The 122,335-nt window shown below is 39.5% G+C and overlaps 3 protein-coding genes across 3 annotated transcripts; 1 reads left to right on the top strand and 2 right to left on the bottom strand.

Annotated features, from left to right (window-relative positions):
- Positions 1-672: 672 nt before the first annotated feature.
- P4HA3 (prolyl 4-hydroxylase subunit alpha 3) lies at positions 673-40,864 on the bottom strand. The gene is made up of 13 exons (XM_065943889.1): positions 40,617-40,864; positions 32,156-32,298; positions 30,930-31,153; positions 25,794-25,943; positions 21,412-21,463; positions 19,262-19,425; positions 18,844-19,020; positions 10,401-10,465; positions 8,014-8,173; positions 6,966-7,028; positions 3,814-3,882; positions 2,395-2,491; positions 673-1,396 (listed from the first exon to the last, which is right to left on the bottom strand). Exons 1-13 carry the CDS (start codon positions 40,814-40,816, stop codon positions 1,326-1,328), a joined length of 1,635 nt encoding a protein of 544 aa, XP_065799961.1. The 5' UTR covers positions 40,817-40,864; the 3' UTR covers positions 673-1,325.
- Positions 40,865-42,872: 2,008 nt separating this feature from the next.
- On the top strand, positions 42,873-45,776 carry LOC136175753 (small ribosomal subunit protein eS6-like). Its single transcript, XM_065945983.1, has 2 exons — positions 42,873-42,918; positions 45,052-45,776. Exons 1-2 carry the CDS (start codon positions 42,873-42,875, stop codon positions 45,774-45,776), a joined length of 771 nt encoding a protein of 256 aa, XP_065802055.1.
- A 13,913-nt stretch (positions 45,777-59,689) lies between these two features.
- On the bottom strand, positions 59,690-119,300 carry PGM2L1 (phosphoglucomutase 2 like 1). The gene is made up of 14 exons (XM_065944454.1): positions 118,909-119,300; positions 88,562-88,729; positions 86,310-86,416; positions 85,498-85,582; positions 82,276-82,359; positions 76,555-76,748; positions 75,283-75,472; positions 74,638-74,735; positions 73,753-73,933; positions 71,708-71,801; positions 71,259-71,388; positions 70,846-71,035; positions 67,023-67,156; positions 59,690-65,164 (listed from the first exon to the last, which is right to left on the bottom strand). The coding sequence occupies exons 1-14, from the start codon at positions 119,017-119,019 to the stop codon at positions 65,062-65,064; spliced, it is 1,869 nt and encodes a 622-aa protein (XP_065800526.1). The 5' UTR covers positions 119,020-119,300; the 3' UTR covers positions 59,690-65,061.
- Between the last annotated feature and the right edge of the window lie 3,035 nt (positions 119,301-122,335).

Here is a 122,335-nt window from a genome sequence, read left to right as displayed (position 1 = left end):
ACACAACCCATCTCCTGTTGGGGAAACTGAGCCAAGTTGCCTGGAATGTTCACTTTGCCCAAGTGCTCAAGTATCACTCACTCATCACTGCAGCCTTAGCTCACACTAGTCCTGCGGGGAAGTGCTGCTCCTCATTAGACTCTGCCTATAAAAATCCTACCTGTCCTCCAAAGCATAGCTCAAAGGAGGCCTTCTTACTCATTTATCCAAAAATATTTGCTGAATGCCTACTTATTTGAAACAGACCTTTTTCTGGGGGATACCAAGAGGTATAAGGAGTGCAAGCAGCCAGGCAAATAAACAAATACTGAAAAATTCAGTGAGATGGGGACTACAATATAGGCGTTTACAAAGTAGAGAGGGGTCTTAAAGCACTCACCATGCAGGGCAGGCAACTGACCACAATTAAATGAATAAAGTAACTTTGAGAAAAGTGTTAGGAAGAAAATAAAGTTGGCCTATGTGAACAAAATGGCTAGAAGGATGGGTGTCAGAGAAGTTCTCTCTGAAGCGATACTGAGTTAAGAGTGGAATGGTGAGGAGGGCTCAGCCCTGGTGGGAGCAGTGAGTGCAAAGACCTGAAGAGTGGGGCCGATGTCGGTTTTAAGAAACAGAAAGAATGTGTCTGGAATCCACTGAGCGGGAAGTGGTGGGAGATGAGCCAAGATGAGATTATACATAAATAAAACATTTTACTCTGCTGTTTTCACATAACGTTACAATGTAAGAATGTTTCATGGTTGTGAAAAATGATCTGTAAACACTTTTTATGACTATTAAAACATTTTAATGGCTGTATTTAAAAATCATATTTTTTAAAAAAGTTACTGTCTGCTTTTAAAGAAGTCATCACATGAGGTACACTCCTGATACAGAGACACCCCCTGCTCAGCCTTCAGCAGGAGTCAGTGGGCAGAAGGGCAGGTGGGAGTGAGGCACTGCCTGCAGGGGCCCCCACTGCCACTTCTGGGCCCCTGTTGTCAAGGCTCAAGTGGCGAAAGCCCCACTGACCAAACCCTGCAGACTGTTGATATGCCCTGTTTCCAACACAGTCTGAGCTTCAGAAACTTCTCTCTCCAGCCTTCATGCCCCCTCCTTTGTCTTGTTCTTTCTGCTGTGAGTCATGGCTTGAGGAGAAACAATGTAAGTTTTCAGGCGACCCCTGCTAGAGACCACTTGCTTATCTCCCATTTGCAAGGAACAGACAGTGCTGACAAGGGCCTCCTCCAGAAGCTTGCTCCCCTTTCTCCTCTCTTACCCTAGTTTTTGACTTCTGGCTTCTTTGGAAAGCCAAAGGACTCCTCCAGCTTCTCTCTGCCAACACTTTAGTCTTCAGGTCTCGAGCTGCAGGGTCTGCGGAATTCCTGTCCATACTCGTGTATCCACTTGTTGGCCACTGGGGAAGAACGGGGAGGTAGAAGAGCAGGCTCAGCAGAGCAGACAGAGGTGATACTCACAGGGTCCTTAAATTCCATACCCTCGGTGACTCGCTCGCCTCACCTTGGTCCCAGACCTGTCACGGACTACAAGATGTTGCATCCAGTAGCAGTAAAGAGCAAGAGGGGCAGTGGCCCCTGGAAAAAGTCCCCACAGGTCCTGTCTGCTAGAGACTTAATTTTCAAACCATGGGTACTGTGGTCACTTACCCTTCATGTAGCTCCTGAAAGCCCCTCCTCCCACAGGGTACCATTTCAGGGTAGTAAGAGAAAAGGCCTGGATCCCCCTGGTCAGGTCCACCTCAGCACAAGAGTCCCTCTTCTACTCCTTTTTCTGTCTTAAGAGCTAAGTTCTAGTGGACACATGTATGACGTGAGCATGTCCCTTACTTATCTCTTCCTTGTTTGACCTCTCTTCATGGGAAAGCACCTGATGGTTTTCTCCTTGAAACAGAGGAGTGGGATTTTGCACCAATTCTTCTTTAGCTGTCCTGAGGAATCAGGGCCTATCTGGTCAGGCCAGTCAACTTTTACTACACTGACTATAGGACAGAAGCCTCCTCTTTATGGGCTCCTAATGTACTGGTGGCCGCTAGCCCAGAATCTGATCACCTCAATATAACGTGGCATTGTTATGAAGCTTTTTCCCCCCTAATTTTGTTATTTTCCATTTAATTTTTTTACAGTTGATTTTTTGTATTTTCATTTTTATTCAGTTCAAGAAATTTTCTTCTTTATTTCTTTTGGCCACGCAGCATGTGGGATCTTAGTTCCCAGACCAGGGATCAAATCCAGGCCCCCTGCAATGAATGCTCGGAGTTTTAACCACTGGGCCACCAGGGAAGTCCCTGTTATGAAGCTTTTGGAATGAAAAGCTATGTTATTTTCTATCCAACCCCTATTTCACTTTCCCCTGAACTCCTCAGCCCTTTCCCATGCCCAGAAAGCCAGGCCTTACCCCATTTATCTCCTACCAGGACAGGGCAGCCAGCATGGAGTGTGTCACCATCCCCTTCACCACTCCTGTGCAGGTTCCACCAAAACAGTGCTGCATTCTGAAAGCAAGCAGAGCCCGCCCCAGGGAAGGTCAGCCCAGAATCTCAGTCCTAGGGAAGCACTTGACTGAGGACAAATGCGTGCATGTCATTAACCAAGAAAACTGTCCATGCAGATGGGGGCAAGGAATACATAAAATGGCACAAAATGGTAGACAAGCTACCATTGCTCATTCACTGATGCACTGCTTATTGAAGACCCTGCCCTACTCCAGACCCTGTGGATGCAGAGACAAATCATGATCAATCCTGCTCTCAGGGAGCTCATAGTCTCATGGGAGAGAGACATGAAAACAAACCAGGAGGAGACTGACAGGTGCCAGGGGGAAGGGGAGCACAGGTGTCACGGGATCACTGAGGACAGGCACTCAACAAAAAGCACAAGGGGGAGCAAAATATTCTTCACACAACGAAGAACTTAATTCTGATGCTTAGCCTTTCTTAGGCACTTCCTAATAACACCCCCAGGAAGCAGGCATCATTGTCATTTCCACCTTAGCAGCAAGGAAGCTGAGGCTTAGGGGCTTTACGTAACTAAGAAGGTCAACGTCAGGACTCAACCCCAGGTGTTCTGACTCCAAATCTATGTTCTTTCTACCTCTTATACTCAGATTTCTTTCCTACACACTTACTTTATCCCTAGCCAAACCACTGAATTTTGCTAAATACCCGTCATTTATTTATTGAATGCTTAGGATGTGCTGGGCACTGTGCTAAGTCCTAGGAGGCATGATCTCAATTATCTGTCTTCATTTCATTCCTGAAGTAATTAAGGGCTGCCATCCCTGACTGACTGACTGACTGCTCTGAAATTTGGGGGAGATACTCATTCATTAAGTAAACCTCTCACCACACTGGCCCTCCTCTAATGCCTTGCTTGACTTAAAGCTCTTCTTGCAGTATACCATTACTGCCTGTTAACCTCTCCGTGAGCTCCTGGAGGCAAGGACTATGACCTTTCCTCTGTACTCTGAGTGCCTCTAGCCCCCAGTATTTACTGAAAGAATGACTGAAGGGACCAGTTGCTGCTGAGATTCTGAAGGGGAATAAAAGATTTCTCACCTTTGAGGAGTTGTATTGCAATAGAAAGGCAGACATGTAATCATCTACTTGTAATGCAGGTGTAAATAAGATTTAAAAAAATAGAGGTATAAGTAAGTGCAGTAGTCAAGAAAACTGAGGAACTATCTTTGATTCTGGGAATCAAGAAAGACCTCTTTTTTGCCCCCCTCCTAAGACAGGCGTACAAGCACAGACAGCACAGAAGTTGAGGTGTTCCAACAATCCTAAAAATCATCTGTTGGCACCAGACCCACACTCACCTTGACCACAGGAACGCTGAAGTTGCCGTAGATGAAGGCTGTGGCTCCGCCGGCTTCCACCGAGCTCAACTACAAGGCCAGAGGGAAAGCCAGAGTTGAAATAGCCCGACTACCTTACTCTGCTCCATGTGACATCTGATGTCATTTCTGCATAAATTTCCCTCCTGTGTGCCCCTATTTCAACTCTAGGAGAAATACTTTGGAAACACAATCACCCAGTTTAGGAACGAAGACAGCCCACCCAGTGGCATCAGTATTTGCCCACATGGCCACACGAGGACATTTGAAATCCCCCCTTTCTTTACCCTTCCAGCTAACATTCTTATTAAGGGTTACCCTGGGTAGCTCCAAACTTTGAGACCCTCAGGAAGAAATTTAGTTTATATCACAGCCCAAGACACACGTACATGTCCCTAAGTTTCATAGAACATTCTTACTACATGAGATACTGTCTGTTATTTTCCATTTTATTTTATTGTCTTCTAGTTTAGGTTTCTTAAATGCTGACCAGATCCACTAAACTGATTTCACAGCCTAGTAATGCATCATGACCAATGGCTTACAGAACACTTACTGTTTTTGAAAGCTGGGCCTCATAGGAACTACTGATTGCCCTTTTGGTGTGTTTCCCAGATCACTTAGACCCTCTCCAGGTAACCTCAGCTAAAGAGCTTCACCACTGGTATATTCTAGAATTATAGATATGTTTACTTAATTTGAAGAGTTTTTACTGATTTTCAAAGAAATACACAACCTGAACATTTTGAAAAATACTGGAAAATACTTTAAAATAATTTATATTATTCATCATCTTACCATTCAGAAAAAAAAGCACTGTTATAGTTTAATAGTTGACATTTATTGAGCAGTGATTGATGAGTGAGCAGTGAGTGATAAGTGAGCAGTGAGTGATGAGTGAGCAGTGAGTGATGTTAGGCATCATACTAAGTCCTTATTCCTCACAACAAATATATCATCCTTAGTTAGCATTGTTGTTATTCACAGTCTAGGGATAAGGAAGCCAAGTCTCAGAGAGACTGAGTGGTTTACAAAAGGTCACATAACTCCAAGCCAGGACTGGAGCTGAGCCAATGCTATCTGACTACGAAGGCCCTGCTGCTAACCATTATATGGCACTCTTGCACACTACCTGTGGTATCATAGCACAGGCGAGTGGAAGGACTTAAACAACAGATTGAAAAGAGAATTGGATCAGTGTGCTGTGAGGCTCCAGAGAAGGGCATGGATTGTGAGCTTGGTGGAGGGCAGGGAAATCTTCCCTCTGTAAATCTTCCACTGCTTTGTACTGGGACTGATCTTCCATCCCCTTAGCAGAAATCACTAACCTGATTTCAACTCAATCCTCTACTTCTTAAAGATTATTTTCCCCCTATAATATTATTCTTATATTCTCCACAAACCTTATCTCTTGTCTTCAGAAATGTTTATGATGGTCTTAACCCTAATCTAAAGATGAAAGAACTGGGAATAAGTTAGCACTTCATAGGTCCCACAGTCCCCTTCATGGGGTCCTATACTTGCTTTCTAGGATAGAATGATAAAAACATACTGTATGAAACTTCACAGAGAGATATCCCCTCACCTGACTTCATCAGGTCCTCCTGACAGCCCTGAGGGGAGGTGCAGAGCAAGAAAACAAGCTCAGAGAATTGTGATTTGTGCTGAGGCCACATGTTAAGTGGCAGAACCTGAATCAGGCCAACTGACTCCAAACCCAAACGCATGCCATTCCACTGTGTATCAGAGGCTTAAAATCCAAACACAGACACACTTTTGCACTTGCCATTTAAAACTGCTGGTCTCCTGCATCTGTGCTACCTTTACCATAGTAACCAGGCCTCTGTAATCAGGGAGTCAGCTGCAGAAGACACTGAGGGGATAAAGAACAGAGAGATTGTGGCCCCTGGACATCCTATTCTTTGGTTGATGTCCAAAGACATCAACTGCCTATGACTTCACACATGCCAGCTTGAGTCATCAACCAGAGATGCACTAGCTGCTGATCCAAGCCATGTGCCCTGCCCGGAGAGCTAACGTCAGCCATCCCTCCAGCTGATCAGAATGTTCAGAATGACCACAAGAGGCCAGACACCACTGGCAGTGGCAGCTTTCCAGTTTTGCAGAAAGTTAAAACCAAGCCATGTGCAAAAAGCCATGTTGGGATTGCCAGCAATAAGACTATAGAGTGCTGGCCTCGATCCTTTCTTGGCTGCACTGTGGAGACCAGATACAGGACTAAGGAAAGAGGGAATGCTAGAGTGGCGGTGTCTGCTACTCTAATGAGCCTGAAACCAGGCCTTCATCTTAGAGTGTAATGTAGAGCATTTATATTTAACAGTATAATACACATCTTATGCTTTAAATGACAGATGACTGATATTATGACTTGTCCAAAGAGAAGGAGGCAAAACCACATGATCTGACAGGAAAAGGATCAGTGAAATAATAAAGACCAAGTCCAAATTCTATAGGGTCAGGTCAGAAACTAGGAGAAGAGGCCAATTTACTGTTTTAAGGGGTTGTAATGGTGATGAACAGGGAGGCCTGGCGTGCTGCAATACATGGGGTCGCAAAGAGTCGGACACAACTGAGCGACTGAGCTGAACTGAACTGAATGTAGAGTTAACTGAAGACTTTATAAGGAGAAAAGGAAGAAATTTTTCATTACATATGAGAGAGCCACACTGACTGAATTTCTCTGTAGGCATCTCTGTTCTTCCTTCTCATAATCTCAGCAGCTTCATTTCTCTCCTCTTACCCTCACAGCTCCACGACCTCATCTATAGGTCCATGCTTTTCTACAGCAAGTAGTCTATGGGACCTCAAAGAAAGAGAACAACATCCCCTTCCCGTGTTGTTCAGGTCCCAGGATCTCCTGGCCTTCACGTAAGGCCACTTCCCATCCTAATCACAGCCAACGACAAGGTCACAGTTAGGTCTACATGTATTTTTTTACTCTTCCTATGGTGCCTAATGAGAGTGCTATATGAAATTTACAAACATCCTGGAGATTTTTCTGCTGTGAATATCACATAAAATCAGTATCTTATATTGCTTTGAAAACCATAAAGTAAAAGAGAGAGAAATAATCATTAAGTAAGTAACCCCGGTCCCTCCAAAGCAAGACTCACATAGATCATAAATGTTGCGACCCGGTTCCCAGAGTTCATCCTGTACAGTGGGCTGCTTGGTGACTGAGACAAAAATAGAACACATCATTATTTTATGCGGAAGGCACCAGAGTGACAACCAGAAGGTACCAGTATTCCACCACAATACAGGGAGGAGAAAAATGGGGGAGTCACAGATGGGAGAGAGCTTGAGCTATACCTGGCCATATATGTGCCTGTCTTTGCTGGCAGTTACTCAATATACTTTTTTTTCCTTTTACAAATTTATTAGGTACACATATAAGTGAATTATATACTAATCAAACTAAATTGCTTATTAGTAGTTAAAGGCTTCCCTGATAGTTCAACTGGTAAAGAATCCACCTGCAATGCAGGAGACCCCGGTTCGATTCCTAGGTCAGGAAGAGCCACTGGAGAAGGGATAGGCTACCCACTCCAGTATTCTTGGGGTTTCCCTTGTGGCTCAGCTGGTAAAGAATCACCTGCAATGTGGGAGACCTAGGTTCAATCCCTGCACTGGGAAGATCCCCTGGAGAAGGGAAAGGCTACCCACTCCAGTCTTCTGACCTGGTGAATTCCATGGACTGTCCATGGGGTCGCAAAGAGTCAGACACAACTGAGTGACTTTCACTTTCACTTTTCAGTGAAAGGACTGGTGGTTCATTGTATCTTCAGGTTTTTAGTGAAATATATTAATATATAAAATGTTACAGATAATTATTCTGTAAACATGCCAAGTCATAAGATTGGAATTCCTAATTATTTGCCAAAGAGACATATTCTTTTGTTACAGAAGAGTTTAACTGATATAATTTACATGTCATAAAATCCAGTCATTGTAAGAGTGTTTTTCCAATGAGTTTTGGTAAAAGATGAATCAGCAGCTATCAGCTTGAAACTAAGACTTTCAGATCTACCTAGAACACGAACGTTTGTTCTAAGATTTCACTCAGTGTTCCCTGGGGGCCCTATCAGAGCTCTGCCTCAGAGAAATAACTAATACGCTCTTTCCCTACCCTCAGGAGATGGTCACTGACCCCATAGTTACCGTGGCATGGTCAAAGTGAGGCTCATAGTGCCCTCCAATTCCATAGTTCACCACCTGGAGATACTCTGCATAGGGAGGCTGGACATCAAGGCCTGTGAGGGCAGCAATGCGATGGTCAAGGGTCACCAGCACTGGGTCAACAGTGTCCTTCAGCCAGGCACTAAAACACACCACAAGTTGAAGCATTAGTGATCTGATGCCAGAAATGACTAACTGTGAATGAATGAATGAATGATGTCAACTGCCAGAAGGCAGGCAGGCAGGAGGACAGGAAATGCATTCATCTATCAAACGGGGGTGATAATATCTATTACAGAGACTTATGAAGATCATGACAGACAATGCTTATGAAAATGCTTTGTAGGCTATATGCTGGTGATTGCTGTAAAACGCAGAAAAAATCTCTGTTCTACTCTCCTCCAAGGCAAACCACGATAGGTCAAAGGCCAAAGAGCAAAGTTCAGTCTTTATTCCTGAATGTCTTATTGAGGTTCTGATAAAGTGGAGGATTTGGGATCAGAATGTAGGTCCCTGGGAAGTAAGGAAGCAAACCAGTGAGTCTCCTAGGGAGATGATGAGGGCTCTTAAGGGAAGTACCCTGGCACATCTGAGTCTATAAATAATGGATTAATTTGTTTATTCCTTTGTATAGAGTGCATGCATAGTGCTATGCTGTGGGCGCTAAGGTTTACAAAGGTACTCAAGACAAGGCTTCTATGTTCAAAGAGCTCATTAGAAGAGATACACAAATATACACAAACACAACGAGTATAAATCGAAGTAGAAAAATGAGAACCAGCCTTTAAAGTCCTGAGGAGCACAGAAGAAGATGTTAATTTTGGCTGGCATGGAGGTAAGATGGACATGTAGGCCATATTTTGAAGGGTGCACAAAATTTCAATAGATAGAAAAAACATAGGGGTATTTCAGGCTGAAGAAATAGGTAAGTGCAGATGTGGTGGGGTGACATATATCAACATGAAAGCATCTGGTCTGTGAGAGACGTAACGGGAAATTTGGCAAGAAGAGCAGGCTCAGGGCATGTTGTGTAAGCTGAGGACCCTGGGTTCAGGAATCTGGTCTTAGTGGATAATAAAGAGTCAGTGGAGGTTTCTGTGTAGGAAAATAATTTAGTGATTAGGAGTTCACTGGTGACCTTTGAGGAACAAGTTCTAGTGAATCTGTGAGGACAGAAAGTCAAAGGGTTAGTCACTTAGTCGTGTCTGACTCTGTGACCCATGGACTGTAGCCCACCAGGCTCCCCTGTTCATGGGATTTCCCAGGCAAGAATACTGGAGTGGGTAGCCATTTCCTCCTCCAGGGGATCTTTCCCACCCAGGAATTGAACCCTGGTCTCCCACATTGCAGGCAGATTCTTTTACCATCTGAGCCACTGGGGAAGCCCTGTGAGGACAGAACCAAAATTCAAATGAGTGCAATGTGGTGGCTGGGGTTAGGGGTGGTGAATGAGGGGAGGCAATGAGGGTCTCAGTTTCTTTACCTGAAAAGTAAGGAGAATACCACCTCCTTCCCCTAAAAGCAGAACAGAAAGTTGAATTTTCCCCTTGACACTACAATGTCAGAAAGATTAGCAAAGCAATGAAGCTGAAGTTATATGGATCTTTCAAAACTTAGAAAATAACTTCCTAATGTAAAAGATCCAAAACTTAGAAAATAACTTCCTAATGTAAACCAGACCAAGTAAGTTAAGCCAAAGGATTCTGAATCCAAGCTTTCATCACTCACTTCACTTCCCAGACTACAAAAACCATCCACCCAGCCTGAGGTCTGGCCTCTCCCCAAGGATGTCCTCGCCGTCTCCCATGGCTCTGGTCGGGACCCTCCTCTTACTGTATCATCCATAGTGTCCTTATGGCACAAACCAAGGGCTGCAGTGGGGCTGATTAGGGATGGAGGGAAGGAATGCAGCTGGATCTTCCCCTCTAGAGAAGCCACCAGATCCAGAGATTCTGGCCCTCCCTCTTGCCTGAGTGGTGGCAAGTCATGCTTTGAATATGAATCAGGAGGTGGAACTAGAATTCTGTAAGTTAAATTTTGAATGGAGACTTTCTGGAAAAGCAATCCTGTTTAAGAGAACAACTACATACTTAATTTTTGGTCTAGGGCTTTAGGAGCTTTTCCAACTCTTTCCCTAATGGTCTCCTAGTTAAGTCCTCAGACCATGTAATAGCTTGTGAAAGGCCCTTGGGTGAGGGGAGTGGATATTGCTCCCTCTCAGCAAGAATGCACAGATACAAACCTGAACTACAGGTTCTCGGGTGGCATCTCCGATGGCACCTGAATGACTGCTGCTGACCTCCAGTCACCTGTGCCAGGGCGGCCAGCAGGTGTGACCAGAGTCCCTGCCGAGGAAGGACCCCTCTTACCTCTTGCTGATGCGGTACTCCACTGGTAACTGCTTTTCTCCTGACGCCACCACGGATCTCTGTAACTGGTGTGAAGGATGTAAGAGAAAGTCCAGTGGTTACCACGCCCCTTTCTTAGCATAAGCCTAACAATTACCAGTTTCTCCTTAATTAAGGGATATTTTGCACTCGCTACTAATTTAATGATAGCTATTGATCTTGAAAATAAAAAATAATTGAAGTGACATAAAAACTCAAAGTTGACAATGAACTTGAGATTCATATCTGGTAAACACTAAATGTTCAAAAAAGTCTGTTGGAACTAAAATAAAAGTGATTTTTAATCCCTTTTTCATCTGCAAGACTCTAAGTTCTGTAAGAACAAGGGCTGTTTTTTTTTTTTTAATATTTATTTATTTGTCTGTGTCGGGTCTTGGTTGCGGCATGTGGGATCTTTCTTTGCAGCACACAGATTCTCTAGTTGTGGCACATGGGTTTATTGCTTCATGGCATGTGGGATCATCTCAGTTCCCCAGCCAGATGGAACCCATGTCCCCTGCATTGCAAGGAGGATTCTTAACCACTGGACCACCGGAGAAGTCCCTAAGAGTTATTTCTTATTCATCTTTATATCCCAGTGTCTGGGTCAGGGCCTGACTAAGGGTCAGCTAAGCTTTGACTAGTGTTTGTCAAATTAAATGACAATGACAGGACACTCTCTACCCTCAGAGGCAGCCTGCTCCTTCTGAACAATTCAGATAAAATCCCTTCCTTATAGAGAATCAAAATCTGTTTTGCTTGCAGCTGCCTTTGTTATGGGGAGAAAACAACCAAACAGGTCTTAGGTCACTAATTTAACTGAATGTCTCTATTTTGTTCTGAATGTTCGGATAGAAATTTTAAATTATTTTAAAATAAAGTAGCCTCTAATTGCAAAAATACTGTACCAAGGACAGAAAGAGAAATAATATCTACATGAGGATGTCTGCTTTTGCATCTGACACCAGAATGTCAGCTCCATGAGGGCAAGTACTTGGTCCTTTTTCAGTGCTGTATCCCGAGGGTGCAGAAAAGGCCAGGGAGGGAGTAGGTGCTAAATATTGGTGAAATGCATCCAGGAGTGAATGAACCAGAGTCGCATCCAGGAGTGAATGAACCAGAGTCTTGAGCCTAAAGACACAGTCCCGGCACTTCATGTGCAGTCAGAGTGGAGCATGGAGCAACGCAGGGCACCCTTTCCTTTCCCAGAGGCTTCAACAATATTACTGTTCCTGCTGCTAAACCAGGTAGAGAACCTTGGAAGAGGCTCTGCTCTTCCCTTCCCTGGACCCGTTTTCTCAGCTATAAAATGCAGCATGTGAACAACACACTCCTGGAGGCCTTCTCAGCCTCTCTCTCTCTACAATACTAGGTTGCGGAGAATTGGTAAGTGACTGATATTATCTCTATGTGGTCCTCTGTCTAGCTTCTCTCCTGAGCCTTCATAGTGAGGAGAGAGTCCCTGCTCCTCTTCTGGGACAATATCAACGGTTTAAAAACAAATCCTACAGAATCTCCACTCCACTTTGCCAGCCCCCTCCCTTCCCAGAACCACACTGCATTTACACAATTATTTGTGTAAATTATCTGTATACTGCATTATACACTCTGAATAACAATTATTTACTGTGCATCTACAAGTCATTCATTTGAGGGGACAAACACTTCCTGGTTGTCCTCTGACTAAGCACTGTGCTAGACACTGTAAACACAATATAGGATAACCATAAGTCATTCAGTGGGGCTCTACTGGAAAAGTACAGGGTTACGGAAGGGACAACCAGCCATTCGTATGAAGGGCAGGAAGGCTTCCCAGGATGCCCAAAAGACAACTGGAATCACACAGGTGAAAAGAGGTCAAGGGAAGAGTGCTTCAGGCAGAGAAAGGAGTGTGTGGGGAGGCCAGTGAGAGCACTGCCTGTTCATGGAGACACAAGTTGTTTAGTGCTTCTGGGATGTCAGTGTAAGGGGGCCTGCTGCAGAAAGGGTGGCAGTAGCCAGGCCAAGGGGCTTTGTAATCATTTGAGAGCAAAAGGGACCCATTAAAGAGTTTAAGCAAGGGCTTGACTCAGTTGCAAGTGACCGGTTGCAGATTGCTCTGGCTGCAACAGGCATAATACAGGGCCATGCATTTCAAGGACAACATATGATCCCTGCTAGCTTATAGTCTGGTTGAGGGGGACAAGGGACTAACTCATGAAACTGAGCAATTCCAGACAACATGTAAATGGCAGAATAAATGAAAGTACCAAACAACTGGAGACAAAAACTCTTGAGTTCAGAGGAGGAAGGTTATTGTAGGTGACCCCAAAAAGTGCTCTGGAAAAAATGTTCTTACTGAAAGAATCTGTAAAAGTGGGCCAAAGTGGTGAGGGCTAGGAAGCCAAAAGAGGCATCCGGTTTCATCTGAGTCTTCAAGAATGGGCAGAATGCAGATGGGGGAGGAATGATGAAAGAGCAGACAAATTCTTTTTTGAGAAACAGACAGTGAACAGGAGCAGAGAAATTTAACACAAGCCACTGAGGTGGCTTGGTTCCCATGGGGCAGCCACTACCACACACACCCAGGACTTGTTCCTGGGCAAGTCAAGGGCGAGACAGAGACCAGCAACTCTGGCAAGACAGTTCTGGGGGAAGGGAGTGTGGCAAGGTCTGTGCGTGCCAGACAGATGACCTGGCCACGGGGGATTAAATGAACATCTCGAAGTGGGCCGCCTGTCCTGTTACCACAGCAACAGAGTTGTCCTGAGGAAAAGGGAGCTTCAGGCCAAACGCTGCCGCTGGCTCACTGAGAAGCCAAAGATATTGAAAACACATCATTCCAATTCATGGGGAGCTTAATGGCTTCAAAAATTTTCTGTACAAAGATTCCAGGTTCGTCTGAAGGGCTTTTAGATGGAATTATTTTTGCTATTCTTCTCGTCCAATTCATGTCTGCTGCCAAAGTCTCCCTCAAAATCTGCAGATCTGATCAGGGTGCTCTCCGATTTCAAACTGTCCCTGGCTTTTGGGATAAAATCCAAACTCCCCAGTGTGGTACTTCTGCAGCTTCTAATTGTGTCTCACCTTGAATTTCCCATCACCTCCCACACCCACCCCTGCCCACTTCAGCCCCCAGCTTCTCCTACTCTCTGAACACACCACACAGCAGGCCTGTGCATAGACTGCCTGTCTTCCTGGACTATCCTTTGTCACCTTTCACTCGGATGAATCTCACATCCATGGGGAAGCCTCTGTTTTTCCTCTTCCCCTGCCCCTATCTGCTCTTCACCTGACTGCCTTTCCCTTGGAGGAAGGTTCTCTTTTTTATGCTGCTGCAGCACAAATACCTATGCTATTACAGGACGTATCCCAGTGCATTGTAAATATCTCTTTCCCCTTCTTCAGGAAGCTCTGAAATCAGAGGGAGCAATACTTAACCTCCATGTTAACAGCCCAGAACACAGTACAGCATCTAGCACACAGCACGCTCTGTTCTAGTGATGAATGACGGCCTGGCTGCCAGGGCAAACAGCACACCATGAAGGGCATGATGTCTGCTTTGACACAGGAATTCTGAAACTGTCTTATGTGCCCTTTGTAAAGAGGCAACATACGTATAGTAGTGAGGTCAACTGCATGACCTTTCTAAATATTTGCCAAAATTCCTGGATTTTAAATAATTTAATGGAATTCTGTCACCTCCACTAGCTTTGTTCATAGTGATGCTTCCTAAAGCCCACTTGACTTTGCACTCCAGGATGATTGGTTCTGGGTGAGTGATCACACCATCATGGTTATCCAGGTCATTAAGATCTTTTTGCATAGTTCTTCTGTGTATTTGTGCCACCTCTTCTTAATATCTTCTACTTCTGTAAGGTCCACACTGTTTCTGTCCTTTATTGTGCCCATCTTTGCATGAAATGTTCTCTTGGTATCTCTAATTTTCTTGAAGAGATCTCGTCTTTCCCATTCAATTGTTTTCCTCTATTTCCTTGCATTGTTCACTTAAGAAGGCTTTCTTATCTCTCCTTGCTATTCTTTGAAACTGCATTCAGATGGATATATCTTTCCCTTTCTCCTTTGCCTTTCTCCTCTCTTCTTTTGCCAGCTATTTGTAAGGCCTCCTTAGACAACCATTTTGCCTTTTTGCATTTCTTGGGGATGGTTCTGGTCACCACCTCCTGTACAATGTCACGAACCTCTGTCCATAGTGCTTCAGGCACTCTGTCTGTTGGATCTGATCCCTTGAATCTTTTTGTCACTTCACTGTGTAATCATAAGTCATACCTGAATGGCCTAGTGGTTTTCCCTACTTTTTTCAATTCAAGTCTGAATTTCACAATAAGGAACTCATGATCTGAGTCATAGCTCCAGGTCTTGTTTTTGCTGACTATATAGAGCTTCTCCATCTTTGGCTACAAATAATATAATCAATTTGATTTTCAGTATTGATCATTTGGTGATGTCTATGTGTACTGTCATTTCTTGTATTGTTGGAAGAGGGTGTTTGCTGTGACCAGTGTGTTCTCTTGGCAAAATTGTTAGCCTTTGCCCTGCTTCATTTTGTACCCCATGGCCAAACTTGCCTGTTACTCCAGGTATCTCTTGACGTCCTACTTTTGCATTCCAGCACCCTATGAGGAAATGGACATCTTTTTTTGGTGTTAGTTCTAGAAAATCTTGTTGGTCTTCATAGAACTGTTCAACTTCAGCTTCTTTGGCATTAATGGTTGGGGCATAGACTTGGATTACTGTGATGCTGAATGGTTTGCCTTGGAAATGAACCAAGATCATTCTGTCATTTTTGAGACCACACCCAAGTACTGCATTTTGAACTCTTTTGTTGACTATGAGGGTTATTCTATTTCCTTTAAGGGATTCTTGACCACAGTCATAGATATAATGGTCATCTGAATTAAATTCACCCATTCCTGTCCATTTCAGTTCCCTGATTCCTAAAATGTTGATGTTCACTTTTGCCATCTCCTGTTTGACCATTTCCAGTTTACCTTGATTCATGGATTTAACATTCCAGGTTCCTATGCAGTATTGTTTATATCATCAGACTTTACTCTCACCATCACACACATCCACAACTGGGTATTGTTTTTTGCTTTGGCTCAGGCTCTTCATTCTTTCTGGAACTATTTCTCCACTCTTCTCCAGTAGCATATTGGACACCTACCGACCTGGGGGGTTCATCTTTCAGTGTCATATCTTTTTGCCTTTTCATACGTTCATGGGTTCTCAAGGCAAGAATGCTAAAGTGGTTTGCCATTCCCTTCTCCAACGGACCACATCTTATCAGAACTCTCCTCTATGACCCACCCATCTTGAGTGGCCCTGCACATCATGGCTCATAGTTTCATTGAGTGCTGCACTTAATATGCCAGCAAATTTGGAAAACTCAGCAGTGCCCTTAGGACTGGGAAATGTCAGTTTTCACTCCAACCCTAAAGAAGGGCAACGCCAAAAAATGTTCAAACTACCACACAATTGTGCAGACCCTTCAAACTAGGCTTCAACAGTATGTGAACCATGAACTTCCAGATATACAAGTCTGGATTTAGAAAAGGCAGAGGAACCACAGATCAAACTGCCAACATCTGTTGGATCATAGAAAAAGCAAGAGAATTCCAGAAACACGTCTACTTCTGGTTCATTGACTATGCTAAAGCCTCTGACTGTGTGGATCACGACAAACTGTGGAAAATTCTTAAAGAGATAGGAGTACCAGACCACCTTACCTGCATCCTGAGAAACCTGTATGCAGGTCAAGAAGCAACAGTTAGAACTGGACATGGAACAACAGACTGGTTCCAAGTAGGGAAAGGAGTACGTCAAGGCTGTATATTGTTACCTTTCTTATTTAACTTATATATGGAGTATATCATGTGAAATGTTGGCCCACATGAATCACAAGCTGGAATCAAGACTGCTGGAAAAAATAACAATAACCTCAGATATGCAGATGATACCATCCTAATGGCAGAAAGCAAAGAGGAACTAAAAAGCCTCTTGATGAAGGTGAAAGAGGAGAGTGAAAAAAAAATGCCTTAAAACTCAACATTCAAAAAACTAAGAACATGGCGAATAGATGGGAAAACAATGGAAACAGTGACAGACTTTATTTTTGGGCTCCAAAATCACTGCTGATGGTGACTGCAGCCATGAAATTAAAAGATGCTTGCTCCTTGGAAGTAAAGCTATGACAAACCTAGACATCATATTAAAAAGCAGAGACATTACTTTGCCAACAAAGGTCCGTCTAGTCAAAGCTATGATTTTTCCAGTAGTCATGTATGGATGTGAGAGTTGGATCATAAAGAAGGCTGGAAAGTGAAAGTGAAAGTCACTTAGTCGTGTCCAGCTCTTTGCGACCCCATGGACTATACAGTCCATGGAATTCTCCAGGCCAGAACAGTGGAGTGGGTAAGTGCCGACGAATTGATGCTTTTGAACTGTGGTGTTGCAGAAGACTCTGGAGAGTCCCCGGGACTGCAAGGAGATCAAACCAGTCAATCCTAAAGGAAATCAGTCCTGAATATTTATTGGAAGGACTGATGCTGAAGCTGAAGCTCCAATACTTTGGCCAGCTGATGCGAAAAGCCAACCCACTGGTAAAGACGCTGATGCTGGGAACGATTAAGGGCAGGAGGAGAAAGAGGTGAGAGAGGATGAGATGGCTGGATGGCATCACCAACTCAATGGACATGAATTTGTGCAAACTCCAGGAATTAGTGAAGGACAGGGAAGCCTGGTATGCTGCAGTCCACGGGATCTCAAAGAATTGGACACAACTGAGGGGCTGAATAACAACAACACTTTCTGGGGGACTAACTCCCCTCCCCCTCAACATAAAGCTTGGCACGGTGGCTGCAGAACCTTCTCCATGGAAGAATGAGATATACCCACCAAGCTGACTGCAGTGTTGGCTACATGCTTTGCTTTAACCAGAGAAATGTGGATGTAAGTAATGCCTGGTGCTTCCAAGCAGAAGCTTTAAAAGCCAGCTAGTAGTTTGCCATCTTTGCCTTTTTTCTCTCCCATGAGATGGCAGTGTTCCAAACAGAGACTGCTCTGTTGGGCTGGTTCCGAGGGTAAAGACAGAATGGGGCAGAGCAGCAACCAGCACAAGACAGACACGTAACATAAGAACCAAGCCAACCGCTACTGCTGTTGTCCTCCCTGAGATTTGAGGGCTGCTTGTTACTGTTAGAGGAAATCCTAACTGTAACTGCCTATTCTCTAGGCTCCATTTGTATGAGTTATTTTACAATAGGAGGTTCTGATAAGGAACACGGAACTAACAAGACACCACCAACTGGAAGAATTTGGGAAAATTCATCTCACATGGAGATGCTACGTGTCCTACCACCTCCCAGAATCCTCCTTGCTGGAATCCATCTTGGCTGAGCAATGTGTGCACCACCAGGAAGAACCCTGAGTCTGAATGATTGGCCAGAGGCAACCTGGAAACTAATCCCATCACTAAAAAAAACAATACTGCGAGCCACATGGCAGAGCAGTCCTCCTGGGCTCCCTTACCTTCCTGCTCTCCGCTCAAGCACCTCTTTCCAATAAAGTTTCTTGCTTTGTCAGCATGCGTATCTCCTTGGACAATTCATTACTGAGTGTTAGACAAGAGCCCATTTTCAGGCCCTGAAGGGGGTCCCCCCACTTCCTGCAACATTACCAAATGTAACAGCCTAAGTTAACTGATACATGAAGGCCGAATAGCAGAGCAGCAACCAGCATACCTCTGGGCTCCAATTCTGGGCCAAGCCATATATGTGTCTCTTCCCCTCTCCAGGCCTCGGATTTCTCTTTAACAAAATATTAAGTTAACTAAATAATCTTCACACTGTTTTTCTGTGCTAGGAAATCTCTCCTTTCCCCTGTCATTTGGCCCCCCCCCCTTTTTTTTGGCCACACCAAATAGCTTGTGGGATCTTAGTTTCCCAACTAGGAATCAAACTCAGGCCCCAGGGAGGCATTGAAAGCGCTGAGTCTTAACCACTGAAACACCAGAGAATTCTCTCACCCTTTATTTCCTTCTATCACTTATACTGAATGACTGATATTAGGGATGGGGGGCTTCCTTTAATTTTTTTTAGATTAAATTTACATACAGTGATAAAAATAGATCTCAAGAGTACCATTTGCTGAGTTTTCACAAACATACTACCATGTACTCCACATCCCTAACAAGATATTGAAAACACACTGTGAACACCCCAGAAAATCCCCTTGTACCCTTTCTCAGCCAGAAGCAACGACTGTGAGTTTTTTCACCGCTGATTAGTTTTATGGAATGGCTGGTATTTTTAACTCCTGAACAGATGAAGTATCTAGTTGTTCAGGCTGCCTGTTCTCACACTTCTGAACATCAGTCACGCAAAGAAACAAAGGGGGGTTCTCGGCAGGCCTTGGAGACACTCACCCATGGTTCTGCAAGCCCTCTGATCTTCTGAGCCTCAGCATCACTGACAAAGTCATGGTAGAGAACAACATAGGGCTCCAGGTGGATGACCTCCTTCCGCACCGGCTGGAGCAGCAGGTAGGGACTGGAACTGGTCTCATAGGAGCAGTAGAGGCTGGGGATCTGGTAGTGAGTAGGCTGAAAGGAAGGACTAGAATCAGCTTAGAAGAAGGGTCTAGGAGTGGAAACCAATTTACAGGAACTCTAGCATAAAAAACCTGAAATTCAGGAGATTCAGAATTCAGTCACTGATGCTGTCCAAGTGAACTTCATTTTTTTTTTTTAATGCATCAGTTTTTCCCTTCAAATTGTCCCAATTTTACCTTTTCTCCCATCCCCCAAGCTGGTTCCCCCTTTTTATTCCCATGAGAAGTGGTACCTGGGAACCCAGGGTCTGACATAACCCCTCATAGGTGTCCCTGGTCTGCAGGTGGGGCACATTGGGTCTCTGCATGACAGTCTCAGCTACAGCCTGATTAGGGCTCTCTGCCAAGAGCTTTTCATACTTCAAGACATTTCTGGCTACCCTCTTATTATCTGGGCCTGGAAGAAATCAGCAGGGAAAAATACAAATTAACAGATTAACAAACAGTGGTCCCAGGCAGTGCTGCCAAGGTTTCCTGCAGCTTCACTGTTACACACCACCAGCACCTGGACAACTTCCTATGTCCATGCACAGGAGGGTGTAAGGCCTGCACCCCTAGAGTACCAGGTATTAAAAAGGACTAACTAGGGCCTGGTAGAGCTGAAGGAATACTCTTAGACCAAGCAGGACAGTGTGATGGTCAGTTTTATGTATAGGGAAGAAGCTTCAATCATTCATTCACCTGTCCATTCAGTAACTCTCCAGTGAACATGTACCAGACACTGCGCTAGAGGCTAAACTCTCAGAGTTTAGAATCTATCAGAGAAAAGACACATTAACTAACTACTTACAGCAAAACACAACAAGAAAGTGCTATGAAAGAGAAGTCCAGAGAGCCAAAGCCTACGGCAGAGAGACTTGCTCTGTTCTTCCCTAGAGAACTGGAAGCTAAATTATTCCCAACTCTACTAGATTCCTAAGAATCCCAACCTGGCCTAGACACAACAGAGCACTATGGGACAAAGGGGTTCTAGACTTTGGTTTTAGCCAAGGTCCCGACAGGGATCTTGTGTCTGGTTTGTGCCCACTTTGGTTGCAGATCCGTCATGAGTTGGCAGCTACCCATGGCCAGCTAGCCTCTGCATTATCTCAGTGCATCTCAGAAGGAGGTGTTCCATTGCTGTAAGGGTCACCAAAGCATCTTTCTCTGAGGAGCTCAATGTGCTTCTAACCACTTCCACCATTACCATCATTCTGGCAAACGAGAGGACAGAAATTATCATCTTTTTTTTTTAACCAAAGGAGAAATAAAGTTTGGAGGAATAGAAACAGTGGGCCCAAAATACCAATGAAAATACTGCGAGACCATTTATGGAACGAGGAATTTCAATTTGCTGTGTCTACTTATTCACCTTTAATAGTGCACAATTTACATTCTCTGGGATATGCAGAGATTTAAATAGTTCAAGCACAAAAAACAAAGAGGGGCTGTGTTATCAATTTGTCAGTACCACTAACTGTCCACATGTTTCCAGACCACACAGCTACTGCCTTATCCTACTGTTTGCCAAACTATCAGAAAGGAATAACGTTACTAAATGGATTCATTAAAAGTGATACATACATTTGTGAAGTCCTACAAGAAATACTTCATAAATACTGGGTTGGCCAAAAAGTTTGTTCAGGGTTTTAACGACCTTTTTGGCCAACCTAATTTTGTGAACGGTTATTACATATCTTAACCTATCTGATACATATACATATCTGTATATACACATATCTGTAACATGTACCTATCTTTTAGTATCCATCTTATTAAAAGAAAACCTGGGAAGCCCTCTACCACCAAAATTTTAAGCAAAAATATCTAAGCAGAGTTAAGTTAGCAAATCTCTCTCCCAGTTTAACTCTGGTGAAGCGCTGCCTGAGAGGGTTGAAGCTGAACTCTGTGGCCAGCTGGGCAGAAGGCTTGCATAGCAAAGTGAGCTCCAGTATAAAGAGAAGAATTGCTATCTTTCTGTGAGCAGCCAAAGTGAACAACCCTGCTGAGTCGCTCTCCTTCTTGCACACACAGCTCTCATTGATTGCACTCGTTCCCAGGTCTATTCCCAAAACCTAGATCTTCAAATGTCCCTGAAGAAACTGACTCCCAACCTAGGACTTGCTCCCCACTGAAGCAACACTAATACATATGACTCAATAGGGGTGGAGGAGGAAGGCACAAGCTGGTATCTTTTACTTAGCACTTCCAATGAACTTAAAAACTCCCCCTGGTGCACTGAACAGTATGTTAAGATTTAATAAAAAAATTAGAAATGTGCCTTGGATTATGAAATTTGAAAAATAAAAATAGACAGCTATACTTCATTTGCAGGGATGGAAGGCCAAGAGCAAGAGGGATTTCCCACAGGCCTGACCTCTGGCTATCTTTTATCATTACGTACTGTACAGAAGAAATTCCCGGGAAAGGTTGAGGGCACACAAAACATTTCCTGCCTGTAAGAAAGAAAGAAAAGGGAAAGAGTGAGTTAACTGCACTGAGGATATCTCCCCTAATGAGCCATTAAATGGATTAAAAAAAAAAAACTTTAAAAAAAAAACTCTAAAATAAGCTTACCAATAGTAGATAGTAAGACTCACTGAAATGAGCTGCAGACTAAAATGTAGAGGCTCTCTGTCCTAACTCAGGATTTGCAGCCCTGATGCAAATCAGGTCTCCTCAGTTTCCTCATTTATAAATGACTTATTACCACCCTTACCAGGGAAGGGAGAAAAATAAATGAAAATAAACTTTCTTAAAATTCCCTCAAATCTTTCAAAGCATGCAAACCCATATAATTGTAAGGTGTTATTATTTTGGTATATTTTATTAGTAAATGTTAATATGGAACTGCAACAATCCTACTGAGAATATGATATGTTCTCCAGGTTCAGCACTTCTGAGAATCCACAAAGTTAGTGAGAGGAAGAAAAAGGAGAGCTAAACCTGAACCATTCCCACTGCATAGCAATGACTCTCCCTGCAGCCATTCAACCTTGGGTTACACGTGGTCGAAAGTAAATACAGGCTTTCCAGACAAGCCTGGGGAACAGAATTCGGGGCAGGTGGGCTTTCATACTGCTCTGGGTGCTGTGAAATGATGGTAAGTCACTAGACATGTATTTCCTTCTGATCATTTCACTTTTGCATGTTAAAAAAATGCATTTTTAATGATAAAAGCAAGAATAAGGACACTATAAAACATACAAGAAATAGGGGGTAAAGGTTCCACTGAAACCCAGGCACTTCAAACACTTTGGAATAATACATAGTGTGTACACAGTTACAGTCATATTTATTATATATTTTCATATCCTGATTGTTTCCCTCTACAGTGTAATCAGGAGTACTTTCTATATTTTTACATAGTCCTCAGAAATAGATTGTTTCTAATTAATTAATATCATGAATTATTCTGTTCTGTACTTAACAGAGGGGTAGTTACTTAATCTACTAATATAATGTCAGATATAAACTCAGGGTTATAGATTTTCAAACCCTTTGAGATGAAGAAAGCTAAAATATTAATTTTATATATTTTTAAAACTCAAGGGCTTTATCAGGAGATTAAAATTAGGTTTTATCAAGAACAGTTAGAGCTACTTTTGATATCCCAGTTAAATTTCTCTGGAAATGTGTACAGTAAATAATGTTCAATGAAAAAGGAGAACACACACTTGTGTATATTGTAAAGATAGCTTATATTTATTGAGAACATATGAGTTATGAATTGGGTTAAGGGCTTTACGTGTATTAGCTCATTTAATCCTCATGCCGACCCTTTGAGGTGGGCGCTGAAGGTGCCAATTACAAACTGGCACTTGCCATGGGCACTTCCACCTACGTCCACAAGGATTAAATCACGAGCTGCTGCAGCTACTGGCTTTCAACACCCTCCTGAAAATAGTTCAGCGTGGAGAGCAGAAATGAGGCACTCTGTGCACTGGGAAAAACTGGCAGAACAGGTCTTCATATAGTTAGATATTTTCAGAAGCTGATTTTATAAGCCTAATTCTTGTATTTCCTCATATCTAGAAAAGCACTACAAATTTTCATGGTGACAACTGTTCCTCAAGACTAACAGAAATCTTCTGCAAAAAAAATATGTGCTTGATTGCATCTACTCCCCTTTCACTAAAATCACATATATACTGACCTTCCCCCTAACATCTTTGGAGCAGTTTCTCAGAGCTATCTGAGGTGCTGTCTCCTGGGCTACAGTCCTCATTTTGCCCCAAATAAAACCTGATGCACGGCTCTCACATTATGCATTAAGTCAACAGAGGGCAGCAGAATATGCCATCTCCAAATATGCCTCTTTGGCATAAGGATTATTTTGAGCTAATTATTTTGAGAAACATCAGAGATACAGGAGAAGTTTTTTAAACCAGAGTAGAAGCTATGCTTTCATAAGGGAAATTTATATTTACAACGGAAATCTCCTTTTGTGAGGGTTATCTCCCCCGTGTACCTGAAAGAGAAGGATGACTCTGCATCACAAGAAAATCTTATCAATGGAGAAGGCACCCTAAATCTCTTGGCATCTAACAGCCTTACTCTTGCTTGCTTGGTCTGGTCACTTCCCAGAACTGGCTCCCCGATACCTTTCTTTCTTTTGTCTTTAGCTGGATACATCATATTTAAGATGAAGGTTTAATTCCTCTCAGAGAGTTACTCATCCCCTGCCCCCCAATATCTCCTGTGTCTACAGGAGGTATACATGTTAGTTAACTTACGTTTATTGTTCCTCTTATTAATCTGTCTTATATTACAGGGAGGGCTCAGACAAAAACTCAGAAGGTTATGGGGAAAATTATTTCCACACTGCCACATTATCATTATTATTCCCCTTTAAAGATAAGAAAATTAGGGACTTCCCTGGTGGTCCAGTGGTTAAGAATCTGCCTTCCAATGCAGGGGACACAAGTTCGATCCCTGCTCGGGGAACTAAGATCCCACGTGCTGCAGAGCAACTAAGCCCACGGGACGCAACTACTGAGCCTGTGCACCAAAGATCCCAAGTCCAGCAATTAGAACCCAATGCAGCCAAATAAACACATAAATAAAAGTAAGTATTTTTTTAAAAAAAGAAGAAAGAAGAAAAGTCTTATCATAGAGGAAAACTGAAGCTTTAAAACAAAAAGAAAAATTAAGGTCTAGGGAGGTTAAGTAAGTTACCCAAGTTTTCACAGAACTTGAACCTAGGTCTGCCTGACTTCAGAGCCTATGGTTTATATTACTACACACTGTTTCTCATTATTCGTAGTTACTGAAATGATTTTTTACTAAAACATATCCTGAAAATGTGTTAAATGATAGTACTACATATAATATGATATACTTTTTGTGGTATATATACACAATTTTATATGATAATGAAAGATCTATGAGGAACATTCATCCCTAATTTACTAGTGGTAAAAAGGAGACCAGAAATTGCCTATAAGACAATGCCAATGTGTTTTATTATTATGGCATAAACACACACACACACACACACACACACACACACACTATAAGAGCACAAAGAAGGAGAGTCTGAGGGGTCTAAAGAAAATTAAAGAAGGCTGCACAAAATAGGAGACATTTGAGCTACACCTGGTAAGATGAATAATACTTACCAGACAAAGCACAACTGTAGAATGGGAGAGTTTACAAGTGAGAAGAGGAGAAATCTAAGTTTTCATAGGGGAAACAAACCCCAAACTATTAGACATTGTATCTAAAACTCTATCTTTCAGAATGAGCTGCTTTACTTTATCTTCTCTGAGTCTCCATATCAATTCTCCATTTTTTTCTATTAAAATTCAATTACTTCTCACCCTTTATTGTATCACAGTGATTCTATTCCAGCTTTAATAGCAATTAAGCAGGACAGATAGGAAGAGCACCCTGGAAAGTTTTACAACAAAGAGCCAAGAACTTCTATGAGAGGAAAAGGACCATTTGCAGCACTGAGAATAAATCTGTTTTGGCAGCAACACACAGGTTTGGACCACCCACATCCTCCTCCCTTTCTCAGGAAAAGGGGGAAAGGAAAAGGAATGTGTGGAGCAGAAATGGTTTATTAGTTTTGGAAACTCTAGGGAACTGACTCTGTAGTGATTTTTCCAGCCTGTTCTTAAATACTATACAACTCTGGTGGACGTGGGGTTAGGATGGCAGCTCCCACAAGAAGAGAAATGAGCTTTCACGAGAGACACAATGGATCACAGGTCAATGGTACCAATGAAAAACAACACCTACAGGAGGCAATGAGCTGATGCTCTGGACCAATGACACCAGCTGTGTATCTGGACACAATTCAGGTCACAGTTGGACTTGACAGCAGATGGGAGAAGAAACAATCAAACTTCTTCCTTGACATTGGCAATATCATGGCAAGAGTTATGAATTGTTGAGAGTGCAAAAAAGTGACCTGCATTAACTATGAAGTCACTAAACATTTGTAAATGCAGCTACTACTGATTCAAGTGAGAAACTGTCTCCTACATTGGAGATGATGATTTTAAAGTAGTCAGCGCACTGGAAAGAGTACTGAGGAAGAAATAGACTCAGGCTCTAATCTGACCTCTGTGAACTTTTTAACAAGTTAGGAATTCTTTGGAGATTCAGTTTACTCACATGAGAAATATGGAGAAACAACTACCTGCCTGACACATTTAGTCCTGTTGGGAAGATGAAATAAATTAAGAGACATGAAAATGCTGAAAAAGTGATAAAAGCAGATATAAAGCATTATGCTTACTGTGATGAAAGGAGTGTGTCTCTTGCTTACTCCCCTACCTGGAAATAGGCGAAGGCCAAGTGATCCAAGGCATCCTCAAGACTTGCCTCATCCTCTGTCTTCCATTCTCCATAAGAGCCTCGGAAGAGACTGACAGCCTCCTCCAGCCATGGAATGGCATGGTAGTAATCCCCCATGTCATAGGCCACCTGCAGGGAACATAAGTACCATCTCTAAAGTTTAGTCCACAGGTAGAGAAAGGAAATAACAATGCAAAAATGTGAGGGGCCTTTGAAACCCAAGAAGGCAAGTTTTCTTTCCAACTCATTTAAGTTAAATATACTAAGCATCTATTATATACAAGACAATGTAACTAGGTGTGGAGAATACTGAAGTGTTCTCTCATTTAAAAAATTTATATTGTACTTCCTTGGTAGTCCAGTGGTTAAGAACCAGCCTGCCAATGCAGGGGACACGGCCCAGTCCCTGGTCTGGGAGGACTCCACATGTTGAGGAGCAGCTGAGCCTATGCGCCAAGCCCATGCTCTGGAGCCCATAAGCTGCAACTACTGAAGCCCACATGCTCTAGAGCCCATGCTTTGCAACAAGGGTATGTATGTGCTCAGTCGTGTCAGATTCTTTGTGACCCCATGGGCTGTAGCCCACCAGTCTCCTCTGCCCATGGAATTTTCCAGGCAAGAATACCAGGGTTGCTGTTTCCTACTCCAGGGGATCTTCCTGACCCAGGGATCGAACCTGCGTCTCTGGCATCTCCTGTATTGGCAGGCACATTCTTTACCACTGCACTACCTGGGAGGCCACTGCAAGGAGGGGTCTGCACGCCGCAACTAGAGAGTAGCCCCCACTCGTCACAACTAGAGAGAGTCCACGTGCAGCAACAAAGACCCAGCACAGCCAAAACTGGGAAATGAGAAATATGAACTGAAGTAACTAGAATACTGAGCAGAATGGCAAGATTACTTGAAAGAAATATGTATGATATGCTGTGGAGGCATAAAGAAAGGAGGAGACTTGAGAATCTCTGCAAGCTTCATGGAAGAAGTACCACCTGAAGAATGGGTATGTGTATGTATAACTGGTTCATCTGCTTACAGAAGAAAATAGCACAACACTGTAAATCAACTATACTCCAATAAAGTGAAGTCGCTCAGTCGTGTCCGACTCTTTGTGACGCCATGGACTGTAGCCTACCACAATCCTCTGTCCATGGGATCTTCCAGGCAAGAGTGCTGGAGTGGGTTGCCATTTCCTTCTCCAGAGGATCTTCCCAACCCAGGGATCGAACCTGGGTCTCCCACATTGTAGGCAGACGCTTTACCATCTGAGCCACCAGGGAAGTTATACTCCAATAAAAAATATAGAAATTAAGAAAAAAATGCCATCTGAGTCTTCCTTAAACAAGGAAAAGAATTTCAATGAGCAGAGATTGGGATGAAGGGCATTTTATGATGAAAGAATGGTAGAAACAGAAGCCAAAATCAAGAATGTGTTCAAGTAGTATATTGTGATTATAGTCTAAGGCAAAGCGAAGCAGGGAATAAACATAAAAAGGCTATATGGGCTTCACTAAATAGAGATGTGACTGTCATGTTTTTAGGAAGATATTGTTGGGAGCAATGTGACTAATCAATTAAATGCATTTATTTATTCAATATTTACTGTATTTATAATGTACCTGGAGGTTCCTGCCCTTAAAGAGCTTGCAATCAACCAAGGGGCACATGAGTAAACCAGTAATTGTGATACAATGCATTAGCCACCTTAATGGAGGTGGACACTGGAATGCTATGAGAGCTCGGTGAATAGCTTTCATAGCTCGTTAAATGTCAGAAAGTGGGGACTATGGCCGCATGCACTAGACATAGCTCCTGTCTCCTAAGAGCTTACAGTTAACTAGAACACCAGACCTGCAGGTGGAATTTCCTGGAAATTGATGTCGGAAACAGCATGGAATTATAGAGTCACAGACTTGGAAGGCCTCTTGCAAAATGATCTAATTTAGGCATAATTCCCCACAGGCAGAAAAAGAGCAGGACCTGGAGATACTGCAGTTCTGCTGCCCAAACAGCAAGTCCATTCCTCTCCTCCATCTGCCATTAGCCTGCTGTGTTATCTTTCTGTTCCTTAAGTTTCCTATTTGAAAAAGATTAATTTGAAGAATAACCAAAAAATGACCGAACTTTTCCTGCTAAGTTACCAATTTATTTAATTAAGATTTCTATGAGGAACTTTAAGTCTTAGCAACATGGCAGACAGCTAACTGGAATCCATCCTTAACCACAAAGACTTAGAAATTTTGAATAAGATATAATAAGTATTTAATCATATATTTTCTAGAAAGATTGGGAAATATCCAAGTACCAGAAATAAAAGAGAAGCTGAAAATCCAAGTAACAAGCTGATGAGCAGATGCTGAAGCTGCCTGGGATGGGGTGGATGTTAGTCCTAGTAACCTCCGTACTTAGTAATCTGAGGCTACAACGCCCACAGGAGGACAGTACATGAGCCTTTTGTAGACCTCGAAAAACTTAAAAACTGGATTTAAGACACACTCATAAAACTGAAACCCATGAAAAACTATACTTGAAGGGAAAGAATTGACCAGAAAAAAAATCTATCCACTGCCACAAGGAGATAAGAAAGTTGGTTTGTTTCTGTCTGGTTTCAATTCAGAGAAATAGATGATGGAAACAACCCAAGTGTCCATCAATAGATGAATGAACGAATAAAATGACACACACACACACACACATAATTCAACCACTAAAAAGAATGAAATCTTGCCATTTGTGACTACATCGATGTACCTTGAAGCACGGTGCTAAATGAAATAAGACAGAGAAAGACAAATACCATATGATTTCACTTACATATGGAATCTTAAAAAAAAAAGCAGAAACAAAAACCCCCAGCCCATAAATATAGGAACCAGATTGTTTGCCAGAGGCCAGGGTAGGGGGCTGGTGAAATGGATGATGGGGGTCAAAGGGTATTAACTTCCAGTTATAAAATAAATAAGCTGTGCAGATGTAATGTAGAGGGGGAAAAAGAAAGGACTTCTAAGGCTAGTGATACCACAGAGTACCTGAAAGAAGAAAACCCAAAACTCTATGAAGGGATATTCCCACAATTCTGGGCAAAAAGACTCTATTTGGCGGTGGGGGTGGAATCCTGCTAAAAATAGGTTCACAATCAAACATGATAAACTATGTCAGGAAATAACAGACCATGAGCAAGAGTCAATTGACACATTAGTGGAACAAAAGAACTAGACAATAAAGCATTTCAGAAGAAAAGTAAAATAATCAATAGAGGAGGGAATTGAGGGCATGTAGATAAAACAGACTTATCTACATGCTAATAATTATCTATGTTTATTCTTCAACCCAGGTATTTAACCAAGAGAAATGAACACAAATGTCCACAGAAAGACACATCAATAAAGCAGCAGCGTTATTCCAGCTAATGCTGGAAACAAATCTAAGAATCCATCAACATGAGATTGATAAACAGTTCGTGGTATATTCAAACAACAGAATACTATTCAGCAATAGAAAGGAATGAACTACTGATAAATGCTGCAGTCCATGACGTGCTGCAGTCCATGGCGTTGCAAAGAGTCAGACACGACTGAGCGACTGAACTGAACTGATAAATGCAGCAACATGGATAAAATGTCACAGATACAAGGTGCTAAGTGACTCAAGAGCACTTACTATTTGGTTTAGGACAGTGGTCGCTTGGTACCTGGGCAAAGGGAGAAAAGCAAGGGTGGGGGTGGTGAGGAGGAAAAGGAGTGTGTGTTTGGCTATCTTTACATTCTTTTTTAAAAATCTGGGGAAAAAAATCTGAAACAAATACAGCAAAATTTGAACATATATTTCATCTCAATTATAGATAAAACTGCTTATTTTATGTGTACTTTTCTTATATTTGAAATGTTTTATCTTTCAAAATAAGTAAGTAAATACAGAAATGATGACTGTCAGTGAGATTTTCAGGAAATGACTTAACTGAATTTTCAACATATGGTTTTAGTCTCAGAAAAGCCTCACTAAGGAAGCAAATATTGGTACCATATATGGAACTATTTTAACTGACTTCATTTTAAATTAGCCATGAACATGATGATTGAGCTTGATTCTATTAGGATCTCAGAAAAGGAAAAGTTATACATGGAGAGGCTTAGGGAAACCCACTCTGTTAATTTGGAGCATGTATCCTCAAAACTTGGATTTAGGACACAAGAGGCCCACTCTCAGACTGGCTAACGAATACTGCACAGGCTGGGAAAAATTCACTTTCCTGCAGTATGCATCTTCAAAATTAAAAAGGATTTACTCCATTACTTCCGGGCAAAGGCTAACAAAGAGTATATTGTAAAATAACCTCTAGTGCACTCAGAACTTCTAAACAAAGATCAGTTAAACATCTCATATGGAAGGTTCCTAAAGTCTATTTTCTCAAACAATTTTATAGCAATGTGGGGTGAGTTCTGGCTGCATCACTTGGCTTGTGGGATCTTACTTCCCTGACTAGGGATCGAGCTCATGCCCTTTGCAGTGGAAGCATGGAGTCCTAACCACTGGATTACCAGGGAATTCCCAAATGGTTTGTTTTTTTGACACTACTTTAGTATCTCTAAGTGGCTAGGAAATGTTGTAAGGGATTTCATAAAGTCCCAAGAGGCTGAGTTTCTGTGATCTTACCTTTACATCACCATTTCCTTTCCTTTCCCCCATCCTTTGACCTTGCTTCTCCTTCCCACTCGGCTGTCCATCTACTGGAATGCTATGGTTATGGTGACCAAAGCGCCATTTTGCCCAAAATAGTCCCATTTTATGTCTCTCAGCCTAGCTAATAACACTTTCTTCACTCTCAAGAGTGTCTTAAGTATGTGATTACCCTAGCTATTATGGAGACAGCATGGGATTCAGAGTTAAAAGACACAGGTTCAAAATTTAGTTCTACTTAAACTTGCGTAACTTTAGGCAAGTCATTTACCCTCTCTGAACCTCAGTTTCTTCATCTCATCTGAAAATGGAGAATAATGCCCTATTTCCAATTTTGCTGGCAGGATTAGAAATATGTATTAATAACAACAATCAGAGTATAGTGATTTTATCCCCTAGAAACAGAGTTGAGCAATCTGCCCTCCCTCTGAATACCATTACCTTGCCAACTTGGAAGCAGTCATCCCCGGTGAGGGAGAAAAGTCGCCTGGGACTGTACAAGTCCGTGACAGCAGAGCCTGTGACTCTCTGGAAGACGCCTCGGGCAAGTCCCTTCACATTGAGCATGTACACGTCCTGCAGCCGCATCAGGGCCCTTGCTGCTCCCTCAAGGTCCTCAAAGGCTGGCAGGTCCTGCTCCACCCTCTCATAACCATCCTTGAGAGCTGTGGAAGTCATGAAAGCATCAATCCATCACTCAAAAAACAGGTGGTGAGCATTTGATACAGCAAGGCATCATCACCTTAATTACTATAATCACTAAGCTCATAATATTTTCATGAGCAAAGATAATGCTTTATCTGATCTTGTCCCCAGGGTAATAAATCTTCTGAATGAGGAATAAAGATTCCAGAGTAAAAACTAAGTATCTTTATCATGTTGTTTCATTCTATCTGTCTCCGGGAGTCTTGCCTTTTGAGGGGAAAACTTTTCTTCTTCTTAACTTCCCCAAAGTCGACAAACTTCTTCAATTATGAAAATGAAAGTTGCTCAGTGGTGTCCGACTCTTTGCGACCCCATGGACTATACAGTCCACGGAATTCTCCAGGCCAGAATACTGGAGTGGGTTAGCCTTTCCCTTCTCCAGTGGATCTTCCCAACCCAGGGATCGAACCCAGGTCTCCAGCACTGCAGGCAGATTCTTTACTAGTTGAGCCCCAAAGGAAGCCTTTCAAGTACAAAGTAGAGTAAATTAGGAAAGTGATCTTACTACAGAACTGTAGTGGCAACTTAATAAAACAGAAATTAATAGACAACATCACTTTTACACATATGTAAATGGGATGATATAACCTATAGTTCTTCACAGGATTGGGTGAAGTTCAGATGAGATAATGGAGGCACTTCGCTGGCAGTCTAGCAGTTAGGACTCTGCGCTTCCACTGCAGGGGACACGGGTTCACTCCCTAGTTAGGGAACTAAGATCCTACATGCCATGCGGTATAGCCAAAAAAGTATTTTAAAAAATGAGATAATGGATACAAAATTGCTTTCTAATTATAACTGCATAAATTGCATAAACATATTAACAAAAGAACCTAGTTCTCTGTAACAGAGCTAAGGAGATCACTTCATTATCCTTCATCACATCCCATCAGAATCTCTCTCCTTTCTACTAAGTCAGGAGATAGAATCTTCTCTTACCCTCCAGCCCTCCTCCTCATTACCTCGGATGTTCTCACTGGCCTCCAGACTATGTACCACATTCTTCCAATCAGACTGTAGGCGTTTGATGAGAGTAAATGCAAGCAGAGGGTTAGACACAGGGGTTGCTGCATCTTCATGTAAAGATAGCACCTTGTGATAGAATCTGAAAGACAGGAGTAGATTGACCTAAGCCACTGATACAACCGCTCTACCAAGTGAAGGCACATTTGGAGTAGCTAAGAATGAAATGCTGAACCCCTTGAGACTCATGTTATATTCTGAGCAACATGAACAAAGAGGGTGAAAACAACCAACACAACAAAAGTAGGTCCACTCATTTGTTCATTCAAGTCAGTCTCCACTGCTCAATCACTATATGTCAGGCATCATGCTAGATGCTCGAGACCCAAAGGCAAGAGAGGGTGGAGCTCTCAAGGAGGTTACAAATAAGAAGATCTTTTTTTCTCTCATTATTCTATAATCAAAACTTAGAATCTGATAGAAGCTTAAAAAACATTGTTGAATTAATTACAATAACTGTGGTATATGCTATGAGAGAAGAGAGCATATAATGCTATGAAATGCTCTGGCAATCTGTAAGCAGGATACCTGACCCAGGTGGGAGTTAGAAGGTGTAACGGAGGACTGTACAGAGGATCCGGCACCTAATCTGAGTTTGGAAGGACTGGTTAAAATACTGATAGCTACTACTTATTGAGCCCTTATCATGTACTAGGCATCCTGTTGAGTGTTTTAAACATATTGTCTCATTTAATTCCCCCCGCCCCAAATGCTCAGAATAGATATTATCACGCACATTTTACAGAAGAGGAAACTGAAACACAGCAATGCTGTTGGTAAAAACAACAAAGCCAGGAATGAACTGAAGCCTGTCTGACTCTGAAGCTGGGGTTCTTAATTGATTTTACTATACTGTTTCCCATGGAATCAGAACAAAGAAGGGAGGAGAGTGGGTTTTTTGAGCCAACAGGGACCAATGTATCCAAAAGCACAGAGGCTTGACATATATTTAATCATTCAGTAACTCACTTGCTAGAAGTCAAACTCTGTGCTGGAAGCCGGGGATAAAAAGGCAAGACAGGGTCCAATGATCAAAAATTTCATGAACAAGAAAATAGCTGATTTCTCATCACTTTTTTTTTTTTGCCACATCATGCAGTGTGTGGGATCTCAGTTCCCCAACCAGAAACTGAACCTGGGCCACATCAGTGAAAGTACTACCAAGTCTTAACCATTAACTACCAAGTCAACCATTGGACAACCGGGGAATTTCCTCTTATCACCCTTTTCCTAAGTTCAACATATATTTCTATGAAAGAATGAATGAAATATATTCTTCTGTGAGCTAGGTACAAAATTTTGAATAAGTCAAAAACCTTGATCTCAAAACATTTGAGATCACAAATAATTACATTACAGATGCAACCCCAGATTGAAGAACAAAGCTTAGAGGAAAGTACACACATCTGCCAGAGCAGATCACAGTAGGTATCACAGAGGAGATAATAAACTGAGACCTGATGGGTAAAAGCAAATAATGAGAAGGAGGTCTCCCTCCAGGAAGGCAGAGACAGTTCAACATGTGTAAAACTACAGAGAGAAGCAGCAGGGAAATTACAAACCATTGAGTACTGCTGGAGCACGCAATGTATTAGGAGGATGGGGAGACTAGACTGGAGAAGCAAGGAGTAACTCACAGACCTTGCTGAGAAATCTGGGTTCTGCCCTGAGTGCAATTAGGAGTAGCAAAATTTTAAGTGAGAGTGGGATGGACTATGATATATTACATATATAAATCTGTGAGAGGGTGAGGAGAAGGGGTTAGAAGTGGAAGTAACCAGAGCAGAAAGACCAGTTAGGAGGCCATTTCAAAGCTGTAAGCAAAAGACAGGACAGTATGAACCAAAACAGTGACAGTGGGGGCAGAGAATGGAATGGTTTCAAGAGAGATATTTAGGAAGCAAATCATACAGAAACTGGTGAAGATTGTAATGGGGAATGAAAAGGTGGGCTATTCAGCACGCTTCCAACCTTTCTTGTTTGCCAACATTTGCAATAAAGGGGCAGAAATGTAGGGGCCAGAAGTGATCATCTTTTTCATTAATTTATCTCCTCCTCAATGTCCTATAAGAGTGTTCATACAATTAAGATATAAGTGTTTACTTTCCTGGCATACTATGGTTATCCCATTTCTAATTCCCTACTGGGATTTATATTATTGAAATTTATTAGTTACAGTAAGGCAGACTTAAGAGTTCTAGTCCTGCCCTCTAACACTTTTTCCCTTTGTTTTAAACATTATTTTCAAAAACAATACAATAACAATTGAAATAAAAGAAAAAGTGTGTGTGGTGCAAAGTGAATGTATGAAGAGCATGTGAGAATAGAAGAATTTTCTGGCCACAGTGGAGGACTTCAGTGAGCGGAAAGGGATGGAAGTGAGGAATAGAGGGAGTGGTGGGGTGGGGGTAAGGTGCAGGATTTCAATCCCTTGAAACAGTCTGACTTAAGGATTTCTCAAGGGTGGGGCCTCAACTATAAACACAGCCTGAAACAGAATAGTTGCTTTGGGTAGAGATGCTTCTAGTGAGCCAAATATTCAATTCAAGCATAAACTAAGAAAAACAGTCTGCTCCTGGGTGCCCCAGGGAGGAAATAGGAAGCCTGTTAAGTCCCAGGATATTTCTGATCCCTAAGACAGGGGGGTTTTTAAATTAAACCTACTCAAGGGTTTTAAAACTAAACCAGCCTCCAGGGTGTGGGACTTTTTTTTTAATACCCATTATTTTCTGCTTCAGCTCCATATGGAACTACTTAGTGAAAGATATTCCACTGCTAGATGAAAATACAAGCAGAGACTCGGGCTTGAGTTCAGACTGAAGGGTAAGTGTCCAGGGACAACTGAGGCTGAGTGGCAGGGATTTTACAAGACAGTTGCATGGAGAGGAGCTGGGAGGAGAGGGAGAGGTATCCTGAGCCAGCCTCTAGCTATCCCTCAGTTTCCTCTCCTATAAGACGGCAGACCTGGTCTAGTCTAGAAGATCTCCATGGATGCTTTCGGCACAACCATTCTATTCTTTCTTTCCATCACCTTTTCCACAACTGAATAAACAAACTCCTCATCTGGTGCTTGAGACGTACTGTATTGGGTTGGCCAAAAAATAACATCTTGACTGACAAACCTAAACGAACTTTTTGGCCAACCCAATATAACAAGCCTCAGAGGAAACTGAGGCACAAAAGAAGCATGACGGAGGGGTGAAGATCAAAGGCACCATCTCCTTGTTCTCTTCACATCCCACTTTGTATTATGGCGTCAATTTATTTAGGACAGAGGTTTAATCTCTACTTAAGAACATAATTCAATTCAGTGTTCATGTATGTCATCTTTCTGTCACACAAAGAAAAAAGAAAAAAACCTATCAACTGATATCTGAGACTGGTTTGGAATCCAAATGTTGGCCCTATGCCCAGCCTCTGAGCCAATAGCTGGTTTTCAGAGACCGAGTTACTGGATGCTGAATTCAAACCTCAGGGTTTCCTAAACAGCTTTTTTGCTTTAACAAATGCTGCGGAAAGTGAAAAATCAGATCCTTTCCTTCAAGAATCTGCACATAAAAACTGCAACCCAATCTCTGCATTAAACATAGCTTGGGACAGGTTACCCAACCACAATACATGGGCTGTTTTAATTCAATATGTTTTTCCTTTGGAATTCAGAAATGGCTTTGTCTCAGTTCTTCTGAGACATTCTGAATGCTTAATTCCTAGCACAGAAGTCATTGCTGATGATGCTTCTTTCTAAATCTTGGTACTTTTTAAAAACTGCAACAACAAAAGAAGCTAAGGGTTAATTATCTAAATATTATATGACAAGTATACATAATACTATATTAGTACATAGCTATATATATATTGTAACAAGTATAAATTTTATTCATCAATTTGTGGTAGGGAGTATAGTTTCAACATCAAAAAATATTTAATTTCTAACTTTAGAAATTCAAAGAATATCAACTTAGGTCCCTTAGAAATAACATCTCAAGTTACATTAGACCACCAGATTGTGAGTATAGGAAAATGAGCAGGAACTGCCAGAATTCTTGTTTTAAAAGCAAACATTTCACCAGGTTTTAGAGCAGTGACTAGAGAACAGACAGTCTCTAAGTTATCAAACTAAGCTTTCTGAAATTAAATACTCATAAGTCATATGGGAAGAGACTCTAGAATTTTTCTGATTCTTTTTTATTCTCTGGGCTCTCACAACCCTAGCTACTGTGTAGAGCCAAAAGTTGTGTCTAGTTTCACCAGCAAGTCTTAAACAACAATCATAAAGAACTAACATTTGTAGAGCAATTACTACTTTCCTTTACATGGTAGTTAATCCTTCCAAAAACCCATATTGGTAGGTACTATTTTTACCATCATTTTACAGATTAGGAGACTAACACTTAAAGAGGTAAAGGAGCTTGCCCAAGGTCAGAGCCAAGCATTCTAACAAACGTTACATTCCTGAATCCAGACTCTTAACCACTATGTACTCCAGCTGTCCATTAAACCTCAACAGCTATGGGGCTTGGTCAGCGTCCTGGCATATCATACAAAGCAAGCAGTAGGGACATTATAGCGTGATAGAAAGAAACAGTCAAAGGAACTATGTCCTAGTCCTAGCTTTGCTACTTACTTTTTGCTGTTGTTTAGTCACTAAGTCATGTCTGACTCTTTGTCACCATGTGGACTGGAGTCTGCCAGGTTTCTCTGACCACGGGATTTCTCAGGCAAGAATACTGGAGTGGGTTGCTACTTCCTGCTCCAGGGGATCTTCCCAACGCAGGAGTCAAACCGGTGTCTCCAGCATTGCAGATGGATTCTTCACCACTGAGCCACCAGGAAAGTCCTTGCTACTTACTAGATTTTATAATCTTGGATTAAGGTACTTAAATTGTAGTTTTCACACTTTAAAATGATTTCTCATTTGCTTAAAAGAGTAATACAAACCTATTTCAAAACACTGTGTGTGAGACAGAATCAAATGAGATAAGGTTTGTGCAAGACCCCCCACTGTGACAAGTTTGTGACAATTACAATGGTGAGAAGACAGTAAAGGAGACCGGCATGCAGGTGGGAGGGGGGAATTCTAGCCAGCCACTCTGATAAACATCATGAGCTCACTCTTCTGACTCTGTTCCCTACTAAGCCTAGCATCAGGATTCTGACCCTCATCTCAATCTGAGCCACCCAAATAGAGAGATTACTAGTTATGAGAACAAGCACACGGGTAGCAGGGAGCATGATGGTGCCTCAAATCAAAGGAAAAAGTCTGTTCTATTTCCACCAATGAACTTGGACTCCAATGAATATGGATTAAGAATAAAATGAAAATTTTTTTTTTGGTCACACCATGTGGCTGGCAGGGTCTTGGTTCTCCCTATCAGGAATTGAATCCCGGCCCCGAGCAGCAGAAGTACAGAATCCTAACCACTGGACTATCAAGGATTCCGCAAATTAAATCATTTTACTCTGTAAATATTGGCCCACAGAATACTAGGCAACTATGCTACTCCAAAGAGTGACAAGAATTATTAAAATTATCATCATTTATTGTTATAATTGGGCTTCTGAGGTGGTGCTAGTGGTAAAGAATCCGCCTGCTAATTTGGGAGACAAAGGAGACTTGAGTTTGATCCCTGAATTGGGAAGATCCCCGAACTGGGAAGATCCCCTGGAGTAAGAAATGGCACCCCACTCCAGTATTCTTGCCTGGAAAATGCCATAGGCAGAGGAGCCTGGCGGGCTACAGTCCATGGACCGCAAAGAGTTGGACACAACTAAGCAACTGAGTACAGCAGATTATAATAATTAATACACACTTATATGCATTATATAGTGTGTGTGTGTGTGTGTGATCATGCTATTTTTGGCCACACCATGCACCTTGTGGGATCTTAGCTTTTGAGATCAAACTAACAGTAAATTTAAACAGGCATACAACTGCTTATATACAAGCTACATACTTAAAAGCATGTACCAAATTACATCATCATTCAGTTACCACTGAGTAACAAACAAGATCTCTCACACATACTTCCTCACGCTCACTGACTCTCTTCTACATGGGCTCTCCCACATAGCCATAGTGGCCCTCACATCTTCTTCCCATATGCCCTGAAAACAGTATTACTACCACATACACTCACTCACAGTTTTATAAGCAGTACACTGTGAGACAACAGATAACCCTCTGTTGTCCCAGCTCAGTTGAGGGTCACAGGATATAAATACAGCATTAAATATTCAAGTAACTATGTGGTTACACCCATTTCTCACTTTGTGAGTTTTTCAGTGTCCCAAGAGAAGGTGCACAGCACATATTCATACCAATGGTGTTATATCCACTCATTCATCTTTCATTGTTTGAGAGAGTCAATACATGATTACAGTGCCTCAGTGTTCCAAGTCTTAAAGTAGAATTTGTTGATTGTATTTTCAGTTTCAGTTCAGTTTCTCAGTCATGTCCGACTCTTTGTGACCCCATGGACTGCAGCACTCCAGGCCTCCCTGTCCATCACCAACACCCGGAGCCTACTCAAACTCATGTCCATTGAGTCGGGGATGCCATCCAACCATCTCATCCTCTGTCATCCCCTTCTCCTCCTGCCTTCAATCTTTCCCAGCATCAGGGTCTTTTCAAATGAGTTAGTTCTTTGCATCACGTGGCCAAATGACTGAAGTTTCAGCTTCAGCATCAGTCCTTCCAATGAATATTCAGGACTGATTTCCTTTAGGATGGACTGGTTGGATATCCTTGTAGTCCAAGGGACTCTCAAGAGTCTTCCCCAACACCACAGTTCAAAAGTATCAATTCTTCGGCACTCAGCTTTCTTTATAGTCCAACTCTCACATCTATACATGACTACTGGAAAAACCACAGCCTTAACTAGATGGACCTTTGTTGGGAAAGTAATGTTTCTGTTTTTAATATGCTGTCTAGGTTGGTCATAACTTTTCTTCCAAGGAGCAAGCATCTTATAATTTCATGGCTGCAATCACCATCTGCAGTTATTTTGGAGCCCCCCAAAATAAAGTCTGTCACTGTTTCCATTGTTTCCCCATCTATTTGCCATGAAGTGATGGAACTGGATGCCATGATCTTAGTTTTCTGAATGTTGAGTTTTAAGCCAACTTTTTCACTCTCCTCTTTCACTTTCATCAAGAGGCTTGTTAGTTTTTCTTCGCTTTCTGCTACAAGTGTGGTGTCATCTGCATATTGATATTTCTCCCAGCAATCTTGATTTTAGCTTTTGCTTCATCCAGTCCAGCATTTCTCATAATGTACTCTGCATATAAGTTAAACAAGCAGAGTGACAATATACAGCCTTGACGTACTCCTTTCCCGATTTGGAACCAGTTTGTTATTTCATGTCCAGTTCTAACTGTTGCTTCTTGACCTGCATACAGATTTCTCAGGAGGCAGGTTAGGTGGTATGGTATTTCCATCATTTTAAGACTTTTCCACAGTTTTCTGTGATCCACACAGTCAAAGGCTTTGGCATAGTCAATAAAGCAGAAGTAGATGTTTTTCTCATTGATTGTATCGCAAAACAACATTGGCTGAGCATCTACTAGTGTGTGCTACACTCAGCATCTCCAAGCATCAAGTATGGTTTTGCCCAGTGGTTTGGTTTTCCTGCTGTCAAATACTTTCATACACATGTACACCTCAGGGATAGTATTTAGAGTTCTTATGTGTGTGTAAAGAGAAGACATCTCAGATTAACAATCATGATATTACAGACTCCAAGCTCTTAGAGGGCAGGGTAGGGTCTTGTTCACCATTCTCTCCCCAGTGCCTGGAACAGTGCTTGGTTCACAGTAGACAAACATCTATGTTGAATGAATTGATAAACCTGAAGCATTATTCCTATAGAGACCTGGACAATTACTCTGCATGATTATCCATAGGGTTGTGCCCACCCAGTCACAATGACATGTAAATCTCATACACAGTCACAGGATGCCCTCCCATACTAAACATCAGTTCCCTGGGTCACATGGTCAACACACGTGTGGCTACAGTGTCACCGTATTCTCTCCGTTTCACTCTCTCAGGGTCGCTGTGTCTGTTAACAGCGAACCTGGGGGCCCACACAGCTTGCCTCAGTCAGTACTTGTGAAGCTCTACTCCGCCCCACAGTCGCTCCACCGCACATTCCCACAGCGGAGTCTGAAGTCCTACGCAGGGTGACACGGTGTCTCGGGGAGCCCCTCAGGATGACGATGGCTCTGGGGAGTCACTCTGGGCCACGGTACCTTGGTCTGCGGGTTGGACACCGCGTCCGAAGTCCCGGCAGGCTGACCACGAAGCTGAGTTACCCCTGACCCTGCGGCACAAAGTCTCGGCCTCGTCCGTCCTCCGAGACTCAGTCTCTCCGGCTCGCACCCCGCCCCCGGTGCCCTCACCTGGTCAGGTCCCGCAGCCGCGCCTCCTCCCCGCGCAGGTAGCGCCGCAGCAGTCCCAGCAGCCGGCGCTCGGGCGCCAGGGCGCGCGCCACACTGGTCAGCGCCGAGAACGTGTCCCCGCGCGCCGCGACCTCGGCCGGGTCTCCGGCCAGGAGCGCCAGCACCGCCAACAGCGCCGCCAGCCGCGCCGCTGGGCCCATCGCCGGCGCTCGCGCCCGTCTTCTCCGAGCGTCGCGCCGGGTCCTGCTCTCGCCGCCCCGCCCCCTGCTCTCGCCGCCCCGCCCCCTGCTCTCGCCGCCCCGCCCCCGCCCACCCCTGGGCCCCGCCCCCGCCCCCTGGGCCCCGCCCCCGACTCCTCGCTAACCCCTCCTGTCGCTCTCCAGCCCCCACCTTCCTGCCCCTCGGACAGCAGGCCGGCTGCCTGCAGCCTCAGTGTCCCCCGGCCTCCCCCAATCACATCCCTGGGGAAGCATTTCCACTGTGCCTATTTCACCCTTGGGGAAATTAAGGCAACGGGTGTGGTGAAGAATGAATGCGTCAGTCTATGGCTGTACCACGTCATTCAAAAATATTCACTCCCTGGATCAAGGGGTGGAAATACAGAAACATCCCTGGATTCTGATGGACAAATGAAGAGAGTAAAGGTTGTGGTGTGGTAACAGCGGTGTGAATAAAGAGCTGTGACAGACCAGGGGGAGGAAAACACTTCACACAGGACCTGACGTCTGAACTATCTCCAAGGATGAGTAGAATCTTGACTGGAGGTAAAGAGGGTGAAGGCCATTAGGTTCAGTGCGTGACAAATCTAGGACCTATACAACCAAAACTTCTGGGGTCCTGGGTCATTGCTCTGCACGACATACTCATGGTCATTTAAGCAAACAAAAGTATTGTTAATCCTACTACTTACCCTTTCCCCCTCTTTCCCAGGCAATGTTGATTCACTCATTCATTCATTTAACAAATATTTAGCACCTGTTCTACTGCAAGGGAGGGATGGGCTTTCCTGGAGAAGGTGCTTATGTATACCAAGGTTTGAAATGGAAAATAGTTTGAGTTGCAGAAATGATGAGAAATTCCTTGGGGCTGGGACTGTCAGATTGTGAAGGGGTTTTGCATGTCATACTAAGAAATTTAGACTGCTGTGAAAATCCAGTGGAAACTTTTTCTTTTTTACCTCCCTCTCACCTCCCTCTGCATCCCACCAGTGGAAGTTTTTAAGGGCATTAATAGTCGTCCAGTGACTGAGCAAGGTGAGGGAATAAAAGCCCAGTGATTTAGGCCCAACATGAGACAGCTCTGACAGGCTCTAGTCCTCCTGCCACATGGACCAAGGCTTGGACCTCTTCTTTGACCTCTTCCTCTGCCCTTTTCTGCTTTCCCTGTGCTTTCACAGACCCTGATCCCTAGCAATATCTTGCACTTCAAATATCATCTCAGCATCTGCTTCTGGAGAACCCAACCTGTAACAGCAACACAATCAACATACACAGCCGGTAAGTGTAGAGCAGTAACCTGAACCCAGGTGGTGTGGGTCTGGGTGCCATTTTCTTAATTGCTACCAGAGAAAGATTTATCATGAAGCTTTTGAAGCTTAAGCTTCAAGGCCCCTAACTTGCACAAATCCTTTCCAACAAACACCCTCAGGATTGAGGGGTGGCAGAACCCAACATTATTTTCTTATTGTTATATGTATTTGTAAAATTTGTAAATTAAAGCTATTTTAACCACAATTGTTTAAGTTTTCTCTTTCCATTCTGACTTCCTCTTTATCACACATCCCCTTATGGTGGCAATGTTGGAATAACTAAGGGTCTGTATTTGCAACTGAGTAGTCATCTTAGCCTGCTTTCTGCTCATAGAAGGTTGAGCGTTGTTGTAGGAAGAATAATGCCCCGCCCCCTGCAAGATGCTAATATCCTAATTCCTAAAGCCTGTGACTATGGTGCCTCACATAGCAAAAGGAAATTTGCAGGTGTGATTAATTTAAGGATCCTGAGATGCCCCAGTTACATATTCACTTATTTGACATCAGCATGGGCTCATGAATTTCATCGAATGAATTATAATTCATTACTTGCTTATTTTGAAACTTAAATTGCCCTAGAGTTGCCCAGAGGTAGCCCCTTCAATCTGGCTCCTGTGTCCTTTTGATATGTTCCCTTTATTCCTTGAGGACTTTCATACTTTATTACTTCCAAGATATTCCAACTTGTCTGTACTTCTCCTGTCCTGGAATCAAGCATTCCCCCCCCCATGAGCCCTGGTTCCTTGTATTCAGAAACCAAGATCTTGGTGCTAGGTATGCTCATTGCAACTGGAATGTCTCTGCTCCCAGGTCCTTTTGGCAGATAGAACTAGATAATTATATATAACTTTGTTAAACTTTTCCTAAGTGTTTTTTTCCTTTAAAAATTGAGATATATTAAAAAATTGAGATATAATTTACATACGATAAAAATTCACATTTTTAAAGTATACAATTCATTCATTTTTACCATAGTCACAAGGTTGTACAACCACCACCACTATTGAACTCTAGAACATTTTCTTCACGCCCCCCCCAAAAAAAACACCCATTAGCTGTCACTCTATCCCCTTCCCATGTGACAACCACCAATCTACCTTCTGTCTATATGGATTTACCTACTATAGATGCTTCATATAAATAGTTTCCCTTTGATGTTATTCAACAGTAAATAAAATTGTTTTCTTAATTTCATTTTTTTAGATTGTTCAGTGTTAGTATATAGAAATACAATTGATTTTTGTATACAGATCTTATATCCTGTAACTCTACTGAAATTGCTTATTATGTCTAATTGTGCTTTTGTGTGTAATCCTTACAATTATATACATGAAAGATCAAAACATTGGAAAATGAAGTTTATTTCCTCCATGTGAATTTGGATGCTATGTCTTTTTTACTAACTTATCAACACTTTCCTAGAACTTCCAGTGTAATGTTGAATAGAGGTGACAAGAGAAGATATCCTTGTCTTGTTTCAGGTCCTAGATGGATAGGTTTCAGTCTTTCACCATTAAGTATGATGTTAGCTGTGGGTTTTTTGTCAATGCTTTAAATACGTTAAGGAAGATCTTTTCTGTTCCTAATTTTTTAAATGTTTTTGTCAAATATGTTTTATGCGTCTATTGAGATGATCATGTGGTTTTTATCTTTTGTATTAATATTTTGTATTATAATGATTGATTTTTGTTTGTTAAACCAACATTGCATTCTGGGATAAACCTTGTTCTTTGTTGCTGGATTCAGCTTGCTGTTTGTGCTTCACTGAACTTCTCACTTTGTCTTTTGTCAAATCTGGGAAATATCCATATATTATTTCTTCAAATATTTCTTTTTCAAAATCTTCTGGAATTATGATGACATAAATTAGGTACTGCATCACAGGTTATTAAGGCTGTGTTCATTAAAAAAAAACTCTTTTTCCCTCTGTTGTTCAGATTAGATGATTTTAATGGAATTATCTTCAAGTTCACTGAGTTGTTCCCTTGTTAGGTATATTCTGCTGTTGAGTAAACTGTGAAATTTTTAGTTTGGTTTTTGTATTTTCATTAGGCTCCTGTTTATATCTCTTCTTTCTTGACATTTTCTGCCTTTCCATTCACTTCAAGAGCATTTACCTTTACTTCTTGGAGCATTTTATAACAATCTTCAATCATTTAAACATTTGTGCTGTCTTTTCCTTGGCATTTGTTGATTGTCTTTTCTCATACTAATGGGGATTTTCCTGGTTCTTTATATGCTGAATAACATTGGATTAAATACTAGACATGTTGAATGTATGCAAGCATGCTAAGTTGCTTTAGTATGTCTGACTCTTTGCAACCCTATGGACTATAGCCCTTCAGGCTCCTCTGTCCATTGGAATTCTCCAGGCAAGAATACTGCAGTGGGTAGTGATGCTCTCCTCGAGGGGATCTTCCCGACTCAGGGATTGAATCCATATCTGTCTTATGCATTAGTAGGCATGTTCTTACCGCTACTGGGTTTCCCCAGTGGCTCAGATGGTACAGAATCTGACTGCAATGCAGGAGACCTGAATTCAATCCCTCGGTTGGGAAGATTGCCTGGAGAAGGAATGGCAACCCACTCCAGTATTCTTGACTGGAGAATTCCATGGACAGAGGAGCCTGGTGCTCTACAGTCCATGGGGTAGCCATGACTGTATGACTGTTGGATATGACTGAGGAACTAACACTCTAACTTTCATACCTCTAGTTACCACTAATGCCACCTGGGAAGCCCCAGACATTTTGAATATTATGTTATAAATGTCTCAGTTCAGTTCAGTCGCTCAGTCATGTCCGACTCTTTTCTAGATCTCATTTAAATCTAATGGATAGTCTCTTTTTCCTGGTGCCTCGGAGGCTGTCGGCCACTTCAGAACGAAGCTGAACATCTCTTTTCCAGCCACTGGCTGCCAGAAGCTCATTGAAGTGGATGATGAACGAAAACTTCGTACCTCCTATGAGAAGCGTATGGCCACAGAAGTTGCTGCTGATGCTCTGGATGAAGAATGGAAGGGTTATGTGGTCCGAATCAGTGGCGGGAACGATAAGCAGGGTTTCCCCATGAAACAGGGTGTCTTGACCCATGGCCGAGTTCGCCTGCTACTGAGTAAGGGGCATTCCTGTTACAGACCAAGGAGGACTGGAGAGAGAAAGCGCAAATCTGCACGGGGTTGCATTGTGGATGCCAATCTGAGTGTTCTCAACTTGGTCATCATGAAAAAAGGGGAGAAGGATATTCCTGGACTCACTGATACTGCAGTGCCTCATCGCCTGGGTCCCAAAAGAGCTAGCAGAATCCGCAAACTTTTCAATCTCTCTAAAGAAGATGATGTCCGCCAGTATGTTGTGCGAAAGCCCCTAAACAAAGAAGGTAAGAAACCTAGGACTAAAGCACCCAAGATTCAGCACCTTGTGACTCCACAAGTTCTGCAACACAAACGCCGGCGTATGGCTCTGAAGAAGCAGCGTACTAAGAAAAACAAAGAAGAGGCTGCAGAATATGCTAAACTTTTGGCCAAGAGAATGAAGGAGGCCAAAGAAAAATGGCAGGAACAGATTGCCAAGAGACGGAGGCTGTCCTCTCTGAGAGCTTCTACTTCTAAGTCTGAGTCCAGTCAAAAATGAGATGTTCTATGAGTAAAACAAATAAATAAGATCAGACATAAAAAAAAAAAAAAAAATCTAATGGATAATAGTAATTTTTTTTTCTGTTTGTTTTAGCATGTAGCTTGCCCAGTTTGATTCAGAAGTACTGACCTACTTCTGTGGTTCCAAAATATCATCCAATAGAAGACATACAGATGGCTAACAAACACATGAAAAGATGCTCAACATCACTCATTATCAGAGAAATGCAAAGCAAAACCACAATGAGCGGTGGGAAAAAAAAAGGGGGGGGGGTGACGGTGGGAAAAAAAAAAAAACACACCAAAATGAGATACCATTACATGCCAGTCAGAATGGCTGCTATCCAAAAGTCTACAAGCAATAAATGCTGGAGAGGGTGTGGAGAAAAGGGAACCCTCTTACACTGTTGGTGGGAATGCAAACTAGTACAGCCACTATGGAGAACAGTGTGGAGATTCAATAAAAAACTGGAAATAGAACTGCCATATGACCCAGCAATCCCACACCTGGGCATACACACCGAGGAAACCAGATCTGAAAGAGACACGTTCACTCCAATGTTCATCACAGCACTGTTTGTAATTGCCAGGACATGGAAGCAACCTAGATGCCCATCAGCAGACGAATGGATAAGGAAGCTGTGGTACATATACACCATGGAATACTACTCAGCTGTTAAAAAGAATTCATTTGAATCAGTTCTAATGAGATGGATGAAACTGGAGCCATTATACAGAGTGAAGTAAGCCAGAAAGATAAACACCAATACAGTATACTAATGCATATATATGGAATTTAGAAAGATGGTAATGATAACCCTATATGCAAGACAGAAATAGAGACACAGATGTATAGAACAGACTTTTGGACTCTATGGGAGAAGGTGAGGGTGGGATGATTTGAAAGAATAGCATCGAAACATGTATATTATCAAGTGTGAAACAGATCACCAGTCCAGGTTGGATGCGAGACAAGTGCTCAGGGCTGGTGCACTGGGATGACCCAGAGGGATGGGATGGGGAGGGAGGTGGGAGGGGGGTTCAGGATGGAGAACACATGTAAATCCATGGCTGATTCATGTCAGTGTATGGCAAAAACCACTACAATATTGTAATTAGCCTCCAACTAATAAAAATAAATGGAAAAAAAAACTTAAAAAGCAAAAAAAAAAAAAAAAAAAACCCAACCAAAATGTCATCCAGTTTTCAAAGTTCTGCAATGTTATTTCTATTTGTCCTGGTTATACGCCACCCAGTGGCCAGTTTCAGATCTGGACAGTGGCCCATTCCATGCTCAGTACCCAAGTACATGGTATGCTATTTAGCATCAGATTGATGCTTGCACAGTTCAGGGGTGAGGTCAGAAACTATGGGGCTGTTCTCCTGAACTCCTCCCTCTCTTGTGATTTCTCTGATACTTTCCAGTCTTTTGAACCCCCCACTTTTGAGCCCTCTGGCCAAAAATCTTGGAGGTTCAGTTGCTCTCCTCTCCACTGCATTTTTCATGTATCTGGGGCCAAGTCACAGGAGGATAGAGGGAGAAAAAAATTCAACAGCGGTTTACCCCACCCTACTGGGATTGTTGGAAGAAAAAATTACAGCATTATTTTATACGGTTTTAACGTGCGTGAATGGAATACATGAGATAACTTGAAGTTTTAGGTGGCCATAGGCACTCACTGCCACCACTTCCATTGTGGCCCATCACTGCAGGATTGCCTGGTGGGAGGGGTGCAGGAGGAAGGAGAACAAAAGATAAAAAACAAGTGGATGTTACCCTCCAACCCCACCCCTACACATCAATGTGAGGGTCCTCTTTCCCTGTTCTTGAGCCAGAGCTAGAGTGCTTCCCCTGTAGCTTTCCCAGTCCTCAACCTGGAGTCCACTTACAGGTTTAAGCCTACTGAGGATCAAAAAGAGGAAACTCACTGCCAGTTCAGCGGTGCTTCATGTTCTGTCTTTTCCCCCCAATCTGACTATAGAGTCCTCAAATGCTTGCTCTATTCTGTCTAGATTTTATAGCTGCATTCAGCGGGCAAGACATCTTCCAACAAACAGAATTTCCTACATTATAATATTTGATTTTAATTCTGCATCAGAGAGGACTTTAAGTCACCCTAAATAACAACAGGCTTCCAAGTTTGACTAAAGCCAAACTGAATTTTAACTAAATTATATTACAAAAACAAATAATTATGTGACAATAGAATCGATCTTTTCTAAGACAGCTAAGTTTGTGAGGTTCAATTTTTGTTCCTGTTTGGTATTCAGCAGGGTGTGTGTTTGTTTTTTGACTTGTATTATTACACAATTTCTATTTTGGAATGTTAAAAACTGAAAAATGATGTTAGCTTTAAAGAAATGTTACTATTATTTTAGTTTTTTTAAGTGCAAAAATAGAAAGTTAAAGCAGAAATAAAAGGATCGAGGAAAAGATCATGACTTTCAAAATAAATATCAAGGCAGAGAAGAGAAAGGCTTTCCCAGAAATCATCATCAGCTTCATGTCATGCCATTCTCCCCTGCTCACTCCACACCAGCCATGCTGGCCTTTGGCCTTTTCATTTCCTGCTCCTGCCAACCTCTTTCCTGATTCATGTGTAATTTCTGACTAACTCCTACTCATTCTTTGACTCATTTCCTCAAGAATCTTTCATTTGCTTGCAGATTAGGGTCGAATCCCCATAATATCAAAATACCCCCTATATTTTCCCTTGGTAGCACTTATTACAATTGTAATTTCTTTTTTCTATAATTCATGTCTATCTATTCCACCAGAGCATAAGTTTCATGTAGGCAGGACTGTGCTTAGCAGAGTAACAGGCAATAGTGGGTACTCATTTAAAAAGATTGAATAGAGCAAATAGAGCATTCAAAATAATCCTACTACTCAATCTGTTTATTGACGGTCCTCTATGTGACCGTCCTTTGCCAGGTCTTTTCTAATATTCATCTCCTTTATCCTCACAATAAGCCTACGAGGTATGTATTGTTCCTTTGCATTTTACGGTTGGAAAAACCATAGTTCATTGAGATTAGTGATTCAGCAGCAAGATGTAAAGCCTGAAATTGAACCCAGGGTCTCCAGTTCTCAGCTGAGTACCCTTTCCACTATATCATTACTTCAGGTGCTCATTACCAGCTCCTGGCTCAGTCTCCCTTCAAGAAGAGTTTCTGGGATACTCATGTCTCATTCTTTTCTTCTTTGTGTTATGAAAGGATTGAACCAATAGACTGATGTTTCTATAAGTGTGGTCCACTGTACATCTGCTCCAGAATCATAGGGGGGAAAGTGAATGTGCTTAGGAGACATACTGCTACCAGACTCATTGAATCAAAATGTAGGAGAAGAGGAGGCAAAGTCTAGGACTCATTTTTAACAGGCTCATGAGGTGATTCTTGTGCATGTTTGAGAACACTTCCTTAGATGATTTCCAAAGTTCCAGCTCTGACAGTCTTGTCTTCTAAGACATTGGATTTGGAGGTCAGGCTTCTGTAGCCCTATCATCTTTTCCAGAGCTGTGAACTCAATACATACTATTTTTCGTAAATGAATACATTTCAATTTGGAAGACAGATTCAAGTCCCTGCTTGGGTACTTACTGGCTGTGGTTCCTTGGGAAAATTACTTCACCTCTTGAGCCTTAGAGTTATCATCTTTTAAGATGAAAATAATAACAACAACCCCTATTTTGGCTTCTAGTAGTTGGTGTGTAAGATAAATTAAATCATGTTTTTCAAAGTTCTTGTGATTCCAAGTTGAAGAACCACTACAGGTATAAAATGGACACCAAGAGAAGTTACTTCAGTCCTTCAGATTTGCAGATGGCTCAGTTATAGCTCTTCCAAATGGACAGAATAGGGAGTTTATTCTAATACAAAACAACCACTACCATCTCTGAAAATCGTATTTCCTTGAAAAGATCGTACCTGCTCTTTTATAGAAACCTGAGGCATTCCTATAGCGCCCCCTGGTGAAATTTAGATGCCAACTCAAACCCATAATCCCTGTCAAAACACTTGCTGTTTGCTTAGAAACAAGATTGATTTCTCAGTGTATGTATCTCTTCTCCAATAGACTAGGAGCTTTTTAAAAAAAAAAAAAAAAATTATTTATTTATGGCTATGCTGGGTCTTCGCTGCTTTGCACGGGCTTTCTCTAGTTGCTGTGAATGGGGTCTACTCTTTGTTGCTACGTAAGGGCTTCTCACTACAGTGGCTTCTCTTGTTGGTGAGCACAGCTCTGGGCACGCGGGCTTCGGTAGTTGCAGTACATGGGCTCAGTAGTTACAGCACGTGGGGTCTAGAATGTGCAGGCTCAGTAGTTGCGGCTCACAGGCTTAGTTGCTCCATGGCATGTGGAATCTTCCTGGACCAGGGACTGAACCCGTGTCCCCTGCATTGGCAGGTGGATTCTTATCCACTGTGCCCCCAGGAAAGCCCCTAGACTAAGGACTAGCTTTTTGTGGAGTGTCTCTTTGTCCCCAGAGCCTACCACTCATCCATTCATTCATTTAACCATTACTGAGCATCAGTTGTGCCAGGTGCTGTTCCTGGTAACCAGCAATACAGCAGAGGAGCCAGATGACTTCCCTGTCCAAAGAGTCCTTACAGCAAGTATGAGAGACAGACAAGTAAACAGTCAAGAACAATGGTGATATATGCCATGCCGGGGGAGGTGCAAGGAACTATGGTAGTCATTTGGCTGAAAACCAATGAACAGTTTTGAGAAAAAACACAGCACATGGAGGAATGCATGGCAAAAAAGAGGCATGAAGTAAAAGCAGGAACCAAATGATGAAGGGCCTACTCTAAGTTTACTTTTACACTAGGGTCAATGGGAAGCAACTGAACAGTTTTAAGTAGAGGAATGATGCAATTAGATTTTTGTTTTTTAAAGATCATTCTGACTATAATGGGTAGAACTGATTGGAGGAGGCAAGGTCACAGGTGGAAAGACCAATTAGGAAGCTGCTGCATAATCCAGGTGAGAGATGAATGTTTAGTTAGGAGGTAGGTGTACATGAGAAGCTTTAAATGTATGGGTAAAATTCCACTTCTTTGTCTGAGTGGTAGGTACAAAAGTATTATTTTCTTTATATTTTACACTTAGGTTACATAAATTCTTTAGTATATATGAAGCTATTCATTTAAAGTCAAAGAAGGGGACGACAGAGGATGAGACGGTTGGATGGCATCACCGACTCAACGGACATGAGTTTGAGTAAACTCCAGGAGTTGGTGATGGACAGTGAGGCCTGGCATGCTGCCAGGGGTTGCAAAGAGTCGGACATGACTGAGCGACTGAACTGAACTGAAAATTGACAAAATAATACCATGTGTGTGCATGTGTATATGTACACATACATAAATTTAAAAATTTGGAAGGGAAGGACACAAAAAATTCAAGAGGAGGATGGTCTCTGAGAAGGCAAAGTAGACTATAAAGACAGCCATGATCCTTATTCCTCCCTGTATCCACACCCTTGGTGGTGTGAGCTTGCATCTCCCTCCATTAAGGAGTCAATTTCCCCTTACTATTTTCTTTAGCCAATGAAATATAACAAAAGGGACAATGTGTCAGCTTTGAGCCTAGGCCTCAAGAGGCCTTGCATGCTTCAGTCCTGACTTATGAACCCCATGCAGGCACCCATGTGAACATGTCTGGGCTTGCCTGCTGGAGCATGGCAGAGCTTGGCCGACCCAGCTAAGACCATCCTGAGCTAACCAGCAGCCAGGCGACTTGGCAGCTGACCTCCATCTGATAAGTGAACCCAACTAAGACCAGAAGAACCAACCTGCTGATCCCAGTCCAAACTGCAGAACTGTGAGATATATAAATAATTGTTGTTTTAAGTCACTAAAGTTGTGGGTAGTTTGTTTTGCAGCAAAAGTTGACTGTTACAGAACTGGTGTCTGAAATGTTGCTTTTTTAAAAAAGTCCCAAAATTCATGGCATTGGCTTTGGGATCAGGGATGGGTGGAGATTGGAAAACTGGCAAGTAAACAGTGAAATCTGGGAAAATGATGAGGAAATTGTGACTGGCTAGAAAAATGGTAATCTGTATTTTATAGTGGCAAAACAATTGGCAAAACTGTTGCCTGTGGTAACTAGGGGAAGATGGGGGAAAATACTAAAATTTTGATCCAACTAAGGAAATTTCTAGGGAGAATGTAGTGTCAGTTGGGTGCTCCCAGCTGGGTGTGATAACTTTATAACAGGAAGAGAAGTATGAGTTAAAGAAAGAACTGGCCTGCTTGAAACATGAATTTAGAGAGAAGAGAGAGGGCCAGGACTTACTACCTTAAAAAATAAAACTTCATCTTGAGGCTCTCTAGCCAGTGAAGAATTCTTACAGGGAAATATAGCCTAGAGATGTGAATCACACCAAAGGTGTGGCTGTAACACACTTTGTAAAGAACTTTGAGATAATTAAAGTGATGTCTAGTAGACTCCTAGACAAAACGACTTCTTGAAATCTTAAGAGCAATATCCACAGAAACCTAATGCCAAAATAGCAATCATAAAGTTAAGAGATGTCTCAAAAACGATGGTGTGAATGTAGCATTTGGAGTATGGAGTAGACTACAATCAGATACATAGAAGACCCACGAAAATTTTAAATTGGTTACACATGTGAGAGTATCACCAACATGGATTAAAAGGGACTTAAATAATTCGAATTGCCACTCAGCTGGCAATATGAGCCACTTCTTCAGAAGTAGCCAAGGAAGGTGATGGACAAAGCATAGTCCAGGGGGCAGAGCAAGAAGCACAGAGATCAATAGACTGGGAACTACTCCCAGGGAGCAGAATTTAGGCCTCAGAAAGGAATATGCCCTCTCCCAGGAGAGGGGACCTGACAAATTTTGTCAACTTGGAGTCCAGAACTGCCTCTGTTTAAGGATGATTATGTATCTCTCATGCTTTTCCTTCTTGTATGGAAATGTCTGCTGTCTTTTAAATTCATAGGTATCAAGATCAGAAAGAACAACATTCATCAAGTCACCTACAAACCTGATGTAGGTGATAAGATCCTAGACTTACAGCCTGATGACATAACAGCAAGAGACTTTTAGGGGTTCTGAAATGAAGGTAAGCATATTTTGCCTGTGGAAGGAATGTGAACAATTACAGTCACAAAGTACATACTGTGGTGGATTAAAAAAGGGTCACAATATTTCAATCCTCCTTGAATCCATACTCTTTGAGTTGTGACCCTGCTGTTCTTCCCATCAAAAGATGGAGACTATTTCTCCATTCCTTAAATCTGAAGTGGCCTTGTGACATTCTTGGCCTATGGAATGAAACAGTGGCACTATTAAGCCTCAAGATGCCTCAAGAGCATGTGTCAGTTCTTTTTCTTGAAATCCTGTGTGGCTCTGAAGCTTAGAAAGGTCTGGCCTAAACACATAGACTTGTATGTAGGTCACCAACTTCAGAGTGATAGTTGGAACTTTGGACATCTCACCCAGAAAAAGTGTGTAAAATCTATGCCATTGGCTGAGATCAGAAACCTATTTTCCAGCCTCTGCAGGATGCTTCTTCCTGCTTTCTTCTTGTTGTCTCCTGTGTCTGCAAGGACTTTCCTCTTTTCTCTACCTCTAGCTATTCTTTCATGGAGAAGGAAATGGCAACCCACTCCAGTATTCTTGCCTGGAGAATCCCAGGGACAGGTGAGCCTGGTGGGCTGCCATCTATGGGGTCGCACAGTCAGACACGACTGAAGCGACTTAGCAGCAGCAGCTATTCTTTCAAGGCTCCCAGCAATTGTTTAGAGCCCTTCCAGGATCCAGCAAAGATACTCCTCTATTCCTGCAGCATTCTATACTTACTTTTACTGCTGCAATTCTATTGCATTGTAATTGTTTTTGTCTTTTTAAATATGTGGGTTACGTCTTACCAACATTTTGTTCAGGATCCTGCTCCTGGTAGGTTGAAAGTGAAAGTGTTAGTCGCTCAGTTGTGTCCAACTCTTCGTAATCCCATGGACTGTAGCCCACCAGGCTTCTTGTCCATGGAATTCTCTAGGCAAGAATACTGGAGTGGGTAGCCATTCCCTTCTCCAGGGGATCTTCCTGATCCAGGGATCAAACCTGGATCTCCTGCATTGCAGGAATATTCTTTACTATCTGAGCCACCTGGAAAGCTCTGGTTACTAAATATTTATACAGAAGGAGAAAGGGACTGCCAGTTGGGAGACCTGAGTATTAGTCCCAGATTTGCCCCTGAACTGCTTTGTAAATCAAAGGATCACTGCTCTCTGGACCTTAGTTTTCTCTGAATACAAGTAGAACGGACTCATTCTGGCTGAAGACTAAGATTCACTGAATGAATATTATCCAGGCACCCTCAGGTCATGGGGGAAAGAGAGCAGGGGGAAGAAGATGACTTGGGTTCTGCAGGAATCCACTCTGTGGACTCAACTTGATCCCCAACCTGACCCTCAGACTTTCCTAACTGTAAAGAATTTGCGTTCCTTCCAAGGCAGAGGTTCTGATCCCTGTCCACTAGGGGGAAGCATGCAGATGTGGGAATAGCAAACAGCTGAAAAAAAAACTCTAATCCAGTTACTATTTTTTTCTGCCCTGTTCCCTGCCCACTCTCCTACCGTTTCCCTACTCCAACTTTCCTAATTTAGCCTCAGATTGGTCTCTACGCACCCTTCCAACTTCAGCTCATGACTTTGCCGCAGCCAGTTTGGCAGGAAGGCCGCCAGCAAGTCTCAAGTCTCCCTGTCTCCCAGTTGTCACCCATAGATTTTCTTTAAGTTGAATTTATTCATAGACCAAGTACGCCTCATCCCCTTTGCTTATTCACAGCCTACTTACCCTTGTAATGCAGCTCAAATTCCGATTCAGTTCACTTCAGCTGAACATTTCTTCCCCCCGAGGGCTGATTATCCTCTAGTCTCTGTTCTGGGCTCTGGGGAACTGCACTGAGTCGGCCAATTCCAGCCCTTGGGGAGCTCACAATCCACTGGGAGCATCCGACACACTCAGAAACCATTTCCTTGTGGCGTGGGAAGTGCTGTAACAAAGGGGGTTCTGGCAGGATGGAGTGGGGCCCTGCCCACTGTGGTTGATGGGGTGGGGGTGGGTGGCAGGCAGGAATGGCCTTTTTTTTTTAAGATTTTTTTGGTGTGGACCATTTTTAAAGTCTTTATTGAATTTGCTACAACATTGCTTCTGTTATATGTCTTGGTTTTTTGACTGAGAGGCATGTTAGCTCTCTGACCAGGGATCAAACCCACACCCTCTGCATTGGAAGGCAAAGTTCTAACTGCTGGATCACCAGGGAAGTCCCCAGGAAAGGCTTTTTGGAAGAGATGATGCTTGAGGATTAAGAGAGCAGTTGTTCATAAAGCAAAAGATGTCAAAGTGTTAGGGGAAACACACTGACTGAAGCCGCCCAACCTGGCCAGGCAGCATAGTAACTATTTGCCTGAGTTATTTTATGACAGAAGGTCCTAGTAAGGAACATGGAACTAATAAGCCACCGCCAACTGAAAGAGTACAGGAAAGGTCAAAAGGAGATGCCACATGTCCTAGCACCTCCCAGAATCCTCCTCGCTGGCATCCATCTTGGCTGAGCAATGCATGTGCCACCAGGAAGGACCCTGAGTCAGAATGATTGGCCAGATGCAACCCAGAAACTAAGCCCATCACCATAAAACCCAGGACTGCAAGTCACATGGCAGAGCAGACCTCCCGGTTTCCCTTAACCTGCTCTCTGTCCAGGCACCTCTTCCCAATAAAGTTTTTGCTTTGTCAGCTTGTGTGTCTCATCAGACAACTCATTTCCAACTCATCTTGTTAGACAAAAGCCCACTCTTGGGTCCTGGAAGGGGTCTCCCTTCCTGCAACAAAAGAATGTGCTGTAGGCCAGAGCCTTCTTCCTGACACCTGTTGTGCTGCCCCCATATTAGAAATCTCACCTTTTTCTACTCTGGGCTGGCATATATATTACTTATATATTAAATTTTATACATTAAATTTATATGTTTATATTTATCATAAATTTATATTTATATAAATATAAAAATTTATATTAAACTATAAATATATTTATTATAATTATATTTTATATTTATGAATTTTATATATTATATATAGATAGATAGTATTATGGGGGCTTCCCTGATGGCTCAGCTGGCAAAGAATCTGTCTGCACAGGTGACCCGGGTTTGATCCCTCAGTCTGCAAGATCTCCTGGACAAGGGAATGGTACCCACTCAAGCATTCTTGCTTGGAGAATTCCATGGACAGAGGAGCCTAGCAGGCTAGAGTCCATATGGTATTATATTAATGATGGGCCCAGCTCTCAGGAAATTGTCTATGGGGTGATTAGGAAGGTGAAGGGGATCTAAAAATCAGGTCACACATGGAATAGTTACTGAATTACACATATTCAGACTGAGGGGAAAAGCCTTCAAGTGACAAGGAAACAGATTTTTGGATAACATTGAGTTTCCAAGTGCAACCAAAGAATAGAAGCTGTGGGAGGCAGATTTCAGCTGAACATAATAAAAACTCTCTACTAGTCTTTCTTTCAAAGAGAATAACTTGTCTTGGCAAGTTGTCACTGGAGAAGTTAAAATCTTTATCCCATTTGGTAGTCATATGGTAGAAAATGATGAGATTGGATAAGATGACCTTCAAGGTTCTTTCCAGTGGTGGATTCTCTCATAACTTTCCCTGCCCCGACCATCATCTCTTGGAGACTTTCTGCTTAAGCCCCCCATGACTCTCATTATTTACTGACCGAAGTCTAAGTTCTGCAGCACAGCACGCGGGGCCCTCTCCCGTCTCCGCTCACACCCCTGCTCCCATCACGGCGGTGCTGAAGTGCGCGTGGTTCTGTGCATGCTCGTGCTGTGTTCTGTGCTCAAGATGCCCTCCTCTTCCTGTGCCCGAGCTTTTACTTATCCTCCAATACTCTGTCTGGCACTGTAATCAACTGTCACCTTTGGTCTGCACCGCAATTTTCAACTGGTGAGTTAAACTCCTGTCACTGTGTCTTGATGGAAGGCTAACTGCAGCTCGCTGTCTCCTGCTACCATTCAGAAGAAAGCTGAGGAGTCAAATCCTTCCATTACCAGGATCTAGTTTCAGCCAAGAGGCAGGCATGTGACAAGAGTCCAGGCCACTGAGGCCTTCTCTTCAGGTGCTTTGAATTCAAAGACATCAAGAATAAATACAGGTGATCTGGTGGTGTGGGGCAGTGGGGACAGTGTTTTGAACCTGCTTTTCTAGCAGTAACATGGTTGCTGTGTCTTTTTTCCTACTTCTTAGCTTTCTGCACTGCCCTTGGTTCCTACAGATTTCTGGGTCAACAAACATTTATAAAATGAATGAATGAAGCAGAGAGATAAAGGTCAAGACATAAACTAAAGCAAATCACATGCCAGACTGGTCTATTTAATGATTAGAACCAGAGTTAAAGAGAGGGAAATAAAGATAAACAGGAGAAGGTCATATCTCTAACAGGAATGAAGTGCTAGTTTGGGGAAGACAAGAGAGGAAAGATGGAGAATAAATAAACATTTTTATTACAGTGAAAGTCACTCAGTTGTGTCTGACTCTTTGTAACCCCATGGGCTATACAGTCCATGGAATTCTCCAGACCAGAATATTGGAATCAGTAGCCTTTCCCTTCTCCAGGGGATCTTCCCAACCCAGGGATTGAACCCAGGTCTCTTGCATTGCAGGCGGATTCTTTACCAGCTGAGCCACAAGGGAAGCGCAAGAATACTGGAGTGGGTAGCCTATCCCTTCTCCAGCAGATCTTCCCAACCCAGGAATCCAACCAGGGTGTCCTGCATTGCAGGCGGATTCTTTACCAACTGAGCTATCAGGGAAGCCTTTTTATTATAATCCCTCCTCTAATACATCTTCATCTAAATACACATGAATTTTCCCTTGGGGATGATAACATTCCTATTGCTATTTCAGGTTGAATTAGTTTCTTGGTCCCTGTTTTGAGTGGGTCTCAGGCCAATGGACTTGTCCTTACCTTCAGAGGTTATTAAAGAACTTGTCAAACACAGGTGGCCAATAGGCACAAGAAAATATGCTCTCCATTGCTAATTATTAGAGAAATACAAATCAAAACTACAATGAAGTATTACCTCACACTGGTCAAAGTCATCCTCAAAAAGTCTACAAATAATAAATGCTGGAGGGGGTGTGGAGAAAAAGGAACCTCCTACACTGTTGATGGGAATGTAAATTGGTGCAATCATTATGGAAAACAGTCTGGAGGTTTCTCAAAAAACTAAAAATAGGATTGCCATATGATTCAGCAATCCTACTTCTGGGCATATATCTGGAGAAAACTAATTCAAAAAGATGCATGCACCCTAATGTTCATAGCAGCACGATTTACAATGGCCAAGACATGGGAACAACCTAAATGTCCATGGAAGATGTGGTATGTATATAAACTGGAATATTACTCAGCCATTAAAAAGGATGAAATAATGCCATTTGGAGCAACATAGATGGACCTAGAGATTATCACACTAAGTGAAGTCAAAGGCAAATATCACATGATATCACTTCTATGTGGAATCTAAAAAATGATGCAAATGAACTGATTTATAAAAATGGAAACTGGTTCACAGACATAGAGAACAATCTAATTGGTTACCAAAGGGGAAGAGGGGTGAGGGAAGGGATAAATTAGGAGTTTGGGATTAGCAGATACAATGAATAAAATAGATAAACAATGAGGGCCTACTGTACAGCACAGGGCACTATATTCAGCATCTTGTAATAAACCATAGTGGAAAAGAACATGAAAAAGAAAATACACACACACACATACATACAAATACACACACATATCTGAGTCACTTTGCTGCATACCAGAAACTAACAACATTGTGAATCAACTAATATAGTACTCCAATTAAAAAAAACAACTTGTCCATTAGTACATATCCTGTGGCACGATTAATCAAAGATGACTTGGAGGTTTCAAGCCAGGAAAATATGGGGCCAGGAAAGTGGAAAGAAAATGCTTAGCTTGAGATTTCAACAGGACATGGGCAGAAATGACCCAGAGGCAGTGAGAAGTAGGTGTTGCCTGAATGAGATATTGATTAATGGGTTTGTAAATCTCTAAAGGGGGTGGAATCACGGCTGCATATTTCTCATCACATGCAACCCTGTGCATGTGTGGAATCAGAGCAGAATTCAGGGCTTTTCTTCTGCATGCAGAAATGTGAGATGCGTTCATTCAACCAGTAAATATTACTGGGTATCTTCTATGTGCCATGCACTGTTCTAGGCAATAGTAATGTAGTGAAAAGGCTATGCTTGTGGAGACTACAGAGACAGGTAATACTACTACTTAAATTTGCTATATTGTTTACTTGCTTAAACAACAATAAAATAGAGGAAAAGGTAAGGCTGGGGTTAGCATGGTTTTCAGAATATACAAGGAAGGTGATAAAATGATCTTGTAGAATGTTACTGTCACTCATCTTACCTTTGAACCTGATCACAGGAAGCAGGCAGTGGAGACCAGGACCCCAGAGTCCTAACAACCCTGGAAACTAACTGCATGACCACCACTCTATCACAGATACATAGTTACTCCTTTGAGGGATTTCCAAACCTTTAACTTTTTATTATGTTGATGCTAGCATGGGCAGACAAATTAGGTCAATTAAAGGAGAGAAAGTGAAAAATAAGGTGGAAAAAGATTTCGTATTAGTTCTTTCTTCTGGGACTTTTGGCTAACCAGTCAAATATTTACTGAGTAATGAGTTATACTACTCGTTTAGGGTCAAAGTAGTTTCTAGGGTATATCATGAATATATTTCAAAAACATGTTCAGTTTGGATAGCAAACTATAAACTACATAATATCTAAGATAATAAAAATTACACAGAAACTTACGCCTATGAAGAGACCTGTTTATTACTGATAACACTTCATTTGGCTAAAGCCACGCACACAAATACTTAAAGTGCAAATTCTCATAGGCAGTATTTATGATACACCCTAGTACTCTGTAAGGAAAAATGAGAAGATGTTGACAGAAACTATTAAAACAAGGGTACAATTTTGAACTACTAGTATACAGAAAAATAATTAACTCTTAACTGCATATATTTTATCTGACATATTCAATGACATATACAGAGAGTTTGTTTCTGCCTATAACACAAGGCCTCATCACATACAGGTGCAAATCTTGTTTGGGTGGCTCTCTTCAGATATATGATGGATCATACACTGGACAAAAATTTATCAAACAGTATCCAATTTGTTGTGACTCACTTGGAAGGCAGCATTAGTAGGCTTATAACAGCACTAACACAGACATTTTCTTAACCTTCTTGGCCGACATCTTGCTTTGAGTGTAAAACAGTAGGCATTACATACAATTCCAAAATAGGAATATGCTCTGCTCTCTCCAAAGAAACAGTATTTAAGAGTGTGCATGCTTAATAAACTACTTAGTGTACATATCAGTATTGAGAACTGTTTTAAAAGCTGAATCAGAAAAGTAATGTTTTTGATTGCCTAAACTATTTGTTTCTTTAGAATAAAATTCCATAATTCCTATTTTCACCAACTAAGTACTCTATAACAGGTGGTGGGTGGTGTGGATATGAAAAATAATAAACCATGATCCCTGCTCTCAGGGAGCTGAGAGTCAGGTGCTCCTTCATAGTCAAGGGATGCTAATAATTAAGGAGAACAAACTGGTAAACGCCTTGGATTATATTATAAGGTTCAGTGCTACTAAAACTGTTTCAGGTCACTTCAATTTGGCATTAATACCTTCAAAGGTCACCTTCTAAAGGGAATATCTTATGTATGTCCTATGTATATTTGTCACACTAGAGTCAGTGTGTGTCCCCTCAGGGGCATATAGCAGTTGAGGCAGGGGATGGGGGAGAAAACTGAGAGCCCACATGATAAACACGGTGCCTCTTTCTGGTGGCATCAATTTCCACAAAGACTGAAGGTATCATTTTTCACTAAAACAGTTTTATTACGGAGAATGCAAAAATAACATTTTCAATCTGAACACAAAACTTCGAGTGCAGGCTGCTTCCGATTTTGCTCTCAGGCCCCTTCCCCCAAAACATTCATGCTCCTCTGCTTTAGGATTATGCTGGTGGAAAAATTCGAGAAGCAAACTTTAAAGATATGCCACTTTGCCCTTATCTTGGTCACTTCAATCATTCTTCTATGTTCTCTTTTTTAAGTACTCAGTCTTGAATTAACAAAGAGAAGATATGTCTTAATGAATTTAATAGTATGGTGAATATTTTAAAGTAACCAACAGAAAACACTAACTGTTTCCAACTAGGAGTAAATTTAGGCTGTGTAAAGAGTCCAACAATGAGATATTCCTTCCTTTCCACTGAGACTCCTTATGCTTTATGGTAAGATGGTTTGAGGGACAAATGTAAAAAAAAAATTATTTCCTCAGATCTTGTGCTTTCGATGCCCAAAGTACAAGGAAACCTGAAATAAAATGCCAGATCAATTGACCATTGATTTTGGTTAGTATGAGTCTTTCTTCATCAGTTTCTAGAACATTCAGAAAACAAGTGAATTGTAAAAGGCCATAATAAATTAAAATACAGTAGTATCCAAGCAGACCAAAAAAGATTATGCAATAGATTTAAAATTACTTCTTACAATGTCTTAAATATTCTCACAGTAATAACAAAATAACCAAAAATCCATAAACAAAAACAGCTTAGGAATAAGTTTAAAGCATTCTGAATGAATACAGTTAAGATTTCTTATAAGTGAGGTAACAGGGCAACAGTTTTTCACAGTAACAGAATGTGGAAGGGCACCTAGGGAAAGAGGGAGGTAGAGAGAAAAAGGCATAAAACACATTTATCCAAGCAGAATTTGGATTTTTCAAGCATCACAAACATCAATGGAAAACATCTGAGAGAAACACCAATAGCAGCAGTTTGTAGAACAATTTCTCCATTAAACTTCAGCTAGTATCTTTGTTGCATCAATTCCAGAAGCAACTTGCTTGAGAAATAGGAGGTTTATTCCCTATATAGATATTCCAAAGCATCCACTCTCTTAGAACCTTTCTGTCTGCTGAAGTTACAACATCCAAGTAATAATAATTTATATTTAACACAAACTCCTCAAATATCCTATACATTCTTCAAGATGAACGGAATTGTGTTCAAGTCGCACTTAATTTACAGGTTTAATTAAGCAGGTCTTTATACAGTGAATAGAGACTGAACTCATGCATCTACTACTCAACATATACAAAAACTATCTTGTGAGTTAAATTCTTCCAGATATGAAGTGAAACTCAAATGTTACTTTCAATGCTCTTTATGGTATCATCTTTGTTCCAACCTGAGATTTCAATGAAGGAACTTTAAAAAATTGCTAAACAGCTTTTTAGCATATGCCATAATACTAAAATGTTTAATTGTATTAAAAAAAATCCTTATTCCCTCTTATACTGTCCCTGCTGGAGATGGAGAGCAGTCTGTCATATTACTTCTTGAGTTCTTCAATAAAAGATTTAAATAATAACTCAAGAGTTACTAAACTATCTCAACAACTTCCTCCCCTCCAGAGTTAAATGATCTTAATCTTTTGTGCTTTTTCTTATAGGTCTTATTTATCAATCTATATTTCATTCCTTTTTATTTCTGTTATATTCTCCCCTCTCCAGTTTCCATGTGATCCGAAAACACAACATCCTAACAGGAACTGAATCCTATGAGGGGTACTTTTACTTACTTCCTCAAAGGCCTCCTTGGCTGCTTCTTAGCAGTCACTAATAAAAGGAGACAAAAGCATCACTATCTGCTCATCATAACAAGTAAACAACTTGCCACAGCCAGTTCATTTCCCACCTTGTAGGTGCTAAGTTTGCTCTTCACATGAGGCATTTTCTCTGCCACTTTACTGACTTTTCTATTGTTTATTTCTACTGTTTATTTCCAGTGCTTTAAGCTTGCCTGATTAATTCTTTTCTTTCCCCCAAAGCTCTAGAAAATATCAGTTTTGATCTACACACTTAATGAGAAGGCATTCATTTCCATGATACTGTTCATAAAGAAAAAGATAATGTAGATCCTAAGGCTGAGGCCTACTGGCCAGTACTTCTGTTTTCCTTCGTTGTCTTGGGCCACTGAATTTATTTTGTTAGACACGTATACACCTACCATGTCAAGCTCCTGTTAAATATCACGCTCAGGAGCTTGGCTAGAATCAAATAATTCCTTCAATCTATACTCTTTGAGAACATTTGTAAAATTTTAACTTTGAATATTTAAATTTTTGACATAAGAATTCAAGCCTTAATGACTTTTCACCTTGATTAAGATGACTCCTGTTGCATTATATTGTTGCATTCAAAACTGTTCTCTTTATAATAGAATGACAAGCATGGCTTTAGTGATTATGAATGAGCTATTGTATCATTTTAGCTCCACTTTGTTCTTCAGTCACTGAAACACAGATACTAAAACAGAATAAACATCATTTTTCATATATATATATAGCATTGTTCATACCACTTTGTAGAATATAGGCCATTTCCTAAATGACAATCTACATTCCTAAAAGCAAATAAAGCAAAACATTCTACACATTTCTTCTTTAGTGCAAAGCCTTTGGAAACAAACTCATTCAGGAATAGTACTCTACATTTAGCTCTATTATCTACAGTCACACAAGATTCAGCTATAAGAAAGTAAGGAAAGAACAAATGAACAATAGTGGCAATACAGTAATTTGAAAATCACATTTGGATTATCTGGAGTCAGTCAAATATTAGCTGGTAACTGCAATAAATCAAATCATGATTCAATAAATATTCTAGTCTAATTTTATATTATTATTTTTCTAGGAAATAAATTTTCTTATACCAGTTATCTCCCACAGGCAATTTGTTTAGTATAATTATGTACATCCAAGGCCCCATGATTGTTAACTCAACTATACCACATGTGCTAAGTACTCTGTGAGCAATATAGGACAGAATACACTTTAAGAATATTAAACAACACTTCTCTATTAACTCTTTTTTAGAAATGCAGAATCAACCAAAAGTGACATTCCCCTCCCAAAAAAATTTCCCCCACTAAAAGAGATAAATAGTACTCATGATAAAAAACTCTATATAAGTCAGCAAGATGTTAGGATAAACTGGAGTTTAGTTTTAAAACATGTAGCTTGTTTTGTAAGATCTAAAATCTTGATGTTTTATTTCTTAGTAAAATGAGCACTACTTCATGTGATAAAGAAACAAATTTTCTTGTAAAAATGTAATTTCAATGTTAGACTTTTAAATTAAAAATTCACAGCTCCTTTCTTAGTTCCAGTAGTTTTCTTTACTTAGAGGCTGTAATAACCGACACAATTCTAACATGAAGATCCTTAGCTAGTTATACTGAGCCTGTTTTTATTAAGATTTTTACTTACATTCATAAGATTTTTAAATCAACAATCTATTTTAAATAGAGGAGAAATACCTATATAGTTTGGAAGACTTTCTTTAACTGTCTGCAAATTAACTGGTTAAATTATACTCAGTGGAAGAACACTATTTCAATTCAAACCATGCCTTGAACAGGCATTGAGAAAGAACCAAGCCACTAGGAATGTTGCCACTATTGTTTTATGTTCAATAAATGTTAGCATTTTAAATAAATACAATAAATTTACACTGCACCAAGAGCACCTGAAACAGAGGTGCTGAAACCACAAATTGTAACACCTGTTCTAACCTAGAAATGCTAAATATCCTATTTCAGATACTCTCATTTGTAAGTTAATACCTGCGATGTAACAATGGCACTTATCCACAGTATTCTGGGAGCAGTGTCACTCTCTTGCCAATCTTATGGATTCATCTCCTTAACTAACTCTACAATTATACAACATTTATCTTCCTTTAAGAAAAACTGTGCTATACACAATCACAAGAATATATAACTAAGCTTAATCACACTTTAATAAGAAAACTCACATTTGTATTTCGTTTCTGTTGAAGGAAGAATGACGTGTTACCATAATACTTTTAATGTAATGACTTTTGTTTAGGATTATGAAAAAACTTGAATCATTTCTTTCCAGCCATTTCATTTGCTATTTATACAGTCTGTTTAGCTAGCGAACCAAAAAGAAAGAAAATAAAGGAAAAAGATACTTGGCCAGATGACACACAGAGAGAATGCTAACACGAGTTCAATGCGTGGAGTTCTTGGTTGCTCTGCTCCACGGACCGGGGCAAAGCAACGATGTTCTGGTGAACGCTAAACAGAACGCCAGGTCAGTCCATTTTTACTGGGCTCAAGAAAATTCTCAATCAAAGCATCAATCAGTTTCTTCAATTCCTCTTCTAGTAAGGTAGTGTCACTGAGGAAAAAGGTTAAGAGTTTTGAAATTCTTTATTTCCATAGCCTTAAAATGTGCTTAAATTGTTGTAACTTTTTAAGAGTGCATATACTTTATGAGATGATTAAGTAACTGGTAAACAAGAGAGAAATTCACTTGGGTAAAACAAAACAAGACCAAAAGTGGAAAGAGGGGAATCACACTCACAGAAAACACCATTCTCACAAACTGAAATTGAACTGCATTAAAAGGAGGTCCTTGGTACATGAAACATGGATGAGTTTGAGTACATCTAAAGACTGCTCCTAAAGCAGGCAATTTAAATGGCTCAGAACACCAAGACCAGGTATTAAGATAAATTGGCTTCCTGAAATACTTCGACGCATACCTCTTATACATCATTATGGGATGATACAGCATATCTTTTAGGAAGTAAAGAAAGAAGTGTAACTAAAAATGTAAGATGTTTAAAAAAAATACCAAGTATTCCCTTCTGTCATCACCTGAAGAGCTGCCATTACCCCAAAAATCTTTTTCAGAAGCCTCCTTAAAACTGCCTTCACAGTCATTTTACAAGCTACACAACAAATTTAATTTTTATTACATTAATAATCGCCCTTCATTTTAAACCAAAGATAGCACTGTTCAATTTGCTTTACTTTTTTTTCTTTTTAAACTTGCTTTACTTTAAACTCTGCTCTGAATGACTTCAGGAGGTCATTTTCTCCCCCCAAAGAAAATAAAATCTACTCTTAAACACAAAGGTTTAGAGAAATACTAAATAATTAATGTACACTGCTCTGAAGGCAATTCCAAAAAAAATTTCCTTCCCCAATAGGTATTGACCAATGACAACATTATAGGAGATACTACTCATAAGTTTAAATACCCTCTAGATGTTATTAAAGTCAAGTTATCACAATTTATACTCTCTTAAAAGGATATTAATTCAGCATATTAAATCAAATCATATTAAATGTAGAAAATGAATATTTAGCAATGAATAAATTATTTGTTGATCATTTCTTTATGCTTAGCCTAAATAGTTCAAGCTTTAAAGAGTCTTCCCAGGAATATAAATTCACTAAAAAATTAAGATTCAGTTCCCAAATAATGCAGTTTTTTTGGAAAAGAGTCTGGCAGTTCCTCAAAAAGTTAAACATAGAACTACCATATGGCCCGGCAGTTTTCCTTATGTAAGTATGATATATACTCAAGTTAAAAGAAAATATATGACCACCCAGAAACTTGAACACAAACATTCAGACCACCATTATTCATAACAGCCAAAATATGGAAATAACCTAAATGTCCCTCCTCTAATAAACAGATTAAAAATATGGTGTATCTATACAGTGGCATATCACTGGGCCATGAAAACAAAATTTCTAAAAAAGGAATAAGGTACTGATTCATGCTAACATGGATGAAACTTGAAAACATTATGCTAAATAAAAGATGCCAGTCACAAAGGACCACATATTATGTGATTCCATTTATATGAAATGTCCAGAATAAGAAAATCTATAGTGACAAGTAGTAGACTGGTGGTTGCCTAGGGCTGGGAAGAAGGAGAAAAGGGAGTGACGGCTCATTGGAAGGTGCTTTCTTTCTGATGTGATGAAAATGTTCTAAAATCGACTATAGTGATGTTTCCACAACTCTGAATATACTAAAAACCACTGTACTGTGCACTTTAAATGGGTGAGCTATTGGGTATGTGAATTACATCTCTTAATAAAGCATTTTTTAGTTAATGTTTACTTGAGTACATTGCTATACAATGTTGTGTTAGCTTCTGCGGTACAGCAAAGTGAAATCAGTTCTGAAATCAATAAAGCTTTTAGACATACATAATATTTTAAAAGTTGATTCCTACCTCTGGTCAGGTGATGCGCACATCTCTGCATAATACTTTATCTTTGGTTCTGTTCCACTAGTCCGAAGAGTAGCGACACAGCCATTTTGAAAAGTAAATGTAATCATTTGGCTGCTTTTACTTACAGGCAGCACCTAGGCAGAATTGCAACAAAGGTTCAGTTACACTTGGTACCTTTCTCATTTTCAAGAGTTGTAAAATACATTTCACTTATATGAGGTGTGTAAAGCAGTAAAACTCATAGAAAGAGAAAGTAGCAAGGCAGTTGCCAAGGGTTAGGGGGAGGGGGAAATGGAGACTTATTTAATGGGTATAGAGTTTCAGTTTAGCAAGATGTAGTTCTGGAGGTCTGTTACACAACAATGTGATTATTAACATTACTGAACTCTTAAAAATGGTTAAGATGATAATTTTACGTGTGTTTTTTTTGCGTGCTCAGTCATTCAGTAGTCTCCAGCTCTTGGCAACCCTACGGACTATATAGCCTGCTAGGCTCCTCTGTCCATGACGTTATCCAGGCAAGAACACTGGCTTTGAGTTGCCATTTCCTCCTCCAGGGGATCTTCCTGACTCAGGGATCAAACCTATGTCTCCTGTGGCTCCTGCGCTGGCAGCAGATTCTTTACTACTGAGCTACCTGGGAAGCCCCTGCATTTTTTTTTTTTTTTTTTTTTACTGCAATTAAAATTTTTTAAATATTTTAAAGAACTTTAAAATACAAAAGATTACATTCATAATAATTCATAACTGTATCATTTACCGACTATTTATAATTGTAGAAGCATTGGATTATATACCTTATACACATGATCTCCAGGCCTCAGCAATAATCCTACAAAGTAAATATTACTGACAATTTATGGACAAGGTTCAAAGAGGGTAAACGACTTGTTCAAGGTAATCAGCTAAGTGGCAGAGCAAGAAATTGAAACCTGGCCTATCTGTCCCAAAGTCCAAACTACCTCTACTTTTGCAAAGTGCTTTACAATTTCAAGACACTTTCACAGATAGTTTTTCAACAGTCTCCAAAGTAGAGTGCACACATCCTAGAGGGCAGGCAAAATAAATCCACTGGGGTGCAAATATATACAATTACCTAAAAATTAAACAAGAATGAAGTTTTACTGACATAAATATATAGATTAACACAGGTACTCTTCCTGCACCACAAACCTTCACAAATCTGTGAAGGGATCTCGAGGGAACCATGGGGGTTGTACTGGGGCGGAGGAGTTGACAGTGGAGCCTTTCCTCAGGGGTCCTGAGCCTGGTCCTCTCCGTGAGTGGTACTACTAGCTGCTCAAGACAGAAACCTTCCTTTCTTCTGTTCCACTCACCAACCACCAACTAGCAAGTCCTTGGTTTTTCTACCCTGTATTTAACTCAACTTTGTCAGGCTCTCTCCTTCACTACTGCTACCATATTACATTCAGGCTCCTGTCATCTCTTGTCTCCGTTATTGAAACGGCGTACTAATTGATCTTCTCACCCCTCTCTAACCCACTCACCGTACACGCCATCCTTCCTTGCACCCCGTGCTACTGCTGTAGAGAACTACGTGCGGTTCCTTGAAAGAAAACATGACTTCTCACCTCCAGATGTAGCGCTTACTGCTCCCTTTGCCTCAAACATTCTCTGTTCCTCCTACATCTGGATAACTCCTACTCAAACTCTAGAACTCAGCTCACAAAGTCCTCTGCAGAGTCCTACATGACCCCCTCAAATCTGAGTAAAGGTCTTTCCTATGTTCTTTCATGGCACACTTAGGCACCCCCTAATCATTTTGTAATCAGTTTACTTGACTGTTTCCCTACTAGACTCCTACAGTGTCTTTGTCATTACTGTCTTCTCGGTGTAGCACAGAAGGGTTGTGATAAATGCCTGTTGAACACACAGATGAATGTCAATCTGAAGTTGGAGAAGAAAGAACTCAGGAAGTCTTTGACAGTCACTATGTGACCCCAGGGGATTAACAAATATCCATACTACAAGCCTTACAAAATCTGTTGTAAGCATCAGTGGAGAATAGATAGGAAAGCACTTGGAATAACAAATATCATAAACTTTAAAGGGAGTCAAGAGGGGAAAAGCATCATACCAAGAGCTATTCTAACCATAGCAACACTACAGAAATAAAAGAAGCAAAACATTTGGTTCTTCTTTTCAAGTAGTTTATAAACACAGAAAAACATACGTGTATACAGACAGAATAACAACAACGAAGAACCAATTTTGGCTGACTAGATGAAAATACACAAAGGGAATATGGGTAGTATTCTACATAAGAGGCTGCAGATTCTCCAAAATATATTATGCTCCTAGACTCTTGAGACAATATCAGACCATTATACATGGAAATTTAGGTTAATAATAGCAATCATAACAAAATAAATATAATCAGCAATCTATGGCATTTAAATGTTAGTTGAGCACCTACTGTGTAGGCAAGAGCTTTGAGAGGCATAAAGGTATATTAGAAATGAATATGCCATGCACAAGACAATGGTAACATGACATAGAAAGTGTAAGTGAGCAGAGGAAGGCACAATGTATAAAGAAACCTCAGGAGAAACATATCTGATTAAGAGACCTGGAGCGTATATGGAGGAGGTGACATCTGCATGAAGTCTTAAATAATAGCTAAAGTGTGAATCTGCAGCAGTAGGAAGAAAAAGTGCACTAAGGAAAAAGCTCGAGCAAAAATAGAAAAATAATTTTTTAATGTAAATATATATAAGAAGTATATGTAAGTTATTCCATTTGGCTGGAGGTATAGGAAATAAGCTTGAAAAGGGATACCACTGAGCCACCTAGGAAGTCACACATTCATAGGGAATAAGGTTGAAAGGGAAGTTAAAACTAGAAAGACACATAGCTTTGAAATTATAGGCATTTATTTATTTATTCATTTATTTTTTTAGGTGCTAAGATGATTAGTAAAACATTCATCTTTTAAAAATTTAATTCTATTTTTAAAATTTTAATTGAAATATAGTTGATTTATAGTGTTGTATTAGTGTCAGGTGTACAGCTATATATATATATATATATTCTTTTTTAGATTCTTTTCTATTATAAGTTAATACAAGATATTGAGTATAGTTCATACTATGAAGTAGGTCCATGTTGGTCATTTATTTAATGTGTATATATTTTAACTCCAAAGAAAGTTAGTGACTTAGTCATGTCTGACTCTTTGTAACCCCATGGACTATAGCCCACCAGGCTCCTCTGTCCATTGAATTCTCCAGGCAAGAATACTGGAGTGGGTTGCCATTTCCTCCTCCAGGGGATCTTCCTGACCCAGGGATCAAATCCAGGTCTCCGGCATTGCAGGTGGACTCTTTACCAATTGAGCCACCTTTAACTCCAAACTCATACTTAATCCCCCATCCCTTTTCTCCTTTTGTAAGCAAGTTTGTTTTCTATGTCTGTGAGTCTGTTCCTGTTTTGTAAATAAGTTCATTTGTTTAATTTTTTAGATTCCACATAAAAGCAGTATCATATGATGAAATTATAGGCTTTTAGACTTAAAAAATTTTCAACATTATTTAGCATTATCGCATTTTTTCTCTCCCTCCTACCCTCCCTTCCTCATTCTGTCTCTCATCCTCCTTCCCATTCCCCACCCTCAGGGTGTACTATACCCTTGGGGAGTGATGAGGACAGGATGGGTGAGAGTCAGAGCCAGTTAGTGAACTTACAACTGCTCTGGAGAAAAACAAGGATCCTAAGTTTTAAGAAACTCACAGGCTTGACCTTCCATTTTACTGTAGTATGAATTATTACAAATTGTTAAAAACTTTAAAATATAGGTACTTACTGATTTCTTATTAGGCTGGCTGCTGTCATATCCAGTGGTAATATCTCGTACGTGCAATATAGCAAATGTCCCACAAAACTTTGGGTATTCTTTTGGAGAATCAAAATTGCGAAGCCTTTCAAATATACCTTTGATGGTAGTTGGATCATAACATAAGAAATATGAAGTTTTTGAAATATGATAACCATATCTGTACAAAGATTTAAAGTGTTAAAATCAGATTTCAAGTCACTCTTTAGAAAAGTACAAATTAAAGATAAGCCTATTATTGTGTTAAGCAGATAGTGGCAGTTCTTCATGCGGACAATATTAGTACTTTTTAAAAAGGAATGACTATTCCTCAAAACAAGTTTATAAAGTTAAAAGTAGCACCAAAGAAATTAGAGCATGAAATTCCAAATAGTAGAACTTACTTTTCATAAACGTTAATCAGTTGCTGTTTCAATGTTATGTTCATGGTTTCCAGGTACGATGCCATCTCAGCAACAACAACGGCTGCACTCACACCATCTTTATCCAAAACTGAAGTTCCACACAGAAAACCTAAGAATTAAAAAACACCTTTAAAAAGGAGGAAAATATAAGCCTACGTATAATTTCAGTAGTTTCATATTTCTTCAGAAGGATCAATGCATTTAAGAGCCTGGAAATAGAGGAAACCCACTGACACTGAACATATGTAAGGGACCTTTAAGGGTTTTTTTTTTCTGATGAGAAATGTATCTACACATTTCTGAGTTCTTGATAGTTTTTATAACTCAAAATGTAAAACCAGATGACAAAAATTCCTCGCTACAGAGTTACTATATTTGAAAAAAGTGCTCTCATTCATATTTCAAACATTTTAATATTTACTACATACCTATAGACTCTTCAAATGAAAAAAGGACTTCTTTCCCATTTTCCAGGAGGTCTTTTATCCTACTTCCAATCCATTTAAAACCTGGTAATGTTTCCTGAAATGCAGAAGAGGCCACTCTAGTTAAGTGACTGTCTCAAAAAAATATATATATTAGAGAAAAGTCCATCACTAAATGCACATAACACCTCGATAATGATTTTCTGTTATGGTCTTCAGTCTACAAAGATTTATATAGTGGTAAACATACAGTCATAAAGTGCATGGATATATACACTGCCATGACTGATGACCTGCTGTTTATCGAGCATAGTAATAGTGATATAATTCACCAAATATAATCCAATAAGTGGCGATATATATAGTCACAAAGTACCATAAATCCACACATACATTATGATCATACACTATTTACCAAGCACTGTAATAGTTGCTTTACATCATTATCTTTTTCAATGATCACAACAACTCTGTTACTGAAACAGAGGCTCAGAGGTTCAATAAATTTGCCCAAGAGTACCCTGCATATGAGAGAGCCAGGATTCAATATCACTTCTCAGAAACAGATCTTTAAGTTGCATTATAAGCACTAAATGTAAAAGTGCCTATGAAGGTTGTAATGTAGTCCCTCTGAGTAACCAAAGGCCATAAAGCTTTTTAACAATGCACTTTCAACATTATTACAACATATACTTGAACCATGTATACTTTTACCATAACACCATGGCCCAAATAAAACCATCAGGAAAGTTAGTAGGTTCTTCTTTGATAATTAGATTTGAACTTTTCATCTGATGAGCTAGTGTTCATTTTAAAGACATGAACTGCTTTAGAGTTAGAAAGAGCATGTGATACACAGTGACTCTAGAGCTCTCTTACTAATTTAAGATTTCTCATTCACCTCTCCACCTCTTCACTGAGGAAAAAAAAAAAAAAGGCCTAAATCTCTGCAGCACCACTTCCTGTAATACAAACAAGAAAGCACATATATAATATTGGTCTTTAGAAGCATGTTTTTTCTCTTTTGTGCTCATTATGCATTTTCTTGCTATAAGGAAAAGACCCTGATGCTGGGAAAGACTGACAACAGGAGGAAAAGGGGGCAACAGAGGATGAGATGGTTGGATAGCATCACTGACTCAATGAACATGAGTTTGAGCAAACTCTGGGAGATAATAAAGGACAGAGAAGCCTGGTGTGCTGCAGTGCATGGGGTCGCAAAGAGCTGGATACGACTGAGTGACTGAACAACAACAATAGTAATTCAGAATTTTAGGTTTGAATGAATTTTCCATTTCCTCTATTTTGCTATTTGTAATTTAGAAAGCCAGAGATTGAAAGTTCTATTTCATTAAGAAAGGTATCATTTTCTTTTAGTTAGCCTATCAGTGTTAAGACCTATAGCTTGACTGTGGCTCAAGAAAAATGCCCAGAGGTGACTTTTTCACTGATACTTGGCAAAGTGGGCAGAGGAAAAGCAACTTAATTGGCATTAGTCCCAGTAGCTATAAAAGGGATCAGTTTAACTGCCGAGGTTCACAAAGATTAATGATCTGTGCTGGGAGAGAATCATTATGTTTTTTGGATGTAGATCACTGGGTCTTAATTTGTAATTTAGGAGACTACTTAAAGTTTCTTTTCTTTTCTTTTTTTTAAATTTAAATGTTTCCTAAGACTGAACCTGAAGAGGCTAAACAAGCGGTCATGACACCTACAGTTTTTTTGGAGTGGAGTTTATGTTATTTATGAGGTCACTGGGAGCCAGATTTTCTTGGTAAGAAAGCCAGATACTGTTGTATGGAAAAATAAGCATTAATGCAATTTGTAAGAATGTTTATCTTAGTTTCAGAAACTCACATAGATGATGACTTTGACTTAAGGTCTCCAAACTATCAAAAAGACTTAATCTTTTATTTAAGTGTTAACAGAATTTGAAAAAAAGAGGGAATTAGAAATGAAATCAATAAAAGTCAACTTTGGTGGGGAGATGGCTTTAGCTTACAGAAATAGGTTTAGAAAAGGAGCACATAGATATTACCTATTCTTACCTCAAAGTGAAATCCTTCTTTTAGTGCAATTGCCTTCAAAATTTTGGAAGAGACTGTGGTGGCTAGCATATAAATGTTCTTCACATCAGCATTTCTTGATTTACTTTTCTTCCAGCAATCAAACATCCACCACCCAAACAAGGCTGCCAACTCATTCCCTGTGAAAACTTTCCAAACACCACTGTAGAGAGAATGAAAATTCAAGTCAAGATCTTTGTAACTTCTCATTAAAACTTCTTGACCCCAGGACCTACAAATTACCATCCTTCACAAAGGAAAACCTAAAAATGACTCTATGGGATTTTTGAGGAAACATTTACTATTACTTTACTAACTGATCAGGGTGAGTTTAGGGTAGGAATGGCAGCAATGTACTTTGAAAAGCTATGACACTGTTACTTGTATTTTCTTACTTAAAGAGAAAAAAGTTATAATGTGTCCTTTTTATGTAAGGACATTTTTCATGACATTGTAATGGCAAAAATACACAACAACCCAAAGAACCATGATTAGGAAATGATTACATTCATAAAGCAATCTGTTGAGATACTACACTAGTTTAAAAATTAATATTTTAAATAATATTTAAAGATAGAGAAAAAAGCTCATAGTATAATATTATGTGGAAAATAAGACACAAAAGTATTAATATATATATGGGATGACCACAATTTTATAAAAAACAAATATATCTTGAATATTTGAATGAAGAAAACAGGAAGGAAATGTCAAAATATCAACCTAGGTGGTTATCTCTGGATCGTGGGGTAACAGGAGATTTCTTTTCATTTTTTAAAAAATTATTTCCAAAGAGCCTGTAAGACTTAAAATCAAAAACTGCTTTTCAAAGTTTAAGATTTTAATCAAATAACAGTTTAGACTTACTTCTCCTGAAGTTCTGCCACTGCTAGTCGGTCTGCATCAGGATCTGTAGCCAGCACTATCCGGGCATTTTCTTTCTCTGCCAGTCTCAAAGAAAGTTCCTGAAATAGTGACCCAAAAAGGTGAATTACATTGAAGATGTTAAATTCAATGTTCATTTTCCTAAATGCAGGCACTATGTTAGTGATAATGAATTTTAGAAGGAATATAGTTTGGCTAATTTTTTTTAACTATTTCATAGAAGTATAGTTGATTTACAAGGTTTTGTTGATGTCTGCTATACAGCAAAGTGGTTCAGGTATACATATATATATCCATTCTTTTTCATATTCTTTTCCACTATGGTTTATCATAGGATATTGAATACAGTTCCCTGTGCTATATAGTAGGACCTTGTTGTTTATCCATTCCATATGTAATAGTTTGCATCTGCTAATCTAGTTTGACTAAATTTAAAATAAGACTAGGAAGTAGGGAAATCCACCATAGAGATTTCAAACAAAACAGAATATATGGCTCTAATATAATTTAAAAGATGTAAGCTAAAGTAGTTTTTGCTTCTGTAAGTAATCTTTGAATTGTCAGAGTCCTATCCACATGATAAACTTTAATATACTAAATCATAATTTAAATACAGAAAAAATATACCAGCACAGATTCTCCTTCTTCAGGATTTGGGCATTTAACAGTAGAAAAGTCTGGATCAGGATCTTTTTGTTCTGGTACTGGAATTGGAGGCTTAAAACCAAATACTTGGAAAGCCAATTGTACATAGTCATGTCCGACTCCATGAAAAGATGTATGTACAAATTTCAAGGTTGTCTTTGAGTTTAATTCCCTGTAAAGGAAAATGTCATTTAATCAATGTCATAAAACTCATTACTTGTGGTATAATTAAAATAATATCGAGAAAAGGCTAAAATCTATTTTGTCAGGATAGGAAAACTATACTCAACAAACCACAATGTTTTCTGAAAACATTGTTAGCTATTTATGGAATAGTTATAGGAACACAGAAATTGGTAAGGAAAAGTCAAATTTTAGAGGAAATTTCCTTATATACAGTGAATACATATATTGAGTTATAATTTTTAACAACTTTATTAAGAGGTAATTAGTAGTAGCTAAAAAGTAGTTTAAAAGTGTTAGTGGCTAAGTTGTGTCTGACTCTCTGTGACCCCATGGACTGTAGCCTATCAGGCTCCCCTGTCCATGGAATTCTCCAGGCAAGAATACAGGAGTGGGTAGCCATTCCCTTCTCCAGGGAATCTTCCTGACCTAGAGATTGATCCCAGGTCTCTTGCATTACAGGTGAATTCTTTACCATCTGAGACACCAGGGAAACCCATCAATATACTATAAATTCATCCTCAAGTACACAATTCAATGGTTTTCACTATATTCACAGAGTTGTTCAACCATTACCACAATCAATTTTAGAAAATTCTAATTACCCCCCAAAAAACTCCATACCCCAAAGCCACCACACCCTAACCCTCCCATTTTTCCCAACCACAGGCAACCACTAATATACTTTCTGTTTCTATCTCTATAGATTTGTCTACACTAGACATTTCATATCAATATAACCATATAATATGTGGTCCTTTGTGACTGGCTTCCTTCACTTAGCCTATTTTTAAAATTTATCCACGTTGTAGTATGAAATCAATAGTACTTCTTTTTTACTGCTGAATAATATTTCATTGTATGGATATACTACAAATACATTTTTAGCCATTTAACTATTGATGAATATTTGAATATTTGGGTTATTTCTACTTTTTGACTACTATGAACTGTATTATTTACCTATAATTTTATTATAATGAATAGCCAACACATTTTTATCTTTATTTCTTTCTGTTATTTGTTAATCTTATGTTAAAGTAATATTACCCTACATTCCCTCTTGGATACCTGTAAAAACAGATCTTTTTCAGATCATCCATGTATCTCCTACAAATGTCCTGCAAAGGATCTCTCTTTAGTGGGCTGGTATCTACTAAATTAACATTCCAAGAACCATTCCAGGGTTCCACACATTCTTCTATACATTTCAGAATTTCTTTATCATGAGGAGATGTGATCTGAGCACCATTTTCCCAATAAACCTAGAAGATAGGTAAACACAGCTATAAGCACTTGAAATGTTGGCCACATGTTTTCTTAGCTACAGTAGGGATATTTGACTTTACAAAGAAGCAAAACAAGTTAGTCAAGTAGAAAATGTAAACACTGGACTAACTTAATAAATACCTAAGGATATTGATGGTAATGATTCCACAGGGACTTTTCAACAAAATGATTCTGTATTATTTTCTCATTTAGAAGTATATTTTAATAACAATACAAGTAAAATATAATCAGGGCACCATTATGACATTGTTAAAATATATATATATTATAGCATCCAAACATAATCTTAGATCTATAGCTATATACTAAAGAAGATCTAAGAAACCATGGAAAGCACTTGATACTATGAAATTTTAGCATTATAAAGTGATTCTGTTACATGATAAAGAAGAATTTATCTTTCGGCTATAAATTAAACTAGAATTTATGTCACACCAAATAAAGTCTATTCCAGGAAAGAAAACATTAATTATTCCATACACATTTCGGTATATGCATTTTCAGTATTTAATGAAAATACATTTCATTAAGTTGTCAGTTTGTCAAGTAGCCAGATCAACAAGACATTAGGAACAGTTAACAAAAAAAGCAGAAAATGTATTTCTATAATTCACAGGATCTCAAAGTTAGAAGGGACTCATCTATACCAACTTCTCCCATGTATCTGACATCAATCCCTTCTACCACATCCTGAATGAAGGAAAGAAGAATACTTTTGAATATACACTATGTACTAAACTCTGTGCCAAGCAATATGGTAGATTAGATGACTCAAAAAGCTAAAGTAGAAGAAGTATTGTCTAAAATGCATAGCTTAGTTCACAAGAAGGAAAAAGAAAACTCCAGGCAGTGGGAAAAAATGAAAGAATGATAAACTTGAATGATAAAGCTGTGCACTGATACTGTAGCCAACTGGCCTTTGAGAAGGCCAACTGGCCATTGAGAAGGCCAACTGGCCATTTATCTGGCTCTTGATTGTTAACGTCCAGGTGGAAAGCAGGAAAATGGAACTGAGATGCCCTTCTTAGTGGAAATATAGAACAGAAAAAGCTCAGCCCACTATTACTGAAAGATGATAAGGTAGCATGTCTCTCTTCTTAAGTTCTGGGTGATTAAAAAATTTCAAATCTGAGGTCTACAGTAACATAAAAATTGCTCCCAATTGGTGAAACTCCTGAGGCTCCTGCAGAAATTTAAAAAACAAACCAAAAATCCAGTTGAAGGGATGCTCCCACATTCCAAGCAACCAACAAGATCCTGTTCATGAGCCCTGAAAGCTCTCCATGAAAATCTACTTAACATGAGGAAAATAATCTTGGCCTTTCTCCCTGCCTTTCTTCTTGCCTTGTATGTGAATGTGATGCCTAGAGGTACAACATCGTTTATACAATGAGCACTTGAAGAAAAGGCCAAAACAAAACTGCAGGGATGCTAGGTCCAACAACTTTGAGCTATAGAACCATACCAGCTGCCACATACTTCTGGATTTTTTGTTTTGAGAAAAATTAACTCCTATCAACTTTAGACACTTTTATGGGTTTTCTGAACCTGTAGCAGAAAGCATCCCTCCCTGATACAGTAACAGGGAAATCTGTGCAAAAAAATAAACCCAGGAATAAACTTAAAAAGAAATGTGAAAGATAAAAAATCTTTAAAATGTTACTAAAGGGTCTAAAAGAAGTCTTGGAAGAATACATTCTGTTCTTGAATAAAGAGACTCAAAAATTACAAAAATACTGAAGCTCTCTAAAGTAATGTACAAGTGAAATATCATACCAATGAAATGCCAAAATAATTTTTCCAGATGGAGAAAAATACCATAATAACATGCATGGAAAAATAGTCAAAAGGTAAACAATAATATGTGGAGAAATACCTGAAAGACAGATGACTAAGCGCTACCTTGGAGTTTTCACAAATCTACAAGGAAAAGAGCAAAGAGCAACTACCGAAGACAAAAATGAGTAAAGCCTTTAATAGACTTTTCAGGAAAGGGAACACAAATATCTTATAAATGTATGAAAAGACACTCAACCTCACTCACAAGACAGGTACAGATTCCAGATAACATTTCCACATATCTGACTGGCAAAGATGAAAAGTTTTGACAAACAATAATGGACGGTGTGGGATAAAGACCCTCCTATATTGCCAGTGAGAGTAGCAGTTGGAACCACCACCTTGAATAGAGAATGACAAACTTTATTTCACAGTTCCTTTGACTTTGAAGTTTCACATCTAGAAACTTATTCTACAGCTCAGCAGGGCCATAGAAATATAGTGTGAGCCACAATGTAACTACATATTTCACAGGCCTTTTTTGTAGTAAGTCTTTGAAATCTGGTGTGTATTTTACATTTACAGCACATCTCAATTCAGACTAGTCATATTTTAAGTGTTGGGTAATCATAGATGGCTGTTGGCTATCAGATTGGACAGTGCTGCTACAGAGAATAAGAATAAAAACAACAGGTAACATTTCTCGAGTATTTATCAGAGCCAGATACTATACAAGCATTTTTCATGCACTGTCTCTCTTAATCATAACTCATGCCCTAAAATACTAGTTCTATTATTACTCTCAGTTTACAGATGGGGAAACCAAAGCATAGAGAAATTAAATAATTTATCTTAGGTTACAAAGCTTCTGAGTGGTGGAGTTAAGATTCAAACCCAGTCCACAACACTCTTAACCACTATTCTATAATGACTCTATAAATCTACTTGTGTATACGAACAAAGATGTATATAGAAAAACATTCATTGTAGCACTGTTTGTAAGCAGTAGCAGATTAGAAACAAAATAAAATGTTTATCAATAGGGATTGGTTAAATAAATTAGGACTCATCCATATAGGTTTTTAAAAATGAATGAGGCAAACCTATTTATAGACCGACTGATGTAGAGAATGATCTCTAAGACTGTTTCACACTGTTGTGTGAAAAAAACAAGGTGCAGAACACTATATATATCCTGACATTTATGAGGGAAAAAAGAGGGACTGACCAATACTACTCATAAGATTACACAGGCATAGATTACCTCTGGAAGGAAACTAAAACCAGAAACAATATTTGCTTCTGAAAAGGATGCTCAGGGAAAGAGGTGGGAAAAATATTCTTTATTAACTTTTTATAATGTTTAACTTTTATACTTTTTACCCTGTGCCTATACTTTAAGAAAAAATAAATCTTTGAGGGTCTACTCTGTGACAAGTATGTTTACTAACAATAAATATCAAAACAAAGTCCCACCACCCATGAGCTTATATTGGGGAATTAGCGGGGGAGGAGGATCAAACAAACAAGTCAATAAACAAACAAGATAATTCATTATAAAGAAAGCAGGTAATTATAGATAGTGATAAGTTCTGTGAAAAAAATAAATAAAATGAAGAGAAGATCATTGAGGGAAGCCATTTCAGATAAGGTGGCCAGGGAAGGTCTCTTCAAGGAAGCAACATCTGGGCAGGAAACTTGAGGATGAAAATAAGCAAGTCTGTGAGATTTGGCGAAGAGCAATTCAAGCAGAGGAACAAACAAAATACTCAGAGCAAGAAAGGGTTTGGTATACTGGAGGAACTGGGAGAATGGAAAGAAGCTGCAGTGTGACCGGGACACAGTGAGCACAGAAAAGGACTGAATGGAATGAGGTGGAAGAGGCAGGCAGGAGACAGAGTCCTGTAAGCCCCAAGGTAAGGAGATTGGATTTAGCAGGAAAGCTAACATGACCTGTTTATATTTTAAAAGATCCTCTGGCTGCTTGGTGGAAAATGGACTGCAGGGAAGAACAATGGAAGCAGGGAAGAGACCAGCTAGGAGGATGATGTTCAGGCAAAGACAACTGTTTAGAACCGTGGAGGTAGAAGACATGGGCAGAAGTATACATATTCTACATAGATTTTGGATGCAGAATTTGTCTACAAATTCTGTTAGAAAATTAAATGTCTGGAGTGAAGGAAGGGGAGTAATCAGGAATGAATTTGCTTGGGTGGGTGGTAGTGTGAATTTATAGAGATGGGTAAGACTTGGGGAGGAACACACTTGAATGTGCATATGGCAGGTTGTGGGAGAATCAAGGCCTCTGTTCTAGAGATACTAATTCTGAGACATGTTAGGCATCCCAATGGATATTAGGTTGGCAATTGGATGTAGGAGTCTGATGATCAGAGGACAGATCTGGGTTCTTTACTTTCTTTGACAATTGACCTCTCCCTCCTTGCAACTCTCTTACCCCTTTGGTTTTGTAACATCAGTCTCTTCCTGTCTTTGTCCTGACTCCAGATTCTCTTCTTTCTCCCTTCATTTGAAGTTGATATTCCCTAGGGATCCATTCTTACCTCTTTTTCTAACCTACACTGTTTCTGGGCTGCCCATCCAAATAAAGAACTTCCAAATATTCTTAAATACTCTAACATAATATGTACAGTGATCCCAAATTTCTCCCCTGAACAACAGATCTCCACATTCAACTGCCTACAGGTTGCTGCTGTTTGATTGACCCACAAATCCCTCAAACTTAATTATGTCCCAAACTAATGAATTAGGCTTCTTCACTGCTTCTGTAAATGGTAATACTCCCCACTTAGCTGGCAAGGGTCAAAATCTTAGATTAGTATAAAATATTCTTTTCCCCAGTAAACCAGAGCTCCGTGTGCCTGGAGGCCCTGCCTACACAAGAAGAAAAAGAAATATAAGATCATAGACTCATGAGCCAGGAGCCCCAAACGCTGGTTCAACACTGCTGTATCTTCTGTTTGCCCCTTCTGAGCACTCGTCACCCTTCCCCACCCCACTTCTGCCATGAAGCCTGACATGTCAAACAGATTCTGTGGCCAGTAGGGAGTCCCAGCAGAAGACTGGAGGGGAAGGAGGAGAATGAGGTCAAAGTACCATTCCTCCAGCTCTCTTCCTTCAAACTACCACTCATTCTTCAAGTTCTTGGTACAAAATAATTTTATCTCTGAAATGGTAGAGAGGATGATTTGGGATGGGCTAGGGAAATCAAGGGCAGTAAGATATCAGAAGTAAAAAGACCACTGAAGAGACTTTTGTAATAGTACATAAGTATATAAAGGACAATAATACACATTGAGATGTAATAAAGGCCAGTAAGGATACACATTCTTTGAGTGGTGGTGCTACTCAGTAGCTTCAATTGTGTCCGACTCTTTCTGACCCTATGGACTGTAGCCCACCAGGTTTCTCTGTCCATGGGATTCTCCAGGCAAGAATACTGGAGTGGGTTGCCCTGCCCTTCTCCAGGTGATCTCCCTGACCCAGGAATTGAATCCACATCTCCTGTGTCTCCTGCATTGCAGGCAGATTCTTTACCCACTGAGTCACCTGGGAAGCCATTCTCTGAGGGGCAGCCTCAGTGTTTTTATCTTTCTGTTTCCAATGTCTAACCCTGCTTCCCATTGTAGAAAATATAATCAGCACGTACTATTTAAATAAAATAAGAACTATGAAATAACCAAAGAGGAAGAGTCCAAGGTTTACCTTGTATCCATTGTCTTCTTTGCGGTTGTGAGATGCCGTAATCATCACACCTGCAACTGCTTTGAGTTCCTGGACTGCATATGGCTAAAAAAGCAATAATACTGTAATTCTGTTTTCTAGCTACTCATACATTTGACACAAGAATAACTTTGATTATATAACTGGAAAAGCATTAAAATATAAATAGCCTAAAATCTTAATAATCAACTCCAGGTTCACTACATGGGATATAACTAAAGCTATAACTAAAGCCACCTATTAGGTCATCAGTAACCACCTAACTGTTAGACTGAATGCTTTTTTCCCCCTAGCCTCATTTAACTTAGTCTTATAATTATTTTGTTCCTTTAAGAAATATTTAACAAATACCTACTATATGCCAGATATTCCACCAAACTCTGGAGATATGAGAGGGGAATCTAATCATAAAATATTAGACTTGGAAGCAAATTTAGAAATCATCTAATCTATCATATTTTACATACTGTACACTGTTTATTCAATATTAGGTAATCATAAGGGAGAATTACATAAGCATGAAACAGGTCTCTTGCCTTTTGATTTGAAGATCTTTACATACACTCTGTGGCCTCTATAGCATATAAAAATCAATTTACCATTTCTCCCAAAGTTAATTCCCAGGTTGAATTTCCCTTTTTCATCACAGTTATTATTTGCCTAAGATGTTCCTCCATTCTACCATCACATCCAACTTCTCTCCTCCTGGCCATGGGGGAATTGGGCACGTGACACTGATCTGACTATAGTAACCTATTCCTTTGATGATTTAACTCAGAGACTGGCTCATAAGACCCAATTCTTCTCCAAGATGTTTTTGCTGTAAGTAGATTTCCTCTGACTCAAAGACATGGTGATAAAGAGTGCCAAAAACAACTTCCCTAGCGGCCAGAGCAGATCCACTTGCAATAAGAGAGGAAGGCCAACACATAGTTACAGTTGGAAATGGTAACCCAGAGGCAGACTCCTACAAAAATGTTCAACATATCTAGGCCCTTCTTAATTTCTGTAATTTATTAGAGCTAATTGTTTAAAAATTCCTTCAATTCTTTGATCCACTCCATATATGTCCAATAAATCACTAGTAACAGATTATGGAGACATTATCTAATCATCTAACAATTGGTAAAACTTGCCAACAAAATCATGTAGACCTGACATTTTTATTTTGAGAAAATTAATAAAAATCAGTTCAATTTCTTTAATGACTACAGGTCTGTTCAGGTTTTCTATTTCTTATCAGCTTTGATGTATTAATCATTCAAGAAAATTGGCCAATTCTCCTAAGTTTCACATTTATTTGCATCACGTTCAGAATACTGTGGTTTTCTTAATCTGTTCTTAGTCGCTCAGTCATGTCCAACTCTTTGTGACCCCATGAACTGTAGCCCACAAGGCTCCTCTGTCCGTGGGGACTCTCTAGGCAAGAATACTTGAGTAGGTTGCCATGCCTTCCTCCAGGGGATCTTCCCAACCCAGGGATCGAACCCAGGTCTCCCACATTGCAGGTGGATTCTTTACCATCTGAGCCACCTGGGATTGTTTTTTCTCTATTTTTCTTCAGCACCCTTGCCAAAAGGTCTATTTTGCTATTTGTCTCTTCAGAAAGCCAACTCTTGCTTTTGTTGATTCCCTCCTTTTCTTTATTTTCTATTTAGCTGATTTTTCCTTGTATCATCATTTTTAAAATTTTATTTGGATTTATTCTGTTTTTATCCTAACATACTAAATTAAAATCTTAGTTCATTACTTAAAATTTTTTTTCCTAATATATTCATCAAGACTATAAATTTCCCTTTAAGTAGAGCTTTAGTTATATCTCATAGTTTTTTTCCTACTTAGTGTTTTCATTGCTGCTCATTTTAAAATCCAGACAGTCCTTGCTTTGTAAAGTTCCAATACACATAAATTTCTGATACCATGTTTAAGTAACTAATAGCAGTCTCCCAAAAACATGCTCAAATTTCAGTTGCCTATGCTGTAACTATATCAAGTAAAAACTTGGCTCCTAGCTCTTCAGTCTGAAACAACTATGTATATATGAGATCCATCATGATTAGTAACTGATCATGTCACTGGTGGTCACTGTGCATCTGTGAACTATTGCACAGACAGCAAAACATATAGCTGTGTTGCCTCTTTAGCTCCCAGAGATAACTCATGTGGTAGTTTTGCAAAACTGGATGACTGAAATTAGGAAATGGCCAACAAAGATGAAAGTGCAGCAAAGAAGCAAAAAGTGATAATGGTGGAGGTAACATTTGAATCAATCATAAATGGAGTTACAGAAAAATAACTGGGAACACTGACACTGCTATCATTCAAGAGACTCTAGATAGGCAATCAGACCAGCTTAGTGAAGGTGAATGTATGGATATAAGTTAAGGATGTGGTTGTGATGAGAACGATGAGGTTGTCCTAGAGTAAGTGATACTGGCAAAAAAGGAATTCTCAAAAACATTTTATGACATTGAATGTGCAAAAGATAAAATGTGGAAAGTTAATCCAGACTTGGAAGGGAATTTGATAATTCACCAAGGCATAGAAAAGATGCACACTCATTGTTAAGTTAGGAGAAGGCAATGGCACACCACTCCAGTACTCTTGCCTGGAGAATCCCATGGATGGAGGAGCCTGGTAGGCTGCAGTCCATGGGGTCGCTAAGAGTTGGACACGACTGAGCGACTTCACTTTCACTTTTCACTTTCATGCATTGGAGAAGGAAATGGCAACCCATCCAGTGTTCTTGCCTGGAGAATCCCAGGGACGGGGGAGCCTGGAGGGCTGCCGTCTATGGGGTCGCACAGAATTGGCCACAACTGAAGCGACTTAGCAGCAGCAGCATTATTAAGTTAAATGACAAGAAGCAAGCACGGTTCACACTCTTGAATTTTTAAAGAAGGAATAAAACACTCAAGTGAGTGTTTTATAGTAATTTTTGCCTGCTTGATAAATCTGTTTCTGAAGAATATTAAAATATCCTGCCATGACTGTAGACTTATCAACTTGTTTTAGATCAAATTCTTAGGTGGTTCAACACATGTGTGTTGAATGAAAATAAAGTCAGAGCAATATTTGTTTTCGTTAGGTCCTTTGTATCATTTAATATAGAACTTTATGCATGACAAAGATTTGAGCCCTGTTTGATTTAAGAAATACTTTTTCAAGAGCAGCAATCTGTATGATCAATGATATAACACTTACTACGAAAGGTGTAGGAACATATCTTGAAAAAAGATACACAGGAACATCTTTGGCCAGTAATACTGCAGCAGTGAGCTTAGCAAGCCTGAAAAAGGGACAGAGATTTCACTTGGTCCTTAGCTTACCATACTTAAAAAAATCAACCTCCCACAAAATAAATGCATTACAATTGTTCTGAATATACGGCAATCTAATCTAATGAATTCTTATAATCACTAGTTATTTAAACTTCATGCTCCAACTTTAAAATGTTAATAAACAAGATTTTTTAAAAGGAACTTTAACAAGGAACAGAATTGACATTTTAATTTCCTCCTCCTTCCTGATTCAGCTTTTGGTGGCTATTTTACTAAGAAATAAAATTTGCCTTTTGCAAAAGGCAAAAAACATGGAAGAAAGTGAAACCAGAGATTTTGATAAACACAATATAGTGATTTACCCCCTAAAAAAAGTATCACTAGATCATGATTAGCTATGTGTGAAAATATGCTAAATCTAATAAAGTGGGACTATAATGAGAGAATACAACTTACATAATATTGCTACCCAGTGCTTTTGCCAAAATAATAAAATCATAAGATAATCTATGATGTCATTCTAAATACTAACTTTAAATATTTAAAAATTTACTCTTTTCTGTAAAAATCAAAGGTTACCTTTGAAATGCTTACGTTTCAGCTCTAAATAAACACCAGCATGTGATCACATTTTTTGGACAGTTTCCTGTTTCAGAACTCCTATTACTGGGCATAAATTTTTTTTTCAGATTTTATTCCAATCCAGTTTAATCTCTGAAACAATTAATACTGTACCTCTGGCTGCTGCAGCTGCTAGTTACTTGACCTCGGGTGTCATACCCAACTACAAAGCCTCTTTGCTTGAAGTCTGAGAAACATCTCTCAAGGTATTTGTACATCCCCTGAAGCAGATAAATAGAAAAGATTAATTCCTGAGTAATGCCTGCATTTTCAGTGACTTAAAGTCTATGCTTTTTATGTGTGGTGTGCAGCTAATTGGCTCCCAGGGAACTGGCCTCCTCATTTTGCCTGTGTTCACCAACATGAGTGCAACAATCTTCAATCCTCAAATCTGAGATGACAAACACCCGTTTCCTGAAGTTTTGGACACATTTGATACACAGAAATATCAAGTAACTGTTAAATCTAATACAATGCATAAAACATTAGGGGAAAAATGATGGGACATGAAAGTCAGTATGCTAAAAAAAGAAAAAAACAACTGTTTGAAGAACCAAAAGAAATTGCTGTTTGCATTAAGGCTCTAGAGAATGGAAGTTTGACCATTTTAGGTCTTACTAAATCATAAGATTGAAGCTAACCATAAGAGTTGATCTGTTTATGACATAAACATTAAAAATCAGCAATATAAACCTTCATTAAAATATTTCTTAAGATGGTTGATCCCATTCCTTAGTTTTAAAATCACAAAGAAAATCTTATAAACAAGGAAAATCTGCACCAAAGGAGACAAAAAGTGGAATAAAGTATTAATATTGAAAACATCACACTAAGCCAAAGCCATTTAACTATTTTATGAATGATATGCTAGCTTTAATAAACACTTTCAACTATACAAAACTAACACTTTTAAAACTACTTTCTAGAATGTTGCCACATTTAATCCTCACAATAACCCCAAAAAGAAAGAAATGCAAATACTAGTTTTATTTTTGTCTCTTTTGTTCAACATCTCTTCCAAAAAAGAGGAGACAAATAAGATTGAAGCTCTATTTAACGACTTGCCCAAGGCCATTCATTCACGATGTTATACTAATTTAATGAAGACCTACTATACGGCAGGCATTGCTAAGTAACTATGGTGCCAGTACCAAATGAGGTTCCAGCGACTTCTAGACCCTTCTTTCACAGTTCTTTCAAGTGTAATTATTCTTCCCAACCTACTTCTTATGAGTGAGTGTGTCTGTGTGTGCACATGCACTCACGCACGCAATATAGACCAAATTGACCAACTTATTTATTTCTAATGATGATGCTATCCTAAAATCTCACAGAATCTTATATTTGGTGTAAAAATCCATCTTATCTTATCCCACTATACCTAGGTTCTGAAAAATAGCTAGAGTTTAAGAATCCGATTCAATCTGGCTTTCCTACTTCACATATTGGAATCTCAGCTCCTGTAAAACTTTGTACTTCTGTAGAAACTGATTTTCAAACATCTCCTCCACTCCTTTTTGTAAAGTCAAGGAGTCTTCAGTCAAAATGAAATCTTATGAGGAAACCCAACATATAAAAAAGATCTAACTGAAGCATTTCTTTATCAAGAAAAGAAAAGGGATGGAGACAGGAGCCAGTAAGTATCCTACTATTCAGTCATCTTGTCATTGTTTGTTCCCAAACCCCTGCATTAGCCACTGAATTTAAAGAATTTCCTCAGAATAAGATTTATTGTTTGCCAGTATTGGTTAGAATTATATCTACTGAGCAATTCTGTAGTTTAGGACTATTTTTAGTATACGCTAAATGTATTTTGGTCTCCAAAGTGGAGCTCCCTGAAATAGTTAAAGATGATTCACTGGCAAGAGAATGGTTTCTAGAATAAATTGCATAAAAATGGGGAGAAATAAAACAAATTGAATCATATCAACACTGTCTTAACTCTCAAATTATATGGAAAGCCATGTTAAATGGAAATATTTTCAACCAAAATTTCCAAATACTCTGGTTAACCTTTATCAGTGGCCACATGCCAAAATAGATCATCTTCTATCTAAGTGTGCTTCTTTGTATTAAATGAAAATGTCAATAACCATTTCCTGGTTTGAAATGCGAAGTAATACTGTCAAGAAGTTGACAATGGCAACCAAAGTAACCAGAACATCAGTCTGTGACCCTAAAGATACATAGATGACCTCTAAGATGAGTCTTGTGTAAGACCAAAGGTCAGAATTTATATTACATTTTTTATTTGTAAGAAAGTATCTTGCTGGATATAAAGCTTTTTTACTATTTTTTAAAAAAAAACCCTAATTTATAAAGCAAAAAACAGCAAAAAAAAATACACATATAACAATAATACTTACCTGTGTTGATTGTATTACTGTAAGATCATTAATATAGCAAAATCCTGCCCCCATAGCAGAACGAAGTCCTGCAGTTCCAAAAGTCATTCGGCAACAAAGCCTGTCTCGCAGCTCCTTGTTCATCCCATTCCTTAACAGATTTTCAATTTGCTCTTTTGTTTTTGGATTCTATTAAAAAAAATGCATTAAAACTTAATCAGAATCACAAGTAGAGTCCTAATAGGAAGCCCTTCTGAGGAGCCAATAAGTTTTATTCATATATTACAAGGTTCTGCATTCACTATAAATTTCACAATGCTACTTAATAATATTAGTATATAGGGAAGCCTGGCATGCTGCAGTCCATGGGGTCGCAAAGAGTTGGACATGACTGAGCAACTGAGCAACAAGAGTAATAAAAAAGACACCTGCTATTTACTGAGTCCCCAAAGTGGCCAGACCCAGATATATATGGTTTATATATCTCTAATCATATTTTTAAAATACTGTATTTGAGAAATTTTTAACAAACTGACAACCTTAAGAGCTATGGACCCAAAAGAAAACTTAGTCAAAAATGATATCAATTATTACCAACTATGTTAAGTTTTAAAAGAAATGTGGAAGCTATTAAATAAATGTTATCACAACATGCCTGTTAAATACTTACTAAACATCTATAATTCAAAATGATCAGATAAGCCTTGTGTGTGTGCATGTGTATGTACTCAGTCATGTTCAACTCTTTGACACCCCATAGACTATACCCTGCCAGGTTCCTCTGTCCATGGGGTTTTCCAGGCAAGAATACTGGATGGGTTGCCATTTATTCATCCAGGGGATCTTCCCCACCCAGAGACTGAACCCATGTCTCTTGCATTTCCTGCATTGGCAGGTGGATTCTTTATCACTGCACCAACTGGGAAGTCGCAGATAAGCCTTACTGCTCTTTAAAATCACAGAAAACTTCAATTTATCTATAGCAAAAACTGACCATAAAAAGATCTTAAGTTTAAATGTGGGCTTGTTTAAGAATGAGAATGAAAGTTCAGTTCAAACTTGGCTTGTGAAGCAAGACTTGCCAACACCTTCATTTTAGGATTCCTATTTCATTAGCACATACTTCAAGTTATTTTCATAAAGTTCAGGATGCCTATAACTGAAAATAGGGCTTCACAAGTGAGTAGCAAGTTTTGAATTGAATTGTAATTATAAATAAGAATAAAACTTAAATGGAATTTTCCAGTATTTTATTTTTAGGAGAAAGAGTCAAAAATAATAAGGTAAAACATAACTTCTCTCTTCCATTACCATACATAATATGGATTTAGTCCTTACTAACTTCTTAGATTGTCTATATCTACAGTCTATATAATGATAATGAATATTCAGAATGATAAGCCAAGATGTATGGAAGATACTAAATATTAGAATATATTTGCACTTATAGAGAAATAAAATCATGTTACTATATAATTTAAACAAAAAAGTATTCTAGTAATGGTGAAAATTAAAGTTATTGGGATCCATGCCAAAAACTAATGAGAAGACATGGAAATTTTGATTAGCTGAAATTGTAATATGCTTAAACTAGATGGATGATAAAAATGTATGTATACATACATATATATATATATAGAGAGAGAGAGAGAGTGTGTGAGTATTTCTTGACTTAAGGAGTCTCTATTTCATATATGGCACAAACTAACAAATACAGAGTTACTATTAAAATATAAATAGCTATTAAGAGAAAAATCTAAACAATAAAATTATCTGGGCTACTATATATTATTCCAATGTCTGTATCATACCACCAAATTTGATACAGAGGTCAAAGAGATTTGAAGAGGATTAACATTTAAAAATAGGTATAAGAAAAACAAAAATGAAAAGACTAAAATACTCCAGCACTATACAGGGTACAAGGCAGTATCATACAGTTAGTCACACTGAAATTAGGATAATCTTTTTAGAGAGATTTTGCAGCAAATATCAGTATCAAACTGCACATGCCTTTTGGCCCATAGATTTCTGTCCACAGTAATATGCTCAAATGAACAAGATTCATTCATACAAGAATATTCATTGCAGTATCTTACTACTAGTAGTATTATTACCATCATATTGATGAAGAGATTAAGATTTAGAGAGAGAGCCTCATAACACTGAGCTAATTTTGCCAGTTTAGACAGGATCTGAATCCAGGTTGATCCAGCTCTAAAGCCTGTTCAGTTCAGTTGAATTGCTTAGTCGTGTCCGACTCTTTGCGACCCCATGGATTGCAGGATGCCAGGCCTCCCTGTCCATCATCACCAACTCCCAGAGCCTACTCAAACTCATATCCATTGAGTCAGTGATGTCATCCAACCATCTCATCCTCTGTCATCCCCTTTTCCTCCCACCTTCAATCTTTCCCAGCATCAGAGTCTTTTCTGAGTTGTTTCTTCCCATCAGGTGGCTTTTTTCTGGAACTCTCTTGCTTTTTCGATGATCCAGTGGATGTTGGCAATTTGATCTCTGGTTCCTCTGTCTTTTCTAAATTCAGCTTGAACATCTGGAAGTTCACGGTTCATGTATTGCTGAAGCCTGGCTTGGAGAATTTTGAGCATTACTTTACTTGCGTGTGAGATGAGTGCAGTTGTGCGGTAGTTTGAGTATTCTTTGGCATTGCCTTTCTTTGGGATTGGAATGAAAACTGACCTTTTCCAGTCCTGTGGCCACTGCTGAGTTTTCCAAATTTGCTGGCATATTGAGTGCAACACTTTCACAGTATCATCTTTTAGGATTTGAAATAGCTTAACTGGAATTTCATCACCTCCACTACCTTTGTTCATAGTGATGCTTTCTAAAGCCCACTTGATTTCGCATTCCAGGATGTCTGGCTTTAGGTGAGTGATCACACCATCGTGGTTATCTGGGTTGTGAAGATCTTTTTTGTATAGTTCTTCTGTGTATTCTTGCCGCCTCTTCTTAACATCTTCTGCTTCTGTTAGGTCCCTGCCATTTCTGTCCTTTATTGAGCCCACCTTTGCATGAAATGTTCCCTTGGTAGCTCTAATTTTCTTGAAGAGATCGCTAGTCTTTCCCATTCTATTGTTTTCCTCTATTTCTAAAGCCTGTACCATCTCACTATAAACAAAATAATTATGTAGGGCAGGTTAATAATACTTCTAACAATAATTAACTCCAGCTATGAAGCAAATAATATTCCTTTCTATTATAGCTATATAAATTAAAAAATGATCACCAGACATTAATGCTATTAGGTTACTGAGTACACTTCCTAATATTTAATTGCACAATTACTAGAATAAAGCCTAAAAGTATTTTCTGTTATACATCACAACCAGTTCTAATGTAATTCTTGGTTCTTAGGAAGCCTGTAATCTGAAGAAAGAATAGATATATTAACAATTCCAAATATTAATATTGTTAAGCATCTAAACAGGTGACAATATATAAAACTGATTTTTTAGTAACTCAAATATATTTAAAATTACAAAACTGTAAATAACACTTTTAAATATTTCTGGTAGAGATGAGTGTCTAAACAGTAAACATCAGCTTTACATTAACTATCAGAGAAAAAAATTTATTTTTTTCTAGTTTATTTCTAGACAAGTTAAAATAGGAAACTGCAATCTGAAAATCTGAAGGGTGAGTGCAACTGACATTTACTTCTGAGGGTCAGCCAGCTTGGAGATCCAAGTGTAGAGTCCTGAAGCAGATATGTTTTCCAAACCAGATGTTTCCTGACTGAGTCCAAAATATACTCTTGTTAAAGCAATAATTTTTTTTCTTTTAATCCTGGTGTAATTCTAAATTTAATTTCTCCATCTTTAAAAAATTATGGAAATAAATGTAAACTAAATTGGTTTAGGGGAAAAGTTGAATGACTACACATCATAAAAAATGATATTTACTTAATAACAACAACTGGCTTAATAAAATCTGAATAATAATCACTAAATGAACATAAAAATCATATCCAGTAAATAAAGATCCTAACTACTCCAAAAGTAGAAAATAAATTTAAAAAATACATTGTTACCATTTAAGTATAATATTGATTATGCCAAGATTAGTGTGAAATATAAAAACAATCAGTTTATTTCAAAATTTAAGATTACATAAACAGTCTTTTTTTTAAACTCTTGGGTTTTTTTTTTTTATCACAAAGCACATATGCTGAGTTGACGTTGACCATTCAGTGACATAATAATATATATCTCTATAAAGGTTTAAATAAAAATATTTCTCATATAAGGTAATCAAAATAAAACATTTTGAATAGTTGCTGTTTTACTTATTGATACATCTCACCTTTTTTGACAAATGAAGAACCCAACTGTTGGTTATCTAGTTCAGGAGGTTATTGCAGGGTAATGAAGAGACCGCAGACCTTATGATTCTAGGAAGAGTGGTTCTGATCTTGAGTCTGCAATTGGTTAGCTAGATAACCTGGAACAAATCACCTGACCTCCTCCTAGACCTTATATTCTCAGTAGAGTGTGATAACTTTTTAGATTATCTTTTCAAGCTCTACAGTAAGAGATCATGTGAGGGACTGTATTAAATCTCTAGTCAGTAGCATCTATTACTAGTACTTTGAACAGATAAATTTACTCTAGTATTCTCCCTTGTAAGAAATAGGAATGATGTTCTGCTCTTCTTCCTGGGCACACAGCTAGAATATATTTTCCAGCCTCCCTTAGAGTTACATGAGATCATGTGACAGAGTTTTGGTCAACAGATCTAAGTAAAAGAGATGTGTGTCAATCTAGGCCATTAAACACTCCCTTACCACCAGCCACCTCCGCCCCCTCCCCATCCTCTCTTTCCCCATCAACCCACAAAAGAGAGAGTGTTCCAAGGACTTACAGGAGTACGTAGCATCAAGATGGAATAAATGATTCACAGAGCAAAATTCCCCTCTACCACCTACCTCACAAATATGCAACAAATTTTGGAGTATTTGCTACTACAGTTAACCTGCCCTAGTTTAGTATTCACAGAGGAATATCACATACCACTCAAAACTTTTTTTTGGTGGCAGACTGAAATAAATTACTTCACTCTGTATCTTCAGGGCTTATGCCGTATCCTGGCTGAGCTTCCTCTTTCCATATTGCTGTCAGTTTCTCTAACAGACTAAAACTTAGAAGCCTTGAGTTCTTTACTCAGTGTATTCTATCGAATAAACTATGAGTCCTTGGACAGGTCACTTCTCTCTGAAGCTCATCAGTACAATTTCGGGGTTGAAATTTAATCTGAAAAGGGGTTGGAATTTAATCTGAAAAGGGGTTGGAATTTAATCTGAAAAGACCTCATTCTGGTATACAGCTTCTCTATATGTATTTTTTTAAAAAAAGAAGAAAGAAAAGATCCCTTCAAACTCTAACATTTTGATTGTTAGATTCACTTTGGAATCTAGTCAATAGTTTAACTTCTTCATTGCTCTCTATTTAATTGTTTTTCCAATGAAGTTCATACTTGGAAATATTTTTGTCCAACAAAATACATCAGTTTATTTAAAAAATTTAAATCAAGGACAATTGCCAATTGCTAAAAGTTAAACGTATCTTAAATACTACCATGTGCTAAGTTGCTCAGTTGTGTCTGACTCTGTGACCACATGGACTATAGCCTGCCAGGCTCTTCTCTCCATGGGGATTCTCCAGGCAAGAATACTGGAGTGGGATGCCATGCCCTCCTCAAGTACTATCATATACACTCCTAATTTCAATCAAAAACAAAAAGAACTTAGTATTTCACATGGATGAAAAACAGACACATATATGTTTTCCAAGGTGCTTTACAAGGTTGACAGTTAAGTCAGCAATCTGAGGATCCCAGATTGGTAACAGCACCCAATTACTAGATGCCTCCTATTATTTCTCTCTCCTTTAATCATACAGTTGGGTACTTCATGGGAGCCTGGCTAAGGGCTATACTGCAGTCTACCTTACAGATAAGTGTGACCATGTGACTAAACTCCGGCCAATGACATGAAAGTGGGAATGATATGTTCCATTTTCAGGTCTTTCCCTGAAAAGGATTAAGTGTACACTCTCCTAAATCTTATTCTTCTTCCCACAGTTTGAAGCCATTTTGGATCAGTAGTGGCAGTCACATTTTGAAGTTGGCATAGGTCCCCTCCACCAGCCCTGGTCAGTCACTGACCTCTGAAGGTTATAAGAGAAATTATCTTCTCTCTGCTTTGAGCCATTACATTTCACTCTTTGCTACACAGCTTTGACTGTACCCTAATACAGTAGGTGATGGTTGCATCCTGATGTGAAATAAGGTTGAGCCTTTTTGACTCCCAATAAAGTAGTTTTTCAATACACTGAATTCCATCCCCTATCATTTCTCCTTCTCCTACCTATCTAAGCATTCTTGCCATTAATACATTAAACCAACATTCATCAAAGTCTTTATTTTGCAAACAGTATGGGGAAAATAACTATGCTTTATATTTTTGCTACAATCCCAAGTGCAATGTCACTCAATAGTAAGTATTAATATTGAAAGTTAACAGATGATAGTAGCAATTTCCTTAAAAAGAGTAATCACTTACATAATAGTGGCATGTGCTCAGCTAAGCTGTGTCCGACTTTTTGCCACCCCATGGACCGTAGCCTGCCAGGCTCCTCTGTCCATGGGATTTATCAGGCAAGAATACTGGAGTGGGTTGCCATTTCTTTCTCCAGGGGAGTCTCCCCAACCTAGAGATGAACACAGCTCTCTGCATTGGCAGGTGGATTCTTTACCACCAGGGAAGCCCAACTACATAATGGTGGTACCTTCATAGTTGATAGCAGTGACCATATTTTCAACAACCTTGTATCTCCCATAGTAGCTAACCTGTACCTTGTACACAGAAGATGTGTTGACTCAGAATCATAAGTAGTGATAAAATAGCCATGTTCTTTCAGGAAACATAAATACTAGAGAAAGAAAATATCAGAACAGGTTTAAGTAACCATGCAATCAAACAGAATTCCCAATTGAAAAGAATTTTCTAATTAAGTGGATGTATTTTTTAAGATAAAGGCCTTTGGAAAAATAATTTCATGTTATCTCTGAGGTTAAATTAAATCACAAATATATACTACTTGTGCTCAATCAAAATATTACTTTGTTTTAATTATTACTGTATCTTTGCTATCAAGAACAGAACCTGGTACCCAGTAGACACTCAAATGTTTGTTGAATTAATTAAAAATATCTCCTTTTTTAAGCACACACTATATGCTAGGCACAGCAAACGCTAAAGGGAACAAGATAGTGTCTCTGCTCTTGTAAAGCTCAAGATCTACTGAAGCATAACAATAAGTAAAAGGGCAATTACCCCATCAAATATAAAAAGTATTAAAATAGGAGTAAGTAACAGGGTTCTATAGGAGCACATAAGATAAGCCTCTAACCCAGAATGGATTGAAAGATAGAGAGCAGAGCCAAGGAAAGTTAACTGGAAGAAGTAATATCTGAACTGAAATATGAGTAGAAATTGGAGGGAAAAGGGTAAGGATCAAGTTGAGGGTAGAGAGATAATGACTTCAGCATTAGACTTATTTATTAAGTTTGAAATGATATCTATAGCTAGCATGCCAACTATTACTTCCCTAACCAATAGCTTCTTCCCAGTAATCAAGGAAATAAAAATTGAAGTAAGATACCATTTTTCACCAGTGTTGGGAAGGGAGGGTATATTAATTACAATGGCAGGGGTAACAAACCACTCCAAACTTAGCGGCTTAATCAATAGTCATTTATTTCTCATAGTTTCTGTGGGTCATGAATTCAGAAAGGGCACAGTCAGGATGGGGCTAGCTGGGGCTGTCAACTGCATATTTACAGTGGTCATCATACGTGACATGGCTCCAAGGGCAAGGATCTCAAGAACAAGCAAGCCAGGGGGAAGTTACATTACCTTTTATGATCTAGCCTTGGAAGTCAGGAAGCTTCAAGGACTTCCCTAGTGCTCCACTGGCTAAGACTCCACACTTCCAATGCAGGGGACCTGAGTTCAATCCCTGGTCGGGGAACTAGATCCCACAAGCTGTAACTAAGAGTTCTCATGCTGCAACTAGAGATCCCACATGCTACAGCTAAAAATCAGGTGAAGCCAACTAAATAAACGTGCTGTGCTCAGTCACTCAGTCACATCTGACTCTTTGCGACCCCATGAACTCTAACCCACCAGGCTCCTCTGTCCATGGGATTTCCCAGGCAAGAATACCGGAGTGCGTTGCCACTTCCTTCTCCATGGGATCTTCTTGACCCAGGGATTGAACCCATGTCTCTTGTGTCTCCTGTGTTGGCAGGTGAGTTCTTTACCACTAGTGCCACATGGGAAGGCCAAATAAATAAATAATAAATATTAAAAAACAACAACAAAAAAAGAAAGTCAGGAAGCTTCACTTCCCCTGTTCTGTATTTCTGGAGACTGTTACAAAAGTCTCCCCATGTGTCAGGGAGAAACTAAAGATCCTACCTTTCAAATAAGGTATACCAAAGGTACAGCATGTGAGATGGGATATGTATATATGATACAAAAAATAAAAATGCATAGGATACCAAAAAATTATACAGAGCAATATAATATTTCATACATATGATGGAAAATATACATATGAAAAATACAATCTTTCATAAAGGGATTATACTTAGTGTAGTCACTCAATCTTGTCCAACTCTTGTAGTCCTGGACTACAAGACGCTAGACTTCCATGTCCAACACCAACTCCCGGAGCCTATTCAAACTCATGTCTGTCGAGTCAGTGATGCCATCCAACCATTTCATCCTCTGTTGTCCCCTTCTCCTCCTGCCTTAAATCTTTTCCAGCCTCAGGGTCTTCTCCAGTGAGTTGGTTCTTCGCATCAAGTGGCCAAAGTATTGGAGTTTCAGCTTCAGCATCAGTCCGTTCAATGAACACCCAGGACTGATCTCGTTTAGGATGGACTGGTTGGATCTCCTTGCAGTCCAAGGGATTCTCAAGAGTCTTCTCCAACATCACAGTTCAAAAGCATCAATTCTTTGGCACTCAGCTTTCTTTATAATCCAACTCTCATGTCCAAACAAGACTACTGGAAGACTATAGCTTTGACTAGACAGACCTTTGTTGACAAAGTAATGTCTCTGCTTTTTAATATGCTGTCTAGGTTGGTCATAGATTTTCTTCCAAGGAGCAAGCGTCTTTTTATTTCATGGCTGCAATCACCATTTGCAGTGATTTTGGAGCCCCCCAAAATAAAGTCTGTCACTGTTTCCATTGTTTTCCCATCTATTTGCCATGAAGTGATGGGACTGGATGCCATGATCTTAGTTTTCTAAATGTTGAGCTCTAAGCCTACTTTTTCACTCTCCTCCTTCACTTTCATCAAGAGGCTCTTTAGTTCTTCACTTTCTGCCATAAGGGTGTCATCTGCATGTCTGAGGTTTATTGATATTTCTCCCGGCAATCCTGATTCCAGCTTGTGCTTCATCCAGCCCAGCGTTTTTCATGATGTACTCTGCATATAAGTTAAATAAGCAGGATGACAACATAAAGCCTTGATGTAACCCTTTCCCGATTTGGAACCAGTCTATTGGTCCATGTCCATTTCTAAATGTTGTTTCCTAACCTGCATACAGATTTCTCAGGAGGCAGGTCAGATGGTCTGGTATTCCTATCTCTTAAAGAGTTTTCCAATTTGTTGTGACACACACAGTCAAAGGCTTTGGTGTAGTCAATAAAGCAGATATTTTTCTGGAACTCTCGCTTTTTTGATGATCCAATAGATGTTGGCAATTTGATCTCTGGTTCCTCTGCCCTTTCTAAATCCAGCTTAACATGTGGAAGTTCATGGTTCATGTACTGTTGAAGCCTGGCTTGGAGAATTTTGAGCATTACTTTACCAGCATGTGAGATGAGTGCAACTGTGCAGTAGTTTGAGCATTCTTTGGCATTGCCTTTCTTTGGGATTGTAATGAAAACTGACCTGTCCCAGTCCTGTGCCTACTGCTGAGTTTTCCAGGTTTACTGGCATATTGAGTGCAACACTTTCACAGCATCATCTTTTGGGATCTGGAATTCCATCACCTCTACTAGCTTTGTTCATAGTGATGCTTTGTAAGGCCCACTTGACTGCATTCCACGATGTCTGCCTCTAGGTGAGTGATCAAATCATCGTGGTTATCTGTGTTGTGAAGATCTTTTTTGTACAGCTCTTCTGTGTATTCTTGCCACCTCTTCTTAATATCTTCTGCTTCTGTTACGTTCATATCATTTCTGTCCTTTATTGTGCTCATCTTTGCATGAAATGTTCCCTTGGTATCTCTAATTTTCTTGAAGAGATCTCTAGTCTCTCCCATTCTATTGCTATAAGTTGATATATCTCAGATGACAAATTACCAATGCTATAAATAGCTTAAATATTAAATAGCCTTTGATCCAGTATTTTTAGAAATGTATACCAAGGGGGAAAAAATCATTGATGCATGTCAAAATTTAATCATGAAGATATAAAATTTGTTATTATGTCAATAACAAAATAATTATAAGCAAACTATATATCCAATAGAAAACTGGTTAAATAAAAAGTATGATGTAATAGTACATTAGAATAGTATACTAAAAATCACTTTAGAATTCTAGGATATAGGAAAAATTCATGATATATTAAGGGGAAAAGTATATATACCCTATGTGCAATATGATTCCAGATTTATAAAATGGATACATACAAATACACAGAAAAATAAAACTAAGAAGAAACAGACTATTCTTTTTTAGTGGTGATTAACCTTTAAATTTCTTTATTTCCTTATACAGAAGGATCATAAAATTGGAGGGAAAAGTTTAGACAATACAAATTAACCCCAAACTCTTTTATCTGTGGATTTGTGTCATTCACCAGCTTAGGAAACTTCACAGCTATTATCTCTTCCAATATTGTTTCTAGTTCATTTTCTTCCCTCTTCTTAAGAGATTTCAATTATATGTATGTTAGAACTTTTCCACACAAGGTTTTGTTTGAGCCCTCTAAACATCTCTGGAGGGTATGGGGTTTGATTCTAAACATCTAGTCAAAGCTATGGTTTTTCCAGTAATCATATATGGATGTAAGAGCTGGACTATAAAGAAAGCTGGGCACCAAAGAATTGATGCTTTTGAACTGTGGTGTTGGAGAAGACTCTTGACAGTCCCTTGGACTGCAAGGAGATCCAACCAGTTCATCCTAAAGAAAATCAGTCCTGAATATTCATTGGAAGAATGGATGCTGAAGCTGAAACTCCTATATGTTGGCCACCTGACATGAAAAACTGCTTCATTGGAGAAGACCCTGATGCTGGGAAAGACTGAAGGTGGGAGGAGAAGGGGACGACAGAGGATGAGATGGTTGGATGGTATCACTGACTTGATGGACATGAGTCTGAGTAGGCTCTGGGAGCTGGTGATGGACAGGGAAGCCTGGTGTGCTGCAGTCCATGGGGTCGCAAAGAGTTAGACATGAGTGAGCAACTGAACTGAACTAGAACTTTTTCACTGTATGATCTTAAGTCTTACATTCTCCTTTATTTTCCTCTCCATCCTTTGGTCAATCCATCCTTCATTCTATATATTTTCCATCTTCTAGTTTAGTAATTCTCTCTTCAAATCTTTTAAAAATGTTCTTAAATTCATTCACTGAATTCTTGATTTTGGTTACTGCAATTTTTCAAATCCATAATTTCTTTTAAAATCTACTGTGTCTTTTTTGGTATCATTTTCATTTCTCTGCCCAATTTTTAATTGGGAAGTTGACAAGCATAGTAATTTTAAAGTCTGCATTTGATAACAGCAGTATGAGAAGACCCTTTTATTATCTGTTGGTTCTTAGGTTCTTGTGCATGTTGACTTCTTTCCTTGTGTGTCTGGTTCTCTTTGTACTGAGTATTATATTTGAAATACTATTAGTAGGAATAATTTGAAACTTGGGATTAAGGTACTTCCCTCTAGGGAAGTTTTTTTTTTTTTTATTCTCCCAGGCACCTGAAGACACTAGCAATCTGGGTTTACCTTAACTCACTTTTCAGGTTCCAAATGACTCAGAGCTGCATGCAGCCTCTGGGCAGGATGTTTAGTTCGAGTTCACCAGTGTTTAAAGGGAAGCCCTAAAGCCGAAGTATTTTCAGGGTCCCCACCTATGGTAGGCTCTAAATTCTAATACTGGTCCCTGTATCCTGGCAAGGCTAATAGAAACAGACTCCTAAACCTCTTGGCTGCCCATCCTGGATCAGTAAATGAGTACAGGTCAAAAATGGCCCTAAATGCTAAACTCAACCTCTCTCAATTTCTACCTTCTTTCAGATCTTGAACTGAAAGTTCCTGAGTAATCTATTGAGTCCTCAACACCTATAAATCTATACTTCGCCTATCTTTTTTAGCTGTTAGAGGAAAGTTGTCCAGATTACCTCATCTGTCGATGAAAGTGAAAGTCGCTGAGTCATATCTGACTCTGTGTGACCCCAAGGACCGTAGTCCATGGTTTTTCCAGGGCAGAATACTGGTCGGTAGTTGTTCCTTTCTCCAGGGGATCTTGCCAACCTAGGGATTGAACCCAGGTCTCTTGCATTGCAGGTGGATTCTTTATCAGCTGAGCTACCAGGGAAGCCATTACCAGATCCAGAAGTCCTTCTACTATACAATACTGTACTACATTTGTTTCATATACACTTAACTTACACATAGTCAACTATATGTACTTATCCCTACTTCCCAAAGCATTGCTAAAAATTATATTTTGTGCATGTGCTTCATTATATATATGTATATATATATATATATATATATATATATATATATATAGTGAATTACTATATGTTGTTGTTTAGTCGCTCAGTCGTGTCCAGCTCTCCTGCAACCGTATGGACTGTAGCCCACCAGATTCCTCTGTCCATGGCATTTCACAGCCAAGTGGAGTGGGTTGCCATTCCTTTCTCCAGGGGATCTTCCCAACCCAGGGATCAAACCTGTGTCTCCTGCACTGGCAGGCGGATTCTTTACCACTGAGACACCAGGGAAGCCTGAACTACTATATACATTATTATTATTATACGTTACTGTATAAAGAGAGATACTTGAAGTCACATATTCTATAGTTCATAGGCAATTTAAGAGTTTCCAAGAGTAATTTTTTACTTTATGAAATTTTCATTATTTATTGACTTTAGAATCTAGCTCCCAAGTAAGATAAGAGTCCCCTATACCAGGGATATTCTGACAATGAAGTTACCTATTAGGGATATTTTAGACATTTTAATTCTGAGTAGGAGCTTAGACAAGATATCTAGAATCCTGTCAATTGAGATTCTGTAACTATCCTTAATTCAATTTGTACCAAAAAAGATTCATGGCCTGATGTTTAATATATTATTTTGAAGTAGTAAAAATACTACTAACAATCAGGAAAAACTTTCCCATCAGAATGAAAACTATCAACAAAGGAAACAATAAGATTTTTTCTTTTTTAATAAAGCCCAACTTTCATATTCTTCTGAAATCATGCTACAGTTATGGTCTGACTAATGGTCCAAGGTCAAAACTTAAATAGCTCTATCTCATGTATATGTCATCTTTACATATGCTACAGAAATAAACCAGAGGAAAAAATCTACATGCAAAACAGTGCTCTCAGCATTATTTAAAATAGCTTTTAAAAAATCAGAAATACTCTTTTATCTATATGAGATGATGGATATTAACTAAACCTACTGTGGTAATCATTTCACAATACATGTAAATCAAACCATCATGCCGTATATTGCTGAGACATGTGGGATTTTAGTTCCCCAACCAAGAATTAAACCTGTGCCCCCTGCAGTGGAAGCATGGACTCAAGCACTGGACCACCAGGGAAGTCCTGTACACCTTAAACTTATACAGTGATGTATATCAATTATTTCTCAAAAAAAAAAAAAAAATGGACAACATCAGAAACACTTTAAGATGTTCAACAAACAGAAAATGTTAAGTGTCACATGTCTTCCAAGTATTATCTGTCAATAAAATTACAATTATGTTCTGCATGATAAAAATTACATAAATAGATCCAAAAGACAAATTGAGGAAAAAAATATTTGTAATCAAAACAAGTAAAAACACAATAAAAAAAAGTGGGCAGAGGACCTCAATAGACATTTCTCCAAAGAAGACATACAGACGGCCAATAGACACATGAAAAGATGCTCAACACCTCTAAACACTAGAGAAATGCAAATCAAAACTACAGTGAAGTATCATCTCACACTATTCAGAATGGCCATCACCAAAAAGTCCTCAAGTAATAAATTCTGAAAAGGATGTGGAGAAAGGGGAACCCTCCTACACTGTTGGTGGGAAAATTGGTGCAGACATGATGCAGAACAGTATGGAGGTTCCTTAAAAATCTAAAATAAACCCATATGATCCAGCAATTTCACTCTCTGGTATACAAAATCCCACTTTTCTGGAAAAGACAAAAACTCTAATTTGAAATTTTAGACAAATAGACAATTTTGTTCAAGGAAAAAAAACCTGATTAGAATTATAAACATGCAAGAGATTAAATCATAAAATGTACCCACAAAGAGAGCTCCAGCCCCAGTTGACTTTATTGGCAAGTTCCAAAGTATATTTAAGAAATAAATTATTCGAATCTTAAAAGAACTCTTCCAGAGAAGATAAAAGAGTGTACACCCATCAATTCTTTTCCTGTGTCTAGCTTAACCTAGATACAACAAACATATCATCAGAAAGAAAAAATCATTGTCTGACCTCACCAATGAACAAAGGTGCAAAAATCCTAAGTAAAATCTATCAAACCAAATCCAGCAATATATAAAAAGAATAATAAATCATGACAATGTGTTTTTATGCCAGAGTATAATGTTGGTATAATATTTGAAAATGAATCAAGGTTATCCACAACATTGACAGGTTTAAAAAGAAAAATGACAATCTGAACAGATACAGATACAGAGAAAGTACCTAACAAAGTAAAACACTTAACTACATACGATAAAATCTTAGCAAACAAGGAATATAGAAAAACTCAGGATGTGTGTGCTAAGATCCCATTAAGATTCTCCAGAGATCCTCTTAACTGTATGGTTGTGTCCATTTCTAGCAGTTATAGGTACTACTGCTATGAGTTCACACATGCTACATTCTCTGGAAAACTTCCTTGGGATGACTGGAACCAGCTTATGCAAAAGACCTAAGAGTTATACACACCTTTCCTTCATAGCCAACAGCTAATGATATTTGGTGCAGAAGTATAACTCTATTGTGCAACTAACACTCCAGAAAGCATAGAATCAAGCTGATTAAACTTGATTAATCAAACTTCACCTGAAATAATATCATTGCTTAGTTCTTTTCTTTCTCTATACTGATTCCCTCACTCCTTTACAAGTTTCTCCTGAGAGCATTCCTATTATAAATCATTTGCACAGAAATTCCTCTTTGCTTCTAGGGAACAAAACCTGAAGATACATATAAGTAAGTTTAAATTTTCAACTTTCAGCACATAAGGAATAGAAAGGAACTTCCTGAATCTGACAATGGCAAGCTATAAGGAGGAGGAGAATGAGAAGGAGGAAGGCAGGGTAGGATGGGGTGGCAAGACAGAAAATCCTATAGTCCTAGCCAAACCTATAAAGCAAGAAAAACAGACAAAAAGTACAAGAAAAGAGAAGAAATAAAACTCACATAATTTTCAGATGAAATGATTGGGCACATTAAAAAATCTAAGAGAATAATTTTTAGAATTACTAGAATATAGTAAGAGTTTTTTTGATACAAGGTCAATGTTCAACTGTATTTCTCTACAACAGCGAACAGAAAGAAATAATTTTAAATGGCATAAAAAATATCATGTACCATCTGTTTCCTGTATGGCCAAGTAAATTCCAACCATATCTGACCTTCCCACAGATAACAACTGTAACCTCTTAGACTAAATAAAAAACAAAGAAACAAAAACAAAATCCACAAGACCTTAAAGTCCGAGAGAGTGAATAAATACAGATTTGATTCTAAAAGGGAGTTAACACTTAGGAGAAGGAACCAGCACAGATGAGTTTCCTGTTTTTATGGTTTTTGAGAACAGACAGTAGTCAAAGCCTTGTGCAGTGGCTGAAATACCAATGGAAATCCCACGGTCCTTATGCCCCAAAGAAACAGTAGCACAGGATTCAGGGCAACCGTGCCCACGGGAGTACACATCCAAGAAAGGAGAGATTAGAAAGGAAGAACCGCACATTCTGTCCATAAACTCTGTCCAAATCGCTAGCTGACTCCTCTCCTACATAAGTGTGGGACAGATATCAGCTAAGAAACTCCAATACTTTGGTCACCTGATGTGAAGAGCTGACTCATTTGAAAAGACCCTGATGCTGGGAAAGATTGAGGGCAGAAGGAGAAGGGGACGACAGAGGATGAGATGGCTGGATGGCATCACCGACTCAATGGACATGGGTTTGGGTGAACTCCGGGAGTTGGTGATGGACAGGGAGGCCTGGCGTGCTGCGTTTCATGGGGTCGCAAAGAGTTGGACGCGACCGAGTGACTGAACTGAACTGAAGGATAAAAAAACAAATTGAGATGTGAGAAGCCTCTCAGGAAACAGAGTGTATAGTCTGAGTTCAACCAAGTTAATTACATAATAAAATAAACAAAATAAACACTCTCCAGCGGAAAAACAGATTCCAGGCTCTCCACAATATAACACTCATCATGTCCATGATGAAATCCATAATTACAAGACAAATGAAGAATTAGAGAAACACGATGCATTCTCAAGAGCAGAGATAATTAGCGATGACCAACTCTAACATATCCAGATGTTAAAATTAGCCAACAAGGATTTTAACAGAGCTATCATCAGTGACTTAAAGAAAAATGCTCTTGGAAAAATGCATGAAAAGATAAGACATCTCACAGAAGAAATAGAGACTATAGAAAAGAACCAGATGGAAATTTTAGAACTGAAAAATACAATATCGGAGATTAAAAATTCACTGAATGGTCTTAATAGCAGAATGGAGATGAAAGGGTCCATGAACTAGAAGACACATCAATAGAAATGATCTATTCTGAAATACAAAGAGAAAAAGATAAAAATAAATTTATAGAGTCTCAGAGATCTATCCAAGACTATACCAAGAAATCTAACATATGTATAAAGAACACTAAGAGAATTCATTGCCAGTGAATCTGTATTATAATAGAGGCTAAAGGAAATTCTTTAAGTTGAAGGGGAGGAATATAAATTGAAAACTTGAATTTTGGGGAAAGAACAAAGAGCACTGGATATAGTAGAAAGCCGGATAAATATAAACAGACTGTTTTTTCTTCTTAATGGCTTTAAAATGCAGAGGACTGACTAAAGCAAAAACTATAACACTTTTATAAAAAGTGATACAAATGATAAAGGATGGAGGCAGTATTGATGATAAAACATGGGCCAACACTGTTGCAAGAACTTACAATAAGTGGTATAATATTAACTCTAAATAAACTGAGGAAAGTTAGTTTTCCAAAATTGAAACTAATGAAACAAAATCCCCAAAGTCCAATATCTATTAAAGAAATTGTATCTGTTCTCAAAAAGCTTCAGGCCCAGATGGGTTAGGTGTCAAATTTTATCAAACATTTAAAGAAAAAATAATACCATCATACAAAAAGGTTTTCAGAAAATAAAGCAGGGAACATTTCAATTAATTTTACAAGGTCAGCATAATCCTAATACAAAAATCTAACAAATATACAAAAAGATTTTTAACAAAATATATAAAAAGAATAATACATTACAACCAAGTAGTATTTATCTGAGGAATATCAGTTGAATCAACATTGAAAAATCACTATAATTCATGATATCACAAAGTAAAAAAACTGTTTAATGTTATGGTACATCCAGATAATGGACTATTTTTCAGTGATAAAAAGAAATGAGCTCTCAAGCCATGAAAAGACATGGAGGAAACTTAAAAGCATATTACTAAGTGAAAGAAGCCAATCTGAAAAGGCTAAATACTGTGCGATTCCCACTATGTGACATTCTGGAAAAGGGAAAACTGTGGAAACTAAAAGGATCAGTGGCTGCCAGAGGTTGAGGGTTGAGGAAGTGATGAACAGGTGGAACATAAAGGATTCTTGGGGTTTCCCAGGTGGTTCAGTGGTAAAGAGTCCACCTGCCAATGCAGGAGATGCACGTTCGATCCCTGGGTCAGGAAGATGCCCTGAAGGAAGAAATGGCAACTCACTCCAGTATTCTTGCCTGGAAAATCCCATGGACAGGGAAACCTGGTGGGCTATAGTCCATGGGGTCACAAAGAGTCGGAAACAACTAAGCAGAGAGAGAAGATTCTTAGGGTAGTGAAATTATTCTGCATGATAATATAATGGTAGACACAGATCATTACACATTTGTCCAAACCCATACAATCTACACTACCCCCATACAATCTACACTACCAAGAATAAAACATATGTATAATAAGGCTGGCCAAATGGCTGTTCTCTTCCTCTCTGAACACACCCTATTCAATCAGTCCCTGCTTCACCTACACTCTACTCAAATGACTAACCTTCCTTCCTAATCACAGAGACCTACTTGCCCCCAGCCCCAGCTAGTGATTGCTCTAATCTCCAGATCAGAACAGCTCCAATATGATAGTTTATCAAAGGGGCAGTGACGCTCCTCTGCTGGTTTCCCTGGTAACTGATGTGCCAACATGACATCAATTTCCTTTGTAACTGGTAAATTCCCTCACTGCCTTCCCCAATAACTAAGACTACTGCCATGCCATCTGCCATACATGATGGGGTGTTGCTCAGGGCCTTGCTTCAGACATGTAAGATGCCCCTGTCCATTAAATCACTAATGTCTCTGTTGCTGACTGTGAACTCTTTCTTCAGTCTTGGGGCTAGGCAAATACAAGGCATGAAGGTCTGTGGGGTGAAACCCAACAGCATACTGGAATCAATGGATTTTTGGTGATTAATATGTGTCAGTGTAGGTTTATCGACTCTAACAAGTGTGCCACACTGGTGGGGGATGTTGATAATGAGGGAAGCTATCCATGAGTGAGGGTAGGGGGAATGTGAGAAATCTCTCTCTGTACTTTACCTTCAACTGTGCTGTGAACCTAAAACTGCTTAAAAAATAAAGTTTTAATTAAAAAAAAAAAAAAACTAAACATGATCTTCTCAGTAGATGCAGATAAAGCATCTGACACAAATTGAACTGTAACAACACAAGAGAAGACTCTACACATGGACATCACCAGATGGTCAACACTGAAATCAGCTTGATTATATTCTTTGCAGCCAAAGATGGAGAAGCTCTATACAGTCAGCAAAAATAAGACCAGGAGTTGACTGTGGCTCAGATCATGAAATCCTTATTGCCAAATTCAGACTTAAATTGAAGAAAGTGGGGAAAACCAGTAGACCATTCAGGTATGACCTAAATCAAATCCCTTACGACTATACAGTGGAAGTGAGAAATAGATTTAAGGGATTAGATCTGATAGACAGGGTGCCTGATGAACTATGGACAGAGGTTCGTGACACTGTACAGGAAACAGCAGTCAAGACCATCCCCCCAAAAAGAAATACAAAAAAGCAAAATGGCTGTCTGAGGAGGCCTTACAAATAGCTGTGAAAAAGAAGAGAAGCAAAAAGCAAAGGAGAAAAGGAAAGATATACCCAGTTGAATGCAGAGTTCTAAAGCATAGCAAGGAGACAAGAAAGCCTTCCTCAGCGATCAATGCAAAGAAATAGAGGAAAACAACAGAATGGGAAAGACTAGAGATCTCTTCAAGAAAATTAGAGATACCAAGGGAACATTACATGCAAAGATGGGCTCAATAAAGGACAGAAATGGTATGGACCTAACAGAAACATAAGATATTAAGAAGTAGTGGCAAGAACACACAGAACTGTACAAAAAAGATCTTCACGACCCAGATAACCATGATGGTGTGATCACTCACACTCACCTACAGCCAGACATCCTGGAATGTGAAGTCAAGTGGGCCTTAGGGAGCATTACGACGAACAAAGCTAGTGAAGGTGATGGAATTCCAGTTGAGATATTTCAAATCCTAAAAGAAGATGCTGTGAAAGTGCTGCACTCAATATGTCAGCAAATTTGGAAAACTCAGCGGTGGCCACAGGACTGGAAAAGGTCAGTTTTCACTCCAAACCCTAAGAAAGGCAATCCCAAAGAATGCTCAAACTACTGCACAATTGCACTCATCTCACATGCTAGTAAAGTAATGCTTAAAATTCTCCAAGCCAGGCTTCAGCAATATCATGAACTTCCAGGTGTTCAAGCTGGTTTTAGAAAAGGCAGAGGAGCCAGAGATAAAATTGCCAACATCCGTTGGATCATCAAAAAAGCAAGAGAGTTCCAGAAAAACATCTATTTCTACTTTACTGACTATGCCAAAGCCTTTGACTGTGTGGATCACAATAAACTGTGGAAAATTCTGAAAGAGATGAGAATACCAGACCAACCTGACCTGCCTTTTGAAAAACTTGTATGCAGGTTAGGAGGCAACATTTAGAACTGGACATGGAACAACAGACTGGTTCCAAATAGGAAAAGGAAGACGCCAAGGCTGTATATTGTCACCCTGATTAGTTAACTTATATGCAGAGTACATCATGAGAAACGCTGGGCTGGAATCAAGATTGCCGGGAGAAATATCAATAACCTCAGACATGCAGATGACACCACCCTTATGGCAGAAAGTGAAGAAGAAGTAAAGAGCCTCTTGATGAAAGTGAAAGAAGAGAGTGAAAAAGTTGGCTTAAAGCTCAACATTCAGAAAACTAAGATCATGGCATCCGGTCCCATCACTTCATGGCAAATAGATGGGCAAACAGTGGAAGACCAGTCAATCCTAGAGGAATCAGTACTGAATATTCATGAGAAGGACTGATGCTGAAGCTTCAATACTTGTGGCCACCTGATGTGAAGAACTGCGTCATTGTAAAAGACCCTGATGCTGGGAAAGATTCAAGGTGGGAAGAGAAGGGGACAACAGAGGATGAAATGGTTGGATGGCATCACCGACTCGATGGCCATGAGTTTGAGTAAACTTCAGGAGTTGGTGAAGGCCAGGGAAGCCTAGCATGCTGCAGTCCATGGGGTCACGAAGAGTTGGACATGACTGAGCAATTGAACTGAACTGAATGTTCATAGCAGCAGGATTTCCAATACCCAAGCTATGGAAGTGTCCATTAACAGGTGAATGGATAAAGAAGATGTAATACACACACAATGCAAAAGTACTTACCCATAAAAAATAATGAAATTTTGCCATTTTCAACAACATGGATGGACCTGGAGGGTATTGTGTTTAATAAAATAAGACTGAGAAAGACAAATACTGTATGTGATCATTTATATGTGGAATACAGAAAATAAAACAAATGAATATAACAAAACAGAAACAGACTCACAGATACAGAGAAAAACCCATGGGGAGAGGAAAGAAAGGAGGGGCAAAATAAAGGTAGGTGATTAAGAGGTACAACTATGTATAAAATAAACTACAAGGATACATTGTACATCACAGGAAATAAAGCCAATGTTTTATAACTTCAAATGGAATATAATTTATAAAAATTTTGAATGACTATGTTGTACACGTGACATATAACATTGTATATCAACTATACCTCAATTTTAAAAATCTCTTCATTGTTATTGCATGTCCCCTGTTCAGTTTAATTTCCCTGATAGGTTTTCAACTGCTGCAGTGTTCTAGCTTATGTATCCTTTCTCTGATTGGTGGGCATTTAGGTTTTTGATAGTTTTTACATGCAATAAATAATGAAATATTTCAGAGGGAAAATTACATGAGAAAATTCTGAAGCAGAAACCACAAAACTATCACTTACACTGAAAAGATTTTCTAACAAAATCTGTTGAGCTGAAAGCTAAGATGACTTTGCATCTAAGAAGCACAGTATTTTTCATTTACATTATAATTTTCATACTCTTTTGAGCATTCAGTAAGACCATTTTCATAGTTTTGCTTGGTAAGATATAGTGCTCATTAAATTACTTGGTATAAGAGATCCTATGCAAGCCTGGATATACTATCTGTATCCTTTTCATCAGCATTAATCATTTTCTTCATTAACTCCCAACACCAGAGGGCAGCAGCTTCAGTACTAATTAGCAATAATGCGGAGAGCAACTAATGGAAAAAAAATACTCCTTTAGCAAAATCTACACTAAATTACTACCCAACCTTTTATTTGGGGGAAAAGGTGTTTCTAAAATATAGAACAGACATATGAAATAAATAAAAACAACTAAATAAGCAAAACACACTGTCTTCCCACAAGGATAGATAAATCAAATTTAGACTGTCCAGGGAGAGACCATGAAAATCCGAGTTAGTGGAATTTAATAACATTTACATTCTTTGGTTAATTTAATGTATCTTATAAGCATAGGCTTCTCTTGTTGTGGCAGTCCCAGTCATGGCTCAGACAGTAAAGAATTTGCCTGCAATGTGGGAGACCTGGGTTCAATCCCTTGGTCAGGAATATTCCCTAGAGAAGGGAATGGTTACCCACTCCAGTATTCTTGCCTGGAGAAGACCGAGGACAGAGGAGCCTGGTGGGCTACAGTCTGTCTATGGGGTTGCAGAGTCAGACATGACTAACAACTACTACTTTCCCGTGACTCCCCTGGTGGCTCAGACAGCAAAGAATCTGCCCGCAATGTGGGAGATCTGGGTTCAATCTCTGGGCCGGGAAGATCCCCAGGGAGGAGGAAATGGCAACCCACTCCAGTGTTCTTACCTGGGAAACCCCATGGACAGAGGAGCCTGGTGGCCTGCAGTTCATGGGGTCGTAAAGAGTCAGACACTACAGAGCAACTAACACTTTCACTTTTGTAAGTATAATTTGGAAGAGCCAAATAAAGACAAATTCCTTTTCGTCAGCTTCTCTTGGCTCTCTGATTTTTCAAATAGGAGGAAAGGAAGAGATGGGGAAAAAATAATTCTAGATTAAAGATAATACCAAACAGACTTCTAATGGCCTTGTAGAAAACATAAAGGAACTAAACAAAAATCTTTTTTGAAAGAAAAAACAGGGCAAAGAAGACCCTAAATAAAAGGAAGAAGTAGTCAGTCTACCTATTTTGACATTTTCAGATGGGAAAGAAGAGGGTGCTTTCAAATAAGAATCCTTTCCCTTTCAAGTATTATTTTTTTAATCAAAGACTTGAATTTTTAGAAAAATTTTGGGTTTACAGAAAACTGAGCAGGTAGTATAGGGAGTTCCCTCAAACCCTCCTACCCGACCTCTTTCCCTGTTGTTAACACTGTTTTGGGGCTAGAGGGAATGGAGGTAAGGGGACTTCTTTAATGAGTATAGAGTTTCAGATTCACAAGACAAAAACGTTCTGGAGATCTGTTTCATAAAAGTGAGAATCTGGTTAATGCTATTGAACTGTACACTTAAAAACAGTGAAGACGGTAAATTTTATGTGTTTTTAACCACAATAAAAATTAAAATTTTGTTTTGTCTTCAGATTAATCCTCAAAACTGAAAATACTGCAAGTATTACGTTAAGATTATCTAAATATTGTTCACTACAGACCCCGGGCTTGGATAAAATTTCATCTTTCCAGGCTCACCTTGAGTTGCCTGAAGGTGCTGAGATCAAATGGATTTTTTTTTCCCCTTAAGCTCCATCAATTAATTCTTCAAAAATCACATCCTATTTTAGTTTGCTTCACTATTGAACCATAACTTGCTTATTCAAGTCTGTCTGCCTTCCTTCCTCCCTGCCCTCCCTCCTCCCTTCCTCCCTTTATTCCATCTGTGGTTAACTGCTTTTCTTTTTTTTGAAGTTGCTGTTGCCAGAAATAACATGCCATCTTCATCATTATCATTAACATCTTCCAGCTCTCTTTTAAGGCACAGACATTGCATTCTTTTTTAAGATACATTCCTTTAAAGCCCAGTGTCGAACTAGTGCACATTTGTCATCTGTGATTTCTTTACAATGGACTCCTGGGGTGGTTCCTTCATGTCAGCTTCTCTCATATTTTCTATTTCCTTTTGCTATAGGTTTCTTCAACTTAAACTTTTATATTTTCTATTGCATTTGGCAGGGGGTGGAGGGATCCAGTTTTTTGCCCCCCTAACTTCCAAGAGCTCCCCCTAACTTTCCTGTTCCTTTTACATAGCATCTTTCTTTATTTGATAGAATAATTACCTTTTAAAACTGATTTTAAGTTGTTATGTTCCCTTACCTTGGTTCTTTTCTGGGTCCACTGCTTTGTTTTTTCTCTTCATGCTGCTTGTTTTCTTTACATAATTTGATCCTTGGTAAGTCATTGATATTCACCAATTTTTCTTGGAAGCTGATTTGGGTTTTCTCTGGTTTTTAATAAATACGCATGTTTTCTGCTAATCTCTTCTCAAACAGAATGGCTAATCGGGAGCTCTGTGTTTGTGAGTTGGGCTTATGGTCCTGGAGACTTTGTTAGCACTAATTAAACTATTTAAGTTTTCAAAAGAATAACTAAAACTAATGGCATAATGTAATTTAGTCAGGACAGAGAACAGGGTGAGTGAGCTCTCATTTTTCACAGCATGCATCTGACAGATAATATGTAAAATAAATCAAGGAATAGTGGTACTAGCTTTTATGGTCATGACAATGACTAAGAAGTCAAAAATGGGTTCTAAGGAGCAAACTGAGGATGAGAACAGGTAAGTAGGAACACTGCTTTCCATTATAATCTCTTTTTACTATTTTTAAAAAACCACAAGCATGTATTTCTTTGAAATAATAAAAATAAATTTAAAAATAAAATTGTAGAAACTAAAGAGCAAAGGTAAGAAATTTGGAAATATATAAAAAGAAAAAATGTGTGTATGTGTGTATATATATGTACACACATACACACACATACATGCATTTATATTACACACACATATATATGTGTATGTATATCTCCAAACCCTTATTTCTACATACTAAATGTCTTGGACAGAGGGAGAACGTTGTTGCCAAGGAAACCAAAGCAACTGCTAAGCAGAAAATTCAGCTCTTAAAAAAAAAAAAATCCATGGCAATTTATTCTGCAGAATATTACAGTCTACTTCAGCTTTTACAAAAACCAATAAAATGGTTTTAATGAGGTCCTTGAAACTTGGTTTATGATGTCACTAACATCTATTAAACATTCCAGTTACAGAGTCTAGTACAGTGATAAGAAAGCTAGAGTAAAGATCAGATATCCCAGGTTTAGTTCCAAGTCTACCACTTAAAAGCCATATGTCCTTGAGCAGGTCATTTTCCATGTCTGAAACTAAGTTTCTTTAGTAGTAAAATTGAAGATAACTACACCTAACCCACTCCAGTGTTCTTGCCTGGAGAATCCCAGGGACGGGGGAGCCTGGTGGGCTGCCGTCTATGGGGTCACACAGAGTCGGACACGACTGAAGCGACGCAGCAGCACACCTAACCTTGGAGAGGGAAATGGCAATCCACTCCAGTACTACTGCCTGGAAAATCCCATGGATGGAGGAACCTGATAAGACTACAGTCCATGGGGCTGCAAAGAGTCGGACACAACTGAGCAACTTCATTTTCACACCTAACCTGCCTACCATACAGGGTTGCTGTGAATATCAAATTATTTAGATCATCAAGGTTTGAAACACAACACAAATAAATTCAAGTAATAACCACTAATATTTTCCAAAGCTAACAAGGTGATAAGTATTCTTCATTGATCAAATGCCAAATTATGTAAAGTATTAGAAAAAGTTAACAAAAAATGTAATATAGACTAGTATTATAAAAAAAAATGGAGAAGGAATAGCAACCCACTCCAGTATTCTTGCCTGGAGAATCCGATAGACAAAGGAGCCTGGCAGTCCATGGGGGTCACAAGAGTCAGACACGACTTAGTGACTAAACCATTATAAAAACTATATTGAACTAGGTGTCAGATTCAAGTTCTGATTCAGGTTCTATCCACCACCACTGATAATTTCCACTTCTTTGGGTCTCTGCACAATGAAACTGGAATGGACAACCTCTGTAGAGGTGCTTCATGGGTGTGTTTTCCATCACGTGATGATGATTTAAAAGGAAATTCATTCACCACTTTTAAAGAAATGCAGGCTATATTTTGCTTAAAAACTTTCATTGCCAGATGTTTGAAAATCACTGACTTTAGGATGAAGTCTTTTATTTCTATGTTCAGGCATTTCATAACTGTAACCTAATTAATCTATTTTTACATTCTACTCTTTCTCAACATAAACCTACCTTCAGAGACCACAGTACTCTATTCATTATTTCTCAAAATGCCATGCCCAATTCCTGCCTCCACACTGCTGTCGATACGTATATAGTTGTTGCCACTACAGCTGGCTGAGCAGCTGTGCCCGGGGTCCCATCCCACTCCCTACCCACATTTACACACCCAAACTTGGACAGGGCTTAATGTCTTTGATAAGACTGTTTTCAAAAATGGTAAAATTTATAGTATATCAAAAACAGGAGAGAGTTGTCATATTTATAGAGAACCTAGCTTCTAGCCAGCAAGACTTGTCTGTAATTTGATAGAATGTATGAAAGTATTAGGAAGGAAGTGGGGGCCTTAGCTCTAAAAGATAGAAGGGGAGAGCACTGTAGCATATCATCTGTGCATTGGCTGGAGGAGGAACACTTTGATCCACAGACTTGTTGGATTCCAGTGGTAGGACAGTCCTATCAGAGAGATGGATGCATTTACTTATTATAGGCTAATGCTGTTAAACATTTATGCCATATATCTGACTCCTTGTGATTTGATTTCATAATCACTGCAAATCTTCAGATTCTTTCACTTCCCTTATGGTGTATCGAGAAAATGGCCTGACTGAGACAAATTCATCTATATTACATCTGTACCATAAATTAATAAAACAGCTTTCTGAATTCTGACATCAGTTACTGTGACCTTGAGCAGCATGAGTCCATCCTGAGGCAAGAGAGACTAACAAATTAGTCTGAAGGCATAAGAACCAAGGGTCAGATCCTGGACTATAGTAAACAGAACAAAAGAATGTCACTCCATAGCAACAGCAAGGGGTACCTGGGACCTCCCCAGTAAACACCCTGTCTTATTGCACTATTTTTGTTTTAACATTTTCATATACCTTTACTCAAGGCCACTAACCACATACTAATGCCTTTCTATGACCTGGTCTACATGCCTTTCCAACAGTTTCTATGTACCCTAAATTACTGCAGAAACAAATTTTCTAAGTACACACATTAATGTTTTTATCTCTACTTGGAATATTCCTTCTCTCAATGCTGACAAGTCTAAATTTAAACTAATTCTGAAGGGTTTAGCACAGATAACACCTGTTTTATGAAGAAATTTCAAAGAACACCACCCATCATGACTAAAACTAGCAATACTGGTGACCTGGGCAAGTAACAAATTGCTTTTAGATCAACTTATGACTTAGTATTATGTATCTCACCAGAGTCATCAAGGATCAGGGCATTTGGTAGGTTCTTTTTTCCACTATAAAAAATAAATAGGTATTAATCAGGTATTACCTCACTTTCTCTACTGGAAGACCACACATGTCATCACCAACATGTAATGCAATAAACGATGTAAATCCAAACTATTGTTTCACATTTCTGCACTCCACATTTCAGTGCCCTGGGACACCATAGCCTAGCTTACCTACACTATCAATCTACAATTCATGTATCTTTCCTTACTAATTAAAAGCTTTTTTCCCATTGAGAGAGGGATTGGTTAAGTAAATATTATTTTTATTAAATAATTATTATTTAAATCTGTTAAAAGCACTTGTTACTTGCTCCCTGTATTATATTTGTAAGCTTTTGTTTTATATTCCCTTCTATGTTCTTTGAAGATACGATCCATATCTAATTAATCTTTGTGTCTCCCACAGGTTTTCAGTCCGTACCTTGTATATAGAAGGCCCTTTAAATATAAATTAATTTCTCTTCCACTTTCAGTGAGGGCTCTCCCCATTCTTTTCATATGTATCCCATCTTCTTATTGTCTTCCTTGACTATCCCAGTCCACAGGTCACTTACTTTTAAACTCCTATAAAACCTGACTGCCTGTAAACCATTAAATTGCCACCAACACCATCCCAGCATTATCTTTTTACATGTATATGTATTTCATAGTCTTTTCACATTTCAGTATACCCAACAATATCTAGGTACAGCATGGACAAATAATATTAATTCACTCAGTAGATATTTTTAAAAATAATCAAGTCAAGAGATCCATTAGGAAAAGTATAGTCAAAATTGGCACCTAAACAGAACAAAAGATTTTACCTGTGACAATGAAACAAACTCCTATTGTTGAAGGGCCAAAGGCTTTGACACACATAATAGTTATCAGTAAATTAAATTGTGTTGAAATTCTACAAGTGTCTTTGAATATCATACATCTTCCTTTCACTTCACAGAGACACAAGTAAAATCACATTTCTTTACTGACAGCAGATGGCTTTAAACAATAGCAATTAACTATATTAAACCTATAAAGATAACATTCATTTGTAATTTAGATTTCTCTGCTGAAGAGATATATATGGTCAGTTTACAGTATATATCATTTCACAGTATGTTAAGCCTTAGCTTTTTTTTCCTACTAGGCTTCCTCCTCCCTAATGAACCAAAAACAGAAGAGTAATCTGTAAATCTTCACTTTTGTATCCTTCCACAGCAAGGAACTATATTCACAGCAGGCAATAATAAAAACTGGCAAAATGGATTTAAAGTTATTCACATTTTTCACATCCTTGTAATCAACGGGATACCACAGATTTTGCATATGACTGAAAAAGGTGTGTGTACATATGTATTTTTTGTATAAATGGGCAAATCCTACAAAAAGGGTGTTAGCTCTCTAGTAGCTCATTCAGAACATTCTGGAGCCTTGCTACCCAAAGTGTGGTCCACAGACCAGCAGCATTGGTATCACTTGGGAGTTCATTATGAAGCAGAATCTCACACCACACCCCAGGCTTCATAAATCACAATCTGCATTTAAAGATCTCCAGGTGTTCTGCATGCACTTCAAGAGTTTGAAATGCACTGGTTTAGATTCCAGAGGAAGAATTAGAATGTCCAAGATACATATGACCACGTAATACTTAAACAAGTAATTGCATATTTGCTGGTCTTCCTTATTTGCTGACTTATTTTTGAGGGTAGGAACCCTTTCTAGCCTCCTCACCACTAGCGTACCCTGGACCCAACAGGCCCTGAAACATTACCCAATGCTCAATCGATATTTTTTGCTGAATGCATGAATGACTGAACAAAGTGAAAATAAAACTTTTTCAGAAGGCTAATAATCCTTTAGGAAGCTGAATAACATGATTTCACATATGACCACATTAATTCTTTAATTCAGTATTATTAATTCTATTTAAAATACGTTGCCGTCTCTACTTCAACAAACGCATTTAATATACTCGACAAAGCAAAAGCTTGGATAATTTTCCTCTATTGGAGCTAAGGGCCTCTTTTACAAGTGAGATGGCTGCATTTTAATACTAGCTCTCATATATCCATGCCATATGCCTCCGTAAGATGAAAACACCGCAACAATTTGGAGAGAGTACGGGTCGGGGAACAGAGGAGGAATGGATACAAGTCTGTATCATCGCATGAAACCTGGAAAACGTGATTTTTGGAAGAGGACACCTTCAGAAAATAACTTCTGGCCAGCGGAAAAAAGAGAACCCTTATCTTTCTCAAGAGCAAAAGGTGGTATTAGAGAATACACGGGAGCGGGAGCGATAAAAGACCAGCGACTACCTAGCGACGTAAGCTAGAAACACACCAGACCAGCGCTAAAGCAGATAGTGGTTAGATATCGTCCCAGAAGGTGGAAAAAAAAAACAACAAAAAACACCCACTTTCAGATTTGCAGAGAAGGAAGTCAAGGGAGAAGAAAGGGGAAAGGAAATCTCTCTATTAAGGGTATAACTTACAATGATGATGATGAAGATAATTTTTTTTTTTGAGAAAAGAGACACGACATACACTTGAAGGGGGGCGGGACGGGGGGAGGAAGGAAGGTAGTAATTTCTCGCCTTGCCCAGCTCAGATGGCCCCAGGGAGGCAGCCCAGGCAGAGGTGGGTGGCAACGCCCAGCTCCGCTAGCTCCCGCCGCCTGGCCTGAGCCATCTCCCCCAACAGCCTGCCGAGCACCGGGTGGGGACGGGCAAGGGCGTACACCGTGTGGGAGGACGTGCAGGAGGAGCGGGAGGATGCCCTGCCGACCAGGTACCCACCTTATCCCAACGGAGCCACTGCCCGATGGCTGTGTCTAGCTGAGGGTCCCCAGTGTGATAAGGGGCGTGGAGCAGGTTGGAGTTCAGGTCCCCCTCTGCGTTTTCAGTCATGGCAGCCAGTCTGGGGTGCGTGACTGGGGATCCAGCCAAGACACAGAGCTGGAGGAGCTTGACGTGCGCTCACCGGGATCTCGACGCCCCCTCCTCACTGAAAGGCATCGGAGACCAACCGCAGGACTTTTGTGCCAGGTCCTGCCGCAGCTTTGAGGAAACAGGAGAGAGGAGGGACGCGGCCGCCTACTTCCCACTAGACGAGCTCCTGGTCTCTCTGGGCGAACGGACTGAGGCGGTCCCACCTCGAGAGAACAACAGTCCCAGATGTCTGGGTTGTGGCCGCCGCCGCTACCGCCGCCCTCTCAGCTATAGGCCCCGCCCTCGCGCCTCTGGCCCCGCCCCTTCCCAGCCGATTTAAGCTCCCGGGACTCGAGGCGCGAGCCGGGAAGCGCGCTCCCGACGCCTTCCCAGCGGCGCGAGTTAGTACCCTGCTGCGGGGTGAGGAATAGGGGCAGGACCATTTTATTTCTTAATTTGCCTTTTTCCACATGTCTTATTCTTGTTACAATCCCCACCCACCCCCACGCGTCTCCTTTTCTGCACCAGACGCCATGTCCACCACTCTGAGCGCCCGTCGTTTTTTTTGTGAATGCCCATGGCGCGCGAAGGGCCCCTCCTGCTTCGTCTTGGGGAGCGCGCCTGGCGGGAGAGTGCGAGGGCTGTCCCCGCATGGCCTCACGGGAGTTGTAGTTCTTTTTTTTTCTCTCCCCCTAGAGGCGTGTAAAGACCACCGCAGACTACAACTCCCAGCAGCTCCTTGCCCTGCGTTTTCTCAAAGGAAAAAAGCTACACCTCTAGGCTGTTCCCTATAGAAACGCCCAGTCCGCGTTAGGTCCACTGCAGTTGTGTCCCTGGGCTTCAATTAGATTAAACACGGGCAGGTGCAGGAAGGGTACAGCTGATATCTATTCAGTGCTTTACAGTTTACGAATCGCCTTCTGTCGTCTAAACCATCGTGTGACGGAGTGAAAAGGAGGTGATCCATTCTCATTTTACACACAAAGTGGAAGCTGCCTCTGAGTGAACTGACTTTTTCAAAGAGGCGGAATTCAAAAGTAGTCGAACGAGCAATCCAACCTCATTTCAAGTCTCAGGTGGCAGATCATTTTGCTCTGCTGCTACAGTGGACTAGGAGGTAGGGAGAACAAGATAACTGGGGAGGGGGGGGGGCGGGGAAGCAACCAAGTTGTGAAAGAGGGAAGATGTGTCAGCATTTAACCATAACACAAGAATGAATTAGCGTTAGCGTGCAAAAAGCACTGGCAATAGGAATATGGAGCAAGAAGAAAGACTGAAAAGAAATAGTCTTAAATTTCTCTTTGTTTTGCCCTCCTCTCTTCTACAGAATGTTCACCTTTCAAGTCACAGAACAGGTGTGGGAGATGCTGACAAGTGCTTGCCTGTCATACACAGCTGCTCCTGAGTCTCTTGGTGTAGCTTCTTAAACAGTGGCTCTAGGATTTTAACCAAGTGACTCTTTCTTTCGTCAGTTTTTTGCAAGGAGAGTGTAATAGTATTTACACCTTGGCTGCAGTAACTTAAATGGCTTTAAAGTACTTGGAGGTTCACAGATAAAAGATATAATAAATTCAAAGAATTACTTTCCTTTAAAAATGCCATTTACCATAATAAAATCCCAAATACCAAGGTATAGAAAGATTGTAGTACCCATCCCTGAAAAATAGTGTGCCATAGTTGGGAATTACAGTTTTTGCTAGTCAGTTAAGTATTTCCTTTACAGAATCAGCAGGTTCTTTTATTCACACTAGGCCTGGGAAATACACATGAGTCCTGGAGAAAAATTCATCATTCACTATCATCACTATTATTGTCTGTGATGAATGTTAAGTAAACATGTACTCTCTGTGAAGTTTTATGCTAGGGGCTGAGGCTAAGAGAAAGTATATAATAAAATTGTTCATTGCAAAAAATAAAAAAATGAAAAGAATGAAATCTGTCTGGGAAGACCATATGTATACAAGAAAAGAGCTCATGATAAACAGCAAGTGCTTGCCGCAGACAACTGTTAAGAACTTAAGAGTGTGAGGTAGTCGGTAAGAGCATCAAGTGGCAGAAGGGACTAGCAATGGGCTTTAAAGGACAAAAAATTAATAAGTAGAGAAAACGGTAGAGGGCAGGGTCTCCCTAGGAGTTTGTCCTCTGGGACAGTGCCCCAGAGACTCTGAATCAGTACATTGGGATAGGGCCTAGGTACTTGCATATTTAACAAATACCTATTGATTGTGACATAAGTGTTCATAATCTTGCTACTCAGAGTGTGATAGGAGGACCAGTCTGTTGGTCCTCTGGGAGTTTAATAAGAAATAAAAAATTTCAAGCCCCATCCCAATTCTATTGAATCAGAATCAGCATTTTAACAAGATCCAATGATGATTTGTATATATATTAAATGTGATTAAACAGTGGTTTATGTAAGACAACCCTAATTCAATTCTGAGAAACACTACTGAGTCAACAGAACTTTGAAGAGGTGAAACTGTATAGGGCAAGTATAAAGGATGGGAGAAATACAAGTTTTAATTCAATACCAGACTCAACTAGTCCCCATTATTATCAGCAAGATCATGACAGACATAAACTAGTTACCAGAAACTTTGCCCAACATCTCCAACTTGTTGCTTAGGATTTGAAGGGTAACCAAGAGGACCCAGAACTCATCAAATCCAAGAAAAGTATCTAAGTGTGTCCAGAAGAGGGTGTATAATAGTTTTCCTAGTCAGGGAAGCTCAGAAACTTTCAGTTCTGTTGGAATTTGCTCAGAATCCTGTATTTTTATTTGCTAAATGTGACAACTCTGTGGTTATGAAAGAGAATATCTCTCTTGGTCCTAATATACACCCTTTATTTATAGTTTTAAAAAATCTAATTAAGATACTCAAAGCTCTCTTTTGGTTAGGGTAGCAAGAAATTAAATTTTCATCAATATCAGAGTCTCCCATCTCCAGCCCAGGCTTTAAATGATACTGGGGAAAGAGGAAGAGCAGTTAGCTCTAGATCATCAAGGTTCCTGCTAACATCTATGTTGTCCAGGGTCATAGTGGTCTTGAAGTCTGACAGCTTTCTCCTTACGTACCCTTCAGGTATGGCCTGGAAGCTTGACTGAGGCTACAAACCCCAAAGCTTCTGTCTAGGCACATGGCCATCCCTTCTAAATTCTACCAATTCCTTGAAACACCCCCAGCAAGCGGAGCTCAGGTCTTGTACCCTCCTGTGTTAAAACTTTAAAGGAAGAAATCTCTCATTCTGCTTGTGATCACTCTGAAAAGAGAAATATTTTCTTATTGTTCCCAAA

Source organism: Muntiacus reevesi, chromosome 9 (assembly GCF_963930625.1).
Source record: "Muntiacus reevesi chromosome 9, mMunRee1.1, whole genome shotgun sequence".
In the NCBI taxonomy this organism is placed as follows: Eukaryota; Metazoa; Chordata; class Mammalia; order Artiodactyla; family Cervidae; genus Muntiacus; species Muntiacus reevesi.
Note: the sequence above shows the minus strand (reverse complement) of the source record. Positions and strands in the feature narration are given on the sequence as shown.

What these genes read in the sequence shown, in the direction of transcription:
- P4HA3 (XM_065943889.1), bottom strand. Translation starts at nt 40,816, where the DNA reads ATGGGCCCAGCGGCGCGGCTGGCGGCGCTGTTGGCGGTGCTGGCGCTC. An exon ending in CGGCTGCGGGACCTGACCAG is followed by an intron (nt 32,299 to 40,616) that starts GTGAGGGCACCG and finishes CCTGTCTTTCAG; the next exon opens with ATTCTATCACAAGGTGCTAT. An exon ending in CCTGGTAGGAGATAAATGGG is followed by an intron (nt 1,397 to 2,394) that starts GTAAGGCCTGGC and finishes GTTCTTCCCCAG; the next exon opens with TGGCCAACAAGTGGATACAC.
- LOC136175753 (XM_065945983.1), top strand. Translation starts at nt 42,873, where the DNA reads ATGAGCCCTGGTTCCTTGTATTCAGAAACCAAGATCTTGGTGCTAG. An exon ending in AACCAAGATCTTGGTGCTAG is followed by an intron (nt 42,919 to 45,051) that starts GTATGCTCATTG and finishes TCTCTTTTCCAG; the next exon opens with CCACTGGCTGCCAGAAGCTC.
- PGM2L1 (XM_065944454.1), bottom strand. Translation starts at nt 119,019, where the DNA reads ATGACTGAAAACGCAGAGGGGGACCTGAACTCCAACCTGCTCCACGCC. An exon ending in AAGAAGACAATGGATACAAG is followed by an intron (nt 76,749 to 82,275) that starts GTAAACCTTGGA and finishes CCTATCTTCTAG; the next exon opens with GTTTATTGGGAAAATGGTGC. An exon ending in GCCAGCCTAATAAGAAATCA is followed by an intron (nt 67,157 to 70,845) that starts GTAAGTACCTAT and finishes AATTCTGCCTAG; the next exon opens with GTGCTGCCTGTAAGTAAAAG.